The sequence below is a fragment of the Dryobates pubescens genome, chromosome Z, assembly GCF_014839835.1.
Source record: "Dryobates pubescens isolate bDryPub1 chromosome Z, bDryPub1.pri, whole genome shotgun sequence".
Classification (NCBI taxonomy): Eukaryota; Metazoa; Chordata; class Aves; order Piciformes; family Picidae; genus Dryobates; species Dryobates pubescens.
The window spans coordinates 120,456,267-120,584,145 of record NC_071657.1 but is presented as its reverse complement, the minus strand read 5'-3'; the positions used below and the strand labels follow the sequence as shown (position 1 = coordinate 120,584,145).

Sequence of the window (127,879 nt, the reverse complement as noted above, 5' to 3'; positions counted from 1 at the left end):
GTCTCCAGTCTGTTTACTGGGGAGAAGACCCTTTGGTGTGAGAGAGCGATGTCCAAACCTTCTTCTGCAAAAGGTGATGCCCAGGTGTTTCAGACTCCAGGTTTTGTGGTAGAAATGCTGGGATGGCCACAAGGGCTCACAAGAAGGATGGGAGGATGTAAGCCCTCTGCTGTGAAGCACCCTCTATTGTAAGGGTGCTGGGGTTGTTTAGCCTGCAGAGGAGAAGGCTCCAGGAAGAACTTCTGGTGTCTTTTCAGTGCTTAGAATGGGGACAGACTTTTGAGCCAGGCTGTAGTGATAGGGCAAAGAATGATGGTTTGAAACTAAATGGGAGATTTAGACTGGAGAGGAGGAAACATTCACCCTGAGGGTGGCGAGACCCTGTCCCACAGTGCCCCCCACCAGCCTAGCTCCAGCTGCTGGGCGGGCTCTGGAATCACAGAATGGGTGAGGGTGGAAAAGACCCTGAAGATCATACAGCCCAACCATCATCCCAGCACTGCTAGGGCACCACCAGACCAATCCCCTCATGTACCTCATCTCCAGGGATGGGCACTCCACCACTGCCCTGCCCAGCCTGGACAGCCCTCAAGGGGAAGAAATTGTTCCTCACGTCCAACCTGAACCTGCCCTGGAGCAACCTGAGGCCACTTCTTCTCGTTCAGTCGCATGTTCCTTTAGAAAAGGGGCCAGTCCCCAGCTGGCTAAGGTCTCTCCTCAGCCTCCTTCTCTGCAGGTTCTTTAGCTACTCCTCAAAACTTGTCCAGACTGCTCGCCAGCGTTATTGCCAGTCTGAACCTGCACCAGCCCTTCAGTGTCCGAGTAAAAGGAATAAGGTGGGGAAAGAGAAAAGCAAGGGGAGGGCTCCCCGTGGGTAGGGCACCCACCCCTGCGCCCTCGCCGCCCTTTTCCCGCCATCCTCGTGCCCAGCCCCTTAGCGGTCCCTATCGCGCATGCGCGTTGTGCAGCGGCTCCCCGGAGGACCGCCGCGGGGGCGGGGTCGTCGTCCGGCGCGCGCCTGAGGACGTGGCGCTTTCCAGCCAATCAGAGCTCTAACTCCCGCCCCTCGGCGGGCTAGTAGGCGGGGCCTGGTGGCGGGGAGGGGGCGGGGCCGAAGGGGCGGGGATGTGGGCGGAGGGCACAGCGGGGGCGGGCCGAAGCTCGGATGGGCAGTGGAATTGACCAATCAAGAGGCAGAGTCCCACGGCGGGGGAGGTGGAGCCTCGCTGTGATTGGCTGGAAGAGGAAGAGCGCGGGGGGCTGTGCGGCGTGGCGCGGCGCCTACTTCCGGTCAGTGGAGCGGTTTGAGGAGAACGGGCGGCGGCGCGGCTCCCGGGCACGGTGAGGGACGGGATGGGCCTGATTGGACTGGGGGTGACTCTCGGTCTGGCTGGCGGTGTGGGGCGGCTCTTGGGAGCTGGCAGCAGCCGGTCCTGCTCCGGCGGCCCCAGCAGGGCAGCGGGAACGTGGCACCGGGCCTGGTCGCCATGGGAACAGGAGGAGCAGCATCGCTGGGTTCTGTCTCCCAGGCTGGTTCTGTGGTGCTGTTGGGCTCCTGTTGTCCGTCAGGAGCTCCGGGCTGGGCAGGTGTCCCCTCTGGGCTGCGGCCTGCACCGGGATCAGTGGCGGAGAGGGCACGCTCAGCTAAAGGGGGGGATGAGCTGGAGTAGGAGAAGACCCTGGCGGGGAGAAGTGGGGGTGAGGAGATGGCTTCCCACTTCCCGTGGCCTCCGAGATGGCTTTTCTATTGGCTTGCGATCTGGTCTATTAGTCTCTCCATTAAGCTCCTAAATAGCCTGTACGTTGGCCTCCAAACTAGCCCCCTAACTAGCCTGTCCATTGGCCTCCTAACCACCCTCCTGATTAGACTCTTCTTTAGCCTCCTATCCAGCTTCCTGTTATCCTCTCCCTTAACCTCCTAATTAGCCTCTCCATTGACCTCCTAACCAGCCTTCCAATTAGTCTCTTCATTAACCCCCTAATTAGCTTCTTTACTAGCCTCTTCATTGAATGCCTAACTAGCCTCTTCATTAGCCTCCTGACTACACCCCTAACTGGTCTCTCCATTAATCTCCTAATTTGCCCCCTAACTAGATCCTTAACCAGTCTCTTTATGAAGTTCCTAATTAGCCCCTAACCAGCCTCTCCGTTAGCCTCCTAACCAGCCTTCTAGCTGGCCTATCTGTTAGCACCCTAACATCATTAGCCTCTTTATAGGCCTTCCAGGTAGCCTCTTGCCCTCCTAATTAGCCACTTAACTAGCACCTTAACCTCTTAACTAACACCAGAACACAACCCTCATTAACCCACCACCACCCTCCCTTTGTGCCCTCCTGCCATGGCAGGCTCTCATCCTTGGCCACGTTTGTCACCACCACCCCATGATGGAGCTATGCCACCCCCATCTCAACCTGCCATTGGTCCTGTACTGGTTTGTGGTGGGATTAACTGGTTGAGGAGAGAGGTGGACATCATACAGCCCAAAATCTGGTTATTCCCAAAATTACCAACCCTGAGGAACATCTGGGAGTCAGTCCCCATTGCTTGAGCAGCTGGTGGGCAGCAGAAGCTGGTACTGCTGGGGTTTAACTGGGAATTAACTGGTTTATGGGGTTTTTTTTACCCTGAGAGGTGAGGTTGGTCACCTGCCCAGCTCCTGGTGTGATGCCAAGATCCATGTTTGAGGTCAGGTTGTCCCTTTTTTCTCATCTTCTGGCCACTGGCTGGAGATAAAATCAGGGCATTCCCACCCCATTCCAGGTCACTCTGTGCTTTAGGCCAGGATCAGCAGGAGCCTGGGTAGGTCCTTGCGGATGGCACCTGCTCAAAACCACCAAGACTCTGGTCTAACACATAGAGGTCCCTCAAACCAGCCTCCTGAGTTGTCCTCTTCCTGAGGTCACAGATGGGCCAGATTGCAACAAAGGTGGCCAGGATTTGAGGATTTTGGACCCAGCCTGAGCTTGGATCATTCCAGGAATCATTTTTCACCACCCGCTTTGCTTTCTGATCCTGGTGCTGCTGCAGCTCCATGCATGTGGTCAAAATGTGATGTGGCTTCAAACCATGAGGAGATGGGGATGGAACAATCCCAGGAGGATTCCAAGTTGCCCTCACCTCATAAAATCCACGAGGAGCTTCCGTGGTGCCTGTTTTCTCCTAAACTGGGACATTTTGGGCTTGGAGTTATCTTGGTGGCACTTCTTGAGTAGGCTTGTGTCCATCAAACATCCCAGCATCCAAACTGGTGGCTCATGGTGCTGATGTTCTTCCAGCATTCACATCCATCCCGACGCTACAACACGTCTGTCGTTTTCCTTCAGCTGGGTTATTCCCAAACTCCCAGTTAGCCTTCCCCCTGCCTTCCCCCTGCCTTCCCCCTGCCTTCCCCCTGCCTTCCCCCTGCCTTCCCCCTGCCTTCCCCCTGCCTTCCCCCTGCCTTCCCCCTGCCTTCCCCCTGCCTTCCCCCTGCCTTCCCCCTGCCTTCCCCCTGCCTTCCCCCTGCCTTCCCCTGCCTTCCCCCTGCCTTCCCCCTGCCTTCCCCCTGCCTTCCCCCTGCCTTCCCCCTGCCTTCCCCCTGCCTTCCCCCTGCCTTCCCCCTGCCTTCCCCCTGCCTTCCCCCTGCCTTCCCCCTGCCTTCCCCCTGCCTTCCCCCTGCCTTCCCCCTGCCTTCCCCCTGCCTTCCCCCTGCCTTCCCCCTGCCTTCCCCCTGCCTTCCCCCTGCCTTCCCCCTGCCTTCCCCCTGCCTTCCCCCTGCCTTCCCCCTGCTGTGGCTGGAAATCAACCAGGGTGTGCCCAACTGGCCAAGAAGGCTGCCAGATCCTGGATGGATCAGCAGTGGTGTGGCCAGCAGGTACAGGGCAGGCATTGTCCCCTTTGCCTGGGCACTGGTGAGGCCACATCTTGAATCCTGGGGTCAGTTTTGGGCCCATCACTCCAAGAAGGAAATTGAGGGCCTGGAGTAGGTCCAGAGAAGGGCAACAAAGCTGGGGAAGGGTCTGGAGAAGGAGAAGGCTTGGGAGCTTGTGAGGAACCTGCTCATGGCTCCTGTTGCCCCAATAACTGCTGCTCATTGACCCATTTGCCCCAATAACTGCTGCTCATTGACCTATTTACCCCAATAACCGCCGCTCATGGGTCCTGTTACCCCAATAACCGTCGCTCATTGACCTATTTGCCCCAGTAACCACCGCTTATGGGTCCTGTTACCCCAATAACTGCTGCTCATTGACCCATTTGCCCCAATAACTGCTGCTCATTGACCCATTTGCCCCAATAACCGCCGCTCATGGGTCCTGTTACCCCAATAACCGTCGCTCATTGACCTATTTGCCCCAGTAACCACTGCTTATGGGTCCTGTTACCCCAATAACCGCTGCTCATTGACCCATTTGCCCCAATAACCGCCGCTCATGGGTCCTGTTACCCCAATAACTGCCGCTGATTGACCCATTTGCCCCAATAACCGCAGCTCATGGGTCCTGTTACCCCAATAACCGCTACTCATTGACCTATTTGCCCCAATAACTGCTGCTCATGGGTCCTATTACCCCATTAACTGCTGCTCATTGACCCATTTGCCCCAATAACCACTGCTCATTGACCCATTTGCCCCGATAACTGCCGCTGATTGACCCATTTGCCCCAATAACCGCAGCTCATGGGTCCTGTTACCCCAATAACCGCTGCTCATTGACCCATTTGCCCCAATAACCGCTGCTCATTGACCCATTTGCCCCAATAACCGCTGCTCATGGCTCCTGTTACCCCAATAAATCCCACCTGGTGGATGTGGGGAGGCCTGTGGATGTAGTCTACCTGGACCTCAGCAAGGTCTTTGACACCGTTCCCCATATCAAACTCCTGGCCAAGCTGTCAGCCCATGGCTTGGATGGGAGCACACTGTGATGGGTTAGGAACTGGCTGGAGGGCCGAGCCCAGAGAGTGGTGGTGAATGGTGCCACATCCAGCTGGCAGCCAGGCACTAGTGGTGTGCCCCAGGGATCAGTGCTGGGCCCCATGCTCTTTAACATCTTTATTGATGATCTGGACGAGGGCATCGAGTCCATCATCAGTAAATTTGCTGACGACACCAAGCTGGGCGCAGGAGTTGATCTGCTGGAGGGTAGAGAGGCTCTGCAGAGGGACCTCGACAGGCTGGGCAGATGGGCAGAGTCCAACGGCATGAGATTGAACACATCCAAGTGCCGGGTTCTGCACATTGGCCACAGCAACCCCATGCAGAGCTACAGGCTGGGGTCAGAGTGGCTGGAGAGCAGTCAGGCTGAGAGGGACCTGGGGGTGCTGGTCGATGGTAGACTGAACATGAGCCTGCAGTGTGACCAGGCAGCTAAGAGGGCCAATGGCATCCTGGCCTGCATCAGGAACAGTGTGGCCAGCAGGAGCAGGGAGGTCATTCTGCCCCTGTACACTGCACTGGTTAGGCCACACCTCGAGTCCTGTGTCCAGTTCTGGGCCCCTCAGTTTAGGAAGGAGGTTGACTTGCTGGAACGAGTCCAGAGAAGAGCAACAAAGTTGGTGAGGGGTTTGGAACATAAGCCCTATGAGGAGAGGCTGAGGGAGCTGGGGTTGCTTAGCCTGGAGAAGAGGAGACTCAGGGGTGACCTTACTACTCTCTACAACTACCTGAAGGGAGGTTGTAGACAGGCGGATGTTGGTCTCTTCTCCCAGGCGGCCAGTGCCAGAACAAGAGGACACAGTCTCAGGCTGCGCCAGGGGAGGTTCAGGCTGGATGTTAGGAAAAAGTTCTATACAGAAAGAGTGATTGCACATTGGAATGGGCTGCCTGGGGAGGTGGTGGAGTCGTCATCACTGGAGGTTTTCAGGAGGAGACTTGATGGGGTGCTTGGTGCCGTGGGTTAGTTGTTTGGGTGGTGTTGGGTTGGTTGATGGGTTGGACGCGATGATCTTGAAGGTCTCTTCCAACCTGGTTTATTCTATGTATGTATTCTATAACCGCCGCTCATTGACCCATTTGCCCCAATAACCGCTGCTCATGGCTCTTGTTGCCCCAATAACCGCTGCTCATGGCTCTTGTTGCCCCAATAACCGCTGCTCATGGCTCTTGTTGCCCCAATAACCGCTGCTCATGGCTCTTGTTGCCCCAATAACCGCCGCTCATTGACCCATTTGCCCCAATAACCGCTGCTCATGGCTCTTGTTGCCCCAATAACCGCTGCTCATGGCTCTTGTTGCCCCAATAACCGCTGCTCATGGCTCTTGTTGCCCCAATAACCGCTGCTCATGGCTCTTGTTGCCCCAATAACCGCCGCTCATTGACCCATTTGCCCCAATAACCGCTGCTCATGGCTCTTGTTGCCCCAATAACCGCTGCTCATGGCTCTTCTTGCCCCAATAACCGCTGCTCATGGATCTTGTTGCCCCAATAACTGCTGCTCATGGCTCTTGTTGCCCCAATAACCACTGCTCATGGATCTTGTTGCCCCAATAACCGCTGCTCATTGACCCATTTGCCCCATTAACCGCTGCTCATGGCTCCTGTTGCCCCATTAACCGCTGCTCATTGACCCATTTGCCCCAATAACCGCTGCTCATTGACCCATTTGCCCCAATAACCGCCGCTCATGGCTCCTGTTGCCCCAATAACCGCTGCTCATTGACCTATTTGCCCCAATAACCGCCGCCCATGGCTCCTGTTGCCCCAATAACCGCCGCTCATGGCTCCTGTTGCCCCAATAACCGCCGCTCATCAACCCATTTGCTCCAACAACCACCGCTCATTGACCCATTTGCCCCAATAGCCGCTGCTCATTGACCCATTTGCACCAATAACCGCCGCTCATGGCTCTTGTTGCCCCAATAACCGCTGCTCATTGACCTATTTGCCCCAATAACCGCCGCTCATGGCTCCTGTTGCCCCAATAACCGCCGCTCATGGGTCCTGTTACCCCAATAACCACCGCTCATTGACCCATTTGCCCCAATAATGGCCGCTCATGGCTCCTGTTGCCCCAATAACCGCCGCTCATCAACCCATTTGCCCCAACAACCACCGCTCATTGACCCATTTGCCCCGATAACCGCCGCTCATTGACCCATTTGCCCCAATAACTGCCGCTCATTGACCCATTTGCCCCAATAACTGCCGCTCATTGACCCATTTGCCCCAATAAGCACCGCTCATGGCTCCTGTTGCCCCAATAACCGCTGCTCATTGACCCATTTGCCCCAATAACCGCTGCTCATTGACCCATTTGCCCCATTAACCGCTGCTCATCGCTGCTGTTGCCCCAATAACCTATGCTCATCATCCCATTTGCCCCAATAACCGCTGCTCATTGACCCATTTGCCCCATTAACCGCTGCTCATCGCTGCTGTTGCCCCAATAACCTATGCTCATCATCCCATTTGCCCCAATAACCGCTGCTCATTGACCCATTTGCCCCTTTAACCGCCGCTCATGGCTCCTGTTACCTCAATAACCGCTGCTGATTGACCCATTTGCCCCAATAACTGCTGCTCATTGACCCATTTGCCCCTTTAACCGCCGCTCATGGCTCCTGTTACCTCAATAACCGCTGCTGATTGACCCATTTGCCCCAATAACTGCTGCTCATTGACCCATTTGCCCCTTTAACCGCCGCTCATGGCTCCTGTTACCTCAATAACCGCTGCTGATTGACCCATTTGCCCCAATAACTGCTGCTCATTGACCCATTTGCCCCTTTAACCGCCGCTCATGGCTCCTGTTACCTCAATAACCGCTGCTGATTGACCCGTTTGCCCCAATAACTGCTGCTCATTGACCCATTTGCCCCTTTAACCGCCGCTCATGGCTCCTGTTACCTCAATAACCGCCGCTCATCAACCCATTTGCCCCAATAACCGCTGCTCATCAACCCATTTGCCCCAATAACCGCTGCTCATCAACCCATTTGCCCCAATAACTGCCGCTCATGGCTCCTGTTGCCCCAATAACGGCCGCTCATCAACCCATTTGCCCCAACAACCACCGCTCATTGACCCATTTGCCCCAATAACCGCTGCTCATTGACCCATTTGCCCCAATAACCGCTGCTCATTGACCCATTTGCCCCAATAACCGCTGCTCATCAACCCATTTGCCCCAATAACTGCCGCTCATGGCTCCTGTTGCCCCAATAACTGCTGCTCATTGCTGCCGTTGCCCCAATAGCCTCTGCTGATTGCTCCTGTTCCCCCAATTGATTATTTGTCCCAATAACCTCTATTAATTGACCATCTTGTCCTAATAATTCTCCTCATTTCATATTTTGCCCTAATGAGTCTCAATCATTTTGCTTTGATAATCTTTGTTATTGGTTTCTTTTTGGCTTTTAGCTATAATTATCTGTTTAAATTGATATATTCTGCCCAGTTAGTCTGTACTGAATTAATCTTTTGGTCCAGATAATCTCTATTACTTGATAATTTTGCTCAGATAGCCTGTAGTTAATTATTTATTTTGCCCAGATAGTCTTTACTAATTGATCACTTTGCCCACATGTGTGTTAATTATTAATTTTGCTCAGATAACCTGTGGTTTATTGATCCTTTTACCCACAGTACCTCTATTAATTGATTGTTTGGCCCATCAAATCCCTAATTTGCCCAGATAGCCTCTATTAATTAATCATTTGGTCCAGATAACCTCTCTTGCTTGATTGTTTGGCCAATAGAATCCCTATTTTTGCCCTGATAGCCTCTATTAATTGATCATTTGTCTCAGATAACTTTTATTAGTTGACTTTTTTACTCATCTAATCCTTATTTTTGCCTAGGTCACCACTATTTGATCATTTTGATCAGGAAACCCCTTTTAATTGATCATTTGGCCCACATAACCTCCATTAATTGATCATTTTGATCAGGTAACCCCTATTAATTGCCCATTTTGAGCAGATAACTTCTATTAATTCATCATTTGCCTCATCTAATCCCTATTTTTGCCCAGATAACTTCTATTGATCAGCCATTTGATCCAGATAACTGCTATTAATCCACCACTTCCCCCCAGTTTGGATGTCAGACTTCCAGTCCGTGCCCCCCAAAACCACCATCCTGAGTCTCCAGCCCCTCACAACTGCTTCCTTGTGTCCCATAGGTGCTTCCAAACCACGATGACGCTCCCTCAGCTGCTCCTCTGCCTCTCCCTCTCCATGCTCTGCATCTCCAGCAAACCCACTGAGAAGAAGGACCGAGTCCACCACGACCCCCAGCTCAGTGACAAGGTCCATGATGATGCCCAGAACTTTGACTATGACCATGATGCTTTCCTGGGTGCCGATGAGGCCAAGACCTTTGATCAGCTCACGCCAGAGGAGAGCAAGGAGAGGCTTGGGTAAGGAATAGAGCCCCAAAGGGTGTGTTTGGAGCCCCAAAAGAGTCACTTTGGAGACCTCCAAAGTGCCCCTTTGGGGAATCCAAAAGTGCCAGTTTGGGGCCTATCCAGAGGGCCCGTTTGGAATCCCAAAGTGCAAGTTTGAATCCCCCCAAAAGTGCCCCTTTGGGGATCCAAAGTTGCCAGTTTGGAGCTTCTCCAAAGGGCCTGTTTGGGCCCTCCTCCACCCAGATAAACCACCAGTGTGGGCCACCCCCCACCTCCCAAAAGCACCGATGTGGGGCCCCAGTGTGATCATTTGGGCCCCAAAAAAATGCCAGTTTGGGGGCCCCAAAGTGCCTATTCAGTGCCAAAATAAAACTGTAGTTGAGGAGGTTTAGGTGGCCACAAACATCACCCTGATCCTCATCCATGTCTTCTTTCACCTCATCTGGCAGAGGACAACCTCTTTCCAATCTCATTTTAAGGCCAAAAGAGCTGAAATTGAGTGGCCACCACAGCTGCCGACAGTCACTCAGCACCTGTCCGGCTCCTCCTTGCTGGAGACTTTGCTTAAGGTCACTGTGGCCTATTCCAGCCATAGACATTTCCCTTCTAAGCACCAAAACTCCCACCAAATCTCCCCCAAACCATGGGTGAAGATCAGCTGCTTGTTCTTTGCTGTTCACAACCCAACCTTCCCTGCTCTCCAGTTACATACTGGGCAGTGGGGGGGGGTTGCTGGTGGCGTTCTTCCCGGTTGAGAGGCAGCTGGTCCCGGCGTGGAGCCACAAATTAGCCCAAAACAGAACATCTCTTCAACAAACTTGGTGGTTTGGTTTGTTGTGTTTTTTTTTTCCCCCCTTCTCCTGCCACCTGTGGACACAAGAAGTGGGGGTGGGCAGCAGCTGCCGGCGCAGTTGTTCATGTTTGGCTTAAAAAGGCTTTAAAATCTGGGAGGGGTTTGGCCCTGCTGAGATGGTTCTGGAAGTTCTCAAGGGCTGTGCTGAGCTTGGCTTGCTGCTCCTGAAGATTTGGGCTGAAGGACTTGCTTGTTAATACTTGGACTTGAGGATCTTCAAGCTGTTTCCCAAGGATGAATCTGCAGATAACTTTGATTTAGATCATGGTCCTGCTGAGATGGTTTTGGAAGGCCTTGAGGGCTGTGTTGAGCTTGGCTTGGCTGTTGGGGTGCTCCTCAAGACGCTGGGCTCAGCCCAAGCCAGACCTTGCTCGTTAACAGTTGGACTTGATGATCTTCAAGCTGTTTTCCAATGACTTAAATCCATAAATCTAGAGATAACTTTGATTTAGATCATAGCCCTGGTGAGATGATTTCAGAAGGTCTTGAGTTGTGCTGAGCTTGGCTTGGCCATTGGGGTGCTCTTCAAATGCTGGGCTGAAGGATTTGGTTGTTAATGGTTGGATTTGATGCTCCTAAAGCTGTTTTCCAAGGATGAATCTATAGATAACTTTGATTTTGATCATGGCCCTCATCATTTGGCTCTGGTGAGATGGTTTTGGAAGGCCTTGAGGGCTGTGCTGAGCGTGGCTTGGCTGTTGGGATGCTCCTCAAGACACTGGGCTGAAGGATCTGCTTGTTAATTGTTGGACTTGATTTTCATGCTGTTTTCCAGTTATTTTAATCCATATATCTAGAGGTAAGTTTTGATTTTGCTCATCAAAAGCATCTTCTGATGGTCCAAACTGCCTCTGAACTTTTCATTTTTGCTTGTTTTCCTGTTTTTTTGGAAGCTATAGACTCATGGAATCATTAAGGTTGGAAAAGACCTTTAAGATCAGGAAGTCAGCTCTGTTCTGACAGAGTCTTTGCCTCACTAGAGTGAGGTTTTATCATGGGATCAGAGAATTTATTTGGGTTGAAAGGACCTTTCAAGGTCACCTACTCCAACTCCCCTGCAGTCAGCAGGGACATCCCAACTAAATCAAGTTGTTTTCCACCCCCCCACACACACTTTGGGGACTCTAAACTGGGTGAGAAAAGCCCATTTTGAGGGCTGGATCCAGGACAAGCAGCCCTTCATTACCCCCAAAACTACAAACCAAGTGGCACTGGGTGGTTTTTATGGAGGGAATCAGATAAAATCTCCTGTGCTGCCCCTTAAACCAGGAGGGGAAGGTGCAGCTCCAGCTGCAGAGAGCAGCTCCGTGTTGTCCACCCTCCCTTCCCAGCGCTGTTTTCCTGACCCCGTGGGCTCTCTCCACGGCTCCAGGGTTGTAAATTCCATTGTTCTGCTGAGTTATCTGCTGGGAAGAAAAAAAAAAAACAGAAAAGCTGGCAGCAGGAGCAGGGCTGGGTCAGAATTTCCACTCAGGGCTTTGCATTTCCACCCAGGGCTGTTTCAAGCTGCTCCAGGCCTTGACACAAACCAAGCTGCTGCTTTGTTTTTTTGGTTGGGTTTGTTGGTTTTCTTCAGTTGGGGTTTTGTGGGGTTTTTTTTTTTGAGCCAGAGGTAAATTCATCACATTTTCCTGTTGGATAAATCCTTTCATTAATGCAGAAAGATTAATTCATTATATTTTTAATAGCTGGTGGAAGGGCCCAGAGAGCTCTGGTTCCAATCTTGCCCAGTTCAGCTCTTCTCACTTCCTGCTTTTTGGGGATTTCAGGGTGGCCTCCTGTGCTGTGCCTCAGTTTTCTTGCTGATTTAGGGGAATATTCCCAGATTTCCCTGCTGGTTTAGGGGAGCCTTCTGTGATTTTTCTTTTTCCTGCTGTTTTAGGGGAGCATTCTGATTTTCCCTGCTGTTTTAGGGGAGCACTCTGATTTTCCATGATGGTTTAGGGGAGCATTCTGATTTTCCTCTGATGGTTTAGGGGAGCACTCTGATTTTCCCTGCTGGTTTAGGGGAGCATTCTGATTTTCCCTGATGGTTTAGGGGAGCATTCTGAGTTTCTCTGCTGGTTTAGGGGAGCACTCTGATTTTCCCTGATGGTTTAGGGGAGCATTCTGATTTTCCTCTGATGGTTTAGGGGAGCATTCTGAGTTTCTCTGATGGTTTAGGGGAGCATTCTGAGTTTCTCTGATGGTTTAGGGGAGCATTCTGATTTTCCCTGCTGGTTTAGGGGAGCACTCTGATTTTCCCTGATGGTTTAGGGGAGCATTCTGATTTTCCTCTGATGGTTTAGGGGAGCATTCTGATTTTCCCTGCTGGTTTAGGGGAGCATTCTGATTTTCTCTGCTGTTTTAGGGGAGCATTCTGAGTTTCTCTGCTGGTTTAGGGGAGCACTCTGATTTTTCCCTGCTGATGCAGGGGAGCATTCCATGATTTGCCTTGTGATTTAGGGGTGTCTGCTGATTTTTTTTGGCAGCATTCCATGCTTTTCCCGCTGAGCAAACAGGATCTTTGCTGGCAGCTGGTGCAGTGATGATACATCTGCTGCTGCCCCTTCAACCTGGTGCAAGTTTTGGGCCAAAACTGCTTAATTTGACTAAAAATCAGGAGGGTTTTTTTTAGGGGGGGGGAAACCAGTCTGGGAGCATCTGGTTTCACCAGTAAGCTGAAAGTTGTGACATTTTAACTATCCTGAACCTAATTAATGGGGGAAGCTGCTCTGATGAAACATCTCAGTGTCTGCTGCCCCATTTAAAAACCTTTCCTGGACACCCTCACCAACTGCCAGTTTGGAGCCCCCCCAAAATTGCCAGTTTGAAGCCCCCAAGTTTGAGGAGCCCAGAAAAATGGTGATTTGTGGCACAAGAAATGGTAGCTTTGGGCCCCCAAAATGTCCATGTAGGGCCTAAAAAGTGCCAGTTTGGGGGCCCCATAAGCGGCCATTTAGGACCCAAAGAATGGCAGTTGGTGGGAGAGGGCAAACCCCAGCCCTTTAAGGCCTAAAAAGTGGCAGTTTGGGGGCCCACAAATGGTGGTTTGTGGCCAAGAAATGTCCTTTTGGGGGCCTAAGAGGTGCCATTTTGGGGGTCCAAAAAGTGGCCATTTGGGGTCTAAAAGGTACCAGTTTGGAGACCCAAAAGTGGCAGTTGGGGGCCCTAAAGTGCTTGTTTGGGGGCCCCAAAATGGCTGCTTGGGGCTCCAATTCCTTGTTCCAGAATACCTTTGGCAGGGATGAGCTTGGGGCATGAAGCAGCACTTCCCAGCTCCACCAGTGGCTGATTCCTCATCACTCTGGGGGCTATAAAGGTGACCCAAATGGTGTCCCTCGGCCCTGTCACCTCTTTGTTTGGCTTTGGTGACACCAAAATCCTGGGATGGGTCAGAGAAGCAGCTGGGGAAATTCCTGCTGGGAAAACCCCTTGTGGAAGTCAAACAAATACTTCATTTTTTTTTCCTAGTGTGATCCCAGCTCTTTTCAGCTTTTTTCTTTTGTTTGTTTTGGGAGCATCCTTCATGTCCCCAAACTTCTTCAAAGCGCTTCTGGAGCAAGCAAACCTTTTTGAGGGGTGTGTGTGGTTGGGGGGAGGGTGCTCCAGTGTCCTGTTTGTGTTTGATTTGAACCAAAAGAAATGTGGGGATGAAGAGGTTTGTGGGGATTTAAGCTGCTGTCTCCTAAAATTGCTGAAATTTGAGTGAAGAATGATGGAATTCAGTGACAAATTTCACTTTTCAAAAGGAAAAAAAATCAATGCTGGTGTGGAGCAAGTGAAGCATTCTTGGGCTGTGATCCCTGGGATTGAATCTCGCTCAGTGATGAAAACCCAGGCGTGAAGCTCCCAGTGCCCACTTTCCAAACGCCTCAGCTGCTCCTAGGGGTAAACCCTGAGGAGGAAAGAGCCCCAGATTGCAGCCCAGCTCCCCTCCCCAAGCCTCCTGGCCAGCATCTGCCCGTGGCTCTGCATTCCTGCCAGAGGCTTTTCCTTGCAGCTGCTGCTAAAAATACCAGAGGCACGCGGCCCTCACTCCCTAAACCCACCCTGAAGCTCCAGTTTCTCTCTTGGGAATGGGTGGGATCTGACATGGAGTGGGTTCTGACACTGGTGTTACTGGGCCTACTGGGGTTGGGTTTGCTTTGCTGGGCTTGGGTGTTCAAAAGGGGCCAAGGTTTGGTCTTTATTTCCCTTGGCTTTTTTTAAGGTGAATCGGATGTTCAGGTGGGTTGAGATGCTCAACTGGGTGTTCCTCGATGGTCAGCCGTGAAATCTGTCCTCTGAAATTCCAAATTCCTGGAGAAAACAAAATCTGAGTGGCCCCAGAGTGCTTTGTGTTGCCCTGTGGTGGTTTTAAGGACAACCTGTGCACAGCAAGCTCACCATGCCCACGCTCTTCGTGGCCCCCCAGAAGACCCCCAGCACCACTGCTGCAGGGTGTCCCACTGGGAAGCAGTTCCTTGGAGAAGGACTTGGAAGTGCTGGTTGACAATAAGTTTGCCATGAGCCACCAACGTACCCTTGTGCCCAAGAGAGCCAAGGGTCTCCTGGGGAGCATGCAGAAGAGTGTGGCCAGCAGGTCAAAGGAGGTTCTCCCCTTCTGCCCTAATGAGGCCACATCTGGAGTCCTGGATCCAGTTCCGTACTTCCCACTTCAAGAGAGACTGGGAACTACTGGAGAGTCCAGTGGAGGCCATGAAGATGCTGAGGGGCCTGGAGCATCCTTGTGAGAAAGAACGGCTGAGAGCCCTGGGGCTGTTAAGCCTGGAGAAGAGCAGCCCCAGAGGGCATCTGATCAATGCTTAGCAAGAGCTAAAGGAGCTGTGGGGGGCGAGAGGATATGTCCAGACCACCATGTCAGTGGTGCCCAGTGACAGGACAAGGGCCAAGGGGCACAAACTGGAACCCAGGAGGTTCTATCAGGTGCAGCTTGTTGGTGGAGCCCTGGAGCAGGCTACCCAGAGAGGTTGTGGAGTTTCCTTGTCTGAAGAGCTTCCAAACCCTCCTGGCCATTGTGATCCTGGGCAAGCTGCTGTGGGTGATCCACCTGGAGGGACTTGGACTGGATGAGCTCCACAAGTCCCTTCCAACCTCACCATTCTCAGATTCCTGTAGGGAGCAGAGTGCCAGAGGAGCACAATCTCAGGCAGTGAAGGGAATGTTTTGTAAGGACTTTGATAAGATCAGGGATGGGAAGGGATGGGACTAAGCTCCATTTGGGGGTGGCTGTGGTCAAATTGTTTGCTTCTGGTGATGACTATCTTGAATTGCTCACTCTGGGACACCTTCACATCCTCCAAACTGGAATTTTGTCTCCCTTAACTTGAGTGGTTCAGGGATGGAACTAAGCCCCCTTTTTGGGGTGGTAGTGGTCAGATTGGTGGTTTCTGGTTATGACCACCTTGAGTGGTTCAGGTCTGGGGGCTAAGCCAATTTTTTGGTGGTTTGTGATCAAACTGTCGGGTTCTGGTGATGACCACCTCGAGTTACTCACTCTGGAAACCCAGGAACACCTTCACATTCTCCTGTCTCCCTTAACTTGAGTGATTCAGGGATGAAACTAAGCCGAATTTGGGGGTGTCTGTGGTCCAAAGGTTGGCTTCTGTTGATGAGCACCCTGAGCTCCTCACTCTGGAACAGTGTTTCGAGAACTGTGTTTTGAGTGGCTCAGGGTTGGATCTAAACCCCATTTTGGTGTGTCTTTGGTCACAAGGTTGGCTTCTGTTGATGACCACCTCGAGCTGCTCACTCTGGAACACCTTCAGATCCTCCAAACCAGAGCTGTGTTTCGAGTGGCTCAGGGCTGGGACTAAACCTGTTTTGGGGGTGTCTGTGGTCACAAGGTTGGCTTCTGTTGATGACCACCTTGAGCTGCTCACTCTGGAACACCTTCAGATCCTCCAAACCAGAGCTGTGTTTCGAGTGGCTCAGGGCTGGGACTAAACCTGTTTTGGGGGTGTCTGTGGTCACAAGGTTGGCTTCTGTGGACGAGCAGCCTGGGCTGCTGGCTCTGGAACCCCTGGAGGTCCTGCCGAGCTCGTGTGTCTTTTCGTTCTAGCTGGCTTCTCTTTTCTTCTGCGTTTCCCACAGAAAGATTGTAAGTAAGATAGACGAAGACAAAGACGGGTTTGTAACGGTGGAGGAGCTGAAGGACTGGATTAAATTTGCCCAAAAGCGGTGGATTTACGAGGACGTAGAGCGTCAGTGGAAAGGCCACGACCTCAATGAGGACGGCCTCATATCTTGGGAGGAGTATAAAAATGCCACCTACGGCTACATCTTAGGTAGGTCTCGACCCTTGGGATGGATCCCCCAAAACCGTGGCTTGAACCTTGCTGTTTTGTTTTTGTAGAGTGATTGTAGATAAGATAGACACGGATAAGGATGGGTTGGTGACCGAGGGGGAGCTGAAAGCCTGGATTAAGAAGGCCCAGAAGAAATACGTGTATGACAGTGTGGAGCGGCAGTGGCAGGACTTTGACATGAACCAAGATGGATTTATCTCCTGGGATGAGTACAGGAACGTGACATACGGCACTTACCTCGGTAAGAGGCACGGTGTCCGGCCTGGTGGTGGGCTCTGGGCAACAAAGCAGAGGTGTGGGGCAGCTTCTCACTCAACCTCAAAGCCTCACCTTCCAAAAGAGAGCCCAAGGTGGTCTGCTGAGGGCAATGCCTCCTCCAAAGCCGCCTTTTGAGGGCAACAATCTGCTTCAAATTGACCTTTTAATGGCAGTAATCTGCTTTGAACTGACCCTCTGAGGGGAAAAAAAATCTACTTCAGATTGACTTTCTGAGGGCATTAAGGTCCAAACTGACCTTTTAATGGCAATAATAGGCTTCAAACTGACCTTCTGAGGACAATAATCCGCTCCAAATTGACCTTCTAATGGCAGTAATCTGCTTCAAACTGACCTTCTGAGGGTAATAATCTGCTCCAAATTGACCTTCTAATGGCAGTAATCTGCTTCAAACTGACCTTCTGAGGGTAATAATCCGCTCCAAATTGACCTTCTAATGGCAGTAATCTGCTTCAAACTGACCTTCTGAGGGTAATAATCTGCTCCAAATTGATGACCTGAGGGCATTAAAGTCCAAATTGGCCTCCCAAGGGCAATAGTCTCCTCAAACTGACCTTCTGAGGGCAGTAATTGCCTTCAAAGTCACCTTCTGAAGGGAAAAATCTCTGAATTGACCTCCTCAGGACAAAAATCTCTTCCCATCTGACCTCCTGGGGGCAATAATCTGCTCTGAACTGATCTCCTGAGGGCAATAATCTCCTCAAACTGACCTTCTGGGGACAATGATTTTATCTAAATTGATCTTCTGAGGGCAATAATCTGCTCCAAATTGACTTTCTGAGGGAGTTAAAGTCCAAGTTGACTTTCTAATGGCAATAATATTCTCTGAATTGACTTTCTGAGGGCAAAAATCTTCTCTGGCTTGACCTCCCCAGGGCAATAACCTCCAAATTGCTCTTCTAAGGGCAGCAATCTTCTTTGACTTGCCCTTCTGAGGGCCATGGTGTCCTCAAATTAACCTTCTGAGGGCAATAGTCTGCAAACTGACCTCCTGAGTTCCACAGTTTCCTCCATATTGCCCTTCTGTGGGCCATAATCTCCAAACTGACCCTTTGATGGCATTCCTGAAGGACAATCTGAGGCAAAAAAAAAAGTGGGAAAAAACCCCAAGGTGATGTTCACCACCACATTGCTTTGTACCTCTGCTTTACTGCCACACTTAGTGATAATCAGCTCAAGCCCTCAATGATGTGATGAAAAGCTCAGAGGGGGTGTTGGGGCTTTACCTTCCTTCCAGCATTGGAAGCTACCTGTAGGAAGACCTCTTTCTTTTCCTCAGTCCATGAAGGTCTTTAAATCCCTTCTTGAAGCCCTCTGTGGACACCTTGCTTTTACCACCCATCCTGCCAGTAGCTTTCCACCCCAAAACTGGTCGATTTACTTTTGGGCCTTTGGTTTTTTGGCCCCACAAATTGGGTCAGCAGCTCTGTAAGGACCAAAATCACCCCTTGAATGCTGAAGGCAGGAGAAGTTCTTCTGGGGTTAAGCTGCTGGAGAAGCAAGCCTGGTTCCTCTGCCAGTTGTTCCCTTCTCCTGGCACGCCAGACGTATACGGAGCGATGAGCTACAGCTCCAAAGCATGAAATAAAGTTTTAATTCCCTAAATATTGCCAAAGATGGAGGTATGGGGGCTGCTGCCTCATCCATCTCCTCTCACAGCTTCTTTTTTACGAGTGCTTGGAAGCTTTCTGTGCTGGTGGCTGAGGCAATCAGCTCCTCAAGACCATGTTGGGTCGTACTGAGCTTCTGAGAACCACCCCCCCCCCCCCCACCTCAGGGTTTGGGCAGGTTCTTACTAAGCCCCCTGTTGCCTCATTAATTAGTGTAATTAATGGAGAGCCACAGAAAGCTCAGGCTGTCTGCCCCTTCACAGCTGCAGAAGAAGTTCTATGACCCTTGGAACAAGGAGAGAAGGTCCCAGGAGGGCTTTTCCCGCACTTTTTTGGAGTCTTGGTGGTGGGCCTGATGACCTGAAGGGGCAGAATGATAAATGTTCCCCACACACACTTAATGAGGGGCAAAAGCCTTAATGAGGTGAAGCCTTAATGAGAAAAAGTGTTCAAGGTCACGTCAGGTGGTACTTGGAGCAACCAGGTCTAGTGGAAGATGTCCCTGCCCATGGCAGGAGGGTTGGACCTCATTGGCCTTTAGGGTCCTTTCCAACCCAAACTGCTCTGAGAATACCTGGGGGGAAAAATAACCCTGAATGAGTAAAAACCTTAATGAGAAAGTAATTTCTCCAGCCTGATTACTAAGAGATGGAGGCACCTGGCCTTGGTGATGCTGTGAGGATGCCCCCAGGCTCAACCAAGTGCTCCTGGAGCTGCTGCTAGAGCCCCCTTATTGCAGCTCCTCCATCCTTTTGTCCTCAAGCACTGAGAAGATCCCAACCACCTCATCCCTTGGCTCCATGCTCCCTTTTCTTTTTTATTTGAAGCAGCAGGAATTACTCTTCCCCAGCTCCTTTCTGCTGCCAACCCTCCTGTGTCCCCCTCCACCAACCTCTCCCCCTCCCTTCTCCAAGCTGGAAATGCCTCTGGAGATGCCTCAGAAGAAGTTGACTCACAGCCAAGGGGCTGGGCCGATGCCTTCAGCGCGTTCCCAACGGTGCGGGGGGGAGCTGAGGCACCACCCTGCAGGACTGCTGGAGCCAGGATTTGTGGAAGGCTGTAGGAGTTTTGTCATCCCAATGAAATGCTGATGGGAGCTGGGAGTGGGGGGGAGGGGGTTATTTTTTGGCTGGGATGGTCAATTGGGTTGTACCCAGGACCCAGTTGGGTCTGAGAACTTCTTCTGAGGCTCAAAATCCTCCTTTCTGTGAGGAGAACAAAAATAGGAAGTGACAAACACCCCAAAACTTCACCTTAAAGTGAACCCACACACACACACTTAAAACCTCCTTAAAAATAAGAATGTCATCATCATCATCATCATCTTTTTTTGTCCATCAGCCTCACTTCTCATGAATCCACAACCATTTCTGCTGCTCACAGCAGGAGGGTGCAGAAGTTGGGGCTCACGCTGCAGACCCCAAGTTCTTTCCCCTCCGACCACCCCAGAAAACATTTTAGGGAGTGAAGGGGAAAAAAAAGGAAGGTGATTTTGGGTGGGTTTAACCCTTTTGGAGCAGTCTCAGCTCAGCTTCCCACCCAGTTCACCCCAAATCACCTCTGCTCAACCAATGGCTTCCAGCCCCCCAATGCCACCAACCAAAGCTGATCTGGAGGGGCTCGGTTGTCCTCACCCAGCTCTCAGCGCAGGCCGCTGCTCAAGGTGGGGGTAGAATGGGAGCGCTGAGGTTTGCTCATGTCCTGGAGCTGCCTTCAGATCAAATCATCTCTTCTTTAAAGCTTGGCCAGCAGCAGGTCCTCTCCAGAGCCACCTAATCCCCCACCACCTTTTGTCCTGGGTGTAAATAGAGATGGGCCGGAGCCTTTTTTTAGACCAGCTCTGGCTCTGGCTGAACTTCACCCCCACCAGACTTCAACCACCTCCTCCCCAAATTGATCTTTTGGAGTAGAAGAGCCCAGTTCTGCTCTCTTTGAGCTTATCTCTAGCTGGGGGCTGTATCTAGAGGCCATTTGTGGCCAGAGGCATTCCCGCTGGGGGGAGGTTGGGCTGGCTTTGAAGCCGCCCCGGCAGCGAGGAGTGAGATCTCCTTACACATTCTCCTCCAAAAATAGCTCAGGCTCAGCCTCCAGCCAAAAAAAACCCTCCCAGCCCTGGCTCCTAGGGGCATCTTTCCTGGGAATGCTGGTGTCCCACAGCTGCTGGCTGATCTTCCACCTCTTCCTCCTGGCAGAGGAGGGGCGGGAGGGAGGTGGTGGCCACCGAGATCTGAAATTTAGGCTGCTGTGGCAAAGTATTGGGAGGCTGAGGAGCTTGAGGTCGGCTTGAGCTGGAGTTTGAGGTTAGACTGAGCTTCAATTTGTGTTGAGGTTGGGACTAGTTTGAGGAAGTTGAGGTTGAGTTAAAGAGATTGAGGTTGGGCTGAGGATATTGAGCTTAGTTCGAAGAGCTTGAGGTTGGCTTGAGCTGGAGTTTGAGGTTAGACTGAGCTTCAGTTTGGGTTGAGGTTGGGACTAGTTGGAGGAAGGTTAGGTTGGTTTGAGGAGATTGAGGCTGGGCTTGGGGATATTGAGCTTGATTTGAGGAGCTTGAGGTTAGACTGAGGTCAGGTTGAGGAGGTTGAAACTGGGTTGAGGAAGTTGAGTTTGGGTTGAGGAAGCTGAGGTTGGGTTGAGCTGGAGCTTGAGGTTAGATTGGTCTTGAGGCTGGGTTAAGTAGGTTAACGTTTGAGCTTGAGGCTGGGGCGAGGGGGCTTTGAGGCTGGGGCGAGGGGGCTTTGAGGCTGGGGCGAGGGGGCTTTGAGGCTGGGGCGAGGGGGTTTTGAGGCTGGAGTGAGGGGGGTTTGAGGCTGGGGTGAGGGGGGTTTGAGGCTGGAGTGAGGGGGGTTTGAGCCTGGGGTGAGGGGGGTTTTGAGGCTGGAGTGAGGGGGGTTTGAGGCTGGGGTGAGGGGGGTTTTGAGGCTGGAGTGAGGGGGGTTTGAGGCTGGGGTGAGGGGGGTTTTGAGGCTGGAGTGAGGGGGGTTTGAGGCTGGGGTGAGGGGGGTTTAAAGCTGGGGTGAGGGGGGTTTAAAGCTGGGGTGAGGAGGCTGAAGTTGGACTGAGGTTCTTTTGAGGAAGTTGGGCTGAGGAGTTTAAGGAGATGGAGGTTGATGTGAGGAGGTTGGGTTGAGGGGTTTAAGGTTGAGGATGTTGAGGTTGGGTTGAGGGGGTTGAGAATGTGTTGAGAGGGACCGTGGGCCATCTGCCCTTGCCCAAGCTGACCTGGGGTGCTGCCTCTTGTCCTCTCGTGCCCAGATGACCCCGACCCCGACGACGGCTTCAACTACAAACAGATGATGGTGCGGGACGAACGCCGCTTCAAGATGGCCGACAAGGACGGAGACCTGACTGCCACCAAGGAGGAGTTCACTGCTTTCCTGCACCCCGAGGAGTATGACTACATGAAAGACATCGTCGTGCAGGTGGGCCCGCGGCTGCTCCCACTCACAGCGTGGTGCTCGTGGCAAAGAAGGGGTTGGAAATGGGCTTGGCCACCAGAAATGGCCCTGTGGCGGGGTGGCCTCAAGGAGAGACGGATCTGAGAGGGTTGTGGAGGGAACAAATGTGGGTTTGGGGTGGGGGTTATGATGTGCTGGGGGTGCATCAGTCATTGCAAAGAGGTGGTAGTGGTGGGGAGGTGCCCAGGGCTCGGCCTACCACCGTCTTGTCCTTGCAGGGGGAAGTTTAGGCTTGGTCTTAGAAAGAAGTTCTTCACAGAGAGATTGCCTGTTGGAATGGGCTGCCCAGGGAGGAGGTGGGGTCAGCGTCCCTGGAGGTGTTTAAGAAGAGACTGGATGAGGAACTGAGTGCCATGGTCTAGTTGATTAGATGGTGCTGGGTGATAGGTTGGACTTGATGATCTTGGAGGTCTCTTCCAGCCTGGTTGATTCTGTGATCTTCTCCTTGCAGGAGACCATGGAAGACATCGACAAGAATGGGGATGGCTACATTGACCTGGAGGAGTACATTGGTGAGGTTCTGCCACCAGGTCACCCCCAGCACATCCTCTGGGAGGGTGGAGGGGTCGACATGGATCCCACCCTTGGAGATGTGGGATGGTGGAGGTGTCAGCAGCTGAGCACCGTGTGTCTTGCAGGTGACATGTACAGCCACGATGGTGACGCTGATGAGCCCGAGTGGGTGAAGACAGAGAGGGAACAGTTTGTGGAGTTCCGTGACAAGAACCGGGATGGCAAAATGGACAAGGAGGAGACCAAGGACTGGATCCTCCCCTCGGACTATGACCATGCCGAGGCTGAGGCACGGCACCTTGTCTATGAATCTGACCAGAACAAGGTGAGGTGGCTCCTCACAGGGGCTCCAGGGAGGTTCTGGGGAGCTGAGGAGGGGGAAATGGGGTGAAACAGCACAAGCTGGGCTGAGAGGAATCTCGTGAAGTTCAGCCAGGGCAAGTGGAGGGTCCTGCACCTGTGGAGGAACAACCCCCTGCAGCAGTACAGGGGAGGGATGACCTGCTGGGAAGCAGCTCCATGGAGAAGGACCTGGGGGTGCTGGGGGAGAAGTTTCCCATGAGCCAACAATGTGCTCTTCTGGCCAAGAAGGCCACTGGTCTCCAAGGGTGCATGAAGAAGATTGTGGCCAGCAGGTCAAGGGAGGTTCTCCTGCCGCTCTACTCTGCCCTAGGGAGGCCACAGTTGGAGTCCTGGGTCCAGTTCTGGGCTCCCCACTTCAAGAGAGACAGAGAATTACTGGAGAGAGTCCAGTGGAGGCTATGATGCTGGAGCATTCTCTGTGAGGGGTAAAGGCTGAGAGCCCTGGGGCTGTTGAGCCTGGAGAAGAGCAACCCCAGAGGGGATCTGATCAATGATCAGCAAGAGCTGTGGAGCTGTGGGGGGGGAAGAGGATGTGTCCAGACTCTTGTCAGTGGTGCCCAGGGCCAGGACAAGGGGCAACAAGCACCAGCTGTAACCCAGGAGGTTCCATCAGGAGCAGTTTGTTGGCTGTGAGGGTGGTGGAGCCCTGGGGCAGGCTGCCCAGAGAGGTTGTGGAGTCTCCTTGTCTGCAGAGCTTCCAACCCCCCCGGCCATTGTGATGCTGGGCAAGCTGCTGCGGGTGCCCTGCTGGAGCAGTGGGGTTTGCCCAGATGATCCCCAGAGGTCCCTTATACCCCTACCACAGTGGAATTTCGAGATGACTCCAGGAATTTGGTTCTCTGGGGTTTTTTTCCAGGATGGGAAGTTGACCAAAGAGGAGATCGTGGAGAAGTACGACTTGTTCGTGGGGAGCCAGGCCACGGACTTCGGAGAAGCCTTGGTGCGACACGATGAGTTTTGAGGGCAAAGGCTTCTTCTCCAGTAATTTATTTTCTACCATTTCTGGGCTGATCAGAAGAAAACTTGTTGGGTTTGGTTTGGGGTTTTTTTGTTGTTGTTGGTTTGGTTTGGCTGCTGAGACTCCTCGTGCAGGCCATCAACCACCCAGTTCCTTCCCCCTCCTCATCCTGGTTTTATTGCTTTTCTTCCTGACGGGATGAGGAGCAGTTGAGGACCCCACCACCTCCTCCTCCTCCTGACTCTTTGAGGGGGGGTGTTGGTTGGGTTTTTTTGTTGTTGGGTTTTGTTTGTTCGTTTTATTTAGATTCACATGGGGTTTGGGGGGGTCTTATCAAGCTTGGGTTGGTTTTGTATCTTGGTTCCACCAGAAGAAATGTGTCTGCTGACAGGGCAGAGCAAAGACAATGCTCCCCCTCCCCTTCCTCCCTGCCCTTTACCAACACCAAATTGGACAAATTGATCAAAACTAAGGGGGGGAAAAAAAAAACCCCAAACCAAACCAAAACACAAACTTGAAGCCAGTGAACAATGAGGCCAGAAGGTTTGTTTTGGCCAAAAATGAAGCTAAGAGGTTGAGGGTTTGGGCCAAAATAAAACCAAGAAGTTGATTTTTATTTTCCTGGGGGCTAAATGAAACCAAGAAATTAGGTTTGGGTCAAGAGAAAGCCAAGAGGTTGAGTTTGGGGCCAAAGTAAACCCAGGAGGTTGAGTTTTGGTCAAGATAGATCCAAGAGGTTGAGTTTGGGGCCAAAATAAACCCAGGAGGTTGATTTTGATCAAGATAAAGCCAAGAGCTTGGTTTCTTGGCCCAAAATAAAACCAGAAGGTTGATTTCTGGCCCAAGAAAATGCAAAAAGTCCATTTTGGAGCCAAAATAAAGACTTTGATATTAATGGGTTTTTTGGCCAAAATAAAGCCAAGAGGTTGAGTTTTGGGCTCGAAATTAAACCAGGAGGTGGAGTTTTGGGCCAAAATAAACCTGAAACATTGATTTTGGTCAAGATAAAGCCAAGAGCTTGATTTTTTTGGCCCAAAATAAACCCCAAAATGTTGTTTTGGGCCCCAAAATTAAGTCAGTGGTTGGGTTTTGGGCCAAAATAGATCCAAGGCGTTGAATTTTGGGCCCAAAATAAACCCTGGAGGTTGATTTTTTTGGGGGGGGGAGGCAAAATAAAATCAAAATGTTGAGTTTTGGCCCCAAATAAAGCCAAGAGGTTGATTCTGGGCCCAAAAATAAACCAAAATAAAATGAAGGGGGTTGAGTTTTGGGCCAAAACCATTGGATTTTGGGCTACAATAAAGCCAAGATGTTGAATTTTGGGCCGAAACGGAGCCAGGAAGTTGATTTCTTGTCAGGCCCAAAATATAGACAAAAGGTTGATTTGGGACCCAAAATTCAACCAAAAGGTTGAGTTTGGGGCCTCTGTAGAGGCAGGGGCTTGATTTTGGGCCAAACTAAAGCCAAGGGGGTTGATTTTGGGGGCCCAAAATAAAGACAAAAGGTTGATTTGGGCCCCAAAATTCAAGTGAGAGGTCTGGTTTTGGCCCAAAGTAAAGCCGGGAGGTCGACTTTTGGCCCAAAATAAAGCCAAAGGGGTTGATTTTTTGAGCCCAAAAATGGAAGGCAAAAGTTTTATTTGGAGGCCTAAATCAACCCAAGTTGATGGTTGGCCCAAAACGTGACCCAAAGCCACCACTGAAGCTGAGTCAGGCCGGGTTTAGCCCCAACCTTACCCACCCCACCCTTACCCACCCCAGCCCCGCTTCATCCAGCCCCAAAAGTGCCTTGATTCCACCCAACCTGGCTGTGGAGGAGGGATGGGAAGCGGTGGGAGGGGGGGATGCCCTGAGCTCCCCCCACCTCCCCCTTCCCCCATGAAATTACTCAAGTATTAATTAGTTTTATTAATATTCATCTCCTGCTTTTCTGGTGTGACCACAGCCCAGGCTCTGCCCCAGCGTTACTCAGAGCTTGGTGTCTCCACCCCCCCTTTGTTTTTAACCCCCTTTTTTACCCTTACATTAGGGTTCCAAGCACCATTTTAACCCTTTTTACCCCCATTTTTATCTCCTGGAACACCCTCCCCGCCATTTTTGCTCTACATTGACTCCAGATGGAGTCAGCTGGGATTGGAAGTGGTGACACCAGGAAAAACCCAGAATCCTTCACCTTTTCCAGCCTTTTTCCCCCCAGAAGACTTTATGGGAGCATTAATGATGTCAGACACTAATTTGTCTCCCCCCCCCCTGCAAAGTGGGGCTCACCCCCCACATTTCCCCCCCCCCAACCCCTCGAGATGTTTATCCTGGGGCTGGTTCAGTTTTGGTCCCTTTTGGTGTAAACGAAGCTCAATAAAAGCTGTTTACAGTCACCCTACCCAATTCTGCCCTTTTTAGCCCTAAAAAGTGGGATGTGGGTGGGGGGTGACCCTCCTGCCCCACAAGTTGGATCCTAAACCAGGTGGGTGTGGGAGGGGTCCAACTGCGGGGCTGCAGTGTCCTAGGGTGGCCTTTGGGGGTCTGGTGGGGTTGGGTCCTGCCTTTGTGACCCCCCTGCCCCAAGGATGGGGGGCTCAGACCCACCCTTGCCCCACAGATGAGGGGCTCAGAACCACCTAGCCCCATGGATGGGGGGCTCGGACCCACCCCAGCCCCAGAGAGGTGGGGGCTCAACCCCATGGATGGCAGCCAAACCCCCCCCCAGCCCCACGGATGGGGGATTCAACCCCACCCTTGCCCCAGAGGTAGAGAGCTCAGCTCCACCCCAGCCCCACGGATGGGGGATTCAACCCCACCCTTGCCCCAGAGGTAGAGAGCTCAGCTCCACCCCAGCCCCACGGATGGGGGATTCAACCCCACCCTTGCCCCACAGGTAGAGAGCTCAGCTCCACCCCAGCCCCACAGGTGTCACTCAACCTTGCCTCAGCCCCCAACATGGGTGTTGGGGGGCAGCACCCCACCTCCCTGCCCCCACCCCGAGGTGCAGATGGACTTGAGGTTGGTTTTGGACCACAGGGATGGTTTTTATTGTCCCACCTCTGTCTACATCCTATACTGGCCAAGAGGGTGGCCCCAGCCCCCCAGGGCGGCCCCAGCCCCCCAGGGCAGCCCCGGCCCCAGAGAGAGAGCAGACAAGGGCTGGCTGTGGGGCTGGGGCAGGTTCTGGTGGCTCCTCAGCTGGGGCTGACCTGGCTGGAGGACACAGAGGAGACCTCTGTCTTCTGGGCCGAGCTGGAGATGTCCGAGTCGTCCGTCATGGGCCTTCCACATACGGTCTCCATGATGCAGGCCCGGAACTGTGGGGACAGGAGTGTCATCAGGGCCAGCCCCAGGATGCCCCTTGACCCTTGCTTCCATCCCTTGTTTCCATCCCTGGATGGAAGTGCCATGTTGATCCTTGATGGCACCTTGAGCCCATCTCCTGTGCCCAAAGATGTGGTGCCTCCACGCGGAGATGGCTCTGGATGTGGCCAGCTGGCCTCAGGCAGCCCTGGGTATCTCCAAGAGGCACAAGGTGGCCCCTCATGCTTTCTTGTTCCCCATCCCCAGGTGTCCTTGCTCTGAACATGTCCCCTGGCCATTGGTACCAGGCGTCTCAGGTCCCTACTCCATGGTTACTCCCGGATGTCTCCATCACCCAGATGTCCCTGGACCTCTGGATGTCCCTGGCTGTCCCCATTGCTTGGATGTCCCTGCTCCCTGGACGTCCTTGGGCTCTCCAAGATCTCCCCCTTGCCTGGCTGTCCTGAGGTGTCTCTGGATGTCCCCAGCTGTCTTTGGGCACCCCAAGATCTCCCCATTGCCCAAATGTCCCAGGATGTCTCCATTGCCAAGTTGTCCTGGGGTGTCCCTGATCCCTGGATGTCCTCGGTCAACCCTGAGGTGTCCCCGTCTCGGGTGTCCATGGGTGTGTCCTCATTGCCCAGATTTCCTTGAATGTCTCAGATTGCTCTGGGATGTCCCTGGTCCCCAGATGTTCTTGGGCACCCCAAGATGTCCCCATTGCCCAGGTGTCCTTGGACATCCCTGTCACCCTGATGTCCATGGATGAGTTCATCACCCAGGTGTCCTCGGGCACCCCAGGATGTCCCTGCCACCCTGCTGTCCTTGGATGATCCCATGCCCCAGGTGTCCTCGGGCACCCCAGGATGTCCCTGCCACCCTGCTGTCCTTGGATGACCCCATCACCCAGGTGTCCTCAGGCACCCCAGGATGTCCCTGCCACCCTGCTGTCCTTGGATGACCCCATGCCCCAGGTGTCCTCGGGCACCCCAGGATGTCCCTGCCACCCTGCTGTCCTTGGATGACCCCATCACCCAGGTGTCCTCGGGCACCCCAGGATGTCCCTGCCACCCTGCTGTCCTTGGATGACCCCATCACCCAGGTGTCCTCGGGCACCCCAGGATGTCCCTGCCACCCTGCTGTCCTTGGATGACCCCATGCCCCAGGTGTTCCCAGATGCCCCTGGGCAGCCGGGAGGTCCCTGTCGGGCTGGTGCCCCTGGCAGTGCTCCTGCCCCGCTGGGGAGCGGCCGGCGGCACCTGTTTGTTCATGAAGCAGTAGATGATGGGGTTGTAGACGCAGGCGCTCTTGGAGAAGAAGGCAGGGATGGTGACCAGGCGCAGGTCCAGGCCGTGGTCGCGGTTGTTGACCATGTACATGGCCAGGGCGGCGTAGGGCACGTAGCAGAGGCAGAAGGAGCCGACCATCACCACCACCATGCGCGACACCTCCCGCTCCGCCTTCTGCGTCGTGGCCGACTCCTGCTGCTGCGCCGCCACCTGCCAACGGGCCGAGGCTCGGGGCCTGCGCCGCCGCCGCTCTCCCGGCCCTCCAGCCGTGCCCACCTCCCTGCTGGCAGCCCTCCCTGCCTCCAACCCCTCAGATCCTCCAGCCCTCCCTCTGCAGCTCCCTGTCCCCCCCGTCCTGACATCCCTCCGGCTCTCCAGCCAGCACTCCTCCTCCATCCCACCGTGTCTCCTCCCCTCTACCCTCCATCTCTTCATCTCTCCATTTCCCCATCCCCCTGTCCCCCCGTCCTGACATCCCTCTGGCTCTCCAGCCATCACTCCTCCTCCATCCTTCCATTTCTCCTTCTCCCCTCCACCCTCTATCTCTTCATCTGTCCATCCCTGCAGCTAATGCTCCTGCTCCATCCCCCATCACTCCATCCTTCCTTCCCTCCCTCCCTCCAACCTTCCCTCCATCTCTCCAACCTCCCCTCCATATTTCCAACCTTCCTTCCCTTGCTCCCTCCCTCCCTCCCTCCCTCCATCCATCCATCCTTCCCTCCCTCCATCCTTGCTGCATCCATCCCTCCCTCCCTTCCTCCCTCCATCCCTCTCCTTGCCCACCTCCCTCCCACCCACACCCCCGTGCCCGCTGTGCCTGCTGGGACTCACGGCCCGCAGTGCGCTGAGCAGCTGGGAGTAGGAGAAGATGATGAGGGAGAGGGGCACGATGAAGCAGAAGATGAAGAGGAACCAGGTGTAGTACTCGCTCTTGTACTTGGTGCCCACCGTGTACCAGTCAGGCCCGCAGGAGCACTGCAGCCCCTCGGGCACATACCTGTGGGCACACAGCCTCAGCTCTGGCTGGCACCCCCGGGGCACCCCCATGGCACTGCCAGACTGCTCTGCACCAATGGGGCACATCTGTGGCAGCTCCTGGCACCCCTACACTGATTCAGTGGTACTCCCATGGTACAGCCATGCTGCTCTGGAGCTCTGCCACACACGTGGCATCACCTGGCACCCCTGTGGCACCCCTGTTGCACCCTGCGACATCTTTGTGGCACCACTGGTGGCCCAGCACCCTCCTGGCACCCCCGGGGCACCTCTATGGTACCTCCATGGTCCTTCTGGTTGTCCCAGCACCTTCTTGGCACCCTCCTAATCCTTTTCCACCCACCTTGGAGATGCTGCCCACCTTGGGCAGCAGCACCCACCTGCTCCAGCCGAAGAAGGGTGGCAGTGCCACCCCGAGGCCGATGACCCAGGTGGCAGCCACCACCATCAGGGCGTGCTTAGAGCTGAAGCGGAAGTTGCCGAAGGGCTTGCAGATGACGATGTAGCGCTCGAAGGCCAGGAAGGCCAAGGACCACCCTGTCACCAGCCCTGGGGGGGGACACCACCACCTCAACCACGGCCCCACCAAACCATGGTGGTCACCTCAGTTCCCTCAGACCATGGTGCTCATCCCAACCTACAAACCCACCAAACCATGGCGGTCACCCCAACTTCAGCAGAACATGGTGGTCACCCTGCCTACAGCCCCACCAGGGTGGTGGTCACCCTACCTACAACCTCAGCAGGTCATGGTCATCACACCAAGTCCTCCACCCCCACCAAACCCCAGTGATGACCTCCACCTCCAACCCTGCTAAACCCCAGCAACCACCTCCACCTCCAACCCTACCAAACCCCAGCAGCCTCTTCCACTTCCAACCCTGCCGAACCCCAGCAACCACCTCCAACCTACTCAACCGTGGCGATGCCCTCCACCTCCAACCCCGCCAAACCCCAGCAGTCTCCTTCACCTCCAACCCCACCAAACTCCGGTGACAACCTCCACCCCCAACCCTACCAAGCCATGATGAGTCCTTCCACCCCCAAGCCCACTCAGTTCAGCCCTGCCCCGGGCCGAAGCCCCGTGGGGCGGCGTCCCCGCCGCCCTCCACGCCTACCTCCGGTGGCCCCGGCGAAGCCCTCCAAGGCACAGATGTGCTTGCCGAAGATGAAGTAGCCCTGGGAGCTGGAGACGAAGACGGTGAAGACGCTGAAGATGCAGGACAGGAAGCCGCTGAAGGAGATGTTCACCAGGATGTAGTTGAGAGGCTGCCTCAGCTTCTTGTACTTGACGGTGACCACCAGGACCACGGCGTTGAGGGGGGTGCCCACCAGGAAGACGAAGCCCATGAAGGCGGTCTGCAGGTGGAAGGCCCACAGAGGGGCGATGTGGTACTGGGGCCCGTCCCAGGGCCCCACCGAGGAGCTGTTCTTGAACAGGTAGAACTCTTCGTCCCCCGACATGGCTGGTGGCGCGGCGGGGGGGGCATGCTGGTGGTCCCCTGCCCTCCCCCTCTTGATATACCTTTGGCCGAGCCCAAAAGCTGCTTAAGGGCTTGGGGGGGGGATCAAGGAGCAAACTTGGGGATTAGGAGGGGGGCTAAGCCCGGCTCAGCCCTTAAGCAGCCTCCTTAAGCTGGGACGAGCCGATTGCCGGGATTTGGTGGAGGGGGGTGATGAGAAGACCCCACCCCAGCTTGACTTGGGGTTAAGGAGGTCCCCGGGGACACACAATGGGTTGGGGATCCCCAGGGACACACAATGGGTTGGGATCCCCAGGGACACACAATGGGTTGGGGATCCCCAGGGACACAAAATAAGTTGGGGTCTCCAGGAACACACGATGGGTTGGGATCCCCAGGGACACAAAATGAGTTGGGGTCTCCAGGGACACACGATGGGTTGGGATCCCCAGGGACACATGATGGGTTGGGATCCCCAGGGACACATGATGGGTTGGGGTCTCCAGAGACACACAATGGGTTGGGATCCCCAGGGACACACGATGGGTTGGGGATCCCCAGGGACACACGATGGGTTGGGGGTCCCCAGGGACACAAAATGAGTTGGGGTCTCCAGAGACACACAATGAGTTGGGGTCTCCAGAGACACACAATGGATTGGGATCCCCAGGGACACACGATGGGTTGGGGTCTCCAGAGACACACAATGGATTGGGATCCCCAGGGACACACGATGGGTTGGGGTCTCCAGAGACACACAATGGATTGGGATCCCCAGGGACACACGATGGGTTGGGGTCCCCAAAAGGTTGGTTGTGAGGCCACCAGGAGGGTCTGGATCCTTTGGCTTGTGTTGGTCTTGAGGGAGAGGCATTGGGGTGATGTAGGAGGGATTTGGGGTGACCCCAGGTGGGGATTGAGGTCACCTAAAAAGGATTGGGGTCATCCAAGGAGGATTTGGGTCAACTAGAGGGGTTTGAGGTCAACCAGAAGGGTTTAGGATGCTCCAAGGGGATCAAGGTCAACCAGAGGAATCTGGGGTCAGCCAAGGGGATTTGGGGTTACCCAAGAAGAATTGGGGTCAACGAGGGAGCTAGGGTCAACCAGAAGGGTTTGGGGTGCCCCAAGAAGGGTTTGGGGTCAACAAGAGGGGTTTAGGATCACCCAGGAGCGTTTGGAGTCACCCAAAGGGGAACTGAGATCAACCAGAAGGGTTTGGGGTGCCCCAAGAAGAGCTTTGGGTCAAGGAGAGGGGTCTGGGATCACCCAAGAGGGGCTGGGGTCAACCAGAGAGGTTTGGGGTATCCCAAGGGGGGTTGGGTCAACCAGAGAGTTTTGGGGTCACCCAAAGGGGGTTGGTGTCAACCAGGGGGGAGCTGGGGTCCTTCAGGGGATTTGGGGTCATCCAGGAGGAGTTTGGAGTCACCCAGGGGTGTTGGGGTCCCCCAGAGAGGCATTTGGGATCACCAACGAGGAGTTGGAGTTATCTGGGGGGATTGGGGTCACCGAGGATGGATAGGGGTCACCCAAGGGGATTTTGAGTGTCTTGGGGGAGCTGGGGGGACCCAGGGGGTGTTTGGGATCATCCAGGAGGAGCTGAGGTTTCTCAGGAGGGACTGGGGTCACTCAGAGGGGTTTGGGGTGCCCCAATGAGGTCAACACCCCATCACCCACAGCACCCTTTGGTGCCCCTTGGAGGGGGGGTTGGAAAGGGGCATTTTCCTGCCACCCCCTCCCCCCTCTTTTTTCTGCCCTCCTCAGAACCCCTTTTCTTAGCCCCCCCCCCTTACACCCCCTTTCTGCCCCGCTACCAACGCCTTTCCTGCCCTCCCCCCCTCAATTTTCCTGCCCCCACCCCGGAAGGCTGAGCACAAGCTGCTTAGGGGGGGGATTAAAGGCTCCTGGGACCCCCCCACCCGGGTTGGGGGCTGCATATAAAGGGGTGGGGGGTAGGGGGTGGATCCTGTGCTGGATGGGCTGGACTGGGACGAGCTGGGGTGGACTGGACTGCGGTGTACAGGACCAAACTGGGCCAGACTGGACCAGACTGGGCTGAAGCAAGCTGTACCATACTGTACTGGGGCGTACTGGGATGTACTGGGAGGTACCAGGTGCACTCTGCTGGGCTGGATAGTACCCAAGTGGGCCATACTGGGCCATGCCAGGCGGTACCAGGCTGAACCAGGCTGTACCATACCGTACTGGGGCGTACTGGGATGTACTGGGAGGTACCAGGTGCACTCTGCTGGGCTGGATAGTACCCAAGTGTGCCATACTGGGCCGTGCCAGGCGGTACCAGGCTGAAGCAGGCTGTACCATACCGTACTGGGGTGTACTGGGATGTACTGGGAGGTACCAGGTGCACTCTGCTGGGCTGGATAGTACCCAAGTGTGCCATACTGGGCCGTGCCAGGCGGTACTGGGCTGAAGCAGGCTGTACCATACCGTACTGGGGCGTACAGTACTGCGCTGTACTATACTGGGCAGTACTGGATTGTACTGGGATGTGTCATACTACACTCTACTGGGGTCTACTGGGCTGTACTGGGCTGTACTGGGCATACTGGACTGGACAGTACCAAAGTGGGCCATACTGGGCTGTACTGGGCTGAACCAGGCTGTACTGGGCTGTACTGGGCCATAGTGGGTGGGATCAGAGGTGTTCATACTGTACTGGGTCATACTGGGCTGCACTGGGTTAGGTGAGGTTGGAGGTGGCATCAGCAGGTTCCAGAGTGAACAAATCCCCTCCTCACCCCCCAGTGCTTGTTGCAAGGGTACTGGTGGCACCGGTGTGGCACTGGTGTGGGCAGGGCCTCTCCCTGGGGTGGGTGGTTGCCAGGGAGGTGCCACCCTGGTGACAGTGGCCCTGGTGACAGCGAGGAGAGCACAGGGCTCAGAGCCATGGAGCTCCCAGACATCTCCACTGAGGGCAGTGAGCCAAGGGGGCACGAGACTGACACCTTCAGGGCTGGGAACCCCAAAAGTGGGTACCCCCAGGGTAGGCACCTCCAGGAATTGGCACCCGAAGGGTGACGGGCACCCTGGGAATGGGCACCCAATAGGGCTGGCACCTCTCCTCTCAGGTGTAGGCACTCCCCCAAGGGTGGGCACCCCAAACAGAAGGGAAACCCTGGGGGGGGGTTCCCCCCCCGAAATTGGCACTCCAGAGAGGGTGCACCCTAAGGGTGGGCACCCCCATGAGATGACACCCTAGGGGTGGTGGGCCCCCTGAGAATGATCACCCCATGGGGGCTGGCACACCCCCAACCCCCCAGGGGTGGGCACCCCAACAAGTGGACACCCCAAGTGTTGGCATCCACCCCATAGGGGCTTGGCACCCCCAGCTATGGGCACCCCAGAGATGGACACCCCAAGGCTGGGCACCCCATAGAGGTTTGGCAACCCCAGTGACGGGCACCCACAGAGATAGGCACCCACAAAGATATGCACCCATGGGTACTGGCACCCCGTGACCTGTGCCCAGTGTCCCTCCTGTGCTCTCTCGCAGCAGAGATGCAGGTGCTGCAGCTGGAACTGGGCACACTGCAAGCTGGGCACTAGCATGGGCATGGGTGCAGTGGGCACATGCAGCCATGGAGGTGATGCTGCCATGGCTGGAGGTGGCACAGCTGCGGGCAAGGCTACAGCTCAGGCACCAGCTCTGTGCCTGCTGCCAGCTGGAGGTCACTGCCCTGAGGGCTGATGCCCAGTAGAGGGACCAGCAGCTGCAGGGTGCCACTGTGCAGGTGACACAGCCCCAAGGCGCCAGGGAGGGGCACCCCATAGTGACTGCCACCCCTAGGCATAGGACCACATAGGGCTGGGCACCTCCCTTGGATGGGCACCTCCAAGAATGGGCACCCCATGGGGGTAGGGACCCTCAGGTAGCCCAAGGATAATAGGCACCCCCTGAGATGGGCACCCCAAGGGTAGACACCCCAAAGATGGGCAGCCATAGGGAGGGGCTCTCCATATGGATGGGCAGCTCCCCGTGGAGATAGAGACCCTGGGGATGGGCACATCCAGGGATGGGCACCCCAGTGATTGGCACCCTCAGGCATGGGCAGCCTAGAGATTGTCACCCCAAGGTGGTGGGCACCTCGTCCATGGAGACCCCAGGGATGAGTACCCCAAAGATGGGCATCCATAGAGATGGGCACCACCCCACAGAGGTAGAGACCTCAGGGATGGGCACCCCAGTGATGAGTACCCCAAGGCTGGGCATTCCAAAGGTGGACACCCATAGAGAGCTTGGGCATCCATCAATGCTGGCACCTGTGCCCAGTGTCCCTCCTGTGCCCTCTCCCAGGGGATCTGCAGGCACTGCAGCTGGAACTGGGCACGCTGCAAGCTGGGCAAGTGGCCAAACAAGAGCAACTGGAGCAGGCCCTGGCCCTGGCTCGGGTGGAGCGGGCACACGCTGCCATGGAGGTGATGCTGCTGCGCCTGGAGGTGGCACAGCTGCGGGCACGGCTGCAGCGCAGGCACCAGCTCTGTGCCCGCTACCAGCTGGAGGTCACCACCCTGAGGGCTAATGCCCAGCAAAGGGACAAGCAGCTGGAGGGTGCCACCACCAAGGTGACACAGCTCCAAGGTGCCAGGGAGGGGCATGGTGGGGTGGTGGGCATGGTGGGGAGAAGGTGGGCATGGTGGAAGAGTGGGCATGGAACTTTGGGGGTGGTGGGCATGGAATTGTGGTGCAGTGGCCATGGTGGGATGGTGGGCATGGAGTGCGAGGGTGGTGGGCATGGGGTGGTGGGCATGGAGTGGTGGCCCTGGTAGGATGGTGGTGCCCTGGGCCAAGACTGGGGGCATGGACTGAGGCTGGGTGGCACGGGGTGAGGTTGGGTGGCACAGGGTGAGGCTGGGTGCCCTGGGCTGAGGTTGGGTGGCACTGGGTGAGGCTGGGTGGCAGGGGCTGAGGCTGGGTGCCCTGGGCTGAGGTTGGGTGGCACTGGGTGAGGCTGGGTGGCAGGGGCTGAGGCTGGGTGCCCTGGGCTGAGGTTGGGTGGCACTGGGTGAGGCTGGGTGGCAGGGGCTGAGGCTGGGTGCCCTGGGCTGAGGTTGGGTTGCACTGGGTGAGGCTGGGTGGCAGGGGCTGAGGCTGGGTGGCAGGGGCTGAAGCTGGGTGCCCTGGGCTGAGGTTGGGTGGCACTGGATGAGGTTGGGTGGCAGGGGCTGAGGCTGGGTGCCCTGGGCTGAGGTTGGATGGCAGGGGTTGAGGCTTTGTGGCACGGGGTGAGGTTGGGTGGCAGGGGCTGAGGCTGAGTGCCCTGGGCTGAGGTTGGATGGCAGGGGTTGAGGCTTTGTGGCACGGGGTGAGGTTGGGTGGCAGGGGCTGAGGTTGGTGTCCCTCAGAGGAGCTGTCCCAGCTGCGCAGGCAGCAGCAGCTGCTGGATGAGGAGCAGGAGGCTGTGCAGCTCTGTCGCCGGCAGCTCAGCTCCTCCTGCCACGGGTACTGTGCCCCTGCTGCACCCAGGGGAATCCTTCTGTCCCCACTGCCACCCAGCCACGGCCCCTGTGTCCCCACAGTCACGTCCTTCTTGTCCTCATGGCCCTTCTTCCCTCACCCGTGGTCATCTGTCCTCCTGACCCCCATGTCCTCCACAGTCCCCCATGTCCTCCACAGTCCCCCTTTCCCCGTGTCTCCCCCTGCTCGTGTCCCCCTTGTCCCCCTGCCCAGGCCTTCCGTGCCCCCAGCCACGTCCCCATCTGTCCCCATGGTGATGTCCCCTCTCTCCCCCTGCTCGTGTCCCCCTTGTCCCTCTGCCCAGGCTTTCCGTGCCCCCAGCCATGTCCAGGTCTGTCCCTATGTCCCCACGGTCATGTTGTGTCTCTCCCCATACCCTCTCTGCCCCTGCCCCTGTCCCCACGGTCCCCCTGTCCTCATCCTCACGTCCCCTGTCCCCTGCCCGTGTCCCCATCCACACCTCCATCCTATCTTTATAGGTTGGTGGAGACACCAGAACCCACCACAGGTCTCCTGGCCCTGTGTCCCCCACCCCCACCCGAGGAGCCCCAGGTAACGTGGTGAGGTGTGGGGGGCACACACAGGGTTTGGGGTTGTCACCTTCTGGGGGGTGGCCCTGACCCCTGTGTCCTCTGTGTGTGTCCCCAGGAGACCCCCAAGAGGTTAAACCCCTTTGTCTTCTTCGTGATGGCCTCCAGCCTCATGTTTCTCTGCCCCTACCTGAAGCACGGCTGAGGCACTGGGGAGCACCATGACGCCCCCAGCACTGTGACCCCTCCTGACTCCCCCTCAGCATCCTGACCCCCCCTGGACACCCAACACCTCCCCCAGCTACCCTGACCTCCCCTGACCCCGCCGGCCCCAGCACCCTGCTCCCCACCTCTGGAGCACCCTGACTCCCCAACACCATCCTGACCCCCCCCCAGCACCCTGACCCCCCAATAAACACCCCCCACCCCCGCACATCTCCCCTTGGTTCGAGTGTCCTTGGGGGAAAGGGGGCGCCGGGAGGGGGGGGGGGGGGTGCCACCTATGGGTGCCCACCCTGCTGTGGGTGCCCCCCCTCCCCCAAGCTCGGTTTGTGCCCCCCCCGTGCCCCTCTCCCCGGGGTATTTTGGGTGCGTGGCTGTGACTCGCTGGGTTATTTTTAGGGGCTGGCTCAGGCGACATTGGCACCCCCCCCACCCCCCCAACCCAAAAGTGTCACCCGCTGTCACCCTGACCCCCCCTCCCCACAATGACACCACCCCCCTCCGGGATGTCCTGACTGGGGGGGGAGCTGAGTCATGGCGGGGTGCAAAAGGAGTACCCAAACGTGTTCCCCTCCCTCACCATCCTCCTCCCCCCACACCCGCTGGAAGCTTCCAGGGGGGGTGATGGTGACGTCAGCAGCCGGAAATGGGGGGGGGGGCTGCTGATGTAACCCCCCCAAAATTCATTCCCCATCTCCCCAAACAAAGGACTCAGAGCACCCAAAGATCCTAGCAGCTCCCCCCCCGACCCCCCAGCACCCAGTTTAGGTCCAAAAAGGGAGGGCCCTGGTGGGGGAGTCCTAAGGGCACAATATTGGGGGGGAGTCCTGAGGGGGAGCAACTGATCGGAGGGGGAGGACTGGGTGGGGGGTCCCAAGGTGGGGGGGCCGATGGGGGTGTCCTGTGCGGGGTTCTATGTTAGAGGACTGATGGGAGCCTCGTGGGGATTTTTGTGGGGGTCCTGTGGTAGGGGTGGGAGTCTCCTGGGGGTCTTCTGAGGGGTCCTGGAGGAGGGGTGTTCAGTGCCAGGAATTTGGGTGCCCAGCTCGGCAGGGTATTGGGGTGCCTTGGGTGTTGGGGTGCCAGGTATAAGTGTGTCCAAGGTATTAGGGTGCCAGGCATTGGGGTGTCCACCTGCCTTGGGTATTGAGGTGCCAGGCATTAGGGTGCCCAGAGTGCCCTGGGCATTGGAGGGCAGGTGGCGGTGTGCTAGGTTTTGGGGTGCCCAGGATATCAGAGTGCCAGACACAGCGATGCCAGTTATTGGGGTGTCTAGGTGCCCAGGTCATTAGGGTACAAGGCACTGGGGTGTCCAGGTGCCTTGGGTGTTGGGATGCCAGGCATGGGGCTGCCCAGGTGCCTTGGGTATTGGTGTGCCAGACACTCGAGTGCCCGAAGTATTGAGGTGTCAGGCATTAGGGTGCCAAGTATTGGGGTGCCCAGTATTGGGGTGCCCATGCGCCTTGGGTGTTGAGGTGCCAGTTATTGGTGTACCACTTTTTGGGGTGCCCAGAATTCCAAGGTGTTGGGGTGCCCAGGGTGCTGCTGCCGAGGTTTTGGGGTGTTGGAGTGTCTGGGCTATAGGGCTGCCAGGAGTGCCAAGGTTTTGGGGGAGCCAGGGTTTAGAGGGTAGGGCGTTTGGGGTGCCCAGTTTAGGGCTGCTGGTGTTTTGAGGGTCTCTGGGTACTGTCGTTCAGGGGTGCCGGGGTTTGGGGTTCCCCAGGTTCGGAGTTCGGGGGTTCCCGGTGTTCGAGGGGGGCTGGGGAGTCCGGAAGGTGCCAGGATTTTGGGGTTCCCGGTGCATGGGGTGCAGTGCCGGTGGCCGGTGCTGGTGCCTCCGGGGCTATAAATAGCGGCTGCGGTCACAGCCTCCCCTCCCACCCCCCACACCGGGCCCCTCCCGTGGCCGCGGGGGCCGGACCGGGGCTGTGCTTAAAGCCGCCGCCGCCGCCCCCCGCCCTGCCACTTACCGCCCGCCCGGGCCTCGCTCCGGACCCGCACCCCGCCGGGAACCGGCACCGGGAACCGCTGCTCCGCTCCGGACCCCACCGCGAATCGACCGGACCCTACTGAGAACCGCTGCTCCTTTCCGGGAACCCACCGGCAACCCACCGGACCCCACCGGACCCTGCCGAGAACCACTGCTCCGCCCCGGGACCCCACCGGGAACTCACCGGGACCTAACCGGACTCCACCGGGACTCTACTGGGAACTGCTGCTCCGCTCCGGGACACCACTGGGAACCGACTGGACCTCACCGGGACCCTACCGGACCCTACAGGCAACAACTGTTCTGCTCCAGGAACCCACCGAGATCTCACCGGACCCCACCGGGAACCGACCCCGGGAACCGACCCGTACGCTACTGGGACCTCACTGGGCCCCGCTCCGGACCCGCACCCCATCGGGAACTGGTACCAGGGACCCCGGACCGCACCGGGGTGCTGCTGCTCCAGTACCGGGAACTCACCGGGGACTGGGAAGCGAGTCCGGGAACCGGCTCTGCCCCCGGAACCCCCACCCGGGACCCCCCCAGAACCCCACCGGGATTACCACCGGGAACTGAGACCCCACCCCGGGCACTCGCATTAACTCGGGACCCCTTTAGGAGCCCAGGATTGATCTGGGACCTCCACCCCAGGCACCAGGATTGACCCAGGACCTCTTTGAGGACACCAGGAGCGACCCAGGACCTCAGGAACACCTCAGAGGACACCAAGGGTGACCCAGGACCCCACCCAGCACCCCCACCGAGACCACCAGGAGCAACCCAGAACCTTGATCACCCACCCAGGACCCGTCTTGAGGACACCAAAAGCGACCCTAAACCCACCCACCAAAGGACCCCCTGACAACCCCCTCCGGATCCCCACTGAGACCAGCAGGAGTGACCCAGAAGCCGCGTCGAGGACACCGGGAGTGACTCAGGACCTCCACCCTTCGGCCACCAACCCCCAGCGTGGTCTACAGCCCCCCCTAGCAGGAGCCCACCACCAGCAGCCAGCCGGCCAGCGGCGCCCACCATGAACTCCAACTACGATCCGCAGACGGTGGGGGAGGAACCCGAGGAGCTGCCGGCCACCGAGAAGGACCTGGCCGAGGACGCGCCTTGGAAGAAGATCCAGCAGAACACCTTCACCCGCTGGTGCAACGAGCACCTCAAGTGCGTCAACAAGCGCATCGGCGACCTGCAGAAGGACCTGAGCGACGGCCTGCGCCTCATCGCCCTGCTGGAGGTCCTCAGCCAGAAGAAGATGGGGCGCAAGTACCACCCCCGCCCCAACTTTCGCCAGATGAAGCTGGAGAACGTCTCGGTGGCCTTGGAGTTCCTGGAGAGGGAGCACATCAAGCTGGTCTCCATCGGTGAGCCCGGCGGGGAGGGGGAGAATGATGGCAGGGGGAGAAAGGGGGTGGGCAGAGGAAGGAGGGATGGGAGAAGGTGCAAGGTCGGGCGTGATGGGCACGTGGGGATGGGGCTGGAGGTGATGGACACGGGAGGATGACAATGGGGGTGCAAGAGCAAGGGTGATGGACACGGGAAGGTGGGGCTGGGGGGCGAGGGCAAGGGTGATGGACACGGGAGGAAGGGGCTGGGGGGCGAGGGCAAGGGTGAGGGACACGGGAGGGTAGGGCTGGGTGTGCCAGGGTGGAGTCGATGGACACATGGGGATGGGTGTGCCAGGGTGAAGGACATGGATGAGTGGAGAGAGGCTGAGTCTGCACCCCCAGGGTGCTGGTGAGGGACCCCAGGGTGCTGAGGTGCCCTGCAGGTGCCCCGAGATGCCCCCAGCCTAGCACTGGGGGGGAGTCCTGTGGGTGCTAGGATGGTGCAATATCGCCCGTGCTGTGGGTGCCCTGGGATGTCCCCAGCATGGCACTGGGGTACCAGAAACCCTGTGGGTGCCCTGGGATGTCCCCAGCATGGCACTGGGGTACCAGTGACCCTTGTGGGTTCCCCCAGCATGGGGTACCAGAGACTTTGTGAGTTCCCCAGGATGTCCCCAGGCTGGCAGTGGGGTGCCAGGAGCCCTGTGGACACCACATGCGTCCCCAGCCTGGTGGTGGTGGTGTGCCAGGGACCCTGTGGGTGCCAGGATGGTGGGGCCCAACCATGCACTGTGGGTTTTCTGGGGTGTCTCAGCCTGGCAGCGGGGTGACACACTGTGTGTCCCAGGGATGCCAGGATAGTGGGCACCCTGCATGTGCTGTGTGTGCCCTGAGAGGTCCCCAAGCTGGCAATGGGGTGCTGGGACTCTCTGGGTGCTCAGGGGTACCTCAACCTGGCACTGGGTTACCATGGATGCTGCAGGTACTCTGGGATGTCCCCAGGGTAGCATTGGAGTGCCACAGAGACTGTGAGCACCCTGAGGTGCCTACAGGTTGGCACTGAGGTGCCAGGGACCCTGTGGGTGCTCTGGGATGTCCTTAGGCTGGCACTAGGGGTACCATATGATATACTTAGGCTGGCAGTGGGGTGTTGGGGTGTATCTAGACTGGCTCTGGGGTGCCAGGGACATTTTGGGTACCAGGGATGTCAGCAGAGTGGGGACCTTACATGTGTCATGGGTGCCCTGAGCTGTGCCCAAGCTGGCAGCGGAGTGGCAGGGATCCTGTGGGTGCCCCAGGGTGTCCCCAGCATGGCAGTGGGGTGCCAGGATAGCAGGGACCTTTCACATGCTGTGGGATGCTCTGGGGTGCCTGAGCCTGGTACTGGGGTTCTGTGATGTACTTGGACTGGCAGTGGGGTTGCAGGAACCCTGTGGGTGCCAAGGGTGCCAGGATAGCAGGGACCCTGTGGGTGCTTTGGATGCTCTGGGGGGCCTCAACCTGGCAGTGGGGTGGCAGGAACCCTGTGGGTGCCAGGATAGTGGACACCCTGCGCATGCTGTGCATGCTCTGAGATGTCCCCAAGTTGGCACCGGGGTACCAGGGACTCCAGGGTGGTAGGAACCATCGGGATGTCCCCAGCCTGGCAGTGGGGTGGTGCTGACCCTGCGGGTGCCCCGGGAGACATCTCCAGGCTGGCACCAGAGCTGCCGAGGACTCCCATGGGGGCATCCCCGTGGTGCCAACGTTGCCACCTTGGGGGATGCCTGCAGACAGCAAAGCCATCGTGGATGGGAACCTGAAGCTGATCCTGGGGCTGATCTGGACGCTGATCCTGCACTACTCCATCTCCATGCCCATGTGGGAGGACGAGGAGGAGGAGGATGCCCGCCGGCAGACGCCCAAGCAGCGCCTGCTGGGCTGGATCCAGAACAAGGTGCCCCAGCTGCCCATCACCAACTTCAACCGGGACTGGCAGGACGGGAAGGCTCTGGGAGCACTGGTGGACAACTGCGCGCCCGGTGAGCGGCACCCCACGGGTACCGGGGGAATGGGGGCGGGGGGCACTGGAGCGCACTGGTAGGTGGGCATGGGGGGCACTGGGGACTGAGGGGCAATTGGGTATTTGGGGGCAATTGCAACTCCTGTTAGGAGGCTGGGGGCCGGAGGAGTTTGGGGCACTTGACCCCCTTGGTAGTGGGCATGGGGGGCACAGGTTTAGGTGGCACTGGGCATGGGGTCAGTGGCACCCCCAGTTGGGGAGCATGGGGGGATACCCCTATGGTAGGGAGTGGGTGGGGGGGCAGCTTCTCCCCACTCCTCAGAGGGCACTGGGGACAGGGTAGGGCAGTGGTAGCAGACAGTGCTGGTGTGGGGCACTGGGGGATGTACTGGTGGGCATTAGGAGGTACTGGGGGCCACGGGAGGATGTTGGGGGGGGGTACTGGAGGTGACTGGGGAGATACTGGGGGTCATTGGAAGTTGCTGAGGGGGCACTGGAGGACACTGGTGCGCACTGGAGGCGATACTAGTGTGCATTAGGAGATGCTAGAGGACACTGGATGATATTGGTGAGTGCTGGGTGGTTCTGATGGGCAGCTGGGTGCTGATCCCTCCCCGGGGGGTACCCATCTGACTCCCCCCCCCCCCCCCCCCCCCCTCCCTTCTGCCCATGCCAGGCCTGTGCCCAGACTGGGAGAGCTGGGACCCCAACCAGCCGGTGCAGAACGCTCGGGAGGCCATGCAGCAGGCAGACGACTGGCTGGGGGTCCCCCAGGTACTGGGAGCACTGGGAGGGGCTGGTGTCCCCATGTAAGGGGGGAGAGAAAGTGGGGGGGGGGGGGTGTCTGGGGGTGCCAGTGGGTGCCAGGGAGGGTGGAGAGGTCCCTCAGGAGGGGCCTTTGGGTATAGGGGGCAGTCCCTGAGGGGGTCCTTGGTGATGGGGAGGATCCTGCAGGTGGAGAGGAGGAAGGTCCTCAGAATGTCCCTAAGGGGTGGGGGGACAACCCTGTGGGTGTAAGGTGTGTGTATGTGTGTGGTGTCTTTGTGGGGGGTGTGGAGGGGTCGCTGGGGAGGTCTTTGGGGGGTGCTGGAGGGGGTCTGGGGGGGGGTCCTTGGGAGGTGCTGGGGGGGCCTCTGGCAAGGTCTCTGGGGGGGGTGGTCCTTGGGTCTGGGTGGACTCTGTGTGGGTGGTAGGAGGGACATGGAGCATGGGACCTTGGATGAAGTGGTGCCAGGAGGGGGGTGACGAGTGTCGGGGTGTCCCCTCCAGGTGATCGCCCCTGAGGAGATCGTGGACCCCAACGTGGATGAGCACTCAGTGATGACCTACCTGTCCCAGTTCCCCAAGGCCAAGCTCAAGCCAGGGGCACCCATCCGTGCCCAACAACCCCAGCCCGGCCGTGCCCGCGCCTACGGCCCTGGTACGGCACTGGGAGGGATGGGGGCAGGGGGTTGGGGGGAACAGGATGTGGTGGACCACCTCCAAGCCCAAGGGCAGCTTTCCAACCATGGGGCACCTCCCCACTCCATACCCAGGGAGGCATCAGGGTCACCCAGTGTGCCATCCATGCCCAGGGACACCCCCGGGGTGTCTCCCGTCACCAGGAACCTTCTTAGGCACCAAGGGTTCTCCTCTTCTGTGCCTAGGGGACACTTTAAGGTCCTTCAAGGGGCCACCCATGCCTAGGGACCCCCAGGGACACCTCAGAGACACCCTAAGGTGCCATCCGTGCCCAAAGACAGTCTTGCACTCTCCAGGGTCCCCCTCATGCCCAGGGACCGTCCCAAGGTGCCACCCATGCCCAGGGACACCCTGGGGTCCCCGTAGGTGGAGCCCAAGTCCAAGGATCCCCCCTTTAACCCCTAGTGTCCTCTCCACACCTGGAGATATCCAAGCCCCCTGGGGCTACCTGAAGGTCCCAGGCTGGAGGTGTTGGGGAGGTCCTAGGGGTTGGGTACCCCCTGACCCCCCCCACCCCCGGGCACCCTCAGGCATCCAGCCACACGGGAACGTGGTGCTGAAGCCGGCGCAGTTCACGGTGGAGACCTTGGAGGCAGGGATGGGAGAGGTCCTGGTCTACGTTGAGGACCCTGAAGGCCACACTGAGGAGGTAGGTAGGGTGGGGGCCACCTGGGTCCCACCTGGCACCCATCTGACCTCCCCAGAGCTCTCCAGCTCTGCAGGGGGGGGGTCACCTGCTACATGCGGAGGATTCTTCTTCCAAGGCCAAGGTGGTGCCCAACAACGACAAGAAGAGGACCTACAGCGTCACCTACGTCCCCAAGGTTGGGGGGCTGCACAAGGTGAGCGCCCAGCACCCAGGATATGGGGAAGGAGGTGGGTTTGGGGGGGTTCTAGGTGGCTGGTGGAGGACATGGCCACCCCTGATCTCCCCCACCGTGTCCCCCCCAGGTGACGGTGCTGTTCGCGGGGCAGAACATCGACAAGAGCCCCTTTGGGGTCAACGTGGGCATGGCCTCGGGGGATGCCAACAAGGTGACAGCCCGAGGGCCCGGGCTGGAGCCTGTGGGCAACGTGGCCAACAAGCCAACCTACTTCGACATCTACACTGCAGGTGGGTGTGGGGTTGGGTGGTGGCAGGGCCGTGGCTTGGTTGGGTGGCTCAGAGGACCATGTCCTCATGGTGGCAGGGCTGTGGCTTGGTTGGGTGGCTCAGAGGACCATGTCCTCATGGTGGCAGGGCCGTGGCTTGGTTGGGTGGCTCAGAGGACCATGTCCTCATGGTGGCAGGGCCGTGGCTTGGTTGGGTGGCTCAGAGGACCATGTCCTCATGGTGGCAGGGCTGTGGCTTGGTTGGGTGGCTCAGAGGACCATGTCCTCATGGTGGCAGGGCTGTGGCTTGGTTGGGTGGCTCAGAGGACCATGTCCTCATGGTGGCAGGGCCGTGGCTTGGTTGGGTGGCTCGGAGGACCATGTCCTCATGGTGGCAGGGCCGTGGCTTGGTTGGGTGGCTCAGAGGACCATGTCCTCATGGTGGCAGGGCTGTGGCTTGGTTGGGTGGCTCAGAGGACCATGTCCTCATGGTGGCAGGGCTGTGGCTTGGTTGGGTGGCTCAGAGGACCATGTCCTCATGGTGGCAGGGCCGTGGCTTGGTTGGGTGGCTCAGAGGACCATGTCCTCATGGTGGCAGGGCCGTGGCTTGGTTGGGTGGCTCAGAGGACCATGTCCTCATGGTGGCAGGGCTGTGGCTTGGTTGGGTGGCTCAGAGGACCATGTCCTCATGGTGGCAGGGCCGTGGCTTGGTTGGGTGGCTCAGAGGACCATGTCCTCATGGTGGCAGGGCTGTGGCTTGGTTGGGTGGCTCAGAGGACCATGTCCTCATGGTGGCAGGGCTGTGGCTTGGTTGGGTGGCTCTGAGGACCACACTCTGATGGCATCGTGGCCATGACCTGGTGGCATTGAGCCGATGTCCTCCCGGTGACAGGAGCTGGCCCAGGAGATGTTGGGGTGGTGATTGTGGACCCTCAGGGTCGGAGGGACACAGTGGAGGTGATGCTGGAGGACAAAGGGGACAACATCTACCGCTGCACCTACCGCCCCGTCCTGGAGGGGCCACACACCATCTGTGTCACCTACGCTGGAGCCCAGATCCCCAAGAGCCCCTTCACTGTCAACGTGTCTGAAGGTGAGGTCCACCCCAGGGGTCACTGCCAGGTTCTCTACCGCTGTGTCCCCCCCCATTTCCTCATGGCACCCATCAGTGCCAAGTGGTAGTCCCATGGCACCCCTGTGTCCCCCAGGGTCTGCCTATGGCACCCATTTGTCCCTAAGGTGTCCCCATAGGTCCCTTATGTCCACAGAGAACCCCATGGCACTCGTTTGTTATCAGGTTGTCCCCATGGCACCCCTGTGTCCCTATGGAACCCATTTGTCCCCAGGGTGTTCCCATGGGTCCCCTATGTCCACAGAGAATCCCATGGCACTCATATGTTCCCAGGTTGTCCCCATGGCACCTTGACACCCCATGTCCTAATGGCACCCATTAGTCCCCAGGGTGTCCCTATGAGTTCCTTACACCTCTGAGAACCCCATGTCCCCCCCTCTGCCCCCACCCCCCCACAGTCCCATCCTTGGGCAATCCTAGCACCGATGGGTGCTGGCACTGGGCTGTCACCCATGGGTGACACAGTGCCATGCTATGGCAGCTTGCAACCCCTCGGCGTGCCGGGCCACTGGCCGTGGGCTGCAGCCCAAGGGCGTGAGGGTGCAGGAGGTGGCAGACTTCAGGGTGCTGACGAAGGGCGCTGGCACCGGGGAACTGCGGGTGCTCCTCAAGGGACCCAGTGAGTGGGGTGAGGGGGGAGGGTAGTGGGTGGAGGGCACCAGGAGGTGTCCATGGGGCTTGCATGGTTGGTGGGCACCCATAAGGGTGTGCATGAGGGTAGTGCATGGTTGATGGGCACCATGAAGATGCCTGTGAAGGTTTCATGGCTGGGAGGACACCTTGGCGATCTGCATGGAGGGATGTCCATGACTTGTAGTGGGGGTGCAGGGGGGACATTATGGGACTGCCCCCATCTGACCCACCCCACCTCATCCAGAGGGCACCGAAGAGCCAGTGAAGGTTCGGGACGTGGGTGATGGGGTCTACGAGTGCGAGTACCACCCCATGGTGCCCGGCAAGTACACAGTGGCCATCACCTGGGGTGGCTATGCCATCCCCCGCAGGTCAGTTGGAACCTCCTACCCACCCACCCACTCATGGGTGATCCCTGACCCACCTGGCACCCCCCACCCCGTGACTTCCTCTTGTCCCCACAGTCCCTTCGAGGTGATGGTGGCTCCTGCGCCAGGCACCCAGAAGGTTCGAGCCTGGGGCCCAGGGCTGGAAGGAGGTGTGGTGGGCAAGTCAGCAGACTTCGTGGTGGAGGCCATTGGCACTGAAGTTGGCACCCTAGGTAAGAGGGGCACCTGTGGGTGGGGAAGGGCACCCACTCATGGGGCCATCAGCCTGAGGATAAAGGACTTGGGGTGGAGGCCACCATGGTGGGGATGTATTGGGTGGTATACGGGTGAGGATGCAAATATGGGACAAAGGACATCAGGGGATATGGGTATGGAGTGGGTGGCACCTTGGGGACATGGGCACAGGATGGGGGGCATCATGGTGGGGATGTGGGTGTAAGGTTGAGGTGTGCCATGGTGGAAATAGGGACATAGGTTGAGGAACACCATGATGGAGTCAACTGAGGGTCACCCTGGCAACATAAGGGGTGGCACCACGTTGGGGACATGGGCAAATAGCAGATGCCTCCATGGTTAGGACATGGGCACAGGCTCAGGAATACCATGGCAGAGAACAAGGTCACTGCCATGGGGCCACAGGCATGAACACATGTGGGATGGCATCATCCTGGAGTCTGGAGACAAGGACTGGGGGTCACCAACCTGGTGACATATGGGATGACACCATAATAGAGACATGGGCAAAGGCTAAGGGGCATCATGGTCGAGACAAGCACTGAGCGTCACCACCATGGTGACACATTGGGTGACACCATAATGGAGACATGGTAGGCTGAGGGACACCACGATGGACTCAAACGAGGGTCACCAGCATAGTGCCACAGCCACAGGCGGTGCTGTCACCAGCTCGTGGCGCAGCGGTGGCGGCAGCGCCCCAGAGGCAGATGTGACAGCACCGGTGCCACCCCCGCAGGTTTCTCCATCGAGGGCCCGTCGCAGGCCAAGATCGAGTGTGACGACAAGGGGGACGGCTCCTGCGACGTCCGTTACTGGCCCACGGAGGCCGGGGAGTACGCCGTGCACGTGGTGTGCGATGACGAGGACATCAAGGACAGCCCCTTCATCGCGCACATCCTGCCCGCCCCCAACGACTCCTGGCCAGAGAAGGTACCCTGCGCCCCAAAAAGACAGACAGCACCCTGCAGAGCCTCACCGAACCCCCTAGAGCCTCACAGCAACCCAGAGATCCCCATAGAGCTTCACTGAACCCCATAGAGCCTCACCGCAACCCAGAGATCCCCCTAGAGCCTCACCGCAGCCCCCTAGAGCCTCACCGCAACCCAGAGATCCCCATAGAGCTTCACCGAACCCCATAGAGCCTTACTGCAACCCAGAGAGCCCCCTAGAGCCTCACCGCAACCCCGAGATCCCCATAGAGCTTCACTGAACCCCATAGAGCCTTACTGCAACCCAGAGAGCCCCCTAGAGCCTCACCGCAGCCCCCTAGAGCCTCACCGCAGCCCAGAGATCCCCATAGAGCCTCACCGAACCCCATAGAGCCTCACTGCAACCCAGAGATCCCCCTAGAGCCTCACCGCAACCCCCTAGAGCCTCACCGCAACCCAGAGATCCCCATAGAGCTTCACTGAACCACATAGAGCCTTACTGCAACCCAGAGATCCCCACAGAGCCTCACCGCAACCCCCTAGAGCCTCACCGCAACCCAGAGATCCCCCTAGAGCCTCACCGCAACCCAGAGATCCCCATAGAGCCTCACCGAACCCCATAGAGCCTCACTGCAACCCAGAGATCCCCATAGAGCCTCACCGAACCCCACAGAGCCTCACTGCAACCCAGAGATCCCCCTAGAGCCTCACCGCAACCCCCTAGAGCCTCACCGCAACCCAGAGATCCCCATAGAGCTTCACTGAACCACATAGAGCCTTACTGCAACCCAGAGATCCCCACAGAGCCTCACCGCAACCCCATAGAGCCTCACCGCAACCCAGAGATCCCCATAGAGCCTCACCGCAACCCAGAGATCCCCATAGAGCCTCACCGCAACCCAGAGATCCCCATAGAGCCTCACCGAACCCCATAGAGCCTCACTGCAACCCAGAGATCCCCATAGAGCCTCACCGAACCCCACAGAGCCTCACTGCAACCCAGAGATCCCCATAGAGCCTCACCGAACCCCATAGAGCCTCACTGCAACCCAGAGATCCCCCTAGAGCCTCACCGCAGCCCCCTAGAGCCTCACCGCAGCCCCCTAGAGCCTCACCGCAACCCAGAGATCCCCATAGAGCTTCACCGAACCATATAGAGCCTTACTGCAACCCAGAGATCCCCACAGAGCCTCACCGCAACCCCCTAGAGCCTCACCGCAACCCCCTAGAGCCTCACCGCAACCCCCTAGAGCCTCACCGCAACCCCCTAGAGCCTCACCGCAACCCCCTAGAGCCTCACCGCAACCCAGAGATCCCCATAGAGCTTCACCAAACCCCATAGAGCCTCACCGCAACCCAGAGATCCCCATAGAGCCTCACCGAACCCCATAGAGCCTCACTGCAACCCAGAGATCCCCATAGAGCCTCAACGAACCCCACAGAGCCTCACTGCAATCCAGAGATCCCCATAGAGCCTCACCGAACCCCACAGAGCCTCACTGCAACCCAGAGATCCCCATAGAGCCTCACCGAACCCCACAGAGCCTCACTGCAACCCAGAGATTCCCATAGAGCCTCACCGAACCCCACAGAGCCTCACTGCAACCCAGAGATCCCCATAGAGCCTCAACGAACCCCACAGAGCCTCACTGCAACCCAGAGATCCCCATAGAGCCTCACCGAACCCCACAGAGCCTCACTGCAATCCAGAGATCCCCATAGAGCCTCACCGAACCCCATAGAGCCTCACCGCAACCCAGAGATCCCCATAGAGCCTCAACGAACCCCACAGAGCCTCACTGCAACCCAGAGATCCCCATAGAGCCTCAACGAACCCCACAGAGCCTCACTGCAACCCAGAGATCCCCATAGAGCCTCAACGAACCCCACAGAGCCTCACTGCAACCCAGAGATCCCCATAGAGCCTCAACGAACCCCACAGAGCCTCACTGCAACCCAGAGATCCCCATAGAGCCTCAACGAACCCCACAGAGCCTCACTGCAACCCAGAGATCCCCCTAGAGCCTCACCGAACCCCACAGAGCCTCACAGCAACCCAGAGATCCCCCTAGAGCCTCACCGCAACCCCCTAGAGCCTCACCGCAACCCAGAGATCCCCATAGAGCCTCACCGAACCCCATAGAGCCTTACTGCAACCCAGAGATCCCCCTAGAGCCTCACCGAACCCCACAGAGCCTCACCGCAACCCAGAGATCCCCACAGAGCCTCACCGAACCCCCTAGAGCCTCACCGCAACCCAGAGATCCCCACAGAGCCTCACCGCAACCCCCTAGAGCCTCACCGCAACCCCCTAGAGCCTCACCGCAACCCAGAGATCCCCACAGAGCCTCACCGCAACCCCCTAGAGCCTCACCGCAACCCAGAGATCCCCCTAGAGCCTCACCGCAACCCCCTAGAGCCTCACCGCAACCCAGAGATCCCCACAGAGCCTCACCGAACCCCCTAGAGCCTCACAGCAACCCAGAGATCCCCCTAGAGCCTCACCGCAACCCCGAGATCCCCATAGAGCCTTACCGCAGCCCCCTAGAGGCTCACCACAACCCAGAGAGCCCCCTAGAGGCTCACCGCAGCCCAGAGAGCCCCCTAGAGGCTCACCGCAGCCCCCTAGAGGCTCACCGCAGCCCCCTAGAGGCTCACCGCAGCCCCCTAGAGGCTCACCGCAACCCAGAGATCCCCATAGAGCCTCACCGAACCCCCTAGAGTCTCACAGCAACCCAGAGATTCCCATAGAGCCTCACCGAACCCCATAGAGCCTCACCGCAACCTGGAGAACCCCATAGAGCCTTACTGAACTCCATAAAGCCACCACACACAGCCTCTGTGGACACACGCTGCCACCCTTGGGTGCTTTGCCCATTGCTGTACACTGCCAAGCCCTCCTGCCCTCGTCCCTTCCTGGGTGCAGTGCAGGGTGGGTGCTGGTGCCACCATGACACCCCCCACCCTGACTCCCACCCACAGGTGAAGGCCTTCGGGCCGGGGCTGGAGCCCAATGGCTGCATTGTGGACAGGCCGGCAGAGTTCACCATTGACACCCGTGGCGCTGGCAAGGGGCCCCTCAAGCTCTACGCACAGGTAGGGTGCCACTGGGTGCTCTTGAGTTCCAGTGGGTATTGTTGGGTGGGAGTCACTGAATTCCACTGGGTGTGGTTGGGCAGCCACTGGGTGCCAATGGGTGCTGTTGGTTGTTGTTAGGTGCCACTGGGTATAGTTGGGCACCCTTCGGTGTCATTGGATGTCATTGAGTTCCATTGGGTGCCATTGTGTACGGTTGGATGCTATTTGGGCAGTTGGGCACCTTTGGGTGCCATTGGATGCTGTCAAGTTCCACTGGGTGTGATTGGTCACTCTGAGTTCCTTCGGGTGCCAGTCAGTTCCACTGGATGCCGTTGGGCACTGCTGGGTGCCATTAAATCCCACATGATTCCACTGGATGCTCTTGGGTGCTTTTGAGCTCCATTGGGTGCCATTGGCTTCTAGTGAGAGCTGTTAGGTGCCACTGGGTGCTGCTGGACACCACTGAGTGCCCTTAGTTGATGCTAAGTGCCACTGGGTGCCACTGTATTCTGTTAGGTGCCATTGAGTGTCACAGGTTACTGTTGGGCACTATTGGGTGCTATTGAGTTCCATTGGGTGCCTTTGGGCACCACTGGGTGCCATTGGGTTCCACTGGGTGCTGTTGGGTCCCCTCACTCTTTCTGGTCCCCTCAGGATGCCGAGGGCTTCCCCATCGACATCAAGGTGAAGGACAATGGGGATGGCACCTACCACTGTGTCTACGTGCCCACCAAGGCCATCAAGCACACCATCATTGTCACCTGGGGAGGTGTCACCACCCCCCGCAGTCCCTTCAGGGTGGGTGCCATGGTGGGGGGTCCATGGGTTGCTGGGATGGCCACAGGGGAGTCTGAGGGGCAATGGACATGGAGATGGGGGTCCCAGACCTAGAGAGTGTGGTGGAGATGGAGGTCCCATGGACTGTTAGGCATGTAGGGTGTTGGGGTTCCATGGGGTGCTGGGCATGGGGTTGGGGCTCCCATGGGTGGTGAGGAAGGGGTGCAGGGTGGAGATGGAGGTCCATGGGGCAATGGGAAAGTGAGGGGTGCTAGGGTGGGGGTGAGGTCCCTGAGTGGGGTTCCAGAGGTGAAGATATGGGTCCTATAGGGTGATAGACATGGAGATGGGGGTCCTACACCTTTGAGGTGATGGACACGGGGATGGTATGCTGGCCACAGAGATAGGGTTCTTATGGGTGATGGAGACAGGGTGCCAGATCTGCAGGGGCTTGGGGTGCTGGGGTTGGATTCAGGGCTCCCAGATCCATGGGGTGCACCTTGGATGCCCACTGTTGACACTTCTCATGCCTGCAGGTGAATGTGGGCGAGGGCAGCCACCCTGGCAGGGTGAAGGTCTACGGGCCAGGCGTGGAGAAGACAGGGCTGAAGGCCAACGAGCCCACCTACTTCACTGTCGACTGCAGCGAGGCTGGGCAGGGTGGGTCCCCACTAGGAAGGTCTCATGGGGACCCCTCTGTGCATGTGGCACCCATGTCCTACATCCCTGGTCCTGGTCCAGTACCTCTGGTCTAGTATCCCTGGTCCATCATCCTCAGCCCTGGTCCTTGGTCCTGCATCCCTGGTCCCTTTGCTCCACCCCCATATTCCTGGTCCCCCCCCCATACCGTGGCACCCCCCGGGCGGGTGCTGACAGCGGTGTCACCCCGCAGGTGACGTGAGCATCGGGATCAAATGCGCCCCAGGGGTGGTGGGACCGCTGGAGGCTGACATTGACTTTGACATCATCAAGAACGACAATGACACCTTCACGGTGAAGTACACCCCGCCGGGTGCTGGGCTCTACACCATCATGGTCCTCTTTGCCAACCAGGTACCGGGCACCCACCTCACACCTCGGGTGGCCCTCGAGGGTCCCCTCCCTCCCTTGCCTGCTGACGTCAGAGGGTGGGTGGGGCTCTGCCGCTCTGTGTCACCGTGTCACCCTCTGTCCCCTTCTAGGAGATCCCCAGCAGCCCCTTCCGCATCAAGGTGGATCCATCCCATGATGCCAGCAAGGTCAAGGCTGAGGGACCTGGGCTCAACCGGACAGGTGAGGGGACAGAGACAACGTGGGGGTCTGTGGATGCTGGAGGGTTGGGTCTGTGGGTGCTGTAGGACAGAAGAGGTGCCAGGAGGTTGGGTGCTGTGGGGCAGGGAGCTTGGGTGCTGTTGGGATTGGGTGCCATGGGGCAAGGTGCCTGCTGTGGGTGCCATGAGTGCTATAGGACCGAGTGCTGTGGATTTGGGTGCTGTAGGGCAGGGTCTGTGGGTCTGGGTGCCATGGGTATGAACAATGGGTGCTGAGGCTCTGTGGGGCAGGGGTGGAGGTGGGTCTGGGTGCCGTGGGTGCCAACAATGGGTGCTGACACTCTGTGGGGCAGGGGTGGAGGTGGGGCAGCCCACCCACTTCACGGTGCAGACGAAGGGAGCTGGCAAGGCCCCCCTGGACGTGCAGTTTGGGGGGTCAGGACCTGGCCCAGCTGTGAAGGACTTCGAAGTGATCGACAACCATGACTACTCCTACACAGTCAAGTACACCCCCCTGCAGCAGGTACCCACCACCTATGGGCACCCAGACGGGCACTCCCTCCCATACAGGCATCCCATAGGGGCACCCCCATCCCATATGGGCACCCACAGGGCACCTCTTCCAACATCCTGCAGGGCCACCCATCCTATGTGGACATCTCATATGGGCATCTGTGCCATAGGAGCACCCAGAGGTGCACCCATCCCATATGGGGACCCAAAAGCCACCCATCCTACTTGGGCACCCTATATGGTCTCCCTCATAGGCACCCCATCACCTGGGCTGATGACCCCCCAGGACACCCCACGTGGGCACACTCATGGGCACCTTGTCTCATATAAACACTCCAAGGACCCACACAACATCACCCAAGCCCCCTTGGGTGCCCTAAATTCCCCCATGTACTTCCTAGAGCACCCGTGGGTGCCCCCAACCCCTCCCTAGCACCCATGGGTGCCCCCATTTCCCCCCCATCCCCATAGCACTCCCATTTGAGCCCTTTTATTATCCCTTTCCCTGGTGGGTGAGGCTTGGTGGGCACCCCTCTACCCTCACAGCACCCTAAGGTGGGGTTGCACCCACAGGGTCCTCTGGCTGTGGTGGTCACCTATGGAGGGGACCAGATCCCCAAGAGCCCCTTCCCTGTCACCGTGGCCCCCCCACTGCAGCTTGGCAAGGTCAAGGTGCAGGGGCTCAACAGCAGTAAGTTGAGGGCACCAAAGGGTGGGGGGGGGGCACCTCAGGGGGATCAGGGGGGGGAACATCCAAGGCTTTGGGGTCTTCCATGGGGTTATACCAACTTGGTGGGGCCTTCTGTCTATGGAGCTCTTCATTGGGTAGGTACACCCTGGGGTGGGGAGCACACCTTTGGGTGCCAGTGGCACATGGGGTATTGCATCTTGGTTGGGTTGTGGAACCTGCTGTCCATGGGGTGTGAAACCCTTGGGTTTGGGGTTCTCCCTGGGGTGGTGGCACCTTGGTTGGGTTGTTGAGCCTGCTGTCTATGGGGTGTGGAACCCTTGGGTTTGGGGTTCTCCCTGGGGTGGTGGCATCTTGGTTGGGTTGTTGAGCCTGCTGTCTATGGGGTGTGGAACCCTTGGGTTTGGGGTTCTCCCTGGGGTGGTGGCACCTTGGTTGGGTTGTTGAGCCTGCTGTCTATGGGGTGTGGAACCCTTGGGTTTGGGGTGCCCCCCTTGACCACCCCATGTCCCCCTCTCCTGGCAGAGGTGGAGGTGGGTCAAGCCCAGGAGTTCACAGTGGAGACCGCAGGAGCTGGAGGCCAGGGCAAGGTGGAGGTGAAGGTCACTGGCCCCTCCCGCCGCCCTATTCCCTGCTCTGTGGGTCCTGCCCCACCTGGGGCTCCCCACCCTGTTAGCTTCACCCCACCCGAGGAGGGACCCTACAAGGTGGAGGTGACCTACGATGGACATCCCGTGCCTGGCAGCCCCTTCCCGCTGGAGGCTCTGCTGCCCCCCGACCCTACCAAGGTCAGTTTGGGGAGGGGTTGACCATCACCACCACCCTAGGACCTTACAGGTGCAAAGTGTCACAGGGGGTTGTGGCACACATGAGCCTTGCCTGCTCCTTGCACCCTCGTGGTGGCCATGCCTGGTCCTTGCACACTCCTTGCATGTTCATGGGGCCTGAGCATGTCCTTGCACACTCAGGCTGCCTTTGCACACTCTTTGCATGCCCATGGTCCTTGCATGCTTACACCTCTGCATCACCACCAACCCCATCACCCCCATCACTGTTACTGCCTTCATGGCCATGAACATCTTCATCATCTCCATCACCACCCCCATCACCGTTACTGCCTTCAGCATCCTCACCGCCACCAGAACCATCTGAATCACTACCCACTCCGCCCCCTTCCACTGTCCTCACCATCCCAGTCACTCTCTCCCTATCTCCACCACCTTCCTCATCCCCATCCCTACCTCCCTATCTCCACCAGCATCCCCATCCCTACCCCACCATCCTCACCACTCCCATTTCCCCCCTACCCCTAGCAGCCCCCTAACCCCTGTGTCTCCCCCCAGGTGAGCGCCTATGGGCCGGGGCTGCAGGGTGGCCGTGTGGGCACCCCAGCTCCCTTCACCATCGACACCAAAGGTGCTGGCACTGGTGGCCTGGGGCTGACGGTGGAAGGCCCCTGTGAGGCCAAGATCGAGTGCCAGGACAATGGGGATGGGTCCTGCTCTGTCTCCTACCTGCCCACGGAGCCTGGGGAGTATGCCATCAACATCCTCTTTGCTGAGAGGCACATCCCTGGAAGCCCCTTCAAGGCCGTGGTGACCCCCGTCTTTGATCCCAACAAGGTGGGAGTGTTTGCAACACCTTGGGGGAGGAGGACTTGAGGTGGTTGGGTGGTTGAGAACCAGCTGGAGATAGGGTCTGGAGAACTTGTGAAGAGCAGCTGAGGGATCTGGGCAAGGCTCATCCTAGAGAAAAGGAGGCTGAGGGGAGACCTTCTGGCTCTCTGCAACTCCCTGAAAGGAGCTTGGGGCCAGGTCAGGGATGGTCTCTTCTCCTAAGTGATGGGATGAGAAGAAATGGCTTCAAGTTGCCCCAGGGGAGGTTTAGGTTGCACACAAGGAGCAATTTCTTCACTGAAAGCATTGTCCAGGCCTGGCCCAGGCTGCCCAGAGCAGCGGTGGACTTGCCATCTTTGGAGGTGTTTCAAAGCCATGGTGCTGAGGGCCATGGTTTGGTGGTGCCCTGGCAGTGCTGGGTTTGGGGTTGGACTTGCTGACCTTCCAGATGTCTTCCAATCCAACCCATCCTGCGCTTCCCATTCCCAGGTGACAGCCAGCGGGCCTGGTTTGGAGCGGGGCAAAGCTGGCGAGGTGGCCACCTTCATGGTGGATTGCTCCAAAGCCGGGGACGCCGACCTGACCATCGAGATCATCTCGGAAGCTGGGGTGAAAGCAGAGGTCCTCATCCAGAACAACCGGGATGGCACCTACACCATCACCTACACCCCGGCCTGCCCCGGGTCCTACACCATCACAATCAAGTATGGTGGACATCCCGTCCCCAAGTTCCCCGTCCGTGTCACCATTGACCCAGCTGTGGACACCAGCGGTGTCAAGGTCTATGGCAAAGGCGTGGAGCCGAGAGGTGAGAAGCCAGGGACATCTCCATGGGCACCTCCTCCCCTGGCCATCACCATGGGCACCTCCTCCCATGGGCATCCCATCCCTGTGGGCACCTCCTCTCACTGAGCATTCCCATGGGCATCTTCTCCCTGTGGCCACCACCACATGCCCCCCTTCCTTCCCCACACCTCCCTTCTCCCCTTGACCACCCCAGCCTCGCGGCCACCCTTGCCCCACCGCTGGGTGCTGAGGGTGCTGTGCCGCAGGGGTGCTGCGTGAGGTGGGCACGGACTTCACGGTGGACGCCCGGGCGCTGACCAAGGTGGGAGGTGCCCACGTCAAGGCCAGGGTGGTCAACCCCTCGGGGGCCACCACCGAGACCTACGTCACCGACCACGGCGATGGCACCTACCGTGTGGACTACACCCCCTACGAGGACGGTGAGGGACCGCCCATGGACCTCATGAACCCCATGAGAGACCCCCAGAATGCCAACCGGCGATCCCTGAACCTCCTGAATTGTCCTCAAACTCCCAGACTCCAACCCAGGACCCTGAAACCCTCCAATAGCTTAACTATGAGTCTCCAGACCCCTTGAGAGCCCTCAAAACCCCAGACAGGGGCATCCAGCCTTCCCTTAATCTCCTTGAGGTGCCTCCAAACCCAGGGACCTCTAAAACTCCCAAAACCTCACCAAGGGACCTCAACAACCCCTCAAGGGACCATCTGAAAACCCTAACTGGGGACCACTGAGCCCCTGGAGCTCCCCTCAGAACCTCTTCTAGGGATGTCCAAAACCCCAACTAAGGTCCCCCAAGTCCTCCAAAACCTCAACCATGAACCCCTGAGCCCCTTAAGACCTCTCAAAACCCAACCAGGGGTCACTAAACTCCAACCCAGGACACCCAAACCCCTGAGACCACCCAAAAAACTCCAACCAGGGACCACTTGAGTTGTTCCAAACCCCTAATAGGGTCCCCCAAGCCCCCAAAATCTCACCAAGGGGCCCCAAAACCCCAGTAGGGACTCCCACAACCTTGAGCAGGAGCCCTCAAGCCCCCTGACATGCCGCCAAACCCTAACCAGGGACACCAAAGCCCCACTCAGCCATTTCCAACCCCCCTGAGACACCTCCAAACCTCAATCATGGACCCCCTAGTCCCAACCAGGTGTCCCCCCGTGCTGCTCCAAACACCACCCAGGGACACAAAACACCCAACCAGGTATCCCTAACCCCCCTGAGACCCCAACAAGAGACCCTCAACCCCCCTGAGACAACCCAAAACCCCAACTAGGGACCCCCCAAGCTCCCTGGGATACCCTCAAAACCCCAACCAGGACCCCGAACCCCCACTGAAACAGCCAGGGAGCCCTGGGCCGGGGGTGATGGTGTCCCTTGTCTGCAGGCATGCACCGGGTGGAGGTGACCTATGATGATGTGGCTGTTCCCAAGAGCCCCTTCCGCGTTGGGGTGGCAGAGGGCTGTGACCCCAGCCGCGTGCGGGCACATGGGCCCGGTCTGGAAGGTGGCCTGGTTGGCAAGGCCAACCGCTTCACTGTGGAGACCAGGTGGGCACCAACCCCCAGCTGCCACCAGCTCACCACTTCCAGTTCCTCTAAGGGATCTACCACCTCCCTCCCGTGCCACCGACCTGGCATCTCCTTCCCTTCCCATGGCTGTGGCATCTCCATCCTATGCCACTAACCTGGCATCTCTGTCTCCTGCTACCAGCCTGGCATCTTCACCCCATGGATGTGCTACCTCCATCCCATGCCACTAACCTGGCATCATCATCCCCTGGATGTGGCACCTCCACCCCCTCCCATGGCTGTGTCACCTCTATTTCATGCCACTAACCTGGCATCTCTGTCCCCTGCCACCGACCTGGTATCTTCACCCCATGGATGTGCTACCTTCATCCCATGTTACCAACCCATCTCCATCCCATGCCACTAACCTGGCACCTCCATCCTCATGTCACAGAGGTGGCACCTCTGTTCCCTTGCCACCAAAGTGACATCTCCATCTCTCTGCCATGGAGGCAGCATCTCCATCCCACTTCCACCAGCATGGCATCTCCCTCTATCTGCCATGGATGTGATCCCCTTGAGCACCCATCCACAGACATGCCACCTCTACCCCAGGTGGCCAGGCCACCCCTGGCAGTGTCCCTGAACGTTGCCTTGTCCCCAGGGGCGCGGGCACCGGGGGCCTGGGCCTGGCCATCGAGGGTCCCTCTGAGGCCAAGATGTCCTGCAAGGACAACAAGGACGGGAGCTGCACTGTGGAGTACATCCCCTTCACGCCTGGTGACTACGACGTCAACATCACCTTTGGTGGACACCCCATCCCTGGTGTGTGGTGGAGCTGGGGGGCGGGGCAGCGGGGACCTGGGGGGCTGTGGTACCCATCAGGGGTGTGGGGAGGAGGAGATGGGTTCCTGGGTGCTGATGGATGGAGGAGCTTGTGCTGGCCTCATGTCCAACCCCCATGGTGTCCCCAAGCCCATGCTGACCTCACCACGGCTGCATTCATTCCATGCCCACATTGCCCCTCTGCCAACTTCATGGCCACGGCTTTGGTGTCCTCATGGTCATGTTGGCCTCATGGATGCGTTGACTCCATGCCCACGCTGCCTCCATGCCCACATTGACCCCTTGGTCACACTGACCCCATGCCTATGCTGACCCACCCCCATTTCTGCAGGAAGCCCCTTCAGGGTGCCTGTGAAGGACGTGGTGGACCCCAGCAAGGTCAAGTGTTCAGGGCCAGGTCTGGGCCCTAGTGTCAGGGCCAGGGTGCCCCAGACCTTCACGGTGGACTGCAGCGCTGCAGGGCTGGCACCCCTCGAGGTCACAGTGCTGGGACCTTCTGGTACGTGGGGACATGTGGTGGGGTGTTGAGAGGTGTCATGGCCCATGGGGTGATCTGTCCATGTGGTGTCCTGTCCCATAAAGGTCCTGTTCCACAGGTTGTCCAGCCCCAGGGATGTCCTGCTCTGTAGGGTGTCCAACCCCATGGGATACTCTGCCCATAGATGTCTTTCTCCAGAGGTTGTCCAACCCCCTAGATCCACAGGCTGTCCTGCCCTATGGACTGTCCTCCTCTGTGGATGCCCTGCCCATAGCTGTCCTCTAAAGGCTCTCCAACCCCATGGATCCCATGCTCCATAGGGATTCTGCCCTATGGGATGTCCTTGGGCAGGATGTCCTACTCTGGGTGAAGCTCTGCCCCATGGGATGTCCTACCCACCATGGGTCACCTCACCGAGGACCTCTCCCCACAGGCCTGGCAGAGCCAGTGGAGGTCCGTGACAACGGTGATGGCACCCACAAGGTCAACTACACCCCGGCCACCGATGGCCCCTACACCGTGGCTGTCAAGTTTGCTGACCAGGAGGTGCCCCGCAGGTGACGACCACCACCCTTGGGTGAAGCTGGGCACAGCTGGTGGGGGGTGCTAAGAATAATTCCAGCACCAGCTTGACCTCTGTGTCCACCCACAGCCCCTTCAAGATCAAGGTTCTGCCAGCCCACGATGCCAGCAAGGTGAGGGCCAGCGGGCCTGGGCTGAGCGCCAGCGGCATCCCTGCCAGCCTGCCTGTGGAGTTCACCATCGACGCTCGCGACGCCGGGGAGGGGCTCCTCACCGTCCAGATCCTGGTCAGCACCCATGGATGGGGCCTGGGGGAGGGCAGAGGGGCTGACCACCAGGAAGGGGTGGAGGGGTGGGCATCCATAGAGCAGCTTTGCACCTATGTCTTGGGGTGGTGGGAGGTCTTGTGGGATCTGCAGGGTGGTCTGGCAACCATCTGTGGGGTGCTGAGACCCGTAAGGTATCCTGGCACTCATCCACTGGGTGCTGAGACCCATGTGGGGATCTAGCATCCATGCCATAGGATGATGAGCCCACTAGGGTGCTCTGGCACCAATGCCTTGGGTACTGAGCCCCACAGGGTGCTCTGACACCCATTCATTGGATGCTGAACCCCATATGATTCTCTGGCATCCTTGCCATGGGGTGTTGAGCCCTATATGTAGACCTGGCACCCATCCTTTGGGTGCTGAGATCCATAGTGTGCCTTGGCACTCATCTATTGGGTGCTGAGAGCCATTTGAGGATCCAGAATCCATGCCATGAGATGCTGAGCCCCATGAGGTGCTCTGAGCCCCATAGGGTATTTTGGCACCCATCCACTGGGTGTTGAGACCCACATGATGCCCTGGCACTCATGGTGTTGGGTGTTGAGCCCCATAGTGTGCCTTGGCACTCATCCATTGGGTGCTGAGCCCCATAGGGTGCCCTATCCCTTGTGCCACGGGGTGCTGAGCCTTCTGGTGCCCCACAGGACCCTGAGGGCCAACCCAAGAAGGCCTCAATCCGGGACAATGGCGACGGCACCTACACGGTGTCCTACGTGCCCGACCTGCCCGGCCGCTACACCATCACCATCAAGTATGGTGGCGACGAGATCCCTGCCTCCCCCTTCCGCATCCTGGCCGTGCCCTCTGGCGATGCCAGCAAGTGCCTGGTCACAGGTGGGTGCCGCCCCGTGGCGTCCCCCTGGCGTCTCTCTCCTGACCCTCGCCGTCCCTGCGCTGCCTCCTGCTGACCCACTGTGGCACCTTGGCATCGCCCCACTGACCCATGGCCTCCCTCTGCTGCCCCACGGCCTTCCCATGGCATCGCCACTGACCCGTAGCACCCTCCTGCTACCTCGTGGCATCACCCCGCTGACCCACAGCATCTCCTCACTGACCCATGGTGGCACCATGGCATTGTCCCACCACCCCATGGCATCCCCCCACTGACCCCATGGCATCCCTGCTCTGTCCCACAGCATCCCCACACTGACCCACAGTGTCCCTGTGCTGTCCCATGGTGCCCCCATGGCATCCCCACACTGACCCACAGCATCCCTGTGCTGCCCCACGCTACCCATAGACTTCCCACTGCTGCCCCATGCCACCTCCAAAGCATCGCCACTGACCTACAGCATCCCTGTGCTGCCCCATAGATTCCTCCTGCTGCCCCACGGCATCCTCACACTGACCCCTGGCACACCCATCTTTGACTCACAGCTGCCCCACAGCATCCCTCTGCTGCCCCACAGACTCCTTATGCTGCCCCATGCCACCCCATGGCTGCCCCCCATGCCCTGCCCTACAGCTGCCCCCACTCCATCCTTTCCCACCTCCCCCTCCCTTCCCCACCCCACAGTGCCGTGGGGACAATTGGGTCCCCCCCCAGCTCAGAGTAGGACATTTTGGCCCCCCGGAGCCCCCTGGCCACTCCCAAAGTCCCCCCCTGGAGTTCCCCAACTCTGCCCCACACCTCATGGCTTCTCCCTGGTCTCTCTTTGCAGTATCCATTGGGGGCCATGGACTGGGTAAGTGGCGCCGGGGGGCCCTCTGATGCTGGGGTGGTGGGGGGGGACAGCTGGGGTTGGGTTGTGGGTCCACCAAGACCACCTCCTCCACCCCAAACCCTTCTCTTCTAGGAGCCTGTTTGGGTCCCACCATCCAGATCGGGGAGGAGACGGTGATCACAGTGGATGCCAAAGCTGCTGGTCAAGGGAAAGTGACCTGCAAGGTGTCCACCCCTGATGGGGCAGAACTGGACGTGGATGTGGTGGAGAACCATGATGGGACCTTTGATATCTACTACACTGCCCCTGAGCCTGGGAAATACGTCATCACCATCCGCTTTGGGGGAGAGCACGTCCCCAACAGCCCCTTCCATGTCATGGTGGGTGGGTCTGAGGATCTGGGGTGGCGGGTGGAGGCTGTGGTGGGCATCGTGGGGTTGGGAGATCATGGTGGGAGGGGTGGTGCTGGGATATTTTGTCGGGTTTAGTAGGTAGAGGGTTGGGGCCATGGTGGGCACTATGGGGTTGAGGGAGCATGGTGAGCACTGTGGGGTTGGGAGACTCATGGGCACCATGTAGTCTGGAGACTGTGATGGACACCAAGAGGTTAGGGCCATGGTGGACACCATGGGGCTGGGACTCCATGGTAGGCATCATGGAACTGGGAAACCATGAGGGACACCAAGAGACTGGGACCATGGTGGACACCATGGGGTTGGGAGACTGTAATGGGCACAATGGAGCAGAAAGTTTGGGCCATGATGGAAGCCATGGGGTGGGGATTTGGGAGACCATGTTGAGTATCATCGAGTAGTGAGACCATGATGAGTGTCATGGGACAGAGAAATGGGACCAGGGTGGACATCATGGGATTGTGAGGCCATGATGGATGCCAATGGGTAGAGAACTGGGACTATGGTGGACATCATGGGGTCAAAAAACCGTAATGGGCACCATGAGGTGGCAGAGTTTTGAAGCCATGATGGGATTTGGAGATTGTGGTGAGCACCATGGGTTGGGTAGACCATGACAAGCACCATGAGACAGAGAACTGAGGTTGTGATGGGCCACCATACAGTTTTGAGACCATGATGATCACTGTGATGGGGAGAGTTTGGGCTATGGTAGCCATCGTAGGGTTTGGAGACCACGGTGGGGTGCCATGGTTCTCATCTCTCCTCTCTGCCCCATGGCACCAGGCCACAGAGGAGCCACCTGCCACCACCGAGAACCTCCGTCCCTTCAACCTCGTCATCCCCTTCACCGTGCAGAAGGGGGAGATCACAGGTATGGGAGGGGGTGGGACACAGGGTGGACACAATGTGGGGCATGGTGGGGCACCAGTCAGTCCCTGGCTGACTTGGTGGCCCCAGGGGAGGTGAGGATGCCCTCAGGGAAGACAGCCAGACCCAACATCACGGACAACAAGGACGGGACGGTGACTGTGCGCTATGCGCCCACCGAGAAGGGCCTGCACGAGATGGACATCCGCTACGATGGCAACCACATCCCTGGTGAGAACACTGGGAGCCACTGGGAGGTCATGATGGGCACCACGGGTTGGGTAGACCGTGATGAGCACTGTGAAGTATAGAGTTGGGGCCGTGATGGACCTGCACAGGATTTGGAGACTGATGGTCACCATGGGGTTTGGAGACCGTGATTAAGTTACTGTGGGAGGCACTGGAGCAAGGCTGATGCCACCTCACCCTGGTTGAACATCCATGGGGTTGAGAAGCTCACCCACCACAGTGCAAGGGGTCCCCTGAGTGTTGTCCTCACTGTGTCTCCAGGGAGTCCTCTCCAGTTCTATGTGGACGCCATCAACCCTCGTCACGTCAGCGCTTATGGGCCAGGGTTGAGCCATGGCATGGTCAACAAGCCCTGCACCTTCACCATCGTCACCAAGGATGCTGGGGAGGGTGAGTGGTGGCCAAAGGAGGTCACCGGCAGATCTGGGAGGGGTTTGGAGACCACCCCAATGCCTCTTGGAAAGGGTTGAGAAGGGCCTGGAGAACCCAAATGCCTCTTGACACCCACCTTGTGCCACCCAGGTGGACTCTCATTGGCTGTGGAAGGTCCTTCCAAGGCAGAGATCACCTGCCAGGACAACAAGGATGGGACCTGCACCGTGTCCTACCTGCCCACCGCCCCTGGCGACTACAACATCATTGTCCGCTTCGATGACAAGCACATCCCTGGCAGTCCCTTCATGGCCAAGATCACTGGTGAGATGAGACCTCCATGCTCTTGGGGATCCCACCATGTCCTCAGCATCTCCATATAGCCATGGGGCCACCTACAGGGTCATGGTCATGGGGACACCTGCATTGTCATGGGGACAGTTACATGATTCATGATCATGGGGGAACCTATGTGACGATGACACCTGTGTGGTCATGGCTATTGGGGCACCTGCATGACCATAATCATGGCTGTGAAGGCACCTGCATCGTCATGGGGTCACCTACATGGTGACGGTGATGGGGACACCTGTATGGTCATGGTAGGACCTCTGTGATCATGGGGGCACCTCTGTGGTCATAGCCATGGTGGCATCTCTATAGTCATGGCCACTGGGAACACACCACAGAGTCACAGTATCCTTGTCCATTCCTGACCACCAGGACCCCATTGGTGGGGACCTCAAGGGGGCCTTGGGAACACCATCACATGGCTGTGGTGGTCCCATTCAAACAGCCATGGGGACAGCTGCATGGCCACCAGGACCCCTGCATTTTACCATGAGGACCCCATCCATTCCCAAACCCCAAGACCTTATTACATGATCTTGACAATCCCTGCCTGGCCAACGGGACCCCACCACATGGCCATGAGGTCCTTATCTTGTGGCCTTGAGTACCCTATTGGTGCATCTGTGGGAACTTCATCCATCCATAACCCTGATGACCTTGTACACGTGGCCGTGGAGACAGCTTCATGGCCACCGGGACCCAGCCATGTGGCCGTGGGGACTCCATTCATCCTCCCACCCCAACTCCACCTTGGCTTGTGGTCTCCTTGGCCCTGCTGATGGTCCCTGCGCAGGTGACGACTCCATGCGGACGTCCCAGCTCAACGTGGGCACCTCCACCGATGTCTCGCTGAAGATCACAGAGACGGACCTGAGCCTGCTGACGGCCAGCATCCGGGCACCGTCGGGCAACGAGGAGCCCTGCCTGCTCAAACGGCTGCCCAACCGCCACATCGGTGCGTGGAGGGCACAGGGGACGCGGGGACGCGTCTACGTGGGGCCAGGAGAACGTGGGAGAGGAACTGGGACATGGCAGTGAAGACAGGCTGAGAGAGTTGAGGCTGTTCAGTCTGCAGAAGAGAAGGCTCCAAGGAGACCTTATAGTGGCCTTCCAGTACCTGAAGGGGGCTACAAGAAGGCTGGGGAGGGACATTTTAGGGTGTCAGGGAGTGATGGGACTAGGGGGAATGGAACAAAACTAGAAGTGGGTAGATTCAGATTGGATGTTAGGGAGAAGTTCTTCCCCATGAGGGTGGTGAGACACTGGCACAGGTTGCCCAGGGAGGTGGGGGAAGCCTCATCCCTGGAGGCTTTTAAGGCCAGGCTGGATGTGGCTCTGGGCAACCTGATCTAGTGTGAGGAGTCCCTGCCCATGGCAGGGGGGTTGGAACTGGATGATCCTTGAGGTCCCTTCCAACCCTAACCATTCTGTGATTCTATGACAAGGAATGTAGGGTGATGTACAGGGTGAGGACTTGGAGATGTGGGGCAGAGGACAAGAGGGGTCACAGGGATGGGTGGCCCAATGGGACTGGGGCTTGGGGAGGTGGCCAGGGACTGGTGGGGGTGATAGGCTGCTGGAGGTGGTCAGGGCTACTGCTGGTGGTGGTGGCCAGGAGTTGGAGGTGGGAGCTGGGTGAGATGTCTGATGGTGGTATCCTCCTCCCAGGTATCTCCTTCACACCCAAGGAGGTGGGTGAACATGTGGTGAGTGTGAAGAAGAGTGGGCAGCATGTGACCAACAGCCCCTTCAAGATCCTGGTGGGACAGTCAGAGATTGGAGATGCCAGCAGGGTGAAGGTATGGGGCAAGGGACTGGTGGAAGGCCACACCTTCGAGACATCTGAGTTCATCGTGGACACACGTAGTGCTGGTGAGACCACAGGCCCTGGTGTCATGGGTGGGAAGTCATCATCATTGCCATGGTGTGGTCATGGCTTGGGGGAGGTGGTCACCATGGGCGTGGCTAGGATGGGGGGGTGACCATGGCAATGATGAGGTGGTGGCCATGGCCATGATGAGATGGTGGGCACGGCCATGGCAAGATAGTTGCCAAGGCCATGTCATTACTGTGACCAGCACAAGATGGTGTGGTGGCCATGGTTATTGTTGTGGGGGCCGTGGTCAGGAAGGTGGCCATGGTGGTGGCATGTCCAAGGCCATAACTAAGATGGAATAGTGACCAAGGCCATGCTATGGCTGTGACCAGCTTAAGATGGGATGGTGGCCATGATTATGGCCATGGTCAGATGGGGATGGTCAAGAGCCTAGAGGGTGATGCTGTGGTGGCCTTGGCCATGGCATGGTCAGGGCTAGGATGGGGTGGTGGCCATGGCGTGACTATGGTTGGGATGGGATGGTGACCATGGTGTGACCAAGGCCAGGATGGGGACAACAGTAGTAGGACACCGCTGAGCATGTCCCCATGGTTGCACAGGCTATGGTGGGCTGGGCTTGTCCATTGAGGGTCCCAGCAAGGTGGACATCAACTGTGAAGATGTGGAAGATGGCACCTGCAAGGTCACCTACTGCCCCACCGAGCCGGGCAACTACATCATCAACATCAAGTTTGCCGACAAACACGTGCCAGGTAGGGACAGGGGATGGTGGGATGGGGTCACCTGGGGTGGGAGACCAAGGTGCCCTTTCTGGTGGTGAGTAGGTCCTTGAGGTGGTTGTCACCTGCAGGAAGCCCCTTCACGGTGAAGGTGACTGGTGAGGGACGCATGAAGGAGAGCATCACACGGCGGCGCCAGGCCCCCTCCATCGCCACCATTGGCAGCACCTGTGACCTCAACCTGAAGATCCCAGGTAGGGGTGGCCTTCAGCTTCCCTATTCTCCTCCTCCTCCTTCTCCTCCTTTTCATCCTCCTCCATGGGGCTTGGGGATGGGGATGCATCTCAGCTGCTCCAGCTCTGATTTCCACCTCCTTCTTTCTTCTCTACTTGTCCATCCGCGTCTACCCGTCTGTCTGCGTGGCCATCCCTGTGTCCCTCTGGGTCCGTCTCCACCCTCCTGTGCCTCCATCCCTCCCATCAACCATCCCTGTGTCCACCTATATCTCCATCCCTCTGTCCAACCATCTCTCCATCCAACCCTGCTTCCATCCCTACATCCGTCCATGTCTCCATCCATCCCTGCATCTCCCCATCCCTGTATCTATCCCCACATCTATCTCTACATTCATCCATGTCTTCATCCTTGTGTCCATCTACCCTTACATCCATCACTGTCCCCTTCCACCCACCCATCCATCCACATCTTGTCTTTCCACATCTCCTTCCCCTCCTCCATCTGTCCACATCTTGTCTTTCCACATCTCCTTCCACCCCTCCATCCTTCCACCCCTCCATCCTTCCACCCCTCCATCCTTCCACCCCTCCATCCTTCCACCCCTCCATCCTTCCACCCCTCCATCCTTCCACCCCTCCATCCTTCCACCCCTCCATCCTTCCACCCCTCCATCCTTCCACCCCTCCATCCTTCCACCCCTCCATCCTTCCACCCCTCCATCCTTCCACCCCTCCATCCTTCCACCCCTCCATCCTTCCACCCCTCCATCCTTCCACCCCTCCATCCTTCCACCCCTCCATCCTTCCACCCCTCCTCCCCACTGTGTCCCCCGTTGGCGTTGTCCCTGTGGCTGGTGGCGGTGGCAGGGAACTGGTTCCAGATGGTGTCGGCGCAGGAGCGCCTGACGAGGACCTTCACGAGGAGCAGCCACACCTACACCCGCACCGAGCGCACCGAGATCAGCAAGACCCGGGGTGGAGAGACCACGCGCGAGGTGCGGGTGGAGGAGTCCACCCAGGTCGGAGGAGATCCCTTTCCCAACGTCTTCGGGGGCTTCCTGGCCAGAGAGGGTCTTGGCACCTTTGGGTCCATCGCTCGAGCCCAGGAGGGTGGGTGCTTCTGGCATGGAGGTGTTGTAGTTGCATGGGGGGGTGGGATTCTGTGTGTCATGTGGTTCTGCAGGTGGTGGGACCCTTCCGTGGGCAATGTGCTTCCATGGATGCATGGGTTTGTGGCTGGTGGGCTTCCATGAGCAATGTCATTGCATGGGTGGTGGGCTTCCACCAGTGGTGGGCTTCAGTAAGTGATGTGCCTCATAGATGCTCTGCCTGCATGAATGCCAGGCTTTCGTGGGTGGTGGGCTTCCATGGATGCTCCATTTGTATGCTTCCATGGAGGCTCTGCTTGCATGGCTTCATGGCTAGTGGGCATCCATGAGTGATATGGTTGCATGGCTGGTGGGCTTCCATAAGTGATGTGCTTGCATGGGTGCTAGGTTTTCATCGGTGGTGGGCTTCCATGACTAATGTGCCTCTATGGGTGATGGATTTCCATGGATGGTCTCCTTCCATGGGTGCTGTGCTTGCATGTGCTGGACTTCCGTGGGTGCTGTGGCCCCACTGATGTTCTCCCCCAACGGGTGCCACGGTGATAGGATGATGTCCCAGGGTGCCATGACGATGGTGCCTCATGCTGTCATAATGTTGGTGTCCCATGGTACCATGATGAACACTGGCATGATGGGCATCACCTGGACAATAGTACCCCATAGTGCTGTGATGATGGTGTCCCAGTGTACCATGATGATGGAGCCATGATGGATGGTGTTGCAGGGTGCCATGATATATGATAGGGTACTATGGTGCCATGCTTCCATGTTGATAGGACAATGAGGTGCTATGGTACCATGCTGATGTCATGATGGGGTGCCCTGGTGTCATGTTGATGGGACAAGGAGGTGTCCTGATGCCATGATGATGGTGTGCCAGGGTGGTGATGGGCTGCCAGGTGCCACGATGGTGTCCTGTAGTGCTGTGATGGACAATGGGGTTCCAGGGTGCTATGGTTCCATGTTGATGGGACAATGGTGTCCCAGGGCACCAAGATGATCGATGGTGTCCCATGGTGCCATGAGGGACAATGGTGTCCCATGATGCCATGATTCCATGTTGATGGGACAATGGTGTTCCAGGGTGCCATGAAGGTCCATAGCATCCCATGGTTCCATGATGGACAATGGTGGCCCAGGGTGCCATAAAGGTCCATAGTGTCCCATGGTGCTGTGATGGACAATGGTGGCCCAGGGTGCCATAAAGGTCCATAGTGTCCCATGGTGCTATGATGGACAATGGTGGCCCAGGGTGCCATGAGGGACAATGGGGTTCCAGGGTGCCATGGGACAATGGTGCCCCAGGGCACCACAATGGTCGATGATGTCCCAGGGCACCACAATGGGCAATGGTGTCCCAGGGCACCATGATGCATAATGGTCTCCCATGGTTTCATAACGGGCAATGGTGTCCCATGGTTCCACGATGGTCCATGGTGTCCCAGGGTGCCATGAGGGTCCCTAGTGCCCCCGGTGGCAGGTGTGTGACTGAAGTGGCGCTGTGCCCGCAGGGGAGGCGTCGGCGCAGGAGCTGTCGGCACAGGTGCTGAGCCCCTCGGGCCAACGCTTCGAGGCGGAGGTGGTGTCGGGGGGCGCGGGGGTGTACAGCGTGCGCTTCGTGCCCCAGGAGATGGGGCCCCACACCGTCAGTGTCAAGTACCGCGGCCAGCACGTGCCCGGCAGCCCCTTCCAGTTCACCGTCGGACCCCTGGGAGAGGGCGGCGCACACAAAGTCAGAGCGGGCGGCACCGGCCTACAGAGAGGCGTGGCAGGGGTGCCAGGTACGAGGAGGGCACGGGGGGATGGGGTTATAGGGGTGCTGGGGGGGGAGGTATGGGGAGTGGGGGACTGGGGATGCTGGGGCTATGGAGAAGGGGATGCTGGGGGTATGGGGAGAGGGGCATGGGAAGTACTGGGGGTATGGGGAGGGTTTTACATGGGAGTATTTGGGCTGTGGTGTGTGCTGAGGGGATGGGGAAGGGGATATGGCAGGTGCTGGGGAGATAGGGATGGGGATATGGGAGGTACTGGGGGCATGGGGAGGGTTTTACTTGGGGTATTTGGGCTATGGAGGGGGTGGGGGGATGGGGAAGGAGATACAGGAGGTACTGGGAAGAGGGGGAAGGAGATACTGGAGGTACTGGGGGGATGGGGAGAGGAGTATGGGGACTACTGGGAGTATGGGGAGGGTATTACTTAAGGGTATTTGGGCTTTGGGGGGACTGGGAGGATAGGGAAGGGGATATGGGAGGATGGGGAAGGAGATACTGGGGGTACTTGGGATATGAGGGGTGCTGGGGGTATGGGAAGGGAGGTACAAGGGATATTGGGGCTACTGGGGATATGGGGGGGATATCAAGAGGGGTGGTACTGGGTGTGTTGGAGGGGATGGGGTGTGGATGGAGAGGGAGGTACTGGGGGTGCTGGAAGAGTGTGGCTACTGCAGGGGGTTGTGGGGGGTACTGGAGTTATGGGGGAATATGGGTGCTACAGGGGGCAGATGGGTGCTCAGGGAGGGTACCAAGGTGCATGCCCATGGCAGTGGGGCTGGCCCTGGCCCCAGGGTGGCAGTGGGGTACAGCAGCACCCATGGGTGTCCCCATGTGTGTCCCCCTTAAGCCGAGTTCAGCATCTGGACGCGGGAGGCAGGAGCCGGGGGTCTCTCCATCGCCGTGGAGGGGCCCAGCAAGGCTGAGATCTCCTTTGAGGACAGGAAGGATGGGTCCTGTGGGGTCTCCTATCTCGTCCAGGAGCCTGGTAGGTGACACCTCCACATCCTGACCCCCCCAACCCCACTAACTGCAGACAGCCACCAGGGTCACTCAACAGCCCTGATACCGCAGCAGAACCCTCCTGTGAGGGTCTTCCCGTGCAAAGGTGTCCCTAGGTGAGGTTGCTCCCACGTGAGGGTGTCCCTGAGTGAGGGTGTCTCCATGTCCTCCAGGTGACTACGAGGTCTCCATCAAGTTCAATGAGGAGCACATCCCCGACAGCCCCTTCGTGGTGCCTGTGGCCTCCCACTCAGATGATGCCCGGCGCCTCACAGTCACCAGCCTCCAGGTACCTGAGAACACCCAGTGCCACCCTCCCCCTGGCTCCCTGCACCCCTGGGCTCCCCAGACATCCCCTCTGTCACCCCTGGGCCACCTCATTTCCCTGTGACAGCTCTGGGGCTCTCACTGGTGTCACCCCTGAGTCTCCCTTGGCACCCCTTGCAGTGCCACTCTTGGTGTCACCTCTGTGTTCCTCATACTGACCCCATGCCACCCTATGTCACCTCACGGTCCCTTGTGTCATTTCTGGGGCACTTTGTGTCTCTGTGACATCCTTGGGACCTCTCTGGCGCCACCCCTGGTGCCACCCCTATGCCCTACATCACTCCTGAGCCACCTTGCACTCCTGTGGCACCCTTGCAACCCCTTAAGCACCACCCCTATGACTTGTGTCATTCCTGGGCCACCTTGAGCCCCTGTGGCACCCTTGGGAACCTCTCCAGTGTCATCCACGGTGCCAGCCCTATGCTCTGTGTCACTCTTGAGTCACCTTGCATCCATGTAGCACCCTTGGGACATTTTCTGGTGCCACCCCCCATGTTCCTATGTCACTCCCTGGCCACCTTGAGCCCCGTGGCACCCTTGGGCCCCCGCCCCGCGGCAGCCCTGGTGCCAGGTCGATGATAGCCGTGGTGCCCCCCGCAGGAGACGGTGACGGTGAACCAGCCGGCGTCCTTCGCGGTGCAGCTGAACGGGGCCCGGGGGGTCATCGACGCCAAGGTCCACACGCCCGCGGGCATCGTGGAGGAGTGCTACGTGTCCGAGCTGGACAGCGGTGAGACAGCGCGCAGCGGGGACACCGGCAGTAGGCACATGGGGACATAGGGCACGGGGGCGTGAGGTGTGGAGGCGTGGGGACATGAAATATGGAGGCATAGGGCATGGGGATGTGAGTTACGGAGGCATGGGGAGAGGGAGCACGAGACATGGGGATGTGAGGACACAGGGCATGAGACACAGGGCTCACAGGATCACACAGGGTCATAGGATGCTAGGGATTGGAAGGGACCTCCGAAGATCATGGAGTCCAACCCCCCTGCCAGAGCAGGACCATAGAATCCAGCACAGGTCACACAGGAACACATCCAGATGGGTCTTGAAAGTCTCCAGAGAAGGAGACTCCACAGCCTCTCTGGGCAGCCTGCTCCAGTGCTCTGTGACCCTCCCAGTGAAGAAGTTCCTTCTCATGTGGGGTCTAAGGAAATGGGGATATAGGGACAGGAGCTTAAGACCATTGGGTGTTGGGACACGGGGCCATGAAGTATAGAGACATGGGGACATGAGGACATGGGGTATGAGGCATGGGGATGGGGTGACTGAGGACATGGGGATATCAGGGCAAGGAGCTTGGGGACACTGGGTGTTGGGACATGAGACATGGGGACATGAGGTGTGGGGATATGGGGATACAAGGGTGTGAAGATGTGGGGACACAGGGCATGGGGAGTGAGGCCATGGGGACACAGGACACGGGGATATAGGGACATGGGATGTGGGACGTGGGGACATGAGGACATAGCAGCATGGGGACATGGGGCATGAGGACACGAGACATGAAGACACAGGACGTGAGAGATGGGGGTGTGGGGTACGAGGGCATGGGGATACTGGGGCTGGAGCTTGGGAACTTTGGGTGTTGGGACATGGGGACAGAGGGCATGCGGAATGGAGGCATGGAGACACAGGACCTGGGGATATAGAGACATGGGGCGTGGGCACACGGGGGCTGCGGGGCTGGGGGTGACGGGGCGGCACGGTGTCCCCGCAGACAAGTACGCCATCGGGTTCCTGCCGCGGGAGAACGGGGTGCACTCCATCGACCTGCGCTTCAACGGCCGCCACGTCCCCGGCAGCCCCTTCAACATCCGCGTGGGCGAGCAGAGCCAGGCCGGGGACCCCGGGCTGGTCACCGCCTACGGGCCCGGCCTCGAGGGCGGCATCACAGGTGACGCCGCGCGGCGGGCGCCCCGGCTCGGGGCTGGGCGAGGGAGCAGGCGGTGGGAGGAGGGTGGTGGCCATTGGGATGTGACCGTGCCCGTGGAGTGGTGTCACTGTGGACATGACCATGGTCAACACCATGGCCATGGGAAGATGGTGATAGGGACGTAGCTGTGGAGTGGTGGCACTCGGGACATAGAGTCATAGAATGGTCAGGGTTGGAAGGGATCTTGAGGATCATCCGGTTCCAACCCCCCTGCCATGGGCAGGGACTCTTCACACTAGATCACGTTGCTCACAGCCACATCCAGCCTGGTCTTAAAACCTCCAGGGATGAGGCTTCCACCACCTCCCTGGGCAACCTGCTCCAGTGTCTCCCCACCCCCATGGAGAAGAATTTCTTCCTAACATCCAATCTGAATCGACCCATGGCAATGGCTATGGCCATCATCAATACCATGACCATGGGAGGATGGTGATGGGGAGGGACATGGCTGCGGTGCTGGGGCCATAAGCATGGTATGGAGCCACACCTCTGGAGTGGTGTCAGTGGAGACATGGCCATGGGTGGTGGCATGGGGACATGGTGTGGCATTGTCACCACAGGCGTGTGCTCGGAGTTCCTGGTGAAGACAGCCAACGCGGGGGCAGGGGCCCTGGCTGTCACCATCGATGGCCCCTCCAAGGTGAAGCTGGACTGCGTGGAGTGTGCTGAGGGCCACCGTGTCACCTACACCCCCATGGCCCCCGGCAACTACCTCATCTCCATCAAGTACGGCGGCCCCCACCACATCGTTGGCAGCCCCTTCAAGGCCAAGGTCACCGGTACGGACACGGGTGGGGAGCATGGACATGGGTCCCTGGAGGGGTGGCAAGGGGGTCTCCAAGGTGGTGGGACGAGGAGATCCCCAAGGTGGGGTGAAAGGGGGTTAAGTGGAGTGCTGTGATGGAGGGTTCTCAAGGTGCTGTGGCTTGACACGATGGTGGGTCCCCAGAGCAATGTGACAGGGTGGGGATGTCCTCATGGATGCCTGACGATGTCTCCATGTCCCCAGGCCCACGTCTGTCAGGGGGTCACAGCCTGCATGAGACGTCGACAGTGCTGGTGGAGACAATGACAAGGGGGAGCACGGCGACATCCAGAGGTCCACCTGCTTTTGGGGGGCTTCCCAAGTTCTCCTCAGATGCAAGCAAGGTGGTGGCAAGGGGACCAGGGTTGTCCACTGCCTTCCTTGGCCAGAAGAACCACTTCACAGTGGACTGCAGCAAGGCTGGTGAGTTAGGGGAGGTCCTGGAGCAACTTGCGGTGGCCTTGGAGGGGAGGTGATAGATCAGAAGTGGGTCCCAAGGGGTCTTGGGAGGGCCTTGGGGGAGAGGTGATAGATCAGAGGTGGGTCTTGAGGGGGCCTTGGAAGGTAGGTGATGAGTGAGAGGCAGGTTTCAAGGAGTCTGGAAGGGTCATGTGAGGTCTTGGGGTGACCTGGGAGGGCAGAAGGTGGGTTACAAGAGGTCTTGAGAGGTGTTTTGGGGGCTCTTCAGGGGTCTAGGAAGGGGAAGTGGCAGGTCATTGGAAAGTTCTGGTGAAGGATCTGATAAGGTACGTGGTGATGGGTCAGAAAGGGGCTATGGTGAAAAGGGAGGTCTGGGGTTTGGTGGAGAATTTGGGAGGGGATGTGATGGGACATTTTTTGGGGAGGGGGGGGTCCAGGTGATTTGGGGTCCCAGGGGCTTGAGATGGGTTGAGGAGAAGGTCCAGTGGTGGGTCCAGGATCTGGTAGAGAGAGAGAGAGCTGGTCCAATGTCCAGTGGAGAGGATTGGAATCCAGTGGTGGTGGGTCTGGAGTCTTGGTCACACACCATTGTGTCCCCCTGCCAGGAACCAACATGCTGATGGTGGGGGTCCACGGTCCCAAGACCCCATGTGAGGAGGTGTACGTCAAGCACGTTGGCAACAGGATCTACAATGTCACCTACACAGTCAAGGAGAAGGGAGACTACGTCCTCATCCTGCGCTGGGGAGATGACAACGTCCCCGGCAGCCCCTATCGTGTCACTGTCCCCTGACCCCCACCCACAACTCCCCCATCACCCCCTTCCCCCAGGACAGGAGGAACCAGTGTCCTCAGAAGGTCTGGGAGGGTTCTCAGAAGGTGTTGGAGACACCAATAAAACACTGGGAAGAGTCCTGGGGGTGTGATTGCTGTGGAACTGTGGTACATGGCGGGGGCGGGGGGGCTGAGGGAACTGAACTGGGATTCAGGGGAGGCCAGAGCAGGATGCTGGGATCCAATAGGGGTCCAGAGCAGGGCACTAGAGTCCTGTGGGGTCCAGGCTAGGATACTGGGGTTTTGGGAGGTTCTGGGACAGGACACATGGAAGGTTCAGAGCAAGACACTGGGTCAATCTGGGGGGACTGAGGTGGGGCGTCTCAAAGGGGTTCTGTCCCCCACCCTTTTAAAGCACTGGGAGAGTCAGGGGACTGGGACTGGTGTGGGAGTAGGGGGACACATGGGGTAGGAAGGTATGGGGGGAAGTGGGGAAGAGCAGGCTCCTGGGGTCCAGTGGCCAGGGGTGAGAATGGGATACTGAGCTTCTGGAGCAGGATAGTGGGGTCATGGGGGGGTCCAGGGTGGGATATTGGGGTCCTGGGGAAGAAACTGGGGTTGGGGGAGGGGGAGACGGGTGTCCGTGGCAGGATATGGGGTCCAGGGAGGGCTCTGGGAGGTTCGGGGGTTCCCAACGGTGTCCGGGCCCCTCCCACAGTAAAGGACTGGGGCCTCGGGGTGCTGTGATTGGTGTGGGACTGCGGGGCAGACACAGCGGGTGGGTTGATGGGGTCCTGGCAGAAGATCCAGGGCAGGGCTCTGGGGTCCTAGGAGCGGGGGGCAACATGGAGGGGAGGGGCCAGAATGAGCAAGGGGCAGAGCTAGTGTGAAGCGGCATGGTCAGGACAACCAATGAGCTCACAAGGAGCAGCTAGGGGCGGGGCCTGCACGGGGGGGGCAGAACGAAGGGGCGGGGCAATCAGGGTGGGGAGGGGCCAAAATGAAGGGGTGCCTCGCAACCTTTTCCATGAAACCTGTCCTGCTGCCCAGCCTAAACCTCCCCTGGAGCAGCTGGGGGCTATTTTCCCTCTTCTTCTGTCATTAGATACTTGTGAGAAGGTACTTCCAGGTAGTTGTACGGAGCAATGAGGTCCCTCCTCAGCTGCTCCTCATAGGACTTATTCTCCAGTCCCTTCACCAGCTTAGCAGCGCTTCTCTGGGCCCACCCCAGCGCCCTCATGTCCTTCCCGTGCTGCGGTGCCCAACGCTGAGCACAGCACTCGAGCTGCAGCCTCCCGAACGCTGAGTACAGAGGCACAGTCACCTCCCTGCGCCTGCTGGCCACACTAACACCGGCCAGGGTAGCCACCTGGGCACGCTGCTGGCTGACGTCCTTCCTGCCGTCAGTCAGCACCCCCAGGTCCTTTTTGGCCACACTGCCCCAAGCCTGTCGCGCTGCGCGGGGTGGCGGCGGCCTGGGGACACGGCATTGCCCTTGTGGAAGCTGACAGCATAGCAGGGCGCGGCCAGAGCAGCCAATGAGGGCAGCGTCCGCCACCAGGGGGCGCGGTCAGAGCGAAGGGGCGGGGGCAGCCTGGAGGGGCGGTGCCAGAACCGGCAGCAAGGAGACGCGCGAGGGGCGTGGCCAGGGCTAAGGGCGTGTGTCAGAGGGCAAGGCGGAGCCCCCCCTACTGGCCTGCCGGGGCGGAGCCGCCTCTGTTGCCTAGACGACGGCGCGCGTTTGCCGGCAGCCGGAAGTGTGTGTTGCTAACCGGAAGCGGGCGCGCTGTTGCCGGAAGTGGGGCTATTTAGTCTCCCGCAGCCCGGAAGTGGCCGCTGCGGGGTGCCGGCGGTCGCCATGTCGGGCCGCGGGAAGCTGATCGCGGTGGTGGGCGACGAGGACACGGTGACCGGGTTCTTACTGGGAGGGGTGGGAGAACTGGACAAGCACCGCAAGCCCAACTTCCTAGTGGTGGAGAAGGAGACGAGCCTGGCGGAGATCGAGGAGACCTTCCGGTAGGTCACAGCCCACCGCTGCCCGCGGCGGCAGTCCGGGCCCCGGGGGTTTCCCTGCTGCTGACCCACCCCCACCGCGTGTCCTCCCCGCTCCCTTCACTTCCCCAGGAGCTTCCTGAACCGGGAGGACATCGGGATCATCCTGATCAGCCAGTGCCTGGCCGAGCTCATCCGGCACGCCGTAGAAGCCCACTCCCGGCCCCTGCCTGCCATCTTAGAGATCCCCTCCAAGGAACACCCCTACGACCCCGCCAAGGACTCCGTCCTACGCCGAGCCCGCGGCCTCTTCACCCCCGACGACCTCCGCTAGACAGCTCCCCCGCCCGTCCCTGCACCCCCGAAAACAAACCCACCCGGGGTCCTCAGTATGCTGCTGGGGGTTCTCATCGCACCCCGAGGGCCCGTGTCCCACCCCAGGGTGATGATGGGAGTCCTTATCCCATCCTGGGGTCTCCATTCCACCGCAGAGTGATGCTGGTGATCCTTGTCCCTGTCCCAGCCGGGGGAGTCCATGTCCCACTCCAGAGTAATGAAGGTCCTTATCTTACCATAAGGGTCCCGAGGGTGCTGTCAGAGGTCTCCACCTCATCCTAGGGGGTACATGTCCTGCCCAGGGTGCTGCTGGGGATCCTTATCCCAACCTGAGTGTCCGTGTGCCACCCTAGGGTGCTCTTGGGGGTCCCCATCCCACCTTAAGGGTCCATATTCAACTTCAGGGTACTACTGGGTAGTCTGTGTCCCACCCTGGGATGCTGCTGGGGAGCGGGGTAGGGAGGTGTCCATGTCCCAGGGTGCTGCTGGGGGTCCTTATCCCACCCTATAGGTCCACGTCCCACCCCAAGGTGCTGCTGGGAGTCCCCACCCTAGGGTGCTGCCAGGGCCAGTCTGTGTGCTGGGGGGAGGGGGGGTCGCATGACATTGGCTCAGCCACCTCGTGACCGTGACGGGCACTGGAAGGGGAAGTGCTGCCGGATCCTGCCTGCTCCTGCCTGCTCCTGCCCGTGCCTGCTGGTGCAGGCAGGGAGGAGATGTCCCCAAGGTGTGGGGGAAGGGGGGGAGTGTCAGGGTGTGGGGAGGACATACAAGGTACTTGTGGTGTCACCTTCACCACAACCACCCCCTCCCCCCACCCCAGCAGCACCATGAGGTGGGGTGGAGGGGGCTGGGGGTTATCGTTCCCTCACCCCGGGGGACCTAAATGTGTGTCACCACCCCGGTGTCCCCAACATGTGCTGTCACTGCTTGGCACCTGCTGTGCTCTGTGGGTCACGCCCTGGGGCTGGGCTGGGGAGGCTGTGGGACAGGGGAGGGGACAGCAGTGCCTGGAAGCTCAGAGCGATGCCTGAGGGGGGCACATGGGACACGCTGGGGGGCATGGGGGCAGGGCACAGACACACTGGGGGGCGTGGGGACAGGGTGGGGACATGCTGTGGGGCACAGGGACCTGGGTGAGGGGTGTCTTGAGGTGCCCAGGATTTGGGGAGTGGGCACAAAGACCCAGGAGCCAGCAGGGGGTTGTGTGGGGGTGCCCCTTATATCTGACCCCACAGATCTAGGGCTCCCTGTAGATGTGGGTCTGGGGTGTTACACACACCCTTCCACCTTGGGGTGCTGCAATTGATGGAGATCCTCCATCCTGGGATGTTGGACTGATGGAGACCCCCAGTACCTTGGGGTGTTGGGGTTGATGGGGACAAGGAGAGCTGAGACAGGTGGCAGGAGAGATGTGGGGGTTGGATCTTTACCCCAGAGCTCTGCTCCCCAAAGTCCCTGGTTCCATCCCAAAGTCTCCACCAGGAGCCTTCCTGCCACCAGCCTGAGATCACCAGAATGGGACAAGGAGAGCTGAGGTGGTGAGGTGTGGTGGCAGCCCTGAGCAGGAGCCTTCTGCTCTCCTTCCTCCCACGGTTTCCACTGCAGTGCTGGGAGCAGAAGCTTCCTGGGCTCCACCACCTCCAGCTTCTCCTCCCACAGGCAAACTTCTTAGCCACCTTTTTGGTGCCTCCAAGAGTGGCTTGGGGGTGACCTGCTCTTCACAGGGTGCCACCAGGCCTCGGGGTGGAACCTGCTGCCAAGTGATGACCAAAGCCAAACATCTGGACCCAACTTCCCCTTCCCCCCAGGTGCTGGTGGTTGGTTTGCTGAACGCCGTCGGGGAGCACATTTGGAAGCCTCTCCTGCAGGTGACCTTCAACAGCCTCCTGCAACCTCTGCTGCTCTTCCTGAAGAAGGTCCTGTGTGGCCTGAGGGACCTGATGGAGCCTCTGCTGGATGTCCTGGCTGTGGACCCCCATATTGAGGATGTTGGGATTGGTGGATATCCTCCATCTTGGGATGGATGGATGGAGACCTCATCTTGGGGTGGAATCTGCAGCAGACCCCACCAGAGTTGCCCAGCTGCCCCCCTGCCCAAGGGGAAGTCCTTCCTAGTGGAAAGCCTTCCAGGCAGGAGGAGGATCACCACCTCACTTGGAGACACCATCCATGGTAGAAACCTTGCATTTATTGGCTTGGTTTGGGGTTGGTGGTTACCAAAATCCCCCAGCCCCATCAGTGCCCACACAGGAATCCATCCCCCAGCCCCAGCCCCATCAGTGCCCACACAGGAATCCACCACCCAGCCCCATCAGTGCCCACACAGGAATCCATCCCCCAGCCCCAGCCCCATCAGTGCCCACACAGGAATCCACCACCCAGCCCCATCAGTGCCCACACAGGAATCCATCACCCAGCCCCAGCCCCATCAGTGCCCACACAGGAATCCATCACCCAGCCCCACCAGTGCCCACACAGGAATCCATCACCCAGCCCCACCAGTGCCCACACAGGAATCCATCCCCCAGCCCCATCAGTGCCCACACAGGAATCCATCCCCCAGCCCCATCAGTGCCCACACAGGAATCCATCCCCCAGCCCCATCAGTGCCCACACAGGAATCCATCACCCAGCCCCATCAGTGCCCACACAGAGAGGTGGCTTCACCCTTCTCACCTTCTTGGTGCCTCCTGGGGCCTGGAGTCACTCAGCTCCTCTTCATTCCCAGCACTCTTCTCCTCCTCTTCCTCCTTGGCCACCCAAGCCCCAACCTCAGCCTCTGCCAAGGTCCCTGAGCTCCCTCCTGTCCAGCCCCAGGTTGACCTCCACCAGTCTGACTGCACTCAGCAGCACAGCCAGCTGGGAGCAGAGCCCAGCCAGGACATCCAGCAGAGGCTCCATCAGGTCCCTCAGGCCACACAGGACCTTCTTCAGGAAGAGCAGCAGAGGTTGCAGGAGGCTGTTGAAGGTCACCTGCAGGAGAGGCTTCCAAATGTGCTCCCCGACGGCGTTCAGCAAACCAACCACCAGCACCTGGGGGGAAGGGGAAGTTGGGTCCAGATGTTTGGCTTTGGTCATCACTTGGCAGCAGGTTCCACCCCGAGGCCTGGTGGCACCCTGTGAAGAGCAGGTCACCCCCAAGCCACTCTTGGAGGCACCAAAAAGGTGGCTAAGAAGTTTGCCTGTGGGAGGAGAAGCTGGAGGTGGTGGAGCCCAGGAAGCTTCTGCTCCCAGCACTGCAGTGGAAACCGTGGGAGGAAGGAGAGCAGAAGGCTCCTGCTCAGGGCTGCCACCACACCTCACCACCTCAGCTCTCCTTGTCCCATTCTGGTGATCTCAGGCTGGTGGCAGGAAGGTTCCTGGTGGAGACTTTGGGATGGAACCAGGGACTTTGGGGAGCAGAGCTCTGGGGTAAAGATCCAACCTCCCCATCTCTCCTGCCACCCAACTTCCACCATCTTGGGGCTTGCTTTGCTTTAGGAGAACAAACCCAACCTCCCCACAAACACATCCACCACTGAGGAGGGCTGAGCTTCACAAAGCCAGAGCTCCTCAAGGCAACAGGAGATGGAAAAGAAGCCACCAGAGATGCTCAGATGGGAGGGTAAAGGCTCCATTAGAGGCTGGAGAACCCCAATGGCTTGTGCCACCTCTCCTCTGGGGTGGGAGGGCAGGGAGGTGGCTCACCTGGACCACACTGTCACCCAGGAAGGCAACCAGCTCCACAAGGAAGGTGCTGAGACTGTTGACCAGGAGCTGTAGGGTGGCCAAAGATCTCGGCTTCCTACTGGAGCTGCTGAGGACAAAAGGAGAAGGTCAGAGAGCCAGAGTACAAAGCCATGGAGCTCCTGGATGACACCAGAACTGGAGCACTTCCCATAGCAGTTGTGTGTCAGCTGGTCTGGAGCTGCCATGTGCAGGACCTGGCTGACGGTAGAACATTGAGCCATGGAGCAGAACCTCTGGAAGTGGGGTGGCCTCATGCCTATCAAACCAGGTCCCACCAGGAGGAGGCCACCAAAGGAAGGAAGAGAAGGAGCTGGAGGTCCACCTGCACTGCCCCAGGGGCTGTCCTGCACTCCCCAATTAACTAAGGACAAATAAATGAGGGGCCTGAGGTGGAGACCTGCAGGTGGGACATGGGAGGTCCCCTCCCTGACACAGTTTTGGGCTGGCTCTGCCTCCACCTGCTCCAGAACCTGGCTGATGGGGTTCAAAACTACACCCATGGAGGTGTCCAGAGCTGGGTGGGAAGGGCCTGGGAAGGGCCAGCTCGGAGATGGTGCCAGCAGAGCTCTGGGAGGTGTGATCCGACCCCATCCCGGGGGTGGCTGCGGCAGCAGCACAGGGCTGAGGGCTCCCTCCGGTACCACTGCTGAGGCCACACCTGGATTACTGGGTTCAGTTTTGGGCTCCTCACTCCAAGAAAGACATTTAGGGGCTGGAGCAGGTCCAGAGAAGGGCAACAAGCTAGGGAAGGATTTGGAAAACTTGTGAGGAGCAGGTGAAGGACCTGGGGTTGTTGAGCCTGGGAAAAAAGAGGCTGAGGGGAGACCTTCTGCCTCTCTACAGCTCCATGAAAGGAAGCTGGAGCCAGGTAAGGGTTGGTGTCTCCTCCCAAGAGATGGCAAAAGAAACAGCCTCAAGTTGCCCCAGGGTAGGTTCAGGTTGGAAATGAGGAACAGTTTCTGCCCCTTGAGAGCTGTCCAGGCCTGGCCCAGGCTGCCCAGGGCAGTGGTGGAGTCCACATCACTGGGATGGGTTTCAAAGCCCTGGAGATGTGGTGCTTAGGGCCAGGATTTGGTGATGACCTGGCAGTGCTGGGCTGATGGTTGGACTGGATGATTCCAACAGAAACCAAGAAAATAAAGATGTGGAGAAGCTCTGGGAGGTGGAGATCAGAGGTTGGAGCACAGAGGCCTACACAGAGAACCAACACAAGACCAACGTTTCACTTCCCACCAGAAGAAGCAGGTGGAAAGTCCCCTCCTCCACAACTTCACACCTGCTAACCCCCAAAACCTGACTTCCTTCCCCATTTTGTCCTTGTGGTGCCAGGTGGCAGTGGGCAGAGTTGAGGAGGAGGACACTGGTGTTGAAGTCCCCCATGAGAACAGGGCCTGGGGAATGTGATCCATCTCCAAGTTGTTGAAAGAATGTCTCATCTATGTCTTTATGCTGGTCAGGTGGGCTGTAGCAGACTCCCACCAGCACGTAATTACCATCAGGTAGTGATGGGACTAGGGGAAATGGAGCAAACCGAGAAATGGGTAGGTTCAGATTGGACGTTAGGAAGAAGTTCTTCCCCAGGAGGGTGGTGAGACACTGGCACAGGTTGCCCAGGGAGGTGGGGGAAGCCTCATCCCTGGAGGTTTTTAAGGCCAGGCTGGATGTGGCTGTGAGCAGCCTGATCTAGTGTGAGGAGTCCCTGCCCATGGCAGGGGGTTGGAACTGGATGATCCTTGAGGTCCCTTCCAACCCTGACCATTCTCTGATTCTGTATCAGCTTTGTTGGCCTTCCCCTTTATCCTCACCCATGGACATTCCACCTTGGTATGTCTAACATTGAATTCGAGGCAGTCAAAGCACTCCTTAACACACAATGCTCCCTCTCCACCTCTCTTGCCTTGCCTTCCCCTCCTAAAGAGCCTGCAGCCCTCCACTGCAGCCCTGCAGAGTCCTCCCACCCCCCTTCCACAATGGCAGTTATGTCATGGGTCCCCTGCTGCACAAGAGTTTCTAATCTTCCTGCTTCTTCCCCATGCTCCCTGCATTGGTATATAAGCATTTCAGAGAGGGAGTTAAGCCATTAGTTTTCACTCCTGCTGACTATTTCCAGCCACTTCTACAGTGCCTCTCCTCTCACAGAACATTAGAGGTTGGAAGGGACCTCCAGAGATCATCGAGTCCACCCCCCCTGCCAAAGCAGGATTCCTTAGGGTGGTCTGCACAGGAATGCATCCAGGTGGGTCTTGAAAGTCTCCAGAGAAGGAGACTCCACACACTCCCTGGGCAGCCTGTTCCAGTGCTCCATCACCCTCACTGTAAAGTTTCTCCTCATGTTGAGGTGAAACCTTCTACGTTCAAGATTGTATCCACTGTTCCTCCTCCTATCACTATGCACCACCAAAAAGAGCTTGGCCCCCTCCACTTGACACCCACCCCTCAGATATTTATAGACATTGATCACATTCCCTCTCAGTCTTCTCTTCTCAGGGCTAGACAGCCCCAGGGCTGTCTGTCTCTCATCACAGGGGAGATGCCCTCCTTTTCCTCCTCCTTAAAGGAGCCCTAAGGTGTAGGGGTGAGTGACAAGCCTTGGGTGACTCACTGCACCGGTCCTTCATTCCCCTCTACCTCCAGAGCCTCACCTATATCTGATGGGGAAGGGGAGGGTGTAGGAAGGGAAGGGGGATGCCCTGAGCAGGAACCTGCTTAAACCTCCCCTCATCTTTTTTGCTTTTGCTAGCCTGATGGCAGGAGGGCAGAGGACTCTCATTTCTTCAGGTGTCTCCTGATGTACCTGCCTCAGGGATGGCAGAGTAGGACTCACAGAATCGCAGAAACATTCAGGTTGGAAAAGACCCTCAGGATCACCAAGTCCAGCCATAAACCCTACTCTACAAGGTTCACCCCTAAACCACATCCCCAAGCACCCCATCCAAACCACTTTTGCACACATCCAGGTCTGGTGACTCACCAACCTCCCTGGGCAGCACATTCCAATCCCTGACCACTCTTGCTGGGAAAAACCTTTTCCTAATGTCCAGTCTAAACCTACCCAGTCGAAGCTTGAGGCCATTCCCTCTTGTTCTGTCACTAATTACCTGTGGGAAGAGACCAGCATCAGCCTCTTAGCAACAACCTTGCAGGTAATTGTAGACAACAGTGAGGTCTCAGCCTTCTCTTTTCCAAACTAAACAGCCCCAGCTCCTTCAGTTGCTCTTCACAAGGTTTATTCTCCAGACCTTTCCCCAGCTTCATTGGCTCCAGCACCTCCACATCTCTCCTGTACTGAGGTGCCCAAAACTGGACACAACACTTGAGGTGTGGCCTCACCAGAGGGGAGTACAAGGGGACAATCACCTCCCTACTCCTGCTGGACACAGCATTTCTGATACAAGCCAGGATGCCACTGGCTTTCTTGGCCACCTGGGCACACTGCTTGCTCATATTCAGTTGCTTGTCGATTAGGGCCCCCAGGTCCCTTTCTGCCACACAGCTTTCAGCCATGCTTCCACCCATCTATCTGCTCCTCAGAGTCTCTGATACTTGGTCACCTTGCAGCTCAGCCACCACGCAGAGGAGGTCATCTCCCTGCTCAAAGCTTGCAACCTGTTGTTAATGCTGTCACCCAGCGTTGCAGACAGGCTGTGGCACTCCCTGCAGACAAGAGACCTGGACAGCGGCATGCCTCTGTGGCAGCGCTGTCTGGGTTGCCGAGTCCCCTCGCCCGAGGGGATGCCCTCGCTACCTGTTTGCCGACCAAGGGAAACCGAGCAAACCCGAACCTGCCCGCACCTAGGGCCAGGCGCTGCCGGCTGCCTGGCCGCGCCCCTTCCCTCCCGCATCCCGCTCGCTGCGTTACAACCAGCGGGGAAGTCCAGCTGCCATTTTCCCTTTAAACCGCCATTTTGGGCTGCCCTCCCTAGACATGCGGCACAGGAAAATCCCCCCCGCCCCCGCGAAGGTCCAGAATTTGGGAATCCCCTTGGCGCAGCAGAAAGCCACCTCCAGGCTCAGCCTTTTCCCCTACACCTCCCTTATCTAAAAACGCCAAAAAACTCTTCACATTCCCAAATTCCAGCGATTCTGCCCCAAAGCCAGGCCCTATCCCGCCTCCTCTCCCTTCTCGGGGGTGCCCGGGCCGATACCTCCTCCGCTTCCCGGGACCCCGGGGGCCGCGGCGGCAACTCCGCATGCCTGGCTCCGCCGCTTCGTTCATGGCCCCGTCCCTCGCTCCGCCCCCTCGCCAATCGCGCGGCGACGCTTGCGCTTGGCCCCTCCCCCTCACTCCTAGTCCCGCCCCGAAGCTGCCAGGCAAAGGTGGAGGGAGGGGCGGGGCGTCGTGGGCGTGGTTAGTATGGCGGTGGGCGTGGTTTAAGGGCACGAGGCTCCGCCCCGCGGAAGCGCTGGGTCCTGGCGCCGGGGCGCGGTGAGTGCCCGGGGTGGGCACGGGTGGGTGCGCAAGGGGGTGGGTGTCCGTGGGATGAGTCCCAATGGATTGGGTGCCCGTGAGGTGGGTTCCCGTGGGGAGGGTGCCCAGTGGGTCAAGCGTGGCGTTGGTGCTCCGTAGGCGCTCCTGAGGTGGGTGCCCAGTGGGTTCCTAGGGTGGCTGCCCACTGGGGGTGGTTGCCCTTGAGGTGGGTGCCCGTGGGATTAGTGCCAGTGGGGTGGGTGCCGGTTGGGTGCACAATGGGTTTCTGATGGTGGGTGCCGTGAGATTGTTCCCCGTGGGGAGGGTGCCCCTGAAGTGTGTGTCCCTGGGATTAGTCCCAGTGGGGTGGATGCCCGTGGGATGAGTGCCAGTGGGTTTCTGAGGTTGGGTGCCCGCGGGATTAGTCCCCGTGGGGGTGGGTGCCCGGCGGGTGGGTGCCCGTGGGGTGGGATAGCAGGGAGTGCCCACGGGCGATTAGTCCTCGTGGGTTGGGTGCTCGTGAGGTGGGTGCCTCTCCCTTGCCTCCTGTCACCCCCCCAGGGGACCATGACGCCCCCCTCACCCCCGTCCCACTGTCACGATCTTTCCCTGTGCTGGGGGATGGAGACTGTGGGTGTATGTCCCCCCGCGGTGTCCGTGTCCCCCCCCGCGTGTCCCCCCGCGGACACTTCTGCTTTCGGAGGGCGGATGCGGGCGGCCCCAGGGGACCCTGCTCCTTCCTGAGGGGACAAGGGGAGAGGCACCCATGGGTGTCAGGGCACAGGTGCAAGCGCGGGGTGAGACAAGGCAGTGCTCAGCCCCCTCACACACGTCACAGTAGGAGCACTGTTCAGCCCCCTCACAGATGTCACGACAGGAGCAGTCCTTAGTCCCCTCACACATGGCACAATAGGAGCACTTTTCAGCCCCCCTCACACATGTCACGACAGGAGCAGTGCTCAGCCCCCTCACACATGTCATGACAGGAGCAGTGCTCAGCCCCCTCACACATGTCACGACAGAAGCAGTACTCAGCCCCTCACACATGTCACAACAGGAGCAGTCCTCTGCCCCCCCCCACATCACGATAGGAGCCATGCTCAGCCGCTCACACATGTCACGACAGGAGCAGTGCACAGCCCCTCCCACATGTCACAACAGGAGCAGTCCTCTGCCCCCCCCCCCCATCACGATAGGAGCCATGCTCAGCCCCTCACACATGTCACGACAGGAGCAGTGCACAGCCCCTCCCATATGTCATGACATGGCCTGTCCTCATGCCCTTCATGCGTGTCACTATCTCCAGTCCTCAATCCCTTCACACATGTCACGACATGACCCATCCTCATCCTTTCACACACACATCGCAGTGCCCTCAGGCCTCAGCGATTCAGCCATGTCGCAACAGGGCGAGGTCATCTCACCCTCTGCCACACATGCCTGTCGTGACAGGACCGGTCCTTCTTCCCTCACACAGGTCGCGATTATCTCTAGTTCTTATCCCCTCCCGCACACATTTCCCCATCCGACCACCCGCGCTCCCGTCTCACCCGCTGTTCCCAACGCTCTCGCCCCAGGCAGTCCCGCCTGTCGCGACATGTCGGCGCCGCGGCGGGCACGGCTGAAGCCCTGGCTGGTGGCACAGGTGAGCAGTGGCCTCTTCCCGGGGCTGCACTGGCTCGACCCCCAGCGCCGCCGCTTCGCCATCCCCTGGCGACATGCGACACGCCACCCCCACCCCGGCGACGGCGACCAGCACAGCATCTTCAGGGTGAGGGAACAAGCCGGGGCGCGGGGGCGAAATATCGCAACATGGGGACAGAGTTCGACAAGGGGAAGGCGGGGGGGGGAGGGAACCATGGCAGAGGGGTGACAAGGTGACCATAGGGACATGGGGTGATGGGGGGACAGAGTGACAATGGGACAATGGGGACATGGTGATGGGGGGACACCAGGAATCCAGGATGGCAGTAATGAGGGGACAGAGTGACAATAGGGAAGGGAGATAGGGGTGATGATGGGGATGTGGGAGATGAGGTGATGGGGACATGCTGGGGCATGAGGTGACACAGGGGGACATGGGAGATGAGGTGATGGGGACACGGGGTGACAACAGGGACACGGGGGATGTGGCGGTGGTGTGCTGGGGTGCCAGCGGGTCAGGTGCTGAGGTGACCAGAAGCCAGGACGCGGCAGCGGGGTGGAGGTGATGGAGGTGACAGACCCAAGCGGTGGCGCTGGGCTGGTGGCAGCAGGCTCCCGGGATGTGGTGCTGGGATGCCAGTGGCGTCCCAGGCCGGGGTGCCCACGACCCTCGCGTGTGCCCCCCAGGCGTGGGCGCAGGAGACCGGCAAGTTCCGGGCAGGGGTGGACGAGCCGGACCCGGCCAAGTGGAAGGCAAACCTGCGGTGTGCCCTCAACAAGAGCCGCGAGTTCCGGCTGCTCTTCGATGGCACCAAGGCCACCCCGCTCCAGCCCTACAAGATCTACGAGGTCTGTGAGGGGCCCCCAGAAGGCACAGGTAGGGCCCAGCACCCAGGGCTGGCAGGAGAGGAGGGTTGGGGGTGGTGGCAGTTCCTGAGGTCTCAGAAGCCCCCGAGATCCAGCACTCGATGGGCTTCTACCAGCCCACGTGGTCCAGGCAGCACTCAGAGCTCCAGAACCCCGCAAGGACCCAGCACCCCACAAAGTTCTGCACCCCCATGAGGTCCCACCAGCCCATAAAGTCCCAGCACCCTATGAAGCTGCAGCATCAGAACCCCACGAGGTCCCAGCACCCCATGAAGTCCCCATCCCTTCTCTCCTTGCAGATGAGGTGGCCGATGACGACTGCGACTGCGGCGAGGAGGAGGACATGAACCAGGTACCTGAGGGAGGGGGTCAGGGTAGGGAGCTCTCCAAACCGGGGACACCTCCAGGAGGGGTCCCTGCACCCCAACCCCATAACCACCCTGTTCTCCTCCCTGCAGCTCCAGAAGATGACATCTCTGAGCATCATTGGTGAGTGAGGGACACTGAGTGGGTGAGGGTGGTCAAATGGCATGAGGGGACACAGGGTGTGCCCACCTGATGGGTTTGGGTGGCCACGGCCACCTTCTGACCTCATGTTGTGTTTCAGACACCCAGCCTGGGGTAGATCTGCTGCCACCCTACTCTTGGCCCAAGGAGGAGACCCACCTGGGCAATGGTTGTCCCTTGGGACCCTTCATGACACCACCCCCAGTACTGGAGGGCACCCATGGGACCCCTGAGATGTCCTCAGCCACCCTCACTGAGGTGGGACCTCCTCTAGACACCTTGGGACCCCCAGCTGCATGTCCCATGGCACCCATGGGGAACATCATCCCCAACCTGCTCATCAGCCCCCACATGCTGCCCTGTAAGGACCCGGCTGGGGTGGGGTGGCCACAGGGTGGTTGGCTGGTGGTGGCCATGGGTATTGGGTGGCCATGGGGTGGTTGGATGGTGGTGGCCACGGGCATGGGATGGCCATGGGTATGAGATGGCTGGATAGTGGTGGCCGCCACAGGTATTGGGTGGCCATAGGGTGGTTGGATGGTGGTGGCCACGGGCATGGGATGGCCATGGGTATGAGATGGCTGGATAGTGGTGGCCGCCACAGGTATTGGGTGGCCATAGGGTGGCTGGATGGTGGTGGCCATGGGTATGGGATGGCCATGGGCGTAGGGTGGCTGGCTGGAGTGACCATGGATGTGGGGAGGTTGGCTGGTGGTGGCCATGGGTTTGGGTTAGCCATGAATGGTTGGCTGGTGGTGACCTCCCACCCATGCCCCTCTGGCAGTGACTGACCTGGAGCTGAAGTTCCAGTACCGTGGTCGCCAGGTCTCGGTCCTCACCATCAGCAACCCCCACGGCTGCCGCCTCTTCCACAGCAGCTTGGAGCCCACCCAAGAGCAGGTGGAGCTCTTTGGGCCACTGACCCTGGAGCAGGTCCACTTCCCTTCCACCGACACCATCCCCAACGAGAAGCAACGTTTCTACACCCACCAGCTCCTGGATGTGCTGGACCGTGGCCTCATCCTGGAGCTCCAAGGTCAGGACATCTATGCCATCCGCCTCTGCCAGTGCAAGGTCTTCTGGACAGGACCTTGTGCCACCCAGGGTAATGGTCCCAACCCCATTGAGAGGGAGAAGAAGACCAAGCTCTTCAGCCTTGAGGGCTTCCTCAATGGTGAGAGGAAGGAGAGGTTGTCCCCTGTGTCCCTTGGGGACACTGGATGGGGTGGAGGGGAAACTTGGGATGGGGGAACACCAGGTGGCATGGTGTGGGAAGACCAAGCTGGGATGAGATGTGGTGGCATGGGGGGACTAAATGGTATGGAGGGACAAGGGGACCTGACGGCATGGAAGGACCAAGCTGGGGTGACCTCTGGTGGCATGGGGGGACACCACCCAGCATAAGCAGATCAGCTAAGACAAGGTCCCATGGGAGGCCACCAACTAATACATGGAAACCTAATGGCATTGAGGGACCAAGCTTAGATGGGGGGACACCAACTAGTAAATGGGGCCCAGTTGGCATGGGGGGACACCACGTAGCTCATGGGGACCTGGTGGCATGAGGGAATCAAGTTGGGATGGGGGGCAACCGAGGTGGGGCAGGGGTACGCCAGCATACCCATGGGATACCATGGTAGGACCAATCTGGTACAGTGGTGGGACGAGCCCCAGGTCCCATCTTACCCTCACCATGGCACTGGGCTCTGCAGGCCTCATCCTCTTCCAGAAGGGTCAGACCACCACGCCACCACCCTTTGAGATCTTCTTCTGCTTTGGAGAGGAGTGGCCTGACCAGAAGCCCAAGGAGAAGAAGCTCATCACAGTGCAGGTGAGGGGACAGAGCCAGCCCAGGTGACAGACAGGTGGACAGGTGGGTGTCCTCACCCTGACTGACACGGTGGCACCTCTTGCAGGTGGTACCAGTGGTGGCACGGCTGCTCCTGGAGATGTTCTCAGGCGAGCTGAGCTGGTCTGCTGACAGCATCCCCCTCCAGATCTCCCACCCTGACCTCAAGGACAAGATGGTGGAACAATTCAAGGAGCTCCACCAGCTTTGGCAGAACCAGCAGCAACTCCCACCCGGGCAGGCGGGACCCGGCCCCACCACCATGGGACACTGGGCCTTGCCCCAATGACCAGGAGACGCCCCAGTGGAGGCCCACCACCAACCCTCCCCACTTTTTTTGGGGGTGGAAACAAGAAGAAAAGAAGGTCCCAAGTGGTGGTGGGGGTGGTGGGATGGGTTAGGAGGCACCCAAGGAGAAGAACCAAGCTGGGCCATGAGATTTTTAACTTAGTTTTGCAGTTTTTTAGTTGTTTTTATTGTTCTCGAGGTGGCTCCAACACACCCCAGGAGAGAACATCACCCACTCCAGCCCTGCCCCACACCCAGCCCTGGCGTCTTCTCCTCTTCTTCTTTTTCTCCTCCTTCTCCTCTTCCTCCTCCCCCTTCAAGAAACAAATTAAAACCCAAAATAAAAACTCATAAAAAACCAAACCAAAACCCCCAAAAAAAGGGAAATAAACCAAAACTTCTTCAAGCTGGTGGCCATCAGGTAGGACACAGCGCGGGAGGGTAGAAGCTCGGCCTCCGACTAGAGGGAGATGAAGACCTCCTCACTCTCTTTTCAGGGGGTTTGGGGTCTCTTCTCTTCTTTTCTTTTGTGTTTTTTTTTTTCTTCTTCTTCTTTTGTTGCCTTTTTTTTTTTTTCCTCTTTTTCTTTTTCCTCTTTTCATAGAAAAATTTACTGCTTCATGATCTGCTGCTGCTGGGAGGACCTGGTTTGCTCCAGTGGTTGGTCTTCTGGTGGGATTTTTTGGGGGGGGGGGGGGGGGGTTGGGAGGGATCTGATGGGTTTTGGTGGTGGCTTTTTGATGGGGTTTCAATGGTGGTTTGTGATGGTTCTGTTGGGTTTTGGTGGTGGTTTGTGGTGGTTCTGATGGGCTTTTGAAGGCTCTGTTGGGTTTGGCTTGTTCTGTTGGGATTTTGATGGTTGTGTTGGTGACTTCCAATGGTTCTGGGTTTTTGATGGTTGTGTTGGTGACTTCCAATGGTTCTGGGGTTTTTTTGGTGGTTGTGTTGGTGACTTCCAATGGTTCTGGGTTTTTGATGGTTGTGTTGGTGACTTCCAATGGTTCTGGGGTTTTTTTTGGTGGTTGTGTTGGTGACTTCCAATGGTTCTGGGGCTTTTTTGATGGTTGTGTTGGTGACTTCCAATGGTTCTGGGGTTTTTTTTGGTGGTTGTGTTGGTGACTTCCAATGGTTCTGGGGCTTTTTTGATGGTTGTGTTGGTGACTTCCAATGGTTCTGGGGCTTTTTTGCTGGTTGTGTTGGTGACTTCCAATGGTTCTGGGGTTTTTTTGGTGGTTGTGTTGGTGACTTCCAATGGTTCTGGGGCTTTTTTGGTGGTTGTGTTGGTGACTTCCAATGGTTCTGGGGCTTTTTTGCTGGTTGTGTTGGTGACTTCCAATGGTTCTGGGGTTTTTTTGGTGGTTGTGTTGGTGACTTCCAATGGTTCTGGGGCTTTTTTGGTGGTTGTGTTGGTGACTTCCAATGGTTCTGGGGCTTTTTTGATGGTTGTGTTGGTGACTTCCAATGGTTCTGGGGTTTTTTTTGGTGGTTGTGTTGGTGACTTCCAATGGTTCTGGGGCTTTTTTGATGGTTGTGTTGGTGACTTCCAATGGTTCTGGGTTTTTGATGGTTCTGTTGGTGATTTCCAATGGTTCTGGGTTTTTTTGATGGTTCTGTTGGTGACTTCTGATGGTTGAGTTGGGTTTTGGATCGTTTTGACAGCGGCTTTTGAAGGTTCTGTTGGGGTTTGGATGGTTTTGATGGGGCTTTAATAGTTCTGTTGGTGCTTTTTTGAAGGTTCTGTTGAGTTTTGGAGCGTTTCTGGTAAGTCTGTTGGGTTTCTGATGGCTCTGTTGGGTCTTTGATGGTTTTGTTTGTGATTTTCAATGGTTCTGTGGATGACCTTTGATGATTGTTGGGGTTTGGATGGTTTTGTTGACAGTTTTGGATGGTTCTGTTGGGGCTTCTGACAATTCTTTTGGGTTTCTGATGGTTCTCTTGGGCTTCTCCCCCTCGTTTGTTGACTGGGAAGCGAATCCAGCGGGAATCCTCGCGCAGGCGGCACCAGCTCTCCGGGCTGGAGCGAGTGAGAGCCCCCTTGGCCAGGAGGAGCCTTGCTGATTGTGGGACACATTCTTGGTTTTGCTTTGTTTTCAGTCTTCTAACAAAAAGACATTCCTAAAAGGGGGGGGGGGGGGAAAGGGGGTGGGGGGCACAAGAGAGGGGGTCAGTCCTCTCTGTCACAGCCCTGTGGTCCCACCCATGGGGTAGGGTGACGGTGCCCATGGTGCCACCACTGGCTCTTACCTGGGAGACGGGCACCGTGCCAGAGCAGGAGCTATCGGAACAAGCGGGTGAAGTCCCTCAGAGCCCAGCAGACTTGTTTACATTCTTCAGCACTGCAGCAACAACAAAAGATGGGAGGTGACATCAGGGAAGCATGGATAGTGTCACAGAATCACAGAACATTAGAGGTTGGAAGGGACTTCAAAAGATCATCGGGTCCAACCCCCCTGCCAGAGCAGGATCACCTAGAGTAGGTCACACAGGAATGCATCCAGCTGGGTTTTGAATGTCTCCAGAAGAGACTCCACAACCTCTCTGGGCAGCCTGCTCCAGTGTTCTGTCACCCTCACACACAGGATGTTAGGAGTTGGAAGGGACCTTCAAAGATCATGGAGCCCAACCCCCCTGCCAGAGCAGGACCATAGAATCCAGCACAGGTCACACAGGAACACATCCAGATGGGTCTTGAAAGTCTCCAGAGAAGGAGACTCTGCAGCCTCTCTGGGGAGCCTGTTCCAGTGCTCTGTGACCCTCCCAGTGAAGAAATTCCTCCTCTTGTTGAGGTGGAACCTCCTGTTTATATCCATATCCACCCTCACAGTGAAAAAGTTTTTCCTTATGTTCACATGGAACCTCCTAACCAGTATGTGATGGTGAGTGGGGACCAGGAGGTCGGTTGGGAGATGTTGTGGCAACCAAACAGGTTCAGAAGCCCATGGAGGAGACCCGTGTGCCACTACTCTGGAGTTTGCTGGGCTGATCCCAGCCACAGAAGCAGGTCCAGGCAGGATCTGGTGACTCAGAGGGATGAGGAGATGGAGGATGGGTTGGGGGATGGCTTGGGAAAGCTCCACAGGTTTCAAGCAAGAGCAGAAAAACCAGTTCAGTGATGGAAAAGGCAGCATGTGGTCTCCAAAGCTCCACTTCCCACAGCTGTGTGGTGCTGGAAACACCCCAGATGAGCCACCTGGGAGGATTCAGGGTGACGTCCCACCAGCACACTTGGCTCTTGGAGAGACACGAACAACTCGTGGCAAGCAGTGGGGAGCACCAAACCTTGGCAGAACACCAAGGTGCCAAGGACCACGTTCTAGAGCCAACTTCAGCATCCTGGCTCCTGGCATTGTGTCATAGAATCATTAAGGCTGGAAAAGACTTCTAAGGTCATCAAGTCCAACCTCCTACCCATCCTCTCCATGTCCCCAAGTGTCCCCAGTATTTTTTGAACACCTCCAGGGATGGTGTCTCCACCCCTCCCTGGGCAGCCTGTTCCAATGCTTCAGTGTCCTGGCCCAGCTCAGGGGCTCCAGCACCACTCACCCACCTTGTGACCTGCTTGTGGAAGTCGGTCAGTTGTTTGTGTGTGACTTGGATGGCTCCTCCTGTCGTTTCCTTTGGTAAACCCTTCAGAGAGTTCTCCAGCCAACGACAGAATGTCTGCAGAAGAAAGGAGAAGCTCAAAAGGTGGAGCCAAACCCTCCTGAGGTGGCCCATGTTTGGGCTTTGGCCGTGGGATGAAGGTTCTGAGGTCCCCTCATCCCTCCTGCTCACCGGCCGGTCGATCTGCATGATCTCCCAGAGCACCTCGGCGACGTCGGGCAGGGTGTAGGGCGGCAGGCAGAAGCAGCACGTGTGCAGGAGCTGGTTGACAAGCTGCTGGCCCAGCTGGTTCATCACTTGGCTGATCAGCTCCTTCCGCACCTCAAAGTCTTCTTCATGCTGCAGGAGGAGAATCACAGGATCACAGAAACGTTCAGGTTGGAAGAGACCCTCAGGATCACCAAGTCCAACCATTAACCCCACTCCACAAGGCTCACCCCTAAACCATATCCCCAAGCACCACATCCAAACCACCTTTAAACACATCCAGGCTTGGTGACTCCACCCTGGGCAGCACATCCCAATCCCTGACCACTCCTGCTGGGAAAAATGGTTCCTAATGTCCAGTCTAAACCTACCCAGTCACAGCTTGAGGCCATTCCCTCTTGTTCTGTCACTAATTACCTGTGAGAAGAGACCAGCACCAGCCTCTCAGCAACCTCCCCTCAGGTAGTTGTAGAGAGCAATGAGGTCTCCTCTCAGCCTCCTCTTTTCCAAACTAAACAGCCCCAGCTCCCTCAGTTGCTCCTCATAAGATTTATTCTGAAGGGACAAGGATGCATTGCTCTAGGAGGATGTCCTAGTTTTGAACCAGGAGCTGCCCAGGGCAAAAGGACATAAAAGATACTTTAGCCCTTCCCAAGGAGTCAAACAAAAATGCTCCATGCTGGATTGGAAGCTTAAATGGAAATTCTAATTACAAATACACACAAAAGATATCTCCAGGTAGAAGGAAGACATCCACAAATTAGGCTCAGTTCTTCACCTGGGTCTACCAGGCCAAAATCTTCCAGAGCCTTCCACATACCCCCACCCCAGTCAGCCTCAGCAGGCCCAAGAGCAGCCAAGCTGCCCCCACACTAGGCCTCAACAGGCCCTGTGGTGTAGCTGGAAATTTGCTGCCAGCCTAGGCCAGGAGAAAGCCTCTCCCCCACAAACCATAAAGATAACAGCATCCAAAGCAGGGAGGAGAGGGAGAGAGTGAGCTTTGGCTGTACCCTCCCTTAAACAGAGCTACAGGAAAAGAGTAACAGATTACAGTATCTGGAGAGAATCCAGCAGAGAGCCATGAGGATGATTAAGGGACTTGAGCATCTTCCCTATGAACAGAGACTGAGTGTCCTGGGGCTGTTAAGTCTTGAGAAGACTGAGAGGGGATCCCTAGTGGATGGAAGGATGACCATGAGCCAGCAATGTGCTCTTGTGGCCAAGAAGGCCAATGCCATTCTGGGGTGGATTAGAAGGTGTGTGGTCAGTAGGTCAAGAGAGGTTCTCCTGCTCCTCTGCTCCAGTGAGGCCACATTTGGAATATTGTGTCCAGTTCTGGGTCCCTCAGTTCAAGAAGGACCTCAGGGAACTGCTTAAGAGTCCAGTGCAGAGCCACAAAAATGATTAAGGGAGTGGAACATCTTCCTTACAAGGAGAGACTGAGGGAGCTGGGGCTCCAAGCTGGGAGCTTGGAGAAGAGGAGACTAAGGGCTGACCTCATTCATGTTTATGTGAAAAGGGTGAGTGCCAGGAGCATGGAGCCAGGCAATGCCCAGTGACAGGACAAGGGGCAATGGGTGGAAGCTGAGGCACAGGAAGTTCCATGGAAACAGGAGGAAGAATTATTTCCCTGTGAGAGTGACAGAACAGTGGAACAGGCTGCCCAGGGGCTTGTGCAGTCTCCCTCTCTGGAGATACTCAAAACCAGCCTGGGTGAGTTCCTGTGTGAGCTGGTCTAGGTGATCCTGCTCTGGCAGGACTGGGTGATCTCTCGTGGTCCCCTCCTGCCCCTGACACTCCATGAAGGAGCCCACTCACGTCATTGGCCACCCCAGTGTGGATCAGGTCACGCAGGAACTTCATGACGCTGCAGTTGGCGTCCCGGTGATCCAGGGTGGTGGCGGCGATGGCCCACTGGAGGATGGGGATCATCACCTGGCTGCGCAGCAAGGTGACAGGGCTGCGCTGGATGAACCTGCGAGGGCACAGGGCAGGCGGCCGTGAAAGGTGCTGCTGGCGGCTTCTCCCACCTGCCCGTGGAGGCGGCGGGGGGCTCTCGTGGGCATGGCTCCACAAGACGCGGCTGAGGTGTGCCCCACGGAGCAGCAAGGTGACAAGGGAGCGTGGTTACCTGGCTGCTAGTCTGAAGAGGTCATCCACGGTGTCTGGGTGGTTCTGGAGACCGTTGGGCTGCTCTAGGAGCTGGAAGGTGGGGATGCACAGGGCCTAGGAGAAGGTCATAGTTAGGTGTGACTGCAGCTCAAAGTGTCCTGCTCTCTAAAGGATTCCCACCAGGGACCACAGCAGAGTGGATCAGAGTCCAGCTCCTCCCCTTTACATCGATGGACTTCTCATCTTGATGGGCCCTGAGGCACCAATCCTTTCCTCAACTACCAGCTCCTCCACTCACCAGTTCTGCTCCAACCAAAGACGACTTCTCTTTGGTTGTGTTCACCCAGCCACCGATGTGAGAAGTGCTGGGACCAGCCCAGGTCTGGTGGGAACTGCTCTGCTTCATGCAAGCCCCCCAGGCACCCAAGGAGAACCTAGTCCTGGCTTGGATCAATAATAAGTGTGGCCAGCAGGACCAGAGCAGGGATTGTTCCCCAGGACTGGGTGTTGGTGAGGCCACCTTGAGTGTTCAGTTTGGGGACCCTCACTCCAAGAAGGATGGGGAGGGGCTGGATCATGTCCAGAAAAGGGCAAGAAAGCTGTTGAAGGGCTTGCAGAACTAGCAACAGGGTCTGGAGAACTTGTAAGGAGCAGCTGAGGGACCTGGGGTTATTCAGCCTGGAGAAAGGGAGGCTGAGGGGAGGACTTCTGGCTCTCTACAACTCCCCGAAAGGAGGCTGGAGCCAGGTCTGGGTTGGTCTCTTCTCCCAGGTGATGGAAGAAGACAAAATGGCCTCAAGCTGCACCAGGGGAGGTTTAGGTTGGACATGAGAAACAATGTCTTTGTTGTCAAGGCCTGGCTCCCAGGCTGCCCAGGGCAGTGGTGGAGTCCCCACCCCTGGAGGGGTTTCAAAGCTGCGTGGATGTGGTGCTGAGGGACGTGGTTTGGTGGTGACCTGGCAGTGTTTGGTTAATGGTTGGACTGGATGACCTTGGAGGTCCCTTCCAACCTAATCCATTCTGTGATTCCATGATGCTGTGACTCAGACAAGAGGAACCCAGCCTGGTGGCCCTCAGGCCCTCACCTGCAGCATGTCGAGCAGTCCCTGCCTGCAGCCCTCCTCCATGCCATACTCATCCACCAAGATGCTGCCCAGGTAGAGGAAGCAGGAGTGCTGGTGTGCCCGGTACACATTCACCATCTGCAGAGAGACAAACACCACCTGGCAGCACCAGTGCCAGCCAGCACCAGCACTGGGCTGGTGGAGCATCCCTGTGAGGAGCAAAGGCTGAGAGCCCTGGGGCTGTTGAGCCTGGAGAAGGGCAGCCCCAGAAGGGATCTGCTCAATGCTCAGCAAGAGCTGAAAGACCTGTGGGGGGGTAAGAGGATGTGGCCAGACTCTTGTCAGTGGTGCCCAGGGACAGAACAATGGGCAACAGGCACCAGCTGGAAGCCAGGAGGTTCCATCAGGAGCAACTTGTTACTTTTGAGGGTGGGTAAGCAGGCTGCCCAGAGAGGTGGTCGAGTCTCCTCTGAAGAGCTTCCAACCCCACCTGGCCATTGTGATCTTGGACAAGTTGCTGTGGGTGACCCTGCTTTAGCAGTGGGGGTGGACTGGATGAGCTCCAGAGGTCCCTTCCAACCCCTAACCATACTGAGATTCTGGGATATCTTCCACACCAAGCTCTCCTCTGAGGTTCATATATTCACAGAATGGTTTGGGTTGGAAGGGACCTTGAAGATCATTTAATTCCAACCCCCCTGGTATTGGCAGGACACCTCCCACTAGACCAGATTGTTCAAGGCCTCAACTTCCAAGGCTCCACTCTCTTATCTCCAGAGGTCCCTCCCAACCCCTAAACCATGCTGGGGTCCTGACATACTTTCCAAATCAAGTGCTCCAACAACCTACAGCTCTCCTCTGAAGTTCCAAGGTTCCTCCAAGATTTATGGAGGAACTCTACGCCGGCAGCATTTCCCACCACCAGTTTCTGCCTAGCAGCTGCCCACAAACCACTGAGATGAATTCAGCAAGCATTTTCCACCACCATCATCTCCATGCAGGTGCTGGAGAGCAGGTTTTTCTCCATACCTGGGTGACAAGTGGCTGCAGGAGAGCAGCAGAGCCTTTGCCCACGCAGCGGACAGCAAAGCGCAGGCAGCGGCAGCACCGCTCCACGATGCGGTTGTCGGCGCTGTGCTTGTTCAGGGTCTCCGACAGCACCGGCCAGATCTGAGCAGAGAGGCACAGGAAAGGTTAAAAGGGGACCTGAGGACACAGCAGATCCCATCACACCGAAGTCCTCCTCTCCAAAAACCACCCAAGGCCTTCCGATGGCTGGGAAGTGACAGCTGGGGCACAAGAAGATGAGGTGCCCTTGGTAGAGATGGAAATGAACTGGGTTTGGGAGGAGATCAGCTTGGTGGTCTAGGAAGTCAGCTTCTGGAGGAGGAGATCAGCCTCTGCAGGAGGAGATCAGGGGGGTTGAGGGCTGAATCAGGGGTTTGGAGTAAACCAGTTTCTTTTGAGGAGCAAATCAGCTTTTGGAGGAGTAGATCAGCTTTTTGGGAGGAGTACATCAGTTTCTTGGAGGAATAAATCAGGTTGTTTGGAGTGTTTCAGCTTTTTGGCAGTGTAAAGCAGCTTTTTTAAAGGTGTGAATGAGCTTTTTAGAGGCACAGATCAGATCTTTAAGTAAATCAGGGTTTTTTGAGGGGTAAATCAGCTTTTGGAGGAGTATTTAAGCTCTTTGGAGGAGTAAATCAGCTTTTTGAAGGTGTAAATGAGCTCCTTGGAGCAGCCCAGCTTTTTTGAGGAGCAGATCAACTTTCTAGGGGAGTAATTTAGCTTTATGGAGGTTTTGGAGCAGCAGATCAGCTCTTTGGAAGAGTAAATTCAAGCACCTGGGACACTTCCAGAGTCAGGTCCCCCCTTCCAAGGTGAGGGTTGAAGCTCCAAATCCTCCCCTCCACAGCTCCTCCCAGAGGTTATGTTGGACACGGGGATCTGATGGGCAGCTGGATGGAGATTGTGAGCAAACCAAGATTCCCATGAATCTTCCCACCCAAAAAGTCTCTCTCCATGTGGCACTTACTTCCTGAATAACTTTTTGGCACGGATGGACCTGTCCGTTTTCTACGATGGGGTTGGTGTGTCTGTGAAGAGCAAGCAAAGGGTTAACGGGCTCGTGGCGTTCAAAGATGAGGAAACGGGCTTGGGAGCTTCAGGGAGCTTCAACCACCCTCTGAGGCTATGAGAAGAGGCTCAGAAGGGCAGGAGAACCTTGACCTTGGTGAAGAAGCAGCTTCCAGCCATCGATTAGTTTGGCTTTAAGTCTCTGGCTGAGAAGCTTTGACCCAAGAAGCTCCTCCAGAAGTTGTCCCAGCTCCACTTTTCTTACCTAAATATGACAGCAAGTCGATCCAGGGGCACAGTAGGGTCTGAGGAGAGGCCATTGCTTGGCTCCTGAGAGAGCAGCTGGAAAAAAAAACAAAGGGGAAAAGAAGGGATTTGGGGAGTGTGGGCAGCCCTGCTGCTGAATAAACTCTGCCTGGAGGAGGCCACAGCATCTCCAAGGACCAAGACACCTCTCAGCCTCAGCCACACGCATGAAGGTTACATTGAAATCAACTCCTCCACATTGAAAACCTACTCAGAGAGGTCTCTGAAGGAGAAGGAAGTGGGGTAAGAGGTGGAAGAGAAGCTGCCAAGGGGTGAGAGCTACCAGGAGCAGGTAGTGAAGGCAGGAGTTCTCAAGGACTTCTCATGTGCATCTACAAGTCATCCTGAAAGAACAGATGTGCACATCCCTTCCTTGAGGCTTCCCTGTCATCTTCTGAGCTTTCTGCTTCCCATTATCCTGGATCTCCATGGAAGAGGCACTAGGACCACAATGGCCTAGACCATTTGGGGGAAGCCAAGTTCCCCCCATCTCCATCCTGGAGATGCAGAGTGACAAGCTGCTTGCTGCATTTGAGGTGGGTTTGGGAAGGCTCCTGGGCTCCTGGCACAGAAACTGCTTTCCAGGGACCATGTTCTTCCCATTTAACCCTCAGCCAGGAGAGACTTGGGATGGCCTCCATCCTGGACTCTGTGTGTCCACTGAGGGAGAAGAAGCTGACACCCCATCAGGCTGTGCTGCCACCCAGTGAGACCTGGCCAGGCTGGAGAGTTGGGGAAAAGAAAGCTCACAAAGTTCAACCAGGGCTAGTGGAGGGTCCTGCTCTTGCCCCACTCTGCTCTGCCCTAGGGAGGCCACATCTGGAGAACTAGGTCCAGTTCTGAGCTCCCCACTGCCATAGGGACTGGAAGCTACTGGAGAGAGACCAACAGAGGCTCTGAAGCTGCTGAGGGGCCTGGAGCATCTGTGAGGAGGAAAGGCTGAGAGCCCTGGGGCTGTTGAGCCTGGAGAAGAGCAGCCCCAGAGGGGCTCAGCAAGAGCTAAAGGAGCTGTGGGAGGTGAGAGGGTGGGAGGTGAGAGGGTGGGGCCAGACTCTCGTCCATGCCCAGTGACAGGACAAGGGGCAATGGCCACAAACTGCAACCCAGGAGGTTCCACCAGCAGAAATATCTTGCTTTTGAGGGTGGTGGAGCCCTGCAGCAGGCTGCCCAGAGAGGTTGTGGAGACTCCTTGGCTGGAGAGATTCCAAACCCACCTGGCCATTGTGATCCTGGGCAAGCTGCTGTGGGTGACCCTGCTGGAGCAGGGGATTGGGACTGGATGAGCTCCAGAGGTTCCTTCCTACCCCCACCACGTTGGGATTTCTGTGACACACCATCACAGCAGCTCAAGCCACCAGGCAAAGACAGAGTGATGGCACCTTGATGGCCACCAATCTGCCCCATCCAAAACCAGGAGAAGGAGGACATTAGCACAGCTCCACCCATGCCATACCTTCTTCAGCGCCATCACCTGGACGGCACAGAGCTCGCTGAGGCATTCTGCTATCTTCTCCAAGGGGAGCCTGGCGAGGACCAAGGCTGTTCCTGCAAGGCAAGAGGAGATGGGTTGAGGAGCAGGAATGCAGTGTAGGAGTGCTGTGGATGAAACCCAAACAGGAGCAAGGTTCTCAAACTGGCTCCAGGGCAAGAGTGGGAACCTGCTTCCCAAGCCTGAGAGATGTTCTTCTGCTGCTTGAAGGCAACTTTTGGGTTGAACCAGACACCAAAATACTTTCTGTGGGGCAGGAAGGAGGAATGAATGATCTACAGGGATGATCTAAAGCCAATGGAGGTGTTCAAGGCCAGGCTGGAAGAGGCCTTGACCAATCTAGTCTAGTGGAAGGTCCCTGGCCTTGGTAGGGTGGCTGGAACTAGATGATCTTTAAGGTCCCTTCCCACCCAAACCATTCTATGAATCTGGGCAGCCCAGCAGGTCCATATGGTCTCCTCATCCCTACCCCACAGCATCATGAAGTGTGAGGAAGCTTCTTTTGACCCTCACAGCTCAAGAACTTCAGGGTTCCCACATCAGTGAAAGAGGAAGAGAAGCTGGAGCCACTCCCTGCTGCCACATCAAAGCAAAAGGAGGAGGAACACAACCCACCCCACCACAGAGGTGGGACAACAGAGCTGGGACTGGCAACACCAAGAGGGAAAAAAGAATAAACAACCAACTTCTCCTTGGATTGTGGATTTCTTCTGAAGGAGAAGAAAACACCTTGTGGAGGGAAAGGAGAAGCTCAGAAGTGTGGCTAATGCTGCTCACATGGAAAATGAGTGAAAAAAGGAGAGTTTTGTGTCTTTAGTCCCAGACCCCAGCTGCAAAACCTCCCTTTGCTACTCCATCTTGAAAGGTTTCAGCAGCACCTGAATCCATCTGGAATCTGAGGCTTGGACACAAGACCAACCATGGTTGTGATGCCCATGATGCCCAACAGCCAAAGGTTCGGTGAGAAGCAACCAAGCCAGAGCAGGCTGCCCAGAGAGGTTGTGGAGTCTCCTTCTCTGGAGACTTTCAAAACCCACCTGGAGCATGCCTGTGCAGACTACCCTAAGTGATTCTGCTTGGGCGGGGGGGTTGGACTCGATGGTCTCTTGAGGTCCCTTCCAACCTTGAATGTACTGTGGTATCCCCGGGACAGGCTGCTCATCCCGCTGGGACTCCCTAGCCTCTGGAGGACTTTTCTTTATTCCAACCCTGCTTGGCCATTGTGATCCTGGGCAAGCTGCTGGGGGTGCCCCTGTTTTAGCAGGGGAAGTTGGACTGGATGATCTCCAGGGGTCCCTTCCAACCCCCACCGTGCTGGGATTCAGAGACTCTAGGGCCTGCCACAAAACACGACGTGGGAACGGAGCTGTAGAACCCACGATGAGCGTCCTCCATCCCAAAAGGAAGCAGCCAAGGACAATTAGTTCCACACCCACCTTTCAGGAGCCCAACAGCAGCCTCTGGAGAGAGCATGAAAGAGTCGAGGGAGCGGGCGATCTCCAGCAGCCCGTTGAAGTGCTGGGCCATGTGGTCCCGGCACACCGAGCAGATGTTGTGGATGGCCTTGGCTGCCACCGAGGCCAGCCGCCGGTCACACAGACCCTTCATCAGATAGCCCAGCACCGGATCTGGGGAAGGCAGGAGGCACTGGGCATGAGGAGTACGGCCTGGGGCGAAGGGAAGGGGTCCTGGGGTGAAGGGAAGGGGTCCCGGGATTAGGGATGGGGTCTAGGATGAGGAATAGGGTCCTGCGGTAAAGGATGAGGTCCTGGGACTAGGGATGGGGTCCAGAGATGAAGAGAGAAGGTTTGGGGGTTAAAGGATAGGGTCCAGAGATGAAGGATGAGGTCCCAGGATTAGGGATAGGGTCTGGGATAAGGAACGGGGTCCTGGGGTGAAGCAATGGGGCCCTGGGGTGAAGAATGAGGTCCTGGTATTAGGAATGGGGCCTGGGATTAAGAACAGGGTCCTGGGATGAAGGGATGGGGTCTTGGGATAAGGGAACAGGGTCCTGGGGTGAAGAAGGTGCCATGGCAGGAAGGACTCACCCAGGAACTGAGGGTTCCTGTCCACCACCTCACTCATCTCTCCCACCAGTTCGATGCTGGTGTAGCGCACGGCAGTGTGGACTGTCTCAGGGAGGTGAACCACCCCCTCCAGCACCTCCACCAGTGTTGGGTTGTTCTCCCTGGTAGGGGGGCAAAAAGTAGCAGAGGTTAGTTCTGAGGTGGGTCCCAGAAGGTTTAGACTGGTTTGTGTGGACATCATGGTCTCCTGTGTCACCCCAAATCAGCCAGGAAAGCCCTGCAGTTCTGGTGTGCTGAAGATCATGGAATCACAGAAGGGTTTGGGGTGGGATAGACCTTTAAGGTCATCCAGTCCAATCCTTAACCCAGCACTACCAGGTCACCACCAAACCATGGCCCTCGGCACCACATCTCCACAGCTTTGAAACCCCTCCAGGGATGGGGATTCCACCACTGTCCTGAACAGCCTGGGCCAAGGCTTTGACAACCCTCACAGGGCAGAAATTGTTCCTCATGTCCAACCTGAACCTCCCCTGGGGCAACTTGAGGCTGTTTTCTCTTGTCCTGTTCCTTGGGAGTAGAGAGCAAACCCCACTTGGCTCCAGCCTCTTTCAGGGAATTCTAGAGAGCCAGAAGGTCTCCCCTCAGCCTCCTTTTCTCCAGGATGAACCCCAGGCCCCTCAGCTGCTCCTCAGAAGTTCTCCAGATCCTTCTCTTTGTTCTCTAGACCCTTCCCCAGCTTTGGTGCCTTTCTCTGTACCTGCTCCACCCCCTTAATATCCTTCTTGGAATGAGAGGCCCAAAACTGAATGCTGGATTCCAGGTGTGGCCTCAGCAGTGCTCGCAGTCCAGAGGGACAATCCCTGCCCTGGTCCTGCTGGCCACACCATTGCTGACCCAAGCCAGGATGCCAGTGGCTTTCTTGGCCACCTACACACACCCTGGTTCATCCTCAGCTGCTGTCCTCTTCCACCAGGCAATTTCCAGCCACTCTGCCCCAAGCCTGGAGCCTTCATGGGGTGGTTGTGACGCAAGTGAAGGACCCAGCACTTGGCCTTGTTGAACCTCATCCCATTAGCCTCCAGCCTGGCCAGATGCCTCTGTAGATCCTCCTGATCCTGTAGCAGATCAACACTCCCACCCAGCTCGAAGTCATCTGCAAACTGACCAAGATGTGGGCTAGTGGGGGCGTCAGGGCTGTGGGAGCTGAGATCTAAGTCCTTCCCGGAAGAAGCAGGAGGACAAAGACAATTAACCCTCCAGGGGTTACAGAAAGGCAGAGGAACCTGTTCCCAGTTTGGGATGGTGCTCCCAGGGTCCTCACAGCCCACACTGATGAACCCCTGGCACCAGATGGCAAAAACAGAGCCGAGTTCAGTGGAGCCATGAAGGATGAGGAAGAATGAGGAATGAGCTTTGTGGGACATGCTGATGGGAACAGGCTCCAGTGTTCCAGCAAGGCCATGAGATGTTCACTTGGAAACAAAGGAGAAAAAAAAAACTGAAGAGAAAAACCCACCAGGAGCAGCCTTGACACAGATAACAGGAGCAGGAAACTAAACATGGTGACACCCCCAGGCTCCTGTGAAGGTTCTCAGCCTGGTGAAGGCCACTCAAGCTGTCCCACCACATCAGCAGGGCTGTCAGCAGGGAGAACTCCTCACTGTGTTCTCACCAGCCTGGATGTCAGCTCTTGATGCTTGCACTGCCACTAACTGGGGAGGAAAAGTGAGTTAACCTTCCCTGAAGGTATCTGGGACAACTCTACCTGGAGGTGGATGAAGAAAGACCTCCATATAACCAGTATGGGCAAAAACCTGATCTTGCTTTTTGCTGGACTCAAATCCAGTCAGATTAGAAATAAAGAAGACATTTGGTATGCTGAGGGTGGTGAGACGCTGACCCAAGGCTGCCCAAAGATGCCACATCCTTGCTATCGTTTCGGGCCAGGTTGTTTGAGGCTGTGAGGAAGATCATCTACTTGAAGAAGTTCCTGCTGACTGCAGGGGGTTGGACTAGACGACCTTGAAAGGTCCCTTCTAACCCAAACCATTCTGTGATTCCATGGAAGTGCCCAGGCAAGCAGAAGAGCCCTGAGAAGGTCCAACTGCTTCATGCAGGACCCGTATTCTTGGCCAGGGAGTGGAGATCTCAACCCTGGAGCTACAAGACCACTCCATCAGTGGGTTTGAAATGATCCTGCCTGGGAAAGTTGGTTCCTAGGAGCATCCTTGAGATACTTGCGGTGTCTCTTGCCCTCAGAGACTACCTCTGAGCCCACAGCCCTCACAGATATGAGCAGGGTGGTCAACACTCACTGGTCAACACTCTTGGCTATGGAGGCCATGATGAAGAGGACAGCTTCTGTCACCTCCCAGGGGGGATTCCCATCCTTCAGAGTCGCATAAAGCTGCAAGAAAGAGAATCAGTCACCAACGAGGTGACCACAATCCAGCTTCTGTGGTCACCAATCCCACTCTGTGACATCACATGCTGGACCTGCACAAACCTCCATGCCCCACAAGACCACCCTGAAGTTTTGGGACCACAGAACCCTTCCTCACCCAGCACCCCAAATGTGAGACCTCTGGCTTCTCCCACCAGTCCTTCAAGACATGGTGTGACAGTTTAGGCTGTGCCTTTAAGAAAAGACAGCTGCAGAATTCTCTAGCTGAGTGTTTGGGTGCAAAAAAGGAAAACAGAGATTCATTCTAAACAAATTTCATTGGTCAGATGTGAGATAGCAAGTATCTCTCACATTCTCTCTCTCTCACTCACTCCAGCTGTCTTTCATTTCTTGGCCAGAGAGCATGCAGCTGACCCTGGACTGAAACTGATAAGAGAACTAACTTTTCTCTAACAACTGCTTTGAGCCAACAAATTTCCCTTAAAATCCTTTTCTCTCTTTTCCTCCTTTTTCACCTAATTAACCACTAGGGGAAAGGGAAGGAGGGAAAGAGGTTTGGGGGAAACCCAAGGTGGAATCCTCCTTTGAGGGGGATTTCCCCTGTGCTGTGTTCTTTCCTGTAAATTCTTGTATGACATTGCAAATCCTGTCTGTTTTGTGTCTCTTCACTGCACTGCATTACTGCTTGTAAAACACAGCCTTCATTGGCTCCTCCAGCTGGGTGAGCTGTGCTTTATGTTGGGTGTGGGTGGATTAAACCACCTCTAAACCACTACACGTGGTTGCTTCCTAGTGCAGGAAGAGATGATGTGTATGAACTTCTCCACAGCCTGAAGGCCACCAGAGCTGGGTGACCTCCTGCATGGATTCCTCCTGATGCTCCTGCAAACCCACCTGAGCGAAGCACTCCACTGATCCCACCAGGAAGATCAGGTCCTTCACCAGGTCCGAGACCCGCATCCGGAACTCTCCAAAGTCATCTGTCTCCTCTGGGACACCCTCCTAAGAGGGAGAGAGAAGAAAAGGGTCAGAGGAGCTTGGAGAAATCCAGAATCCCTTCGCCAGCAGCTAGGACAGGACCGTGTGATTCCACTTTAGAGTGGGGATCCATCATTCCTGCCCTCTTCTCCCCAGATCAGAACACCAATGGCCTGGACATTCCTGCTCTGCCACAGAGGTGAAGGGATGGAAATCAAGGAGCTGAGGTAGAGATGGGATAAAGGGATGGAAACCAAGCAGGTAAGGAGCTGAGGTGGAGATGGGATGAAGGGACAGAAACCCAGGAGATGAAGAGCTGAGGTAGAGATGGGAGAAGGATAAACCATCCCAGATTTCAAGGAAGCAGATGACAGCACTGCTGTTGAGCTGGGTGAGCTTTGTTCCAACACAATCACCCCTGGGAAGGGGATGGGGCATGTGCCAACATGAAAATCAGTGAAGGAGAGGCAGGAGAAGGTCACCTTCAAACAACTAGACACCAAAAGAGCTGTTAGACCTTCACTCAAAGCACTTCAAGACATCAACTGACTTCATCTTTCTGCCATGGAGAGCCACCAGCATGTGGCAACAAGGCGAGACACATGGCCTCATGGAATGGTTTGGGCTGGAAAGCACCTTAAAGATCAACTAGTCCAACCTTCTGGTTGCCTCCAGAGGAAGCAAACCACACCACAGCCTTACATGGTCCGAGTCGAGCTGGCAGTGCCTGGCCAGCGCGTGCAGAAGGCGCTGGATGTAGGCTTTGAAGATGCTGTGGATGACGGCGTCGTCCGTCTTGTAGAGGTGCTCCCCAAGTCTGTACCAGAAGTTGAAGGAAATTTCTACCACCTGTTTTAGGAAGAGAAATTCCACTTCTGGTTAGCAACAGAGAGGCTGGCTCTCTCCTATGCTCGGTGCTACGGCGGCTTCCATCAACGCTGTGATGAGGAAATGTGGTTGCTCCAGCCTCTCAGACCTCCTCTCTTCGTTGTCAGTCCACAAAGGGTTTGAAAGCCACCAGGTTTTGCCTGAAAAGCTGTCAGCAGCCCCAAGAAGCAAAGTCCCTTCCCTGCAAAATCAACACTGTAGCACAAGAACCACCTCTTGTTTCAGAGCGTGGACATCACCTTGTCCCACATCAGCCACATCTGCCAGTGATAAGCTTTGGAGGCTTTTTGAGGAGCACCTACAGAGCTTCAGGTCCTTCCAAACATCACAGGTATGGGGCAAGGAGGACTGAGCTTAATGGACCTCGTGAGGGAACTAGAAGCGGCCCCAAATCCCAAGTGAGCACCACAGGGACCTGATGGAGCACAACTACGCCACTGTCTCCACGGCAAAGGAGCCTCCAGAGGTGGCATCACAGCACCTGCTGTTTCTGAGCTACCTCCCCTGCTGGTTCTCAGTTCTGATGGACTTTCAGAACTTCCAGAACTCAGAGTTCTGAAAGCTTCTGGAAATCCCAGGCAGAAAGGACTAGCTCAGTCCATGACCACCTCCCATCCATATGTGCATCAGCTGGACCTTCAGCTTGGAGGGAAGGAGGGGAGCACGCCCCAGGAATCCTGCTGGCACCTCCCTGCTCCTCCCATCATGGAGTCACTTGGGTTGGGAAAGACCTTTAAGGTCATCAAGTCCAGCCCTTGACCCAGCACTGCCGGGGCACCACCAAACCATGGCCCTCAGCACCACATCTCCATGGCTTTGAAAGTCCTCCAGTGATGGGGACTCCACCACTGCTCTGGGCAGCCTGGGCCAGGCCTTCACAACCCTTTTGGGGAAGAAACTGTTCCTCATGTCCAACCTAAACCTCCCCTGGAGCAGCTTGGGGTCATTTCTTCTCATCCTGTTGCTTGTTCCTTGGGAGAAGGGAGATTCAGACTAGAGATAAGGAAGAAATTTGTTATATTGAGGCTGGTGAGACCTTGGCCCAAGGCTGGCCAGAGAGAAGGGAGATGCCATTCCAGGTCAGGTTGTCTGGGGCTCTAGTTGCAGATGGTCCCTGCTGACTGCAGAGGGGTTGGACTGGATGACCGTGAAAGGTTCCTTTGATCCAAACCGTTCTGTGCTAAGATTTAGCAGGACAAACCCTCTGAGAAGGCACCTCCAGCCACCAAACCCACACACAAGTCAACTAGGGACCAGCTCCTGGGATTTAACTCAGTCTGGGGAGAAGAAAAGGTAGTTACAAAAGAGACCACATCTTCAATAGGTTTGGGAAGGAACTATGAGATGCCTTCATCTGAAGCCACATGACCACAGAGTGGGCATTTTGAGGTCAGCAGCTCAGAGGAACTGAAGCCTCTTGACCATGTGGGCAACATAAGAGAAAGCTGGGGGGGGAAGTTTCCTCTGACTCAACTCTGGATGATGGGGCTTGAGGAACATGGGGTTCAAAACTTCACTCACCTCATACTGTGGGTGACCAGCACAGATCAGCAGCAGCTCCAAAGTCCTCAGGTCACCCAAGCCTTGACCTGGCGTGCAAACAATTTTATCTAGGAAAGTCTCACACAGCTCGGTGAAAACACGGCAGTAATTGAGCACCCTGGTGGAGGAAAACAAAGACAGCAGGTCAAAAAGCTCTTCTGGGCACCAGATATCCTACTTGGGTCTGGGAAGGTCTTGTCTTCTCAGAAGACACTCAGTTCTGCTTTAGTTTCCTGTCAAGAGTTAGGCAACACTGAAAAAGGAACTTCAGAAGAAGGTGGAAACATTGAGTTCTGATAAACTGAATCTTCAGAAACTGAAGAGCTGAGCAAACTTCTCCAAACCCAACAGCATTGGGCAAGGAGGTGCAGGGTGGTGGCTACAAACCAGCTCAAGTCTAAGCCAGGACCTAGAAGGTGCCACCTTTCAGTAGACAAACAGGTAAACCTCCTTCACAGAACCACAGAATCGACCAGGTTGGAAGGCTCAAGTCCCACCAATCCCCCAACCCTAACTAATCAACCAGACCATGGCACTAAGTGCCTCATCCAGTTTGTTCTTGAACACCTCCAGGGATGCTAACCCCACTGTGACCGTTTTAGGCTATGCCTTTAAGAAGGGGACAGTTGCTGGAACACTCTGGCTGAATGTTTTGGTGTGAAAATGAAAACAGAGATAAGTCTAAACAAATTTCATTGGTAGACTGGTAGAATGCAACTTTAAATGTTTAGCTTTAGTTCAGTTTGAACCTCAGTCAGTTCAGTCTGTCTTTTTTTCCATCTGTCTGGTTCAGTCTCTCCGTGCAGCTGCTGTTTCTCCTCTGTGCTGGCCGGAGTTGACCTTGAACTAACTGAGCTAACCAGAGAAGAAACTAATTCTTGCACATGCTCTGAGCTAACAGAAGTTCCTCCTCAAAAATTACCTTTTTCTCTCTCTAACCCTTTTTTGGGAAAAAAGGGAGGTAGGGGGAGAAGGGGGGTACAGCTGGGGGGAACCCTTCTCCCTGGAGGAGGGGAAGTTTTTATCTGTGTTACATTCTTTGCTGTATATTTCTGTATCTATTGTAAATCCTGTATATTGTGTACATACTCACTGCATCTCATCTGCTTGCACATACAGCCTCTCCATTTTCGCTTCTCCGACTGACTGAGCCGTGGTTTCTTGGTCGGGGGGGGGGAGAACTGAACTTTCCCTCACCACCACACCCACCACCTCCATTCCTTTGGGCAATCTTTCTGTGAAGAACTTCTTTCTAACATCAGCCTAAACTTCCCCTGGCACAGCTTGAGACTGTGTCCTCTTGTTCTGTTGCTGGATGCCAAGGAGAAGAGACCACCCCCCACTGGCTGCAACCTCCCTTCAGGTAGTTGTAGACAGCAATAAGGTCTCCCCTGAGCCTCCTCTTCTCCAGGCTAAACAGCGCCAGGATGTGCCGTGGAGGAAGGGACCCCTTCCTTTCTAGGCCTAAGCAGGTCTGAAGATGACTCACTTGTCGAGGTCCTCCCGTGCCACAGCCATGTGATAGGCACTCTCGAGGGTGAGGACACCCTGGAACAGCTGCAAGGCCAAAGGCAGGTTGGTCTCCACATTCTCGATGGCATAGAGGGCTGAGCAGACACAGTCAGAGGCAGCCTCGTGGAGGTTTGATGATGTCTTGTCTTGTTGCTGCAAGAGAGAAGAGAAGAAGAGCCTGGTGGTGAGGCCTACCTCACAGAAGATGAGAGTGGGACAACTGAAAGTTACAGAATCACAGAATTATTGAGGCTGGAAAAGACCTCCAAGATCATCGAGTCCAGCTTATGACCTAACACCGCGACATCAGCTAAACCAGGCCACCGAGTGCCACATCCAATCTTTTCTTAAAGGCCTCCAGTGACAGTGACTCCACCACCTCCCTGAGCAGTCCCTTCCAGGGCCTAATCAGCCTTTCTGTGAGGAAGTGCTTCCTAATAGCTAACCTAAACCTCCCCTGGTGCAGCTTCACACCATGCCCTCCTGTCCTGTCACAAGTTGCCTGGGAGAAGAGCCTGACCCCACCTGACTACAACTTCCTTTTAGGTAGTTGTAGAGAGTGATAAAGTCCTCTCCAAGTCTCCTTTCTCCAGGCTGAGAAGTTTGTTGCTTCTGGAAGAGTTTGGAGAGGCTCTGCACAGCTACAGCTCCTTACATAGGTAGTGCTGCTTCATCAATGTGGACACTCAAGGTCAAAATGGATCCTTCCCAGTGGGACCTCAAAGTCTTCCTTGGGTGAGGCAAACACCAACAGCAGTTCAGAAGGGAAAAAAGGGAAGTGGAGTCCCCATCCCTGGAGGGGTTTCAAAGCCATGCAGATGTGGTGCTGAGGGACATGGTTTGGTGTGACCTGGCAGTGCTGTGTTAAGGGCTGGACTGGATGGCCTTGGAGGTCTCTTCCAAGCCAAACGATTCTATGGTTGAATGAAAACCCTGCACTGCTCAAACCTTGGTTGGGTCACAGAATCATATCTTAGGTTGGAAGGGACCCATAAAGATCCTCAGGTCCTGGGTAAGGATGGAGATGAGGTCTCTAACCAGCATGTGTGAAATCTTTATCACTGTGATGGGTTGGGGACCATCAAGTGGATTTTAGGCCCCACCTGGTAAATGTTGGGGTCTAGAGCACAGGTCTTGTGAGGAGCAGCTGAAGGGCCTGAGGTTGTTCAGCCTGGAGAACAGGAGGCTGAGGGGAGAGCTTCTGGCTTCCTACAACTACCTGGAAAGGAGGATCTGGCTGTCCCTCTCTGTTCCTGAGTGTTTTGGAACCACCACAGAAAAATGGAATCTGGGTCCTGCTCAAGATGCAGGCTCCAGAAGTGGTGATGAGTAGAGTAGGCATGAGGAGAAGAGATAAAAATGGAAGATGAAGGAGTCTTTGAACTCCTTTCTTGATGGACTAATGAGTTTATGGACAAGAAAGGATCACCCATGGTCATGTAAAAGGGTTGATGTTCATCTCTGAGCACATTCCCTGGGTCAGGATAGAAGGTGGGCGAGAAAGAACAATCCTGATGGAGCTGCAGAGCCTCCTTCCTTCAGGCAAGCAAACAACAAAGGCTTTTTTGTTTGCTTCTGAAAGCTCTGCTGATATCTTTTGTCCATCAGACTTGTGCCACCACATCACAAATCCTGAGCTAAGGACTAAGGAAACCATCAAGTGGCTTATTGTTTCCCCTTGAAGGGCTGGCCAATGTGAGGGGTTATTTATGTGCCATCTTCCAAGCTTCACGGGCAGGGAAGAGATGCAGGAACTTGCAGGGCAGCAGCTAGAAGGACTCTCTGAGTCCTTCAAGGTGGACAACCAGTAGAAAAGGAACACAACCAGGTAGCAGAGATCTGTCCCTGCACACAGAGAGCAGAGAGTGACAACCACTCTGTGGAGCTCCCCAAAGGAATGGGAGGGTTCCTACTCAAGGAACCCACTTTTCAATCCAAGACTGAAGGAGGCGTGGAAGGTGACCTCCATCCCATCACCCTGAGGTCCACCACCAGCACCACCACCTCATTTCCCAAGAGAAACACTCACCAGCACCTCGAAGAGGAGCGACAGCAACGTGCTGTTGGCCATGAAGGTGCTGTCCAAGACACCAAGGTTGAACCAGCTCCCCAGGCACCGGAAGATTTTGATGAGCATCTTCTCATCGTTGCCCGCTTTCTCCACGCACGCCATCTGTGTGGTAGGACAAAGAAGAACTGCTCAGCACCCTCACCCACAAATAACAACTTTTGGAAAGACACCCTGGAGTCTCCAGAATTAGCACCTAGAAGTCCTCCATGAATCTTCCAGGAAGATACTGGGGTGTTGAGACAGCCAGCAAGTGACATCCCCCAAGAGGCAGCCGTGTGGAAGCAGCAAAGGCATCTCTGAAGATGCCCCCGCCAGCAGAAAAAGCTTCTGCATCCACCTAGGGTGACCATGTGCCCACACTGGTGTCTTAATCAGGGATGTGATGGTTCTGCAAACATCTTCTCAAGAGCATGTGGACTTCAAGAAGATACTCAAAGCCCACATGAAGCACACTCAAGAAAGCAGATTACTTCCACCATCCCCTGGAGCTGGTGAGATAGAACCATAGAACTGTTTGGGTCAGAAGGGACCTCTAGAGGTCATCTAGAGCAAGACCTCTGGTGTCAGCAGAGGTCTTAACTAGACCTCTTTAACTAGACATCTTTAACTAGAAAAGGTTGCTCAGAACCTCATCAAGGCTAATAGGGCAAAGCCAAAAAACCTCTCAGCCAGCTTCAGCTGTGGTCACAGAAGCCAGAGGAGAAGGTTGGGTGTTTTGGGTCATTTCCAGCCCAGCAGTCTTCTGGAGGATCCAACCTCAGACTGGTGAAGCATGGACACAAACCAGTTTCACATGAGACAGACTTCTAAACTCACCCAAATCTCAAGTCAATGTTCCTCATCACAAAACAACTCCTACCAAAAACTGGTCCTGAAGGTCCAGGAGATCCCAGGCTCCTCCTCCTCCTCAGACCTGGAGCAGGATCCCAGACTCCCTCCTCCTCCTCAGACCTGGAGCAGGATCCCAGACTCCCTCCTCCTCCTCAGACCTGGAGCAGGATCCCAGACTCCCTCCTCCTCCTCAGACCTGAAGCAGGATCCCAGACTCCCTCCTCCTCCTCAGACCTGGAACAAGATCCCAGACTCCCTCCTCCTCCTCTCCTGCATGTGAGTTTCTAGAGGTCCTCACTCGACACCTCAGTCCCCAAGGCAGAATGTCCTATCTCATCACAGTCCTTCTAGAATGATCTAACCCTGCCTTTGTCCCTCAAAAAAGTGAATTTAGCATCAAAAACCTGCCCAGAAAACTCCATTTTGCTCCTCAGGAAGGTGGTTGAAACATCCATGCTGGGATCTAGCGAGACAGCTCCAGGGAGATTCAGAGAAGGCTGACCAGGAAGACTTATGACAGGACAAAGAAACCCTCAAGAGGCCCAATGCTGACAGCCGGTGTCCTCTCGGGAGCGAGGTGATGTCACCTGTCTCACCAATGTGACAACCAAGCTTCTCCCAGATGCTGGGTAAAGAATGCCAAAGGCAGGAGATGGCTTGGAGGGATGGAAGGGTGGAGGGGTTGGAGGAAGGTGAAAAGAGCTTCAGAAGTGCGTGAGAGCTTGCTCAAAGACAACTAAGGCTGTGGAAATAAAGTGGAAGAGGGCTCCTCTTAATGGTTGTGGTGCTAATGGCAGGGAGATGTCTTCTGCAGCATGGTTTGAGGTGCTACTGAGCAAAGGACTCAGCTCAACTCTGTGTCCTAGGGAGGAAATGGCCTCCAGTTGTGCCAGGGGAGGTTCAGATTGGAGGTGAGGAGAAAAGGAGGCTGAGGGGAGACCTTCTGGCTCTCTACTACTCAATGCTTGATGGAGAAGGACCTGGGGGTGTTGGATGACAGCCTCTGAAGATAAGCCAGTGTATGTGTCATGAAGGCCACCAGCATCAGCAAGAGTGCAGCCAGCAGGAGCAGGGCAGGGATTGTCCCCCTGGACTGGGTATTAGTAAGGCCACACCTTGAGTACTGGATTCAGTTTCGGGCCCCTCACTCCAAGAAGGACATTGAGGGCCTGGAGCAGGTCCAGAGAAGGGCAATGAAGTTGGGGAAGGGTCTGGAGAACAGATCTGGTGAGGAGCAGCTGAGGGAACTGAGGTTATTCAGCCTGGAGCAAAGGGGGCTGTGGGGAAACCTTCTGGCTCTCTACAAATTCCTGAAAGGAGATTTGGCCCAGGCAGGCATCAAGGTCTTCTCCCAAGTGATGGGGCAAGAGGAAGTGGCCTGAAGTTGTACCAGGGGAGGTTCAGGTTGGACATGAGGAACAATTTCTTCCCCAAAAGGGTTGTTAGGGCCTGGCCCAGGCTGCCCAGGACAGTGGTGGAGTCCCCATCCCTGGAGGGATTTGAAAGCCAGGGAGATGTGGTGCTGAGGGCCATGGTTTGGTGGTGCCCTGGCAGTGCTGGGTTAAGGGCTGGACTTGATGATCTTACAGGTCTCTTCCAACCACAATGATTCTGTGATCCTATGAACTTCTTTTAACACATAAGAGAGGCACATATATGTGTGAATCTAGAGGTGGCCTAGGGATGATCTAGAGAATCACAGAATCGTCCTGGTTGGAAAAGACCTTTAAGATCATCAAGTCCAACCATTACCTACCAGCTCTGGTGCTAAGACCCCATAATGGGTTGACATGATTTCTTAGCCTTCAAATTACCCAAAGCTACCACACCCTGACCAGGAACTCAACCCCAGACACTTCCTGGGCCAAGAACTCAACCCCAGACCCCTCCTGGACCAAGACTCCGTAAAGCTAACGATCTCCTGAACTTCAAAAGGCAGAACACAAGGCTCCATTCTCCCTCTCCCTGCAGCCCTTACATGAAGAACCCAGCTGAGATGACGATGAAGAAGTTCAGTTTCCATAATGAGCTCTGTTTTCAAGCCTGCCCAGAGGAGCTTGGCTGAGACTTTGTCATCCTCCAAACTTCAAAGGTCTGAAGTCAGCTCCTTCCAGCTGCACCTTTTTGATCCCGCCTGGGGCAGCCTCGTAGAGGTGGGGGAGCAGAGGGGAGCTGAAGCTGGCAAGCAGCTCCCAAGGGCTGGGTGGCTCCTCTGGTGTCCTTACCAGCAGAGAGATGACGGTGCTGGAGTAGTAAGCCAGGTCCTCGATGATCTCGGTGCGGCGGTTGGCTCCGATGCGCAGGGACCGGCTGTGGACCTCCTCGGGGAGCACCGTGAGGATTTCCAGCAGGAAGGGCAGGGAGGTGACATCATTGCTGTACCTGCAGCCAGGAGGGGGAAGGACAATGCCATCTGCACTTCTGCATGGCAGCTGAGGCACTCCTGATGGCATTTCAGGTCATTTGATGCCCATTTGATGCCATCTGATGGCACTTGGAGGCTACCGGATGACACTTGGGTGCCACTAATGACACCTGATGACACTTGGTCCCACCTAATGACACTTTGATGGCATTTGATGCCACTTTGATGCCACCTGATGCCAATTTGGTGTGGCTTTGATGCTTTATGATGCCATCAGATGGCACTTTGGTAACACTAGTAACATTTGATGCCACTTTGATGCCACCTGATGACACTTTGATGTGATTTTGATGCCTTTTGATGCCATCAGATGGCACTTTGATAACACTAGTAACATCTGATGCCACTCTGATGCCAGCTGATGGCACTTTGATGCAAATTTGATGCCATTTGATAACATTTTGATGCCACCTGATACCATCTGATGCCAATTTGATGCAATCTGATGACATTTTGATGCCAATTTGATGGCATTTGATGACATCTGATACCACTGTGATACCATTTAATGTCATTTTGTTCACAGCTGATGCCAATTTGATGCCATAAGATAGCACTTTGATAACACTAATAACATCTGATAAGACTGATGCCATCTGGTGGCATCTGAGGACATGTTGATACCATCTGATGGCACTTTGATGCAAACTTGATGCCATTCCATGTCATTATGGTGGCATTTGGTAGCATTCTATTGTCACTTGATGCCACTTCATGTCATTTGACAATAATTTGAAGCCACTGATGTCCTCTGATTACATTTGATGCCAACTGATGACATTTGGTGACAATTTGATGACATCTGATGACTTCTGATGTAATTTTGATGGCATTCTGTTGTCATTTGAGGACATTCTGATGTTACTTCATGTCATTTGATGGCATTTGCTGTCAATTTGCTGTCTTTTGATGGCATTTGGTGCCATTTTGCTGCCATTTGATATAATTTCAATGACAATTTGATGATATCTGATGACTTCTGATGTAATTTTGATGGCATTTCATGGCACTGATGCCAGTTGATGTCATTTTTATGACTTGATGCCATTTGGGTGCCAATTTGATGTCATTTGGATGCCAATTTCCCCCACAGGGCCACAAAGCCATTGTCACACAAAAAAATGAGCATGAAAACGCCAGCTGGGAACTTCAGAATCCCCAACAGCAGCAGTGAGGGATGGAGCTCGCTGCTCAATCCTCCTAGAGCTGGGAGGGGTTGAGGGATCAGCAGGCAACAAAGAGAGGGATGAGGAGAACTGCTGAGGTTCAGAGATGCCACATCCAGGGTCTCTCTGTGGCACCAAAGCTCCACCTCTCCCTGACAGTGATCCAATGCTCATCAGGAGAGAACTTTCCCCTTATTGGGCCATCTGCTGTGGGGGTTTGGATCATCCAGGCCCACCCACCCCACATCTACTCAGGAATTAATTCACTTACTTTTCAACCAGTGTTTGGACACAGCCTTTCCAAGAAGCCATCTGCAGGGCAAGGTCTGCTATTGCTAAAGCAAGCTGGAAGGAGAAGACATAAAACAACACAGCTAAGCTTGGCAATGGATGAAACCAACTCAAAGCCACCAGAGGAAAGGTGGTTGTGACCGGCAGAGATGAGCTTGGAACCCCAGTGTGGATCCACAGCTCTAATATGGATTCACCAACTGAAAGAGGGAGATTTAGACTGAGAGATACTTCATGGAGAGGCTGGTGAGCCCCTTATCATGAAGCCCAGGGAGCTGGTTGATGTCCCATCCCTGGAACCATTCCAGGTGAGGTTGTTTGGGGCTCTGAGCTACCTGCAGATGTTGCAGATGTCCCTGTGCTGACTGAAGTGGGGGGGTTGCCTATATCCTGGTTTAGAGAGGGTCAGATTGCTCTATTGCTCCAAAAGGGGCAAAAGAATAAGGCTCACACAAATGGATTGGATAGTCATGGAAAGTTCACATGGAAGAGCAATTCACAGGTGCTATAAAAACTACAGAAGGCAGTGCTGAGCATAGCAAAGCATCTAAAGCTCAAAGAAATCCCCAGTCTAATCTTAACACACAAGTTCCTCTACCCCAGACCAAAAAACCCCAGCACTTCCCTTCTCCCCACCTGGGGTTCACCAAAAAATCCCAGGACTCCTTCTTCCCCACCCCCACTGCCCTTGATAGGCTGGTTTCAGGCTGGCCAGGCCCCCACCTTTTTTACCCTGGCATTAGGCCTAAACAGGCCAAAGAGGCCTGGGATATTCCCCCATTGCTACCAGATAAGAGAGTCTCTCTCCCACAGGAGCAGAGAGGGAGGAAAGAGAATCACTTTGCAGACAGATTTGTAAGGGTGCAAGATTTATGGGTAGACATCTAACTATTTCCTGTGTCCACCCCCTGGGCTGGACACTCTGGACACTGGAGGTCTCAACTCTGTGGCTTCTTTTTTGGAGGCACCCAGCCTAAATGACCTTGAGAGGTTCCTTCAAACCAAACCAGTCTGGGATCTCTTGATTCTCAAGGTTCATTCCTCATTTTCACAAGAGGGAACGGCCTCAAGCTTCGACTGGGTAGTTTTAGACTGGACATTAGGAAACATTTTTTCCCAGCAAGAGTGGTCAGGGATTGGAATGTGCTGCCCAGGGAGGTTGGTGAGTCACCAGCCCTGGATGTGTGCAGAAGTGGTTTGGATGGGGTGCTTGGGGATATGGTTTAGGGGTGAAGCATGTAGAGTAGGGTTAATGGTTGGACTTGGTGATCCTGAGGGTCTTTTCCAACCTGTGGATTGAAATCTTTTCTGTGGTTTCTCTGATTTTGTCCTGGGAGACACAACCAAGCTGGCTGAAGGCATCAACCATTGCTGTTCTCCACACTGGTGGAAGAGCAACCAAGGGAGAGCAGTGGCTTTGTGCCAGGAAAAGCCCCAACTGTCCACACCTCAAATCCCTGCACTCCAAGAAGGGTACTGAAGGGCTGGAGCAGGTCCAGAGAAGGGCAGCAAAGCTGGAGAAGGGGCTGGAGCAGGTGAGGGGCCTGGGGTTGTTCAGCCTGGAGAAATGGAGGCTGAGGAGAGACCTTCTGGCTCTCTGTGACTCCCTGAAAGGAGGCTGGAGTGAGGTGGGCATAGAGTTCCTCTCCCAAGTGAGAGGACAAGAGGAAATGGCTTCAAATTGCTCCAGGGGAGGTTTAGGTTGGATATGAAGAACAATTTCTTCCACAAAAGGGCTGCTAGGGCCTGGCCCAGGCTGCCCAGGGCAGTGGTGGAGTCCCCATCCCTGGAGGGATTTGAAAGCCAGGGAGATGTGGTGCTGAGGGCCATGGTTTGGTGGTGCCCTGGCAGTGCTGGGTTAAGGGCTGGACTTGATGATCTTACAGGTCTCTTCCAACCAGAATGATTCTGTGATCCTATGAACTTCTTTTAACACATAAGAGAGGCACATATATGTGTGAATCTAGAGGTGGCCTAGGGATGATCTAGAGAATCACAGAATCGTCCTGGTTGGAAAAGACCTTTAAGATCATCAAGTCCAACCAGGGCAGTGGTGGAGTCCCCATCCCTGGAAGGGTTTGAAAGCCACGGAGACGTGGTGCTGAGGGCCATGGTTTGATGGTGCTCTGGCAGTGCTGGGTTAGGGGTTGGACTGGATGTTATTAAGGGTCTTCTCCAAGCCAAGCCATCCCATTCTGTGATTCTATGACAACCAGCCCGGGTTCCTCTGCTGAGGGCAGCTCCAGGCCTCTTCTGCTTGCCCCCAGGCAGAAAGCAGCTCCCTGCACCCGCCTCTGGCTCCACGCCTACCTGGGTGACGATGACCGGCGACAGGTCCTTCAAGTTTTGGATGTGGGAGAGCAGAGAGTCCCGCAGGGAGGCGTGGGAGTCGGTGGGCAGCTCGTAGAAGGAGGTCTGGATCTTCATCTTCATGGTCTGTGCCGCGAAGTAGCAGGACTCCACATCCTGCCGGATCTGCAGCAGCTGGTCGGAGATCTCCCAGGCGTGGACCTGCAGGCGAAGCGCGGCGCGGTCAGAGAGGGGCGCGGGGCAGGCGCAGCAAGCTCAGCAGCTGCCAGGAGGCTCGAGAGAGAACCCAAACCCCACCAGCTGCAAACATCCCCCAGCACACCGGTGACAGGGCAAGGAATGTAAACTACAGCACGGGAGGCTCCAGCTCAGCATGAGGAGGAGCTTCTTCACTGGGAGGGTCACAGAGCACTGGAGCAGGCTGCCCAGAGAGGCTGTGGAGTCTCCTTCTCCAGAGACTTTCAAGACCCATCTGGATGTGTTCCTGTGTGACCTGTGCTGGATTCTATGGTCCTGCTCTGGCAGGGAGGCTGGACTCAATGATCTTCAGAGGTCCCTTCCAACTCCTAACATCCTGTGATCCTGTCATCTCCTCCAAGATACCCCCAAATCTTCACCAGGAGTGTCCCTGCCATGTTGCCATCACAGCTCAGGCCGTGGTGGTTGGCTGACGAAGGTGTCGAGGCCATGACACTCACCCAATAGCTTGAAGGAGCAGGTGAGCATCCAGACCTGGCACTGGTGGAGCTGCTCATGGTCTCATGGTCTCAGACACCACAAACCCTTCAGGAGAGCAGATCAGGAGTGGATCTGAGGTCCACCTTTGCAATAAACAGGCTTTTGGGGGCTAAGGTGGACCACCAAAGCCACCAACCCAGAAAAGGATAAATGGGAGGAGAAGGCAGGGACCAGGAGTGTCCCTGCCAAGGTTGCCATCACAGCTCAGGCCATGGTGGCTGGCTGATGAAGGTGCCAAGGCCATGACACTCAACCAATAGCTTGAAGGAGCAGGAGAGATTCCAGACCTGGCATTGATGGAGCTGTCTCAGTGGTCTCAGCCACCAAAACCCTTCAGGAGAACACATTAGGAGTGGATCTGAGGTTCAGCTTTGCAGTGAAGAGCAACAAAAGAGGCTTTTGGGCATTGGCCAGGGACACCTTCCACTAGACCCGGTTGCTCATGGCCTCATTCAACCCAGCTTTGAAGTTCAAGGAGCCGTCTCCTTCCAGACAAGCCCCTTTGCTGTCTCACACCAGGCTTTGATCCATCATTTCCATCTCCCATGGTGACCATGAGCTTTTCTCCAGCCAAGATGGAAGAGTGAGGAAGACTCAAAACTATTTGTGAGGATCACATCCCTGTGGATTTAATTCTACTCACAAGAAGCCTTCGGAGCAGTTAAAGAACCACCACGAAGTCACACCAGAGCTTGTGAGACTTGTGCTGACGACCTTCTCAACTCCACTAACAAGGAAAAGATCTCCCACACCTTTGAGAATGGAGGAATTATGGACATGGTGGCCAAAATGGGACCTGGCAATGAATGTGTGAGAAAATCCCACCAAAAAAACACCCCAAAACCAAAACATGGAAAAACCCAAGCCGGAGAACCCCAGCTCTGCTCCACCAGTTCTAATACAACTGTCTGGGAGCTGCTGCTTCAACAAAGGCAGCAGAATTATTTATGGTTTGATGCCCACTAATGACTGGTGGGGACTGAAAAAAAGCTGTGTGGAAGCTCAAAACAGGGCTGCAGCACGGTCAGGAAGCCTTCAAGAGGTGGTTCCTGGGGTCATCAGATAGCTGCAAGCATGACTTTCTGGGTTGATCACCAATTTAGAGGCAAGAAATGAGCTTAAATTGACATTTGTAAGGGTCTCTGTGGGATTTCTGTCAATCTTGGAATCATAAAGGTTGGAAAAGACCTCTAAGACCATCAAGTCCAACCTTCTACCAACCTTTGTCCAAGATGTTGGAAGAGAAGGATGTGAGATTCTAGTGTTGACCACCAAATTGCTTCAAAAGGCATCTGAGGAGCATCCCCTGAACTCTTGTGGAAGGAAGAAGCAGCACCACCACCAGGGTGTGCAAAGATCTTTTCAAGCCATTTCAAGTCTGGTGGACTTTTAGGTTTTAAGTACAAATGGTCTTCTGATTGAGGATATCTGAGGGCTACAGGGTAGAGAAGACCATTCTGTGCAAGGCTACAGCTTGGCTTCTCTGGGAAGGTTTGAACGTGGACATTTTCAGCACAGGACAGGGATGGACCTGTTGGAGTGGGGCCAGAGGAGGCCACAGCAATGATGGGAGGGCTGGAAGCCCTCTGCTGTGAGGCCAGGCTGAGAGCTGGGGTTGTTCAGCCTGGAGAAGAGAAGGCTCCAGGGAGACCTTCTGGTGGCCTTTCAGGACTTAAAGAGGGTCTGCAAGAAAGCTCCAGAGGGACTTCTGAGCAGGGCCTGCTGGGACAGGACAAAAGGTGCTGAGCTGAGGGTAAAAGAGGTCATTTAGACTGGATGACAAGATGATGTTCTTCACTGTGAGGGTGGTGGGACCCTGTCCCAGGTTGCCCAGAGAGGTGGGAGCTGCCCCATCCCTGGAACCACTCCAGGTCAGGTTGTTTGGTGCTCTGAGCAACCTGCTCTGGTTGCAGATGTCCCTGCTGACTACAAGGGGTGGGACTGGATGACCTTGAAAGGTCTCTTCCACCTCTCTGGGCAACTTGGGCCCTGAGGGTCACCACCCTCATGGCTCCACCACCTTATCAACCATCAAAGTAACCCAGTCCTCACTTCACAATCCAGAAGGTTCTTCACCTAACCCCACACTGGGAGGCACATTTGACTTTTTTAGACAAATATGGAGCAAGCTGGAAACCACAAGGACAACTCAAGCCCTGCTAAAGGGCTTGACATCTTGAGATATCAAGTCTGAAGATCATAGAATGGTCTGGGTTGGAAGGGACCTCTAAAGCTCATCCAGTCCAACCCCCTCTGCAGTCAGCAGGGACATCCCCAACTAGATCAGGCTGCCCAGAGCCCTGTTGAGCCTCACCTTGAGTATCTCCAGGGATGGGGCCTCAACCACCTCCCTGAGCAACCTGTTCCAGTTCTCAACCACCCTCATGGTAAATAACATGTTCCTAAAACCCAATCTAAATCAGCCCTTCTCTAGTTGGAAGCCATTGTCCCTCATCCTGTCACTGCAGGTCCTTGTGAAGAGCCTCTCTCCAGCTTTCCTGTATCCCCCTTCAGCTGCTGGCAGGCTGCTATTTGGTCTCCCTGGAGCCTCCTCCTCTCCAGGCTGAACAACCCCAGCTCCCTCAGCCTGTCCTTGTAGCAGAGGTGCTCCAACCCCCGATCATTTTCTTGGCCCTCCTCTGGACCTCCTCCATCAGCTCCATTCCTACATTGAGGGCTGCACACCTGGACACAGTCCTGCAGGTGAGATTTCACCAGAGAAGAGTGGCAGAATCACTTCTCTGGATCTGCTGGCAACACATCTTTTGATGCCGCCCAGGCTGCCATTTGCCTTCTAGGTTGCAAGCTCACACTGCCTGCTCATGTCCAGCTTGTCATCTATCATCACCCCCAAATCCTTTCCCTCAGGGCTGCTTTCTATCACCTCATCCCCCAGCCTCTATTGATAGTGGGAATTGTACTGGCCCAGCTACTAGGTGGCCACTAGAAATCAAAAAGTTCCACTAGCAACTAATTTCCTAGTAGGAGGAGAAAAAGATGAGGAAGAGGGATTCAGTGCTGCACCACCTTGGGTGACAGCAATGAGATGAGCTGATAGCAACTTGGCTTTGCTCATTCCAGCCAGAACCCTCCAGTGACAAAGAAGTCAACCTGGGAGAAAGGAGCATTCAGTCCACTTGATCCCAGGTCACTCATGAAGACATTCAGAGTAAGTCAGAATGTTGAAGAGGACTTAGTTGTGTCCAGTTCTGGGCAGTGTTGGGCTGCTGGAGGGTTGGGAGGCTCTATGAAGGCATCTGTCCAGGCTGGATTAATGGGCCAAGGCCAATGGGATGATGTTCAACCAGGCCAAGTGCTAGGTCCTGCACTTTGGTCATAACAACCCCAGGAATGCTCCAGGCTGGGGTAGAGTGCCTGGAAACTGCCTGATGGAAAAGGACCTGGGAATGTTGGTCAACAGAGGCTGGAGATGAGCCAGGATGTGCCCAGGTGGCCAAGAAGGCCACCAGCATCCTGGCTTGGATCAGCAGTGGTGTGGCCAGCAGGAGCAGGGCAGGGATCGTCCCCCTGGACTGGGTATTAGTAAGGCCACAGCTTGAGTACTGGATTCATTGATGGGCTCCTCACTCCAAGAAGACATTGAGGGGCTGGAGCAGGTCCAGAGAAGGGCAACAAAGCTGGGGAAGGGTCTGGAGAATAAGGAGAAGGACCTGAAGAACTTGTGAGGTGCAACTGAGGGACCTGGGGTTGTGGAGCCTGGAGAAAAGGATGGTGAGGGGAGACCTTCTGGCTCTCTACAACTCTCTGAAAGGAAGCTGGAGCCAGGTCTGGGTTGGTCTCTTCTCTCAAGTGCTAGAAGAGGAAATGGTCTCAAGTTGCCCCAGGGGAGGTTCAGGCTGGACATGAGGAACAATTTCTGCCCTATGAGGGCTGTCCAGGCCTAGCCCAGGCTGCCCAGGGCAGTGGTGGAGTCCCCATCCCTGGAGAGGTTTCAAAGCCATGGAAATGTGGTGCTTAGGGCCAGGGTTTGGTGGTGACCTGGCAGTGCTGGGTTAAGGGTTGAACTGGATAGCCTTGGAGGTCTCCTCCAACCCAAACCATTCTATGGTTCTGCAACCCCTCATCCACACATGGTTCTCCACTCTGTCCTAGAGGCTGACCAAGAGCTTCTCTAAGGCCACTGCGACATTTATGTCCTCCAGGAACAGATCTACATCAGCTGCACAACTGCCCTTAGGCTCTACCACTGCACAGAAGTTGATGTCTTCATCCTGCTCTTGGCCAACCAGCCAGGAGACCTCACATAGCAAACATCAAGCACCCACACCTGGACCAACAGATCTGAGCTGTTTCTAGCACAGGAACCACCTCTGAAATTATCATTTCCATCTTTCAACCAAAATGAGATCTTTGCATGAGCAGAACCATGGCCTGTGAAGCTCAGACCCACCAAAGGGTCAACAATGAGCTTCTACATGGCATCCAAGTCCTCCCTCAAGAGCTTTCTGAAGGACAAAGAGCCCAAAAGATAAAGCTGACCAGACTTCCCCAGGGAAGCCACCAAAGACTTGGGGGAAGAGTAGAGAAAAAGAAACAAGGAGCAAAAAATGGCTTTGGAGAGGAGGGACAACAAAGCCACTGCCAGGTTTCCAGCCAAGAAGGACCAAATCTGGTTCCACTGTGCCAGAAAACACACCTGGACTGGCAGGTTTAGACTTCTGGTTGAAGTCTGGAAAGAAAGACTTCACCATGTGTCACTTACACACTTCAGGCAGGAGAAACAGGGCTTTGGCTCCACCACCAAACCCCTCTGATGCCTTTGGCTCCACCACCCAGCCCCTCTGCTCTCTGGCTTCACCAAGATGCCCCTCCACCACCTCTGGCTCCATCACCAAGTCCCCCCTGATGCCTTTGGCCTCTCCCACCAACAGGAGGCCAGGAGGGCGATGCCTTCCTGGGGTCAGCCACGGGACTCCCACCTCGTCCCTCACTTCAAGCAGCAGAAGGTGGTCAGAACAAGCCCCTGAATTCTTCCCTAACACCTTCAGGAGCCTTTACGTCCTTCCTCGAGGCAGTGAGGGCTGCACCAACCCCACGAGGCCGTTTTTCCCGCTGGGAAATCCCAAACCCTGAGAGGGGAAAAGCAAAACCTGGGAGGGAAAATTCAAACGCTGGGAGGGAAAATGGAAATCCTAAGAGAAGAAAAGCAAAACCTGGGAGGGGCAATCCCAACTCTGTGAGGGGAAAAGCGAAACCTGGAAAGGAAAAGCAAACCGATCGAGGGATGAAAAATCACACCGTGGGAGGCAGCCACCAAAGCCGAGCCCTGGGGGCACCCCAGAAGCGCTCTGCGGGCGGCCTGACCCCCACTACCTGCCAACGGAGACCGGGGCGGAAGGGAAAGCCGCGGGTGGAGCCCCCGGGGAGCGGCGCACAGCGAGGCCGGGCCCCAAGGTGTGTGCGGGGGAAGGACCCCCCCTGCTCGCAGCGCCCCTGGAAGGCCCGGCTGAACCCCCCCAGGTCTCACCGATCTCTGGAGCTCGCCCAGCCAGCAGCTCGCCCGTTCCTTGCCGCTGGAGTCGGGGTCGTGGTACAGGGCCTGCACCGCCTGGTACACCACCTGCAGGCTGGGCTTGCCGCTCCCCGGGCCGCCGTTGCCCTCCATGGCCGCTTCCCCCGCTCAGCGCCGCCCGCCGCTGCCGCCCGCCGCCATCTCCTGAGAGCGCCCCGAGAGCTGCGGGAGCGGGGCCGGGCCGGTGCAACCCAGCCAGCGTCCCCCCCGGAAACACGCCACCGGAAACGCGCGTTCCGCTTCCTGCCGGGCCGTTGTAACCCGGCACAAGCGTCCCCCCCGGAAACACCCCGCCGGAAACCCGCGTTCCGCTTCCTGTCGAGACGGTGAGACCCGGCACAGCGCCCCCCCGGGAACAGGCCACCGCTGCAGCCCGCGTTCCGCTTCCTGCCATTCCGCCTCCCGCCCCCTGCCTCGTCCTCCCTGTTCCGCTCTCCTTCCTCTTCCACTTCGTCCTCTCCTTCCATTTCCTTCGGCTGCCTTCTTAGCCTGGTGGGCAATGGCGCTAAATCCAGCTGGCGTCTGGTCCTAAGTGGTGTTCCTCAGGGATCAGCTTAATGTCTGCAGATGGTCTGGAGGAGGGGGTTGAGGCACCCCTCCTCAGTTTGCAGCCAGCACCAAGTCGGATGGGACTGCTGTCCTGCTGGAGGAACGTGAGGCTCTACAGAAGGACCTGGCCAGGCCGGATCAATAGGCTGAGGAGAATGGGATGAGTGCTGGGTCCTGCACTTGGGTCACAACAACCTCAGGAATGCTGGAGGCAGAGTGGCTGGAAACTGCCCTGTGGAAAAGGACCTCGGGGAATTGGTTGACAGCATGAAGGCCACCAGCGTCGTGTCGTGGCTTAGATCAGGAAGAGTGTGGCCAGCAGGAACAGGCAGGGATTGTGCGCCTGGACTGCGCACTGGTGAGGGCACACCTCAAGTTCTGGGTTCAGCTTTGAGCCCTCACTCCAAGGAGGATGTTGAGGTGCTGGAGTGGGTCCAGAGCAGGAGAACAAAGCTGTGGAAGGGTCTGGAGAATAGGTCTGGTGAGGAGCAGCTGAGGCACCTGGGGTTGTTTTGCCTGGAGAAAAGGGTGGTAAAGGTTGACAAAGAGATGATTCACAGTGTAAGGCCTTAAGGAACAATAATGGGATATTCAAGCTTAAGAGGAGGAAGAGTCTTGTGAAAGAAAGGGGATGGGGAGTTGGAAGCCTTATCACACTTGGGTAAACACCACCCAGGTGGTCTCAGAAGACAGCAGAATCTTTTGTGATAAGGGGATGGTAAATTTCTGCTTCCATGTGTAAAGTTAGGAGTGAGAAAA

General features: G+C 56.7%; 6 protein-coding genes across 7 annotated transcripts; 4 read left to right on the top strand and 2 right to left on the bottom strand.

Moving 5' to 3' along the window:
• Nucleotides 1-1,226: 1,226 nt before the first annotated feature.
• Nucleotides 1,227-24,123, top strand: CALU (calumenin). 2 transcript variants are annotated; one of them, XM_054178115.1, is made up of 7 exons: nt 1,227-1,341; nt 9,105-9,341; nt 16,520-16,713; nt 21,611-21,777; nt 22,265-22,325; nt 22,452-22,651; nt 23,546-24,123. In XM_054178115.1, the coding sequence occupies exons 2-7, from the start codon at nt 9,121-9,123 to the stop codon at nt 23,648-23,650; spliced, it is 948 nt and encodes a 315-aa protein (XP_054034090.1). In that variant the 5' UTR covers nt 1,227-1,341; nt 9,105-9,120; the 3' UTR covers nt 23,651-24,123. The 2 variants fall into 2 exon arrangements, with proteins under 2 accessions (XP_054034090.1, XP_054034089.1); XM_054178114.1 differs by lacking the exon at nt 16,520-16,713 and adding an exon at nt 16,258-16,451.
• Nucleotides 24,124-26,737: 2,614 nt separating this feature from the next.
• OPN1SW (opsin 1, short wave sensitive) lies at nt 26,738-30,724 on the bottom strand. The gene is made up of 5 exons (XM_009900219.2): nt 30,335-30,724; nt 29,597-29,765; nt 29,052-29,217; nt 28,191-28,430; nt 26,738-26,945 (listed from the first exon to the last, which is right to left on the bottom strand). The coding sequence occupies exons 1-5, from the start codon at nt 30,678-30,680 to the stop codon at nt 26,823-26,825; spliced, it is 1,044 nt and encodes a 347-aa protein (XP_009898521.1). The 5' UTR covers nt 30,681-30,724; the 3' UTR covers nt 26,738-26,822.
• Nucleotides 30,725-39,742: 9,018 nt separating this feature from the next.
• FLNC (filamin C) lies at nt 39,743-75,400 on the top strand. Its single transcript, XM_054179012.1, has 47 exons — nt 39,743-40,267; nt 42,004-42,252; nt 42,910-43,007; nt 43,503-43,653; nt 44,225-44,343; nt 44,459-44,536; nt 44,646-44,808; nt 45,679-45,879; nt 46,400-46,537; nt 46,796-46,922; nt 47,016-47,152; nt 47,914-48,107; nt 51,089-51,202; nt 51,839-51,982; nt 52,498-52,621; nt 52,854-53,014; nt 53,143-53,233; nt 53,565-53,734; nt 54,298-54,415; nt 54,938-55,200; nt 55,756-56,034; nt 56,518-56,836; nt 57,081-57,254; nt 58,221-58,383; nt 59,009-59,169; nt 59,522-59,689; nt 60,102-60,225; nt 60,321-60,477; nt 61,164-61,353; nt 62,316-62,563; nt 63,383-63,470; nt 63,557-63,697; nt 63,977-64,105; nt 64,238-64,411; nt 65,232-65,393; nt 66,107-66,310; nt 66,875-67,027; nt 67,126-67,248; nt 68,098-68,340; nt 69,851-70,120; nt 70,959-71,096; nt 71,284-71,399; nt 72,038-72,167; nt 73,161-73,337; nt 73,937-74,155; nt 74,386-74,604; nt 75,207-75,400. Exons 1-47 carry the CDS (start codon nt 39,928-39,930, stop codon nt 75,392-75,394), a joined length of 8,037 nt encoding a protein of 2,678 aa, XP_054034987.1. The 5' UTR covers nt 39,743-39,927; the 3' UTR covers nt 75,395-75,400.
• Nucleotides 75,401-77,189: 1,789 nt separating this feature from the next.
• On the top strand, nt 77,190-77,891 carry ATP6V1F (ATPase H+ transporting V1 subunit F). The gene is made up of 2 exons (XM_009900284.2): nt 77,190-77,391; nt 77,500-77,891. The coding sequence occupies exons 1-2, from the start codon at nt 77,234-77,236 to the stop codon at nt 77,699-77,701; spliced, it is 360 nt and encodes a 119-aa protein (XP_009898586.2). The 5' UTR covers nt 77,190-77,233; the 3' UTR covers nt 77,702-77,891.
• A 7,933-nt stretch (nt 77,892-85,824) lies between these two features.
• On the top strand, nt 85,825-91,294 carry IRF5 (interferon regulatory factor 5). The gene is made up of 9 exons (XM_054177978.1): nt 85,825-85,861; nt 87,421-87,614; nt 88,175-88,364; nt 88,654-88,706; nt 88,813-88,843; nt 88,962-89,222; nt 89,646-90,035; nt 90,574-90,692; nt 90,778-91,294. The coding sequence occupies exons 2-9, from the start codon at nt 87,441-87,443 to the stop codon at nt 90,997-90,999; spliced, it is 1,440 nt and encodes a 479-aa protein (XP_054033953.1). The 5' UTR covers nt 85,825-85,861; nt 87,421-87,440; the 3' UTR covers nt 91,000-91,294.
• Nucleotides 91,295-92,635: 1,341 nt separating this feature from the next.
• TNPO3 (transportin 3) lies at nt 92,636-126,776 on the bottom strand. The gene is made up of 23 exons (XM_009900286.2): nt 126,527-126,776; nt 120,301-120,501; nt 117,971-118,044; nt 116,334-116,490; nt 113,236-113,379; nt 111,184-111,359; nt 109,674-109,812; nt 107,967-108,113; nt 107,181-107,288; nt 106,198-106,289; nt 103,901-104,040; nt 103,289-103,480; nt 101,817-101,908; nt 100,323-100,399; nt 100,017-100,077; nt 99,014-99,154; nt 98,006-98,122; nt 96,940-97,034; nt 96,627-96,783; nt 94,773-94,940; nt 94,546-94,658; nt 93,243-93,334; nt 92,636-93,113 (listed from the first exon to the last, which is right to left on the bottom strand). The coding sequence occupies exons 1-22, from the start codon at nt 126,662-126,664 to the stop codon at nt 93,274-93,276; spliced, it is 2,790 nt and encodes a 929-aa protein (XP_009898588.2). The 5' UTR covers nt 126,665-126,776; the 3' UTR covers nt 92,636-93,113; nt 93,243-93,273.
• Nucleotides 126,777-127,879: the final 1,103 nt, after the last annotated feature.

Bases quoted from the DNA above. Each gene is read 5' to 3' on its own strand.
- CALU (XM_054178115.1), top strand. From the start codon at position 9,121: ATGACGCTCCCTCAGCTGCTCCTCTGCCTCTCCCTCTCCATGCTCTGC. The intron at 21,778-22,264 runs GTGGGCCCGCGG...TTCTCCTTGCAG, and splicing joins TGAAAGACATCGTCGTGCAG to GAGACCATGGAAGACATCGA. The intron at 22,326-22,451 runs GTGAGGTTCTGC...TGTGTCTTGCAG, and splicing joins TGACCTGGAGGAGTACATTG to GTGACATGTACAGCCACGAT.
- OPN1SW (XM_009900219.2), bottom strand. From the start codon at position 30,680: ATGTCGGGGGACGAAGAGTTCTACCTGTTCAAGAACAGCTCCTCGGTG. The intron at 29,766-30,334 runs GTAGGCGTGGAG...GTCCCCCCCCAG, and splicing joins CTTCGCCGGGGCCACCGGAG to GGCTGGTGACAGGGTGGTCC. The intron at 26,946-28,190 runs GTGCCGCCGGCC...CTGTCCCCACAG, and splicing joins ACTGCTTCATGAACAAACAG to TTCCGGGCCTGCATCATGGA.
- FLNC (XM_054179012.1), top strand. From the start codon at position 39,928: ATGAACTCCAACTACGATCCGCAGACGGTGGGGGAGGAACCCGAGGAG. The intron at 53,015-53,142 runs GTACCGGGCACC...GTCCCCTTCTAG, and splicing joins TGGTCCTCTTTGCCAACCAG to GAGATCCCCAGCAGCCCCTT. The intron at 53,735-54,297 runs GTACCCACCACC...TTGCACCCACAG, and splicing joins AGTACACCCCCCTGCAGCAG to GGTCCTCTGGCTGTGGTGGT.
- ATP6V1F (XM_009900284.2), top strand. From the start codon at position 77,234: ATGTCGGGCCGCGGGAAGCTGATCGCGGTGGTGGGCGACGAGGACACG. The intron at 77,392-77,499 runs GTAGGTCACAGC...TCACTTCCCCAG, and splicing joins GAGATCGAGGAGACCTTCCG to GAGCTTCCTGAACCGGGAGG.
- IRF5 (XM_054177978.1), top strand. From the start codon at position 87,441: ATGTCGGCGCCGCGGCGGGCACGGCTGAAGCCCTGGCTGGTGGCACAG. The intron at 88,844-88,961 runs GTGAGTGAGGGA...GTTGTGTTTCAG, and splicing joins GACATCTCTGAGCATCATTG to ACACCCAGCCTGGGGTAGAT. The intron at 89,223-89,645 runs GTAAGGACCCGG...CCCCTCTGGCAG, and splicing joins CAGCCCCCACATGCTGCCCT to TGACTGACCTGGAGCTGAAG.
- TNPO3 (XM_009900286.2), bottom strand. From the start codon at position 126,664: ATGGAGGGCAACGGCGGCCCGGGGAGCGGCAAGCCCAGCCTGCAGGTG. The intron at 100,078-100,322 runs GTAAGAAAAGTG...TGCTCTTCACAG, and splicing joins CGACTTGCTGTCATATTTAG to ACACACCAACCCCATCGTAG. The intron at 99,155-100,016 runs GTAAGTGCCACA...CTCTCTGCTCAG, and splicing joins GCCAAAAAGTTATTCAGGAA to ATCTGGCCGGTGCTGTCGGA.